The 144,179-nt window shown below is 35.7% G+C and overlaps 1 protein-coding gene across 4 annotated transcripts; it reads right to left on the bottom strand.

The window, feature by feature from the left end:
• Positions 1-34,421: 34,421 nt before the first annotated feature.
• UBE3A (ubiquitin protein ligase E3A) lies at positions 34,422-134,761 on the bottom strand. Of its 4 annotated transcripts, XM_039218638.1 has the most exons (13): positions 134,177-134,761; positions 108,678-108,741; positions 106,407-106,526; positions 103,116-103,160; positions 75,111-75,418; positions 67,636-68,882; positions 57,869-58,013; positions 54,874-55,079; positions 54,113-54,277; positions 52,375-52,530; positions 52,209-52,282; positions 37,172-37,315; positions 34,422-36,171 (listed from the first exon to the last, which is right to left on the bottom strand). In XM_039218638.1, the coding sequence occupies exons 3-13, from the start codon at positions 106,424-106,426 to the stop codon at positions 36,051-36,053; spliced, it is 2,631 nt and encodes an 876-aa protein (XP_039074569.1). In that variant the 5' UTR covers positions 106,427-106,526; positions 108,678-108,741; positions 134,177-134,761; the 3' UTR covers positions 34,422-36,050. The 4 variants fall into 4 exon arrangements, with proteins under 4 accessions (XP_039074569.1, XP_039074570.1, XP_039074571.1 ...); XM_039218639.1 differs by lacking the exon at positions 106,407-106,526; XM_039218640.1 differs by lacking the exons at positions 106,407-106,526; positions 108,678-108,741.
• Between the last annotated feature and the right edge of the window lie 9,418 nt (positions 134,762-144,179).

The raw sequence follows: 144,179 nt of genomic DNA, 5'->3' as shown, positions 1-144,179 counted from the left end.
GTTTTTTGAGGTGTTTTTGTTTTTGTTTTGGGCTTCTTGAGCTAGGTATGTATTACAATATACTTCCATCTTAGGACAGCTTTTGCTGTATCCCAAGAATTTTGCACTATTGTGTTTTCATTTTCATTTGTTTCCATTTATTTTTTCATTTCTTCTTTGATTTCCTTGTTGACTCATTCATTGTTTAGTAGAATGTCGTTTAACCTCCACGTACTTGTGGCCTTTCCCATTTTTTTTTCTCTGGTGTTAGGGGTTGGCCTGCTATTTGAAATTTTAATAGGAGTTCTCTGTACCTCCTGGATCTAGATGTCCGTTTCCTTCTCCCAGATTAGGGAAGTTTTCAGCTATTATTTCCTCAAATAAATCTTGTGCACCTTTTTTCTTTTCTTCTAAGACTCCTATAATATGAAAATTATTACATTGATGGACTCATTGGGTTCCCTAAGTCTATTTGCATGTTCCATAACTCTTTTTTCTCTTTTTTGCTCAGATTCATTATTTTCCACAGTTTTGTCTTCTGTATCAGTTATTCATTTCTCTGCTTCTTCCAGCCTTGTGTTTTTGCATCAAGCATATCCAAAGTCAGTTCTTGAATTTTTCATTTCTGACTGATTCTTTTTTAATTCCTTTATGTCTGTGGTAAAAGCTCCCTTGAAGTCTTCTTTTCTCAAGTCAAGCGAGTATCCTTATGATTGTTGCTTTAAACTATTCATCAGACATGTTACTTATATTTGTTTCTCTTAGATCTGGCTGTGACTTTATCTTGTTCTTTCATTTAGAATGAATTCTGCTGTGTTGACATTTGTCTAAGTCTCTGTCTTCTTTCTTTGTGTTAGGAAAGCCCGTTATGTTTCCTGCTCCTGAGAGTAACGGCTATATGAAGAGATCTTCATGAAGAAGTGTCTCTGGTGTGTGCTGCATGTGCTCTAGTGTTGTGTTTTGACTACTCTATTCCTTAGAACTGTTGACTGAGAGGGTCTCCTTGCTTGCAGAAAGCAGTTTTGGTGTTTGGCTAGAATGTGGTGTTTTAAGTAGGTGTGATCTGGTCTGCTTGTTAAATTAGACCTGATATTACTTCTACTAGAACGGAAGACTTGCAGGATTCTCAGGTCAGGAAAAATATTGTGGGTCGGGTTTTTGCTCGTCTACTAAAGAAGATACCCACTGTGCTGGGACTGAGGTAAGCTTGACTGAGAAGGGTAGTAGTGACAGAATGCAGGTGTGTGGAACTTGTTGTATGCAAGTTAGGCAGCCAGTGTTGACATTGTGCTGCCTACCGCAGGTGGTTCTGTGTTTATGCTGAGGGATATGGGAAAGAAATCACATGAGCCAGCTTCTTTATCCCCAGAATGAAGTTTTTGCACACAGTGCTTCTCAGGAAAGCACTCTGAGAAGAACAAATAATCTCCCCAACTTGTGTCCCAGGCATTTTTTTCAGATCACTGTTTCTATGATAATGAGATAGTTTACAATTATATTTGTTTAATTACTATTTTGATTCATTTTATTTTTCTGTAACTTGAAATAAGGATAATTTCTGGTGACAATATATGATTTTGAGTTCATTTACATATACTGCATTTGTGAAGTAAATGAGGAAATTCATCTTAATTTTGCTCTTACAGTAAGAATGTAAATTTGAGCTTACTTTTTATTTAACTGCCAATATAAATCTTATAAAAATATTTAGAATTGACATATTAAGGGGAAGGGGAACAAAAAGGAGAAAGAAGAAGAAAATTTTGGAGAATAGGCAGGTGGCAGAGGCAGGAAATAAAAGGAGAGCAAAGAAATCCTGTAGGGTCAGGGGCATCTGGGCGGCTCAGTCAGTTAAGCATCCCACTTCAGCTCAGGTCATAAACTCTTGGTTCATGGGTTCAATCCCTGCCCCGGGCTCTGTGCTGACAGCTCAGAGCCTGGAGCCTGCTTTGGAATCTGTGTCTCCCTCTCTGTGTTCCTCCCCCACTGGCACTTCTCTCCCTCTCTCTCAAATAAATAAAGATCAAAAAAAATTAAAAAAGGAAATCCTGTAGAGTCAGCTTGTATTAGATGAGGTAAAAGAGAAAGAGAATTAAAATCATTGGTAATCAATGGGTGTCATAAGGGAGATATTAGAAAGAAAAGGGAAGGAAATCTTCAAAAATCAGATCTCTTAAGTGAGAAATAGTGGAGACCGATAGAGATGAGAAGATTAGAGAAGAGTGACAAAGAGAGAGAAAATCGGGGAATTTGCCAGAGTGAAAAGGAGAAAAGAGGATGATAAAATTTTATAAAAGTGAAAAAGAGTTAGAAGTGGGAAAAGTAGGAGGAAAATTTGGAAACTTGATAGTGGAAAAAAATTTTTGGAGAATCAGCATGGTTTAGAAAAGGGAGATGAATGTGAAGTGCCAGAGACAGTTATGGAGAATTGTCAGGCATCAAATATAAAATTGGAATGGAAAGGTAAAAGATAACAGTTTTGAAAAATCACAGGTGTAAGTGGAAGGAAGAGGTAAGAATTTGAGAGAAAAGAAATCATTGGCAGATGTCAGAATGGGGAGCTGGGGATGGAAAAGAGAAGATTATCCGAAGTATAGGTCCAGATTTCAGGTTGAAGATCCAAGGTTCAGGTCCCTGTCCGGAGTCCAAGTGAAAAATCTAAGAAAAATCTGGGTGAAAGTTTTAAATCCAATGTCCAAAACCAGGTACAATGTTCAGATCCAAGGGTAGAAAGTCCAAAGACTGGGTCCAGGTCTGAGGCCCAGGTTATAAGTCAAGTCCCAACATTATTGTCTAGATATGAGGTCCAAGAACAATGTCCAGGGTCAGTGTTATGTTGAGGTCCAGCTCTATGTTCTAGGTCCCAAGCCTGGACCTGAATTTTGATAAAGAGGTGAAATATGGATCTTCATTCTGAACATGAACCTTGGACTTGAACTTTACACTTAAATTTGTCCAATTCCTCAGACTTATCTTTAACCTTCAACTTGGACCAGGATCTAGAATGTTGATTTAGGCTTACATCTTTGATGTGGATCTGGATTGTAAAAATAAACTTTGGACAAAGGACCTTGGAAACTGAAACTTGAACCTTGGAATTAAGCTTTCGCCTTGGCCTTGGAACTTACACCTGGACTTCACATTGGACCTGGACCCTGGATTTGGCTCTGTAGGTCTCTCTAAAGCTTTACTTATGTACTGCCAAAATGCCCATTTCTTATCACATTTTTTTTCAGTAAAGATGAATTATATCACTTCAGAGCACAGTCAACATAACACTTCAGTGAAGGACCAAACACAAAACTCTCTATTGGTTTAGTTTTTTCTAAGGGTAAACTTAGGGTACTAGTGGAGTGACTTGACTATGTTCTCTCCTCCAAAAAGCCTTAACTATCATCCCCCAAATTAAGATTTAGAAAAACAGAGACAAGATAAAGTAAGATTGTACTACCAGCAAAACAAACAAATAAACCAAACCAAACTAAACCAAACAACAAAAAGCACAGCTGTTTTTATTGCTAATCAATGGTCAAATTTTATGCTTCCTTATTCACCGGGGCAGAAGTTAGATTCCAGCAAATGGTTTCTCATGAAAAATTAAAAGGTCTGAATGGATGCCCACACAACAGAAGTGGAGAAACTGTAGTTTTAATTTTGTGTTTTGCACAGATTTAAACTTTCCTTTTCCTCAACAAGTCTGAATTAATGAGATAATTCAGTTGTAACAACACCTAACATTCATATAACACTCTTCAGTTCACAGAGCATGTTTCTACCCCAGTGAAAGTGCCTTGATTCTCAGCTTCATTATGTCTTACTGGAGCTGTTACAAAAGCATTTTCACTGATCTCCTGCCTCTCAGCCAATGAAGATTAGCTGATAGGTCACTGTAGGATTAATGGAGGCTCCGGATGCTCTCTCAGAAAACTGTGCTTATGAACATTCACAGGAAACTTTTCTTAGAATTTCAAGTGTTCTCTTCTACCCCATCCTCTGATCCCTGATTCCATCTCTGCATTCCTGCTATAGTTCCACGTGTTCTAACCAGGGTTATTAATAAAACCTTCTGTGATTCTTCATTGTGTCAAATAAAATCTGAATCCTGCAGAATAATATGCGAAGCCACTCAATTTTGTCTCTGTCATACAAGTATGTCATACCATACTTCCTGATGTACGCATCTTTTCTAGGCCCTTAAACCAATTGCTCTTCCAAGATCATCTATGAGGATGTCTACCTGAAGTAACTTTTCTCCAGTTTTTCCCCCAGAACACTCACTACCTGAGGCAAATTTGAACACCTTTTTAATGTTTTTACTGTCCCATATATACACACCTTCTGAGTCACTTTGCCACATGCAAGTGTAATTCAAAATTGACATATTTGTCCTCAAAGCTAAGTTCCCTGAAGACAAATGTAACACTTTGTCTACAGCATGTAGTCCAATGAGGCCATAGTAAGAGATCAATGAATATTTGCTAAAAATTTATTTGCTGAATAAAATGTACTTTATAGATGATATATGCTAAGCTCTGTGAATTCTATAGGTAACTTTACAGAGGCCATGCCAAACTGAAAAGTGGAGCTGGAATTAAAACATAATTCTTAACCCCACTTTCCATGACCACATGATGTTCATGTGCCATTATTGCATAAATGTTCCTTAGAACCAGGCTCAGGGTAGATCATCAAGGTTAAAACCTTTGGTTACAAGGTGGAGAGAGGGGCATGTTGAGAAAAAGGCACAAAATTTCCAAGGAGGGCCACCATCTCTCCTCTCCTACTTTTTATGCTTCCCATTACCAAGAGAGAAATGCCACTAAAGGCCCTATGTAAGGGAACTGACAGTGTTCTCATTCACTTTCAGACACTGAACCTGCCCCCAAAAGTGATATATTCAACCAGGTTCTGGAGAATGGAATTTAGGAAATGGAGATAAAGCTAAGCTCTAGAAATAATCATGACTTATTAATGCCATTCACTTATTTTTCTAGAAGCCAAGCAAAGTATTAAACATTCTGCAAACTTTCTAAATGGAGAAATATTCATAGGCAAAGCAACTCTCAAACTCAGACTTCATTATGTATATTAACATAAAATTTGATAGACGTGGTCAAACAGTTCTCTAATGGGAATGTAGATAATCTCTGATTGTGACTTAATCGAAAGTCACCTATAATTTAATAAAATGAACTTCTGGTGCCTTTGGCTCAAGGATTATCCAGTCCAGTTCACCTACAAGACTGAACATTAAATCAAGGAGCATTTGTGCAGAACAAATACAGTATATGAAGAATGTACTCCGTGCCATGTACCAATGGGTCCATAGCTTCTAGATGGAATGGGTGAGTTGAGGGATATGCTGCTGCCTCTTCTATGTTCTGTGCCTCTTCATGGTCTCCAAATATAATTATTTTGTTGGATATAGGTGTGTACCAGAATAAAAGTGGGAAACGTATGTTAACAGCCCTGAGAAGGGAATTTAGAAGGCTACTTAGCATGCTCATTGCAGTGGACACAATGATTGGTATAGGGATAGGCAAATAACACAAAGTTTACCATATGTTCTCTTCACTGGGATTTTTTTTTTTTTTCAAAATCATTGGGGAAGAAATTCTTTCTCCTAGGGTAAAATGGGGATTACTGGTAGCCATCCTACTGGCTATTTGGGGGGGGGGGGCGGGGAGGAACTGAGGGATAAAGTTCTGAGGGCCTCATAAGAGAACTACATGTAGGTGTTTCATAGTGCAAGGTATACCTCTGTATTTTTTTAAATTAAAGCATAATTGATAGATCATAAACTACCCATAGTTAATACCGAGCATACCCATCACTACTAAATTTTTCATTTTTTTCCTTCCACTAAGTTTTCTCTTCCCTCTGCTTCCAAGAAAACCACTGACTTTCTGTCTATATATATTAAGATAAAATATTATATAATTGGAACCACACAGTGTGTTCTATCTATCTATCTATCTATCTATCATCTATCTATCATCTGAGTTCCAGTATAGTTCATATATATTGTTACATTAGTTTCAGGAGTACTATATAGTGATTCAACAATTCCATACATCACCCAGTGCTCATCACAATAAGTGCACTCAATCCCCATTACCTATTATGCCTACCAAACCTCCCTCTGATACCATCACTTTGTTCTCTATAGTTAAGAGTCTGTTTCTTGGTTTCTCTCTCTCTCTCTCTCTCTCTCTCTTCCTTCACTTGTTTGTTTTGATTCTTAAATTACACATATGAGTGTAATCATAAGGTATTTGTCCTTCTCTGACTGATTTATTTCACTTAGCATTATACTCTCAAGCTTCATCCATGTCGTTGCAAGTGGCAAGATTTCATTCCTTCTTTATGACTTAATACTATAAATGTTGCTATAATTATTGCTTTGGTGATATCCAACACATTTTTTATGTTTGTTTTTATTTTCATTTAGTTCAAAATTCATCTTAATTTAACTTTTACTGAGTGTGTGTTAATTAATTTCAAATATCAATGGTTTTCCAGAAATTTTTCTGTTATTGACATCTAATTTAATTCCATTTTAGCCTGGGAACATGTTTTGACTTGAGTGTCATTTTTTATTACTGCAGTAAAATTCATACTAGCATAAAAGTAACCAATTTAAAATATATAATTCAGTGGCATTTAGTATAGTCACAATACTGTGCAACATTACCTCTATCTAGTTTCCCAATATTTCTATCACTCCAAAAGAAAACCCCATAACCATTAAACAGACAATCCTCATTCCTCTTTCTCACAGCACATGACAACCAATAATCTGCTTTCTGTCTCTGGAGATTTACCAATTCAGGCTATTTCATAGAAATGGAATAATATAAAATGATCTTTTATATATGATCATTTTATATGATCATATGGCTTCTTTCATGTTGTGTAATGTTTTAAAGGTTCATTCATATTGTATCATGTATTCATACTTCATTCCTTTTCATGATTGAATATCACTTTGTATAGATATACCATGTTTTCTTTAACCGTACATAATTGATAAACATTTAGGTTTTTTCTATAGTTTGACTATTGGGAATAGTGCTGTTATAAACACTGGTGTACAAGTTTTTGTCTGAATATTTCAATGCTTTTGGGTATATACCTATTAGAGGAAATGTTGGGTCATAAGGTAATTCTACATTTAGTTTATTTAAGAACTGCCAAGCTGTTTTCCACAGTGGCTGCACCTTGTTACATTACCACTCATAATGGATGAGGATTCCAATTTCTCCACATCTTCACTAACAATATTTGTTAATTTTCATTTTTCTTTTTTTTTAATTTTTAATGTTTTATTTATTTCTAAGAGAGAGAGAGAGAGAGAGTGAGCAGGGGCGGGTCAGAGAGAGAGGGAGATACAGAATCTGAAGCAGGCTCCAGGCTCTGAGCTAGCTATCAGCACAGAGCCCGATGCGGGGCTCGAACCCATGAACCGTGAGATCATGACCTGAGCCGAAGGCAGACGCTCAACCGACTGAGACACCCAGGCGCCCCTCCATTTTTAATTACAGACATTTTGTGGGTGTGAAGTGGAATATTGTGGTTTTGATTTGCATTCCCCTAATGAATAATGATGGTGAGCATCTATTCATATGACTATTGGCCATTTGTATACCTTGTTTGGAGAAATGTCTTTCTAAGTACTTTCATCATGACTTAATTGTCTTTATTGTAGAATTATTAAAAGTTCTTTAGGTATTCTTAATAGACCTTTTTATATTTGTACATGTATTTGCCTTTATCAGAGATCTTTTATCTTCATATAGCTTTGAAATACTATCTTGTGTCCTTCTATTTCAACCTGAAAGACTCCTTCTAGCAGTTATTGTAGGACAAGTTTAGTGATAACAGAATCCCTCAGCTTTTGTTTATTCGGAAATGCCTAAATTTCTCCATTTTTGAGGGGCAGTTTTGTTCGTTATAGAAATATTGGTTGACATATATTTTCTTTCAAACTTATAAATATATCATCCCACTGTCATCTAGTTACCAAGATTTTTGTTGAAAGAATTCAGCTTATAATCTCACTGAAGATCCCTTGTATACGATAAATTGCATCTCTCTTGCTGCTTTCAAAATTCTGTTTGCCTTTTGACAGATTATTATGTGCCTTGATGTGGGTCTCTTTCTTTGGATGAATCTTGCTTAGAGTGTGTTGAGATTTTTGGATTTTATACATTCATATCTTTCAACAAGTTTGGATAATTTTCAGACATTATTTTTTAAATGATATTTCCTTTCTCTATCTGTGATCCCTACAATGCCTATATTGCCAGTGATAATGGCTCATTAAGTCCTATAGGCTGTGTTCACTTTTTCACTTTTTTTCCATCTTTTTCTCTCAGCTTGATCATTTAACTTGCCCTGTCTTCAGTTTTTCTAATTAAGTCTTCTGCTTGCTCATATCTAAAATTTTAATTCATGTGTTGTATTTTTCACCTCCAGAATTTGTTTAGTCCCTATTTATAATTTCTATCTGTTGATATTCTCACTTTGTTCATATATATAATATTCCTGATTTCTTTTTTGTAATATTTATTTTTGAGAGAGAGACAGAGTATGAGTGGTGTGGGGGGGGAGGGCAGAGAGAGAGAGAGACAAGAATCTGTAGCAGGCTCCAGGCTCTGAGCTGTCAACACAGAGCCTGACATGGGGCTCCAACTCATGTGCCATGAGATCATGACCTTAGCTGAAGTTGGATACTTAACCAACTAAGCCACACAGGCATCCCTCCTGATATCTTTTATTTGTTGTTGTTTTTGTCTGTGATTTCTTTTAATTATTTGAACATACTTAAGATAATTGTTTTAAAATCTTTGTTTAGTATGTCTAATGTCTGTGCTGCTTCAGAGATAGTTTCTGCCAAATTTGCTTTCTTCTGTTTAATTGTCCATGTTTTACTGTTTCATTTTATGTATATCTTGTGATTTTGTTGTTGTTGAAAACTGGCAATTGTGAAAACAGTCACCAGCATTCCCAGTCTGTAGACTGTTTCTATGTCAAAGAAGTCATTCACTGATTAGCTGGAGTTTAGGGGTCAGCTGAGGTAAGACCATTCCAGACCATGTTTCTTGACTCTGCCTGTGTGTTACCAAGTGAAGCTGAAAGCAGCAGGAGAGGGGAAATGATAACATTAGAGCAGAAATAAATGATATAGATACAAGCAAACAAACAAAAAACAGTAGAACAGATCAGTGAAACTAAGAGCTTGTTCCTTGAAAGAATTAATATAATTGATAAACATCTAGCCAGACTTATCAAAGAGAAGATAGAAATGATCCAAATAAATAAAATCACAAAGGAAAGAGGACAGATCATAACCAACCCCACAGAAATACAAACAATTATAAGAGAATATTATGAAAATTATATGCTAACAAACTGGGCAATCTGAAAGAAATGGACAAACTGGGCAATCTGAAAGGAATGGACAAACTCCTAGAAATATGCAAACTACCAACACTGAAACAGGAAGAAATAGATAATTGGAACAGACTCATAACCAGCAATGAAATTAAATCAGTAATTAAAAATCTCCCAACAAACCAAAGTCCAGGGCCAGATGGCTTCCCAGGGGAATTCTGCCAGACACTTAAAGAAGAGGTAATACCTATTCTTCTCAAACTGTTCCAAAAAAATAGCAATGGAAGGACAACTTCCAAACTCATTCTATGAGGGAAGCATTACCTTGATTCCAAAACCAGACAAAGATCCCACCAAAAAGGAGAATTACAGGCTAATATCCCTGATGAACATGGATGCAAAATTTCTCGACAAGATACTAGCAAATCAAATCCAACAATATATTAAAATAATTATTCATCATTAACGAGTTGGATTTATTCCTAGGCTGCAAAGGTGGCTCAGTATTACAGATCAATCAACATGATACAACACATTAGTATAAGAAAGGATAAGAACAATATGATCCTGTCAATAGAGAAGAAACATTTGACATAATACACCAGACGTTCTTGATTACAAAAAAAAAAAGAAAGAAAAAAAAAACCCTCAAGAAAGTGCAAATAGACAGAACATACCTCATACACCATAAATGCCATATATGAAAGACCCACAGTTAATACCATCCTCAGTGGAAAAAAACTGAAAGTTTTTCCTCTATGGTCTAGAAGAAGACAGAGATGTCCAGTCTCATCATTACTATTTAACATAGTCCTGGAAGTTCTAGCCTCAGCAATCAGACAACAAAAAGAAATAAAACTTATCCAAATCAGCAAGGAAGAAGTCAAACTTTCACTATTTGCATAGAACATGACATTCTATGTAGAAAACCCAAAGAATACCACAAAAAATTTGATAGAACTATACATGAATTCAGGAAAGTTGCAGGATATAAAAATCAATGTACAGAAATCTGTTTTATTCTATACATCAATAATAAAGCAGCAGAAAAAGAAATCAAAGAATCAATCCCATTTACAATTGTACAAAAACCCATAAGATACCTAGAAATAAACCTAACCAAAAAGGTAAAAGATCAATATTCTGAAAACTATAAAACAATGATGAAAGAAATTGAAGCTGGCATAAAGAAATGGAAAAACAGTCCGTGGACTGGAAGAACAAATACTGTCAAAATGTCTATACTACCCAAGCAATCTACATATTTAATGCAATACCATCACCTTTTCACAGAGCTAGAACAAACAATCCTAAAATTTGTATGGAACCACAAAAGACCCAAATTCAGCCAAAGCAATCCTGAGAATAAAAAGTAAATCTGGAGTCATCACGATTTTGGACTTTGAGTTATATTACAAAGCTGTAGTCATCAAGACAGTATGGTACTGATACAAAAAAATAAAACAGATACACAGATCAATGGAACAAAATTAAAAACCCAGAAATGGACTCACAAGTATATGGCCAACTCGTCTTCAACAATGCAAGAAAGACTATCCAGTGGAAATAATACAGTCTCTGCAACAAATGGTGTTGAGAAAACTGGACTGCAACATGTGGAAGAAGGAATCTGGACCACTGTCTTACTCCATACATAAAAATAAATTCAAAATGGATGGAAGACCTAAAAGTGAGACAGAAAACTATCAAAATCCTAGAGGAAAACACAGGCAGAAATCTCCTTGACATTGGCCATAGCAACTTGCTACTAGATACATCTCTTGAGGCAAGGGAAACAAACAAAAACATGAACTATTAGGCCTTCATTAAGATTAAAATCTTCTGCACAGTTGAAGAAAACAATCAACAAAACTAAAAGGCAATCTATAGAATAGAAAAGGTATTTGCAAATGACATATCTGATAAAGGATTAGTATCCAAAATCTATAAAAACTTATTAAATTCAATACCCAAAACCAGTTAAGAAATGGGCAGGAGACATGAATAGTTTTCCAAAGAAAACATGCAGATGGCTAAGAGACACATGAAAAAATGCTCAACATCACTCATCATCAGGGAAATACAAATTAAAACTACAATAAGATACTACCACACACTTGTCTGAACGGCTAAAATTAACAACACAAGAAACAAGTGTTGGCAAGGATGCAGATAAAGGGGGAACACTCTTGCACTCTTGGTGGGATGCAAACTGGTGCAGCCACTCTGGAAAACAGTATGGAGTTTACTTAAAAAGTGAAAAATAGAACTACCCTACAATCCAGCAATTTCACTACGAGGTGTTTACCCAAATGATACAACAATACAGAATCGAAAGGGTACATGCACCCAAATAGGTACAGCAGCATTATCAACAGTACACACACACACACACACACACACATACACACACACAGTGGAATATTACTCCGTCATTAAAAGGGATTAAATCTTGCTAGTTGCAATGATGTAAATGGATTTAGAGTATATTCTGTTAAGTGAAATAAATCAGTCAGAAAAGAGTAATATCTTATTACTTCAATGATATGTGGGATTTAAGAAACAAAATAGATGAAAATAGGGGAAGGGGGAAAAAGAGAGGGAAATAAATCATAAGAAACTCTTAACTATATGGAGAACAAACTGAGGGTTGCTGGAAGGGGAGGTCGGGGTGGGGGGGAATGGGCTAAATGGTTGATGGGTATTAAGGAGGGCACTTGTGTTAAGCACTGAGTGTTAAAAGTAAGTGATGAATCACTAAATTCTACTCCTGAAAATAATTTTACACTATATGTTAACTAACTAGAATTTAAATAAAAAATAAAAATAAATAAATTATGTGTATTCTGCTCCTTTGTATAGAGTGTTTTAAAAATTTAACTTAAGTAAAGGTGACTAATAGTATTTTTCGATTGCTGATTTTATGCCCGTTTATTCTATCAATAATTGAAAGATATTTATTGAAATCTCTTATTTTAATTGTGGATTTGTATTTTTCCTTGCATTTCTAGCAATTTTTACTTCAAATATTTCAAAGATCAGTTAGTTGAATAAACACTTCAGATTATTAGGCCACATGTTAAACTGGTTCCTTTACAGTTGCAAAGTAAACTTTATTATCTTTACTATTTTTTGCTCTGAAACATACTTTGTGGGTATTAATATAGTCATTACAGATTTCTTTGATTGGTGTTAAGCATGGTATATTTGTTTCCATCTTTTTACTTTTAACCTATTTGTGTCTTTAGATTTAAAGTTCATTTCTTGTTGAATGCATATGGTTGGTTGGGTCTTTTTTTTCTCTCTCTCTTTTTTTTCTTGTAATCTAATCTTATATTCTCTGCCTTTTCATTGCAGTTTTTATATTATTTATATTTAACATGATTTAATTGTTATATCTAATATTAAATCAATCATCCTGTTACTTGGTTTCCACTTGTCTCATTAGTTTTTTTTCCCCTTCCCCACTTTCTTTTGGATTGTTTCCTAGAGATGTTGTAACAAACTACTACAACAGAATAGCTTAAAACAATAGAATTCTATTAGAATAGAATGGAAATTGGCCAATAGAAATTGTCTCATAGTTTTGGAGGCTAGTTATATGAAATAAAAACGTCAGCAAAGCCATGTTCTCTCTGAAGCCTATGGGAGAGAATCTTTCCTTTTCTCTTTTGGCTTCTGATGTTTTTCAAGAATCCGTGGCATTCTTTGGCTTTTAGATGCATTTCTCCAATCTCTGTCTTCATCATTACATGGTCATCTTCTCATTGTGTGTCCCTGTTTTCTTCTTCTAATAAGGACATCAGCCATATTGAATTCAGTTCCAATTTAATAAATCTCACCTTCAGTTGATTACATCTGCAAAGATCTTATTTCCCTAAAAGGTCACTTTCACAATTATCAGGGATTAAGACTTCAACATATCCTTTGGGGAATACAATTCAACCTGAAATAAATGATTTATACCACTCTGTAGAAGTCCTTCGTTGGCTTATTAGTTCCAACTCTGTTTTGTTAATTTAATGGTTGCTTTAGGGTTTATAGTATACATCTTTATCACAGACAGTATGGTTTAAGAACGTGTGTAGTTTAAGAACCTTATAATAGTTTATTCCATTTCTTCTGTCTAGCCTTTAGTCCATAATTTGCATTTGATTTACACCTATGTTATAAACCCTACAATATATCAGTTATGTTTGAAAAGTCAGTTATCATTTAAAGAGATTGAAACAAGAAAAAATCTTTTATATTTACTCAAGTAGTTATCAGTTTTCATGCTCTTCATTCTGTTGTATATCCATATTGCCACCTGATATGTACTCCTTCTGCCTGAAATCAATGTATAAGATTTTTCTCTCTTTATCACTGTTTTTGAGCCATTTCATTATTATGTGTTTTGGTATTATTTCCTTCTTGTGTGTAGAGTTCAGTGATATTTTTAATTCTGTGAATTTAGAGCTTTTTAAAAATCAGATTTGGAAATCTCTCACTATTATTTCTTTAAATATTTTTTTTCTTTTCTTTTTGCCTTTCCTGTCCTTAGGGAACTCTAATTTACATCTGCCTATATTAGGCTGATTGAAGTTATTCTACAGCCTTTTTTTTTTCTTTCTGCGTTTCATTTTGGATAATTTCAGTTGCTACAACTTCAAATTTATTAATATTTTGTTTTGTAATATCTAATATGCTGTTAACCACATTCAGTGGATTTTTCATTTCAAACATTATTGTTTTAATCTTTAGAAGTTTCAAGTCCTTTTAAAAATATTTTCCATGTCTTAGGAGGGCACTTGTGGGGATGAGCACTGGGTGTTATATGGAAACCAACTTGACAATAAACTATGAAAAAAGAAATTTCTGATCTCTGAATTTGTAATTCACAGCAACAAAAATATAAATGTTTGATTTTTGTTTTCATTTTTCAAATAGACAACGACTGAACGACCTTTCATTCAGAAGCTTTTTCGTCCTGTGGCTGCAGATGGACAATTGCACACACTGGGCGATCTCCTCAAAGAAGTTTGTCCTTCTGCAATTGCTCCTGAAGGTAACACATCAGCGGCACTAAAACATTTCTTTCATTTCTCTTTGTGACTGAGGTATAACATAAGCATTCTGCATTTATAAATAACATTTCCTGGTTACTTCAGGAAAATATTTTCATTATCTTATAGGGAACAGTCTTTTGAAACAGAAACACTTAATGTTTATTTATGAATTATTGACACTAATAAAATAAGAAATTGACTATCTCTGGCAAAATAAAATAATACTGCTTTNTTCAAGTCCTTTTAAAAATATTTTCCATGTCTTAGGAGGGCACTTGTGGGGATGAGCACTGGGTGTTATATGGAAACCAACTTGACAATAAACTATTTGTAAAATATATATATTTTTTCCATGTCTTTACTTTTGAACATATGAAATGCAGTTATAGTAACTGTTTTTAATGTCTTTGTGTGCTAATTCTTGTATCATTTTTTATACTAATGAAAAATAAGTATATAAAAAGATGCTTGACATTATTAGGCATCCAGGAAATTAAACTTGAAGCCATGAGAAACCACTTGGCTCTTATTATCATCAAAAAGGCAGATAATAACAAGTGTTGGTAAAGATGTATGTGGAGAAATCAGACATTCATATACCACTGGTGGGACTCTAAAATGGTGCAGCATTTTGGAAAACATAAGTTTTTCAACTTCAGTAAGGTTGAACATAGTTACCATATGTCATAGAATCCACTCCTTAGGCGTACTCCAGAGAAATGAAAACATATGTCCACCCAAAACTTGAACAGCAGTATTAGTTATAATAGCAAAATGGTAGAAAACACCCAAATGTCATTAACTGATGAGTGAATAAGCAAGTTGTGTTATATCCATACTATGGAATGTTATTCAGTAATAAAAATAAGTAAAGTACTGACATATGCTCCATGAATAAACCCTGAAACATTATACTAAATGAAAGAAGCCTAACACAAAAGATCACATGTTATGATTCCATTTATATGAAATGTCCAGAATAAGCATATGCATAGAGACAAAAAGTAGATTATTGGTTGCCTAGGGGTAAGAAGCTTGAAAGCTAATGGGGAGTGTCAGCTAATAGGTATAGAGTTTCTTTCTGAGGTAATAAAAATGTTCTGAAGGTGATGTGGCAGTGGATGTAAAACTCTGAACATGCTAAAAACCACTGTACACTTTAAATGAGTGAATTGTATGGTATACTAATTATGAAGTATTAGTATTAGTATTAATAAAGCTGTTTTAAAAATATTACAGCATAAAAAGCTCAATACTATCTGTGTTTCTCTTAGTCTTATATCCCAAGTGCTGCTAGTATTCACCCAGAAACTTATTCCCAGGTGGTCAGCTGACTGTATGTTCAAGGGCAGTGCTTCACAAGAAGCAACTACACATGCTTCAGTGATTATATATCCAATGTGCACTAGAACTTTTGCCAGTGCTACAGTAAATGTTAGAAATATGTTTTTACTGTTTATCAAAACAATGGTGTTTTTCTAATTAGTGTGATGTAAAAAACTGGCTTGCATTGGTAAAATTGAAGTTATTCAAGATATATATCCTGGCTGAAAAAGGATTAGAGACTCTCTCCATGGGTCAGAAGTTATCTGCTCTGACTGATGTTAGTGGTAAGGTAGCAAAGCCTGTCTTTGAATCACTTTCTATTGATTCACATAAACTTTTCATGTAAATTGAAAAGTTGCAAATCTTGAAAGCATGGAGAGCTTATAGTAACTCTTGTGTGAATAGTCCTGTGTGTGCTTGCTAAAAAAAATGTTTAATTAATGCCTACGGCACAATTTTATCTGACAATGTTTTTTTCTTTTTATAACCTGCTAACAAAGTTGTGAGGCATTGCTAACTTTTACCCACTTTCCTTGCCAAACAGGAACTGACTATTATCAACCAGAAGTACCTAAACGCTGTACATAATCAATATGCCAGTAATTGAGAGCAGACATTGGAGTGAGAAAATCAATTACATTACAAAGTATCACTCTCACCAGAATGGGTGTAATTTTCTCATAATTTGATAGGTATCCAGGGTTACTTGAGTTTTAGAGATGAGTGGTGATTCCCAACCTGTGGGACAGGCCTATTATATCTTCAAAGTTCTTTTTGAGGTTAACTGGAATTTGAAGCATGGTAGTCATGCCGATTAGGGATTCAAAGAAAAAGTATCTGCTGCTAGTAAGAGCTGCCTAGGGACATTGAGCAGAATGGATGTAGTTTTCCTAAATCAGGTCACAAGGGTGTGGGGGCTCACACTGTATCTTGTGAGAAGAAAGCCCTATAAACAATCACCCTTCCATCTTGGCTTGTGCATTCCTGCAGGTCCCATTTGAAGCCTCTGACCCAGGACTTGCCTGTGTCTTTGAAATGGTTTTCAAACAATCTTTGATTTGGCTTATGCTCTAAAAGAGGCTATTTGTCCATAAAGAGAAGGGGTAGCAGGGGAGAAGCCCACTTCCCTCTACACCAGGCAGCACTTATGCAGATGTTGAAAGGAAAACAACATGCCCATTCAGTCTGAATGAAGGGGACATGAAAGCTCTCTGCTGGTGTGTCCAAAGAGAACACTCCTCAGCCTTCCCCCTTGTTAGCTATCTCCCCAACAAGGTTATAAGCAGAGACAATCCAGTGTAGTACAAAGAGTCCTGGAAGGGGAGTCTGGTGTCCCATATTTGATCCCTGGGTCTAGTTCTCTATGAAAACTTGACAAGTCCCATATCCTCTCTGGCATTCAGATCCCTCATCATTTGGGCTGTGTGACACCTGGAAGACTTTTCTATTAAAAAAAATTTTTATTAATGTTTTATTTATTTTTGAGACAGAGAGAGAGACAGCATGAGCAAGGGAGGGTCAGAGAGAGAGGAAGATACAGAATCTGAAGACACACTCCAGGCTCTGAGCTAGTTGTCAGCACAGAGCCCGAACCGGGGCTCAAACCCATGAACCGTGCGATCATGACCTGAGCTGAAGTCGGACACTTATCCAACTGAGCCACCCAGGCGCCCCAAGACTTTTCTGTTTTTATATTCTGTTATCTCAGAAGCTGAATAAAGTAAGGATTAGCCCACAAGGAAGTCCTCAGCTTTTATGGGATCAGAGTTCACATTAAACACACCACAGACTGAAGAAGTTACAGTATAAAGGAGTGAGTCAGAAGATCCTACGTATTATTATAATACCTGATGCTATCAGGTATTATTAACTCAAAGTACCAGGTTTTTATAGGAATATATTCCCTGCATTGATGGGCTATGTCCTTCATAGGTATAAGCTTATCCTCTTGGTCACTGGCTTCTCCAGGGCTAGACTTTTTCAGTCTTAGAGTAGAGATTTCTGAGACTGATCAATTCTTTTAACTGATACAGGCTTTAACAGAAGGGTCAGGGTATTGTGTTAGGTTAAGGCAAGGCTTTGTTAAGGTAAATTTTTTTTGAGAGGGAAAGAGGGTGCAAGTGAACAAGGGGCAGACAGAGAGAGACAGAGAGAGGGACAGAGACAGGGAGACAGAGAGATGTGGGGCTCACCCAAAGTGTGGTTTGTGTTCATCTGAAGCAGGGCTCAAGCTCACCTGATGCAGGGCTGGAACTCATGAACCGTGAGATAATGACCTGAGCCAAAGTCAGATGCTTAACTGAATGAGCCACCCAGGCACCTCGTTAAGGTAATCTTATTTCCATATTTCCAAATTCTACAGGGAGGTGAAATGTTAAGGGTGGTCTTACTGTAGCACTCAGACTGTAGGTCCCAGAAGCAGGACAGGGTCACAAAGTCTTTTTAGTCTATGTGAGAGATAACTGGAGTAGTGGCCAAAGAGAATAAATGATATGAAGACCATTTTTGAGATGATATATATATGTATAAGACTTGGAGGACACCAGATAGAGGGAGTAAGAAACAAAGAGTTAGAGACGTCTTTGAGGTTCCCAACATGGGTAATGTTTCTTAATATTATTTAAGAAACATCAAAATGAGGTTAAGGTACAGTCTGTAGTCACTGAACTAAACTGTAATTTCAAAGTGTATATTTCATGGACCTCAGGGTATAGTGATATGATTATCTGAGCTAACAATACTATGATTCTAGGAAAAAATAACAGATTGCTATACGGTGTCAATGGTAAGTGTAAATGCTAATACCATAATCACAGTGTGACAGTACTATTGGTTATTCATCTAGAACATGGTTATTCATCTAGAACACATTTTGCTGATGTTGACCTCCATGAAGGGCTTTTTGGCCCTTTCCTCTCTTTTCTAAAACTGGTAAATCTTTGCAGAGCTAATCTTCATATAATATTATGTTGAACTAATCTCTTAGATGCCCTACAGTGGTAAAGTTGTTCTATTATATGCACACCTCTATAATTAAAAGCAGGATTTCAGGTGCAAATGGGTTTTCTGCTGCTATGGTTGTTTATATCTAGCATCTATTCCAGTTTGTTGATGTCAGATTGGCAAATTCTGGATTATCCTTGGATGTTTTAAAGTGCAGTGCTAGGCTCTATTGACTGTAAAACAAACTAGCATTTCTGATCTGACCTGTAGGGGCTCAGACTAAGAGAAACCACTATGAGCAGGGAAAGGAAGACATAACTGTGTAAATTCAGCCCCTTTACCAGTGGCAATATAGACAACCAAGCTGCCCAAGCTGTTGTGATGGTTATCCTTCTATTATTTAAGGTTGGTGAGGTCAAAGAAGGATCCTCCCATACAGTGTGCATGGATCAATAGAAGTTTCACAAAGCCACATCTCCTTTCAAAGGAATTCTAATATTTTGCTAATAAGTACAATTTCCTTATGTCAGTTATAGGAATTTATCAGTGAAGATACTGTTAGCTGATCACTTCTGGGATGATTTGATGATGCCATGTGATTTAGAATCTGGGTTCTGTCCCTCTACACGACCATCCATTGGTCCACATTATACCAAGGCTGGATGCCCTTGGTGGTAGGATGGCTGACAATAGAAACTGGAGACAGGAGCAACTAGAGTAACAAGTTTCCTTATTTAGGTTGATTGTTGCTTCCCAAACCTCATGTAAGAGCAAGCATACTTTCCACCAAGTCATAGTAAATATCCTGTCATATCTTACAGGTTCATTGTGGTTTTGGCCAACCCAGACTCAAATCAATCACTGTGGCAAGGCAGGTTTTGCATTATCCTGATTAGCTTAGACAAATCTGCCTATCCCTGGTGCTGGACATAGTTTTGGGATCAGCCCTCCAAACTGCATGTAGCCATCCATTCAATGGAGACAGATGGCATGGTGTTTGGGGGCAATTTGGATTTATGAAAACTCATTTATTTTTATATAATATTTTCCAATTTAGAAGCCACTTTTATACATTTCAGCTTACTAATATAAATACCACTTTTACTCTAAATGTAAGCAAAGGATAAGGTCCAAGTATGTGAGGAAGCTATCAAAGCTTTGTGTTTTTACATAGTAGGGTTTGGCAAAGCAGTAACTGTTAAGGAAGGAGAACAGGCATAGGAGAGTTTAAGGTTGCAAGTAGGTTTCTTGGGCTAAAGGAAGGCTCCCTGGTATTTTAGGAATACAATGTTTAGATAAAAGAAGTTGGGATGTGCTTTTAAAAATTTCTTTAAAAGTTTTTATTAATTTTGAGAAGTGGGGCAGAGAGGGAGAGACAGAATCCCAAGCAGGCTCGGCACTGTCAGTGTGGGGCCCAATGAAGGACTCAAACCCACGAACTGTGAGACCATGACCTGAGCCAAAATCAAGAGTCAGATGCTTAACTGACTGAGCCACCTGGCACCTCAAGGTCTGATTTCTTGAGGAGAGTTGAGAAAGGCCTGCAAAACAGGAGTGAAAGGAATAGGAATAAAAGGAAGGGGATGAATAATTTACATACTATATGGGTGACAATTAATGGACCTAAGGAGAGGAAGAGTATAGTTGTTAAAAGGTCAGACATTTAAAAAAAAAAAAAAAAGGAAGAAAGGAAGGGAGGGAGGGATGAAACCTTCACAAGTAACAGTCTTGAGTCGCAAAGTGGCTGGGTCAAAAACACACTAAATTCCTGGTAGAACAAATGTAGCAGCTTATCTGAAGGTGCTTATGTAAATGGGGCTATGGTTTGGGAGGTAAGAGCTGGGCTTAAAAATTTAGGGCTTCTGGGGTGCCTGGGTGGCTCAGTCGGTTAAACATCCGACTTCAGCTCAGGTCATGATCTCGCAGTTTGTGGGTTCGAGCCTCGTCGGGCTCTGTGCTGACTGCCAGCTCAGAGCCTGGAGCCTCTTTCGGTCTGTGACTCCCTCTCTCTCTGACCCTCCCCTGCTCACGCTGTCTCTCTCTCTCCTAGAAATAAATAAAACATAAAAAAATTAAAAAAAAAATTTAGGGCTTCTGGGGGCGCCTGGGTGGCTTAGTCGGTTAAGCGTCCGACTTTCGCTTAGGTCATGATCTCGCGGTTCGTGAGTTCGAGCCCCACGTCGGGCTCTGTGCTGACTGCCAGCTCAGAGCCTGGAGCCTATTTCAGAGTCTGTGTCTCCCTCTCTCTCTGACCCTCCCCTGCTCACACCGTCTCTCTCTCTCTCTCTCTCCTAGAAATAAATAAAAATATTTAAAAAAAAAATTTAGGGCTTCTGCAAGCTGGCAAACTGGCAATTTGGCAAGCTGGCACCAGCACTATCTAGGGGGTTCTGTGGTCCACCCTGCTATCAACATGTCTGAGGCTGTCTAGAGAAGGCCTAATATCCAGTTAGGGCCACATCTCTTGAGCTCAGCATCCAGGGACAGACTTAATAGTTGATGTGCCTTCAAGAAGAGTATCCTCATTTATATCTTCTCTTCTTCCTTCTCCACCTCTCCAATATCTTCCCCCCACCGTTTTCTTTTTGTTTTTGTTTTTTTTTTTTGCTGTTGGGAGGTCTCATCTTTGAAAAAATTCTTATATATCACCATTAATGAAGGGGTCCAACTTCAACCAACTGACCAATTCCATCTTGAGAGGTTCATATAAGACTGTAGAAAGTATCTTTCTCATTCACTTAAAAAAACATTCTTCTATTAGACTATTTAGATTAGACTTCTAAACCTCATATCTCTGTTAATAATCTTATTAAAAACTTTCCTGACTGCCTTTCCTTACCTGCCAGGGAGATGGAACTAAATTAAAAAAAAAAATCTCTAACACCTTTAGGGTACTAAAAAGTAAACACATGGACCCATTCAGCCCTTCCCCTGCCAATTCAGTTGAATCAGACAGAGACAGAGTAGATGGCCTTCAAGCCCCCTACCCCTTAGAAACAGTTTTTAGGTGTAAGCTGGGCTTGCAACAAACAGGCTGGTGAATAAGTTTCCTAGAATCTTTGCTCTTAGGAGGAGCACTGACCACCAGACTGTGTGCCCTGATAATTCATGGAGTTCTTAACAACAAACACTGAAATTCAGAATAGAACTCTTTGATCATAGTGCCCACATGTCACTAAGCACCCTCACAGGTCTGCTGACAGAATATTGGCTGCCAGGTCCCCGATGGGCAGAGAAATGTCTGATCCCCAGGTCCAACTGGGTATCTTATGGAGAAACCACCAGCAGAGTGACCATCAGAACTTCTTGGACAGCATCAGCAATCAGGGAAACAAACGCTATTCTACATTTGGAGAGAACATAAAGCTTAACAGAGCTTTACGGAAACAGAGAAGTACTACTCAGTTCTGTTTTACAAATGGAAAGAAGTGAATTTGTTGAAAAAGAAATTCAGTTTTCTGGAGTCTATGAAGAAATATGAAGCTAATGTCCAGCTAACGGAGCAGAAAGCCTTTTATAAACAATGCCATTTGAAGCTCCAAATGTCAGAGGTGGTACATGCCCAGTTGCTAGGCAACAAGGACCTAGTCAAACAGCTCACTTCTAAGAACATGTTATCAAATTACCTCTACCTTGGTTGGATGAGAGTGAGGCAGCAATGAAGGCAATAGTCCAGAATAGGAGAGGGTGGAACAAGAACAAGATGCTCTTCAGACTCAGTCTGGACAAACACAGACTCTACACACTCCTCAGCAATAGTCTGCTGAAGAAGGAGGCCCAGCCAGCTTTCAGGATAACTTTAAAGGCAGTCTCAAAGAAAGAGAGTGTAAGAGCAACTGTAAAAATCAGTTGGTCTCCTCTCAGGAAGGAGGGCAAGCCAGCTCTGGTTTTTCTTTAGAGTCTCTGGGTAGCCCACAGCAGGAAGCAGAGCAGAGAAAGCTTCCCTTAGACAGCAGGCCACCGCTGGAGGGAAAAGGAATGATGAGGGACTACTCCACCAGGCCATCAAGAATTGTGCAGAAGTCATCTCCAAGATCCAGCCAATGGCAGGAAATCAAAAGGCAAGGTTTTAAAATACATAGTGTATGGAGACCAAACTGTGGAACAACCCACCCTCAAAAATGCGCCAAGACCCAGGAACAACCCTTGTGGTCCAGAAGATGGGCAAAAGGACTCTGCACTGATGACCCAGATCCAAACCCTCTTAAGGCAAGAGTTTCTCATGAATGAAAGAGCCAAGTCTCTGGAGAACAGAATCCAAGCAAGGTCTGTTGCAACCTACATTTTCTTTTTCAAGATTACTCTTCTAGCAGTCCCTTTAGAAAAAGGAACTGAGGGAGTACTGCATAATACAGTAATCAGAATGCATGATGTGGGAAGAGGGCAGAAAAATCATTCTTGAAGAGATCAGAAAACAAATTGGAAACAATTCCCTCATTAAGAACAAACATTTTTAGGGGCACCTGGGTGGCTCAGTCGGTTAAGCGTCCAGCTTCAGCTCAGGTCATGATCTCACGGTTCGTGGGTTCGAGCCCTGCATCAGGCTCTGTGCTGACAGCTGGAGCCTGTTTAAGATTCTGTCTCCCTCTCTCTCTGACCCTCCCCTGCTCACACTGTCTCTGTCTCTCTCTCAGAAATAAATAAAACATTAAAAAAATAATTAGAAAAAAGAACAAACATTTTTTTCCTAAGGTACCCTCCCTCTTTCTACACATTTATCATTAAGCAACAACTTTTTAATACTTAAAAACAAAAATCTTACCCCTGACCCCAAACTGCTTCTGAACTCAGAGAGAAAATGCTTTTCCTCTTCTATAAAACCATTACATCAAGACAAGATTTAACAGTAAGAAAGTGGACCTGGCTCACAACTGGCCCTTGTGGCCCTTGAATTAGAGACACAGAGACAAGCATAGACCACAGGCAGCCAATGAAGGGCAGGCTGCACGGAGACCAGGGCATCTAGAACTTTCCACACCAGCCTTCATCTCTACACCAAACAACACTTTTCAATGAGTAATATCTAAGAGGAACATGATTTTGGGAAACTTTTTGCCAATATTGCTTTTACTGTAAAAAGAGAGTGAAAGACGATAATTTGGGAAATTTCAGCAAATTTGTTCCTTCAGTGGCCTGGGGAGGGAGTGGGAATGACAACTTCACTCTCATTTATGACCCTTTTACAATAAAAACAAATGAAAACTAGGTGACTTGAAAACTAGGAGAGATCTTGGAAGAGACCTCTTATGGGGAGCCTCCTTACATTTAGTTAAAGACAGTACTGTCTGAAGCAAGCTGAAGTTAACTGGCTTGATAATGTGGAAAGAGGACAGAGTGGGAGGCAGAATCTTTGGTTTCTACCTTTATGTATATGAATGCAATAGCCAGAGTAATCCTGGGCAAAGTGCTTCACAGTTTGACACCTGTTTCCTCACCTATAAAATGCGGGTTACGTAGTAGGAACTTTTAGATCAGTTTAACCACCAAACTTCCACAATAAAATAACTTTGTCACTAAAACAGATTCTGGATTGACTGCCCTTGAGCAAAATAAAATGTCTTTTGTCCCTCCAGTGGGCTTTTCAGTGGTTAGTTAATATTTTAGGGGTTTTTTCTGAGGTAATATAAGGCAAAGTTTTTAATAATCAATTAGATAGTAAAGGGATAAGTACATAAAGTGGAAATTTTACATTTAATTTTTTCCTTTTGTAACACCCAGTGCTTACTCCAACAAGTGCCCTCCTTAATGCCCATCACCCATTTAGCCCATACCCCACCCAGCACCCCTCAGTTTGTTCTCTGTATTTAAGGGTCTCTTATGGTTTTTCTCCCTCTGTTTTTATCTTATTTTTCCTTCCTTTCCCCTAAGTTCATGTGTTGGTTCTTAAATTCCTTAATGGTAGGCTCTCTTTAAAAGTGATTTTTGTGTATATCCGAAATATTTAAGTCCCATGGTGACAGCAAAAGTAATCTAAGAACGTGGACTTCATGTTATAAAGCATATGACTTATTAATCAATAGGTTTAGTATCACCTGAGAAATGAGATGGCTAAGATGAGGCCCATTTGCAGGCAGAGGTTTCCCTTGCCACACATTGCAATGGTCTGCGCTGTCCCAAATGACTGTTTCCATTTCATGTGGGTTCAATGTGAATTTTAATAATTTCCTCCATGGGTTATTGAGTTGAAGCATTGAAAACACACAGACGGTTATCATGAGGAAAAAAAAAAAAGCCATCCTTAAATAAATGATTACAAGTGACTTTAGAGTGGGGAGGTGAGGTGGAGAACTGGGATAAGAGAGGAATACAAGAGCTCTCTGAAAAGTAAAGTCACTTAGGAAAATATGATCTATTTACTCACTACCTTCTTCTTCTTTTTGTTAATAGTTTGTCAAGTTGGTTTCCGTATAATACCCAGTCCTCATCCCCACAAGTGCCCTCTTCCATGCCCATCAACCCCCCCACACACACACCCATCAGTCCTCAGTTTGTTCTCAGCATTCAAGAGTCTCTCATGGTTTGCCCCTCTCCCTTTCCCCCACCATTTCTCCCCTTCTCCCCCATGGTCCTCCGTTAAGTTCCTCCCAATCCTCCTATACGTGCAAACATATGATATTTGTCCTTCTCTGCCTGACTTATTTCACTCAGCATAACACCCTCAGGGTCCATCCATGTTGCTACACATGGCCAGATTTCATTCTTTCTCATTGCCATGTAGTATTCCATTGTATAGATAAACCACATCTTCCGTTGATGGACACTTAGGCTCTTTCATGTTTTGGCTATTGTTGAGAGTGCTGCTATGAACACTGGGGTACGTATGCTCCTATGCATCAGCACTCCTGTATCCCTTGGGTAAATTCCTAGCAGTGCTATTGCTGGGTCCTAGGGGAGTTCTAGTGTTCATTTTTTGAGGAACCTCCACACTGTTTTCCAGAGGGGCTGCACCAGTTTACATTCCCACCAACAGTGTAGGAGGGTGCCCGTTTCTCCACATCCTTGCCAGCATCTAGAGTCCTCTGATTTGCTCATTTTAGCCACTCTGACCGGCGTGAGGTGGTATCTCAGTGTTACTATCTTCTTAGGAATATATGGGAAACAAACTGGTTTTCCTCTTACTGTTTTTCCAAACCAGCTACATTCATAAGGATTGTGCCATCCCTGAACATTGGAAAGAAAGTGTGAGGATTATCTGAATACCAGAAGAACTATGAGACTCTTCTACACATCCACGAACAATTCTTATACTACCTTTTACTGATAGTTTCTGTAGAGATCTGGAAGTCCAGTTGACAAATCAGGACCTTTGACTTTGCAAATATAATTTCATTCATACACTCCAACATTTTTGTACTATACATTAAGGTAAAGAAAAGCAGACGTGTTTCTACTGTCCTGGAGCTTACAACCTGAGGTCAGGGGCTGCACTGGCCTGTCCCTTGCAACTGCCCAGTGCAGTTCACCATCATTCCATAGGGCTTATCATAATATAATAATGCCCTTGGTGTCATCTCTGGGGCAAAGCTGCCTTCTAATTTGCCTCAAGCAACGGATGTGATCTCACTACAGTACTCTTTTGGGCCCACTGAGTAGACCAAACCTAGCAATGTCAGGCAATGATGCATCCTGAAAGGTGAATAATTGATACTTTAAGTCCAAAATCAATTACATCACATTTCAAAAGTTTTGAAATATTTTCACTTAGCTGATTTATCTCTAAGAAGAGTTGTGATTGAGGGGTGGGTGTTGGCCAGTGGTGTGCAAAGATACAGCATAGAGGATGAAAAGGAATTTCTGAGACACTCTGATTGGCGTGTAGCTCCATAAATCATGTTTACATTCTGCTGGCATGGGGAGCACAGCCATGAGTAAGACAAAGCCCCTGCCTTCACAGGGCTTGGTTTCTAGTGGATCAGAGATAACAATAAGCAAACTAACAATTTTCCTTTACTGAAAGTTCCATGTATAACTTAAATGCTACCATTTCCCAGGGATACTGTCCACATTCTTTCTTCCCTTTATTCTCTTTTCCCGGTTCTTACCCATGGGTTCTGCTATGATCTATATGAACTATAATCTTAAGAGCCAACATTTTTATCTTCTGTGTAGGCTTTTTTCTAGACCCATATATTTTAATTTTTTCTGAACAGCTTCACTTGCATATCTTTCAGACACTTCAAGTAAAACAACTAAACTCAACTGTTATAGTTCTCCCTCCAAAACCTGCTCACCCAAACCAGAAATGTGGTAGTTTTTGAGAATGCAAAGCCGATATTCTTTGCTACTCAATGTCTGCAAAATAAGGTCCAAAGTCCTCGGTATCGTTTACAAGGCCCTCCATGATCTGACCTATGATTGTCCTTTCTAATCCCATCCTGACCCTCTTATTCCTCACTCAGGAATATTAAACATCCTCTACTTATCTGCCATGGGTATACATTTACCCATCTGTTAAGATAGTTCTAAACCCTTATCTCCTATCTGAAAAAATTCTGGATCTGAATTCTCTGCTCAGATTATATTTACATACTTCTATAACCCTTAGTGGTTTGCATATATGTCTAGTCTCTTAGACTGTCTCCTTGTAATAGACTCTTTGAGCAAAGCAGTTTGAGAGAGACAGAATGAGTGGGAGAGGGGCAGAGAGAGAAGACACGGAATTCAAAGTAGGTTCAAGCTGAGCTGTAGCACAAAGCCTGATGCGGAGCTTGAACTCACAAACTGCAAGATCATGACCTGAGCCAAAGTTAGGATGTTTAACCAACTGAGCCACCCAGGCACCCCTGAGCAGTTTTGAATCAATCTAACACTTGAGCAAACCTGCAATGTGGCAAGCATCCAGTTGGTATTTGGTAAATGTAAATGAAAGGAAAAAACTTCACACTACAGTTGGAATAGGATAAGGAGCAGGTTTTGCAATCTCCTGTAGCGATCTCGCCTTGTCATAAATATTATCATCTTAGGTGTCCCAAGTTCTTTCCATAAGTTTGATTTACTAAATAATGAGGGCTGTATTAGTACATAGAGGAGTGGAGAGTGGAGTAGCAGAAGACTTTTTTTTTTTTCCTTTTTGCAAACCTCCTCTCTGGCTCTGAAATATTTCTCCCCCCACCCCATGGATGAAATCTTAGGTCTGGTAGCTTTTCTGGTCACTTTCAGATAGGAAACAAGGCATCTATATTTCTAGGTATTAAGACCACACCAGTGAAACTCTCTTAACTGAAAACATAATTCTCATTTAGGCCTTCCTCTAGGGGAGAAACCTGAGGACAGGTGTATGAGCAACCAGTTTCTTTTTTACTCTTCCTCCCCTTACCGTTCTTCTTACTTAAAGCTGTTTCTAGCCCTTCTAAAAAGGGAAGGAATTAGAGAAAAGGGTTCTGCCTTATCCATTTTGTGCAGCTGTAATAGGGTATTGACCCTTCGAGAGAGGTGGGGGTTAACAGCTTTCCTTCATGAAGTATATCCTACTAGGAACCTCAACTGGGAATTTTGGCTGGCAGCATTACATTTCTCCTCCCCTCACAACTTCTATATTTGATGGTACTCAGATGTGGGGTACCTGGCCCCATGCAAGAAGCCCACATATGTAGGGTAATTTCCAAGATGGCTCATCTCTTACAACCACATGTGGCAAGTGGGAAATATACACTTCAGCTCCATTATTTGTGAATGTGCCTTTTATTTATTTATTTATTTTTGGTTTATTTATTTTTTTGGAAGGGAGAGTGAGCAAATGAGCAGGTGAGGGGCAGAAAGAAATCAGTGGATCCAAGGCAGGAGAGAGGGTGGGATGTGGGGCTTGAACTCATGAACTGTTAGATCATGATGAACCAAAGTTGGATGCTTAACTGAGTCACCAAGGCATCCCAATGCGCCCTTTATTCAGTTGTTAAAGGTCCCTTCAAGCCACATCTTACCTAAGGGCCCTTTCCAGGAAGAGTCAAGTACCATCCTCGTGTTCCCTAAAATCTAAAGATCACAGGGTCGAGGCCTCCAAGCAGTTCATTTGACCTATATTTGAACAAGTATTGTCCTGGTATCAAAGCCAGGCAAAGATATAACAAGAAAACTACAGATCAGTATTTCTTATTAACATAGATAAAATACTCTAAAAAAATACTAGCAAAACAAATCCAGGACCATATAAAAAGGTTTGTGTATCACGGACAAACAGAATTATTTTACGAATGCAAGGCTGGTTCAATACACTAAAATCCATCAATGTAATATACCCTATTAGATGAAGAATTTGACAAAATCCAATATCCTTTCTTGATAAAAACACTCAACAAACTAGGAATAGAAGAAAATTTCCTCAACCTGAAGCATTTATGAAAAATTCACAGCTAACACTCAGTGGTGAAAGACTGCTTTCCTCTCCTAAAATCAATAATAAGACAAAGATAATCTGTTCTTGCCACTTCCAGTCAATGTTATTCTAAAAGTGCTAGTCAAGGTGCTTAGGCATGAAAAACAAGCAAAAAGAATCCAAAGTGGAAAGGAGAAGTACAACTATTTTAATTCAAAGATGCATGATGTTGTATGTACAAACCCCTAAGGAATAAATACTTAAAAGCTGCAGATTACAAGATAAATATACAAAAATTTTATTTTACATACTAGCAATGAACAATCCAAAAATAACTTTATAAGAATAGCATTAAAAATAATGACTGAGGAAAATATCTAACCAAAGAAATCCAGGCTTGTACACTGAAATCTATAAAAAAATTAAAGACCTGAACAAGTGGAGAGACATCCCATGTTCATGGACTGGAAAATTTTATACTGTTAAAATGGCAATATTCCTTACAAAACACAGCACAATCCCTATCAAAATTTCAGCTGTGTGTTTTGTTGATTACAAAATTCGTGTGGAACAAAGGACCTCAAATAAACAAAATAATCTTGACAAAGAACAAAGTTGGGGGACTCACATCTCAAATTCAAAACCTAGCTATAATAATCAAGCTATAATCAAGACAGTGTGGTAATGGCATAAGGACAATGCAAATCCAAAATATAAAGTCTTATATTTATGGTCAATTATTTCTCAATAATGGTGCCAAGAACATCATAGGGAAACAAGTCTTTTCAAAAACTGTGCTTGGACAACTGGACATCCAAAAGCCAAAGAATGAAGCTGCACTCCTACAACGCACAATATGCAAAAATGGATCAAATCAAAGACCTAAAACTATAAGACACCTAAAAGAAAACAAGGGTAAATCTTCATGACTTGGATTTTTTTTTAAGAGATGACACCAAAAGCACAAGTCCCAAAACGGGAAAAAAAAAAAAAAAGAGAGAGAGAGAGAGATTATGGACAGCACCAAAATGGAAAACTTTCCTGCTTCAAAGAGCAACATCAAGAAAGTGAAAATAGTATCCAAAGAATGGGTGACATATTTGGAAGTAATTTATCTGGGTAGGGACTTGCGTCCAGAATAAAGAACTCAGCAATAAAAGGAACTCAATTAAAAAATGGGCAAAGGATCTGAATAAACATTTCCCCAAAGATAAACAAATGGCCAAAAAGCACATGAAAAGATGCTCAACATTATTAGTCATTAGGGAAGTGTAAATCAAAACCATGAAATACTTCACTCCCACTAGGATGGCTAGAACCAAAATGTCAATAGTTAAGTGTTAGCCAGGATGTACAGAAATTGGAACTCTCACATACAGTTGGTAGAAACAGTAACAACCACTCTGGAAAGGTTTGATATTTCCTTGAAAGGAGTAGGCAGATGACCCAGCAATTCACTCCTTGGTACATAACCAAGGGAAATAAAGACTTATGTCCACATAAAAACCTGTACACAAATGTTCATAGTAGTAGTATTTATAATAGCCAAAAGCAGAAATAACACAAATATCCACCAAATGAACAAAAATATGGTATTATCAATACAATGAAATACTATTCAGCCATAGAAAGAAATGAAGTACTGATACATGCTACAACACAGATGCACCTTGAAAACACTGTTCTGAAAAAAAGTCAGATACAAAAGGCCACATATTGCACGATTCCATTGCCATGAAATGTCCCAAGAAAGCAAATCTATAGACAGAAAGATTGGTGGTTACCAGGGGTTTGGGTGGTGGGAACTGGGGAAGTAGTTAGGAAAAAATAAAGTCACTCCTAATGGGTACAGGATTTTTAATTTTTTACAGTGATAAAAATGCTCTGTATAAAATGGTGATAGTTGCACAATTTTGTGAATATTTGAAAAGCAACCAACTGCATATATTAAAAGGGTGAATTTTATTGGATGAGGGTCAACTTTTGCCAAAGAAGTCTTCACTATAAATATCTTAGACCTCTCCATGGACTCTGCTGTTAATTGGCAAATGTTGAGAATCTATCTCACAGTCTCTCAGGATGTCTTGCATAAGGCTGTCTAGCATCTGTTATCTCAACTTTGCTGGACCTCGTAATCCAAGCTGAGGGAAGGACAGGGCCAGGACTGAGAACCAGTCACTTGACTCTGAAGGTTGTACCCTCAACAGCTGTGTACCATTTACCAGATGCATGCTTATCCCATTTTCTATGGTTTCCTAAAGACCCAGAAGATAGCTAGGATAATTACTCTAGATCCTGTTCAAATGCACCTAAGAATCCTGATTTGATGGTTGATCTGTAGTAATGGCTATGAGGTTCTGGGAAAACAGACATTCATCGTGGTGCTTCTTAGTACAAATGCATAGTATTTGGCAGATTGCTCCTTGATAGACAGGAGAGGCTGGCAACAGTGGGATGGTGTGACATCTGCCTCCCTCTTCACTGGGAGAGGAATGTGGCCACAGACAGCAGCATGGCTGCTAGGAGCTCCTAGTTGTCAGAGCACATCCAAAGGGCAGGGCTGGAGAAGTCCCATAATCTTGCTCTCAAGGAACCTTTCCTTTTCATCCTTTCTCTTACTAGTTTATCTTTCCATGAGTTGAAACACAGCCAGTGATTCTGGGGAGACACTTCCCCAAAGAGCAAGTCCTTCAGTCACAAATATTCAAATAATTAAAAATTAAAAAACAAAACAAAAACCCTTTTTTGGGGGGAGAAGTGTGCCAAGGAGACAGGGGCCATCTTTAACAGGAAGCTTCATTGAACATTCTATATCCTGAGCCATTTTCAATCATTCAAGTAGTGACAAGCTGATGGAGAGATGATTAAAAAAAAAACAAAAACAAAAACAAAACAAAACACCACCACAATCTTTACCATGAATTGGCTCACATTCTAGGTAATGGGGGGGGGGGGGATTCCATTCACTCCTCATTGTTCAAATAAGAAATGTGCCCCACCACACCGTGCTACCACGAAGTGTGGGTTTCTTTGAGGTCACATGGGCACTTTGAGGGCCAATGAAGTTTTTATGGGTGAAGTGCTTTATAATTTTGGTTTTGAAGGGTTATTTGAGAAATATGAAATAATTAGGCACAAGTGTAGATGCTGGATGGGGATGCAGGGAGAGAAGTGCCCATAATAGAAGCCAAAAATGGAAAAGTATGTGGGGCCCAGTCTATGGAGGGCTTTGGATACCAAGCATCAGGACTATTTCTAAAGGGAACAAATTTTGAGGCAGGGGATATTTAAATGAGCAAAATAATTTAGTAGAATGAAAAAGACTGGAAGAAGAGGTAATAGGGTGGCTAGGAAGCTATTAAGAGCAACCAGGTGATTCAATGGACCAGGACCTGAAACGAAGTATGATGGAGGAATGAGCAACTAGGAAGACTGGTAGAAAAAGAACTGATACAAGCTGTGACAACTGAGGGATGAAAGATTTCAGTGACTGGGTTGGAAGTGACTCTTTTAAGGTCACTACAAATAACCCTACAAATAACAGTAGGTAGAGATGCAAGATGAAGTTTTGGTATTGACTCTGAAGTACAAGAAAAATATCCTGGGGATAGGGTCTGAACAGAAAATATGGATTTCGGCAAGAATCATAAAGAATGGCTGGGGTTGACCTGAGAAATTTGGGCAAGTAAAGACAAGAACTTTAATTATAGTATCCATCTAAGATCTGGACAGTATACATCCAACCAAAAAAAGGAACCGAATAACAGGCAAATTAAGTTCAAGCTGTTGGCAATATTATAGAGTTCTTACTGGCAATTGAGGAGGTTATATACATTCTTCAGAAGAGAATTTTCAGTGGCACAGAAATGGATTAGCAACATTTCTCACGGTGAGACATTTGCATCAAAATCTTTCAGTAGTTTTTTTAACAAAAGCCAACCTACTGGATTTGAACAGGGAAGAGGAAAAAGCTTTGGGACTTTGGATTTCTAACAGTCTGTCCTACCCAGGAAATCCTTTATAGACTAGTAACACTGAGTAGAGGAAGACAAGAGAGGAAGTTAAATAGAAGCTTGTTTTGAATTCTTTGGTGGCTCAAGGAATGGGTGGGAGGGGTAGAGATGGTCCTTAAGAAGCTGGTGGAAGACTAAAAAAGATAGATTAGATAGATAGATAGATAGATAGATAGATAGATAGATAGATAGATAGCAAGCAAAGGGATCAAGACTACAAGTAGCCTCGGGAAAACAATCCTTCCTGTAACAGACTGTATGAAATTCTTGAGAAAACCCCCAAAAGGGACTTAAAATCCCAGCAGAGTTGTGTTTTTATGAGAAAGGGGAGGGATACTGCTGGGTCACAACTTATGAATGAATAACATCAGCAGTTGAGTTTGAAGCCTCATTTTCGAGTTGTTTTCTGTTTGGATATTTTTCACCCTACACAAGTATGTATTCCCAAATAAGGCTAGGGAAATTGTATTTTATCATACAATTAGCCACAACCCAGGAAAGCAGTATACAGTATAGGGTCAGGAAATCCAACTCATTTGCTGAAGCTGCCAGGCTTCAGGAAAGTCTGGCTGCAAGTTGCATTTTTATGTTGCATGTTTGGAATTTTCTAATATAATAAAATGTAAAAGAAAAAAAAAGTTTCTATTTTTATTTGGAAAGCTAATTATTTTATTTTATGGTTCATTTTTTTCCCCAGAGCTTCCTGGAGACTGTGGGCTGACTGACAGATAACCAAAATATGTAAGAATGTCAAGCAAAAATGTACTTTAATAATATGACATTTGGGGTAGAGGAAGTAGTCATTATAGTCAAATTTTTCTGTTTTTGTCTTCCTTGAGATATTGTTCAGTGGCATTCTGGTAAACAGTAATGAACAGGAGGCAATGATAAGAGAAGTGGTAACATGCCCAGCATAATTAATTATTAAGCAAGTGAGAGCAGCTAGTATGGACAACCAATGACTTTTTCTCTTAAATATTTTTAAGGGTAGGTTTATTTTGAACTGTTTGTTAAAAGTCTACTGGATGTGAATTCTATATCTGATAACCTATACTCAGTTACCATTCACAAACTTCATACAAATATGTTAATACAACTGTATAACTTCAATACTGTGATAATAGAACTTGAGAACTGAAGAGCACACATTTCTTCACGAATTTATTATAAAATGTCCCCAGAGTATTTGATTTCTCTCCTTCTCACTTTCATTATACACAAGCACATGGATGAGATACTCTTTTAAGATAACTGTAGTAGCATGAGAGTCCCTTGGATCAAGGTAGTGTACATACCTTAACAGTGTTCTAAAGGCTGGCCCAGAAAAAAACAAAAACAAAAACAAAAACAAAAACATGTTACCTTATCACAAGATGGAAAGCATTATTTTCTTTTTCCACTAAATTATGATGAAAAAAAAGTCACTGTTTTATTTAGCAATATGGTACATAACAGATGTGTCTCAATTACTAAAATAATTTAAAATAATTCTCAAAGACATCCTTTATCCCCTCCAGTGATTTGAAAAGCTGTTTTTTCCTACCAATTTCAAACAAATCATCAGTTGATCGTAGTCTGTTAAAACAATCATCAAAGCACAAGCTCAGCACATTAGCTGTATGTAGCTTGTAGTAAAAGGATATATCAATATGTCTCTCCTTAGTTAAAAATACATAATCCTTTTATTTTATATTGCAATAAAACAAATTAACACCACAGACACAGAAGACTAGAAAGGGGAAACTACTTACTTCTGAATGTCCAGTAATTTAAACCTATTTGTACTTTTCCACAGTACATGAAAGTAATATTTAACACTTACTCTTTGAAGTAAAACTTAATCTTTGGGGATATACAATGTAAAGAGGACTTAAGAGTAATAGTTCCATTCATTTCCAGGTCTGCTTAATGTATGATTAGGTAAAACAAGGCACAATAGCCATCCTTTCCATTATGTTGCAACACTGATCATGTGCCTTGATAAAATGGCTGATTAGACAAGATGATGGCAACATGAAGGGAAGACTTTGGATTGTCTATTTAAAATGCAGGTAATAAGTAATTAATAAAAAATTTATTTTAAGTGCACTTTCACATGCTTTGAATTTATAATAAACAACAAACTTCCTAACTTTCTTGTAACAGGCTTGACTACCATTTTCTTTTGGCCAAATGCACTTTTCCCCAGTAAACTTAAAACAACAACAACAACAACAACAACAACAAAATAATCCCTGTCCTTTCATATACTAAGAAAGAGGATTGGCTACTGAAACAATTCATTGCAAGACACATGAAGACGACATACTGTGGCATGAGTTGTTTTTAATTTGTTGTGCTGTTACTAAAGTAAAGTTTGGTGGGCTGCAGTTAAAACATTCCAAGTTCTCCCTTCCATCTTTATTGATTTCAAGATTTTGCACAGAAAACTCTTTGGGGACTAGAACAGCAGCAATTGCATCACACTGTTTTCAAGACTTCAAGTTTCAAAGCAAATTGTTTAAAAAAAAAAAAAAAAGCACAATTCCTGATTTGAGTTAGATACAGGGACAAAATAGCACATACTTGAAGGTTACACAGTCTACAAATGGTGGTAATATTTTCCTTGGGAGAGTAGTTTTGTTGGTATATATTTTTTAAATACTCAAAAAGGCTCAACCTCAAGCAGTAATAAACACAAGCAAAAGTGATTTAACCCTTAAAATAAATATTCAGAAAAACCTCTCTGTACATACAAGTGAAAGAATAAGTAACACTTTCACGCCAAAAAAAAAAAAATAATAATAAAGGATTTGTTCATATAAGTAGCTGAAATCTGCTGTTCCAGCCCATATATCCCCAATAAAGAAGGGAGGCACAGACATAGGTGACTACTGTGGTTCACTATCTTACAGCCTTTTTGTACTGGGACACTATCACCACCAATTTTATCCATCTTGTTATATGTATTAAAATTTTAAATTTCTTTTTTTTTTTTTTTTTCATTTTTCTTTTTCTTTTTTTTTCTTTCTTTCTTTCTTTTTTTTTTTTTTTTTACAGCATGCCAAATCCTTTGGCATAAGTGATGGCCTTCAACAATCTTTCTTTAAGTTTTTCTTTGCTTGAATATTCCGGCAGTAAAAGGACATTAAAGCAAGTATGAGATGTAGGTAACCTAAAGAGAGAGGAGGGGAAAAGGTAGGAAAATAAATCATGGGGATATGCCCAGTATTAAATAATCCTACTTTTAGATGGTATATATAGTTGAGATGGTTTGCAGTGCAGACTATATATACATTAATGCAACTCACAAAGATAAACTTTATGCTTTTCCTGTGCAACTGCTGCTGCTGATGACAGATAGTAACAATGCATCCACTGAGTTATCATGACATCCCAGATACTGTTTTAGGTACTTAAGGGTTAGATTGTACTAGATCTATTTTAACTAAATCTTCTCACAATAAACCTACACAGGAGGTATCATTATCCCCACTACAGAGCTGACAGCACTGAGAAGTTACTCTAAAATGGAGATAATACTCAAACCCGGTTTTAAGATTTCAAAGTCAATGTTCTTTCATTCTACTTAGAAATATTCTTGGCAATATGACTATATAAATGACTTTGTAACAAATATAAATAAGTTAACGTTAAAGCCATTATACACCAAATAATGGGGAATACTATTAGAGATGTTTCTATACATTTAAACCCTTAAATAGGTTGCTGTATATATATGATCCTTATTTAGAGAATGTTAATTTATATAATGAGAGAATAAAATTAAATGTCAAGATTATAAAGCTGGATACAAATGTCAATATTATGAAATCTACTGCCAAACAATTTTCTGAGCCTCAATTTAGTCATTCTATATAGATTACATAGTATGGCATTCAATTAAAAAAACTGTGAAATAAAAACAGAATGAATCATACCAATAAGCAAAATTCCAAATCAAGTGACCCCTGTAATAATTTCAAACTAGGGCAATGTTTTAAAAATTTCCTCAGACAGTAACAGTAAAATATTCTCTGAACTAAGGTTTCATGTGATTTGGAGAGTTCTATATAAAATTGTAAAAGTGCTCAGAAGTACTGGACAGTTCACTGAATGTGTGATATGGAATGTAAGGTTTCTGTTGAAATATATAGTCACAATTTAATAATTACCTTTCTGTGTCTGGGCCATTTTTGGCTATAATCATCTTTAATTTTCCTAGTCCACCCACAGGAGCTCTGTCTGTGCCTGTTGTAAACTGCAGGAAGAGTCTTTTCTGCTCATCTGTAAATGAATGAACGATTTCCCAGAACTCCCTAAGGAGAAAAAGACAGAATACTGATTTTATTTGGGCATTTATTTACAACTAACACTAATATGAGTTTATTAAAACCATATTAGGAAGACAACTTGGAAGTTAATATCAGAAACCCTAAACATTCCGTCCTACTGATTCCGGATCTACAAATTACTTATGCAAATTTATGTTAAGGAAACAGTTTTAAAATCATAAAAACATAGTTCACTACATTATTTACAATACTAAAACTGGCAAACCCAAGTGTCCAATAATAGGAAATAATTATGTAAACTATGGTATACTCACAGTATATAATCAGTAGTAATGAGTAAAGTAGTCTGTAAAGACAAACCCAAAACTCAAATCTTGTGAATTGAAAATAAGTGAAAAGAAATATTCTAAAAAACTAACTCCAGATGTCTTTGGGTATATATATTTTTATTTACTGCCCCTCACCCCTGACGTCCTTATTCTCTTTACCATTACCTTACTTAATTTTGGGAATGGGGGAAAAGGTGGTAGAGATTAAGGACAAAATAAAAAGAAACACACACATACCCTAATAGTAGTAATACAAAAGCATACGTTTATATAAACTAGAACTGTTTTGAATTTATGTGCTACATAAGTGGGGATGGAAGAGAATTCTTTTAATTTTTAAAAAATAATTTATTTTTCGGGGGGGGGGGAAGAGAGAGAGGGGGAGACACAGTATCCAAAGCAAGTTCCAGGCTCTGAGCTGTCAGCATGGAGTCCTATGTTAAGCCCGAACCACAAACCAGGAGATCATGATCTGAGCTAAGTCAGACACTTAACTGACAAAGCCACCCAGGCACCCCTGGAGGATACTTCTTAGATACAATTATTTTAAGAGAATGACTTAGTACTTGGCATTCCTAAACCTATGTGATAAAAGTCATGTTGTTATAACAATGCTTGTTATAATCACAAACGAAATTTAGCTCATTAAGAGTAATCTTGGCATGCTTGTTTGAAAATCAGGTATCCATAAACTTAAAATATATCCTAATTCTCAGCTTAAAAAAAAAATTTCAAGATTTTAGAAAAAAATTAAAAATGTTTTTAATTCGTCAAAGACTATATTTTAATATTTATTTGAAAGGCACTTTCCAGGTTCTTGGCAGAGAACATCACACTTCCTACACGTGTAATTATAGTTCCAGACTGATATTCTAGTATTCTACTATATAATTTCTGTATCAAAATGCTGGCATTTTTGTTGATGAAATGCAAATAGTTCTGACACAGGTTAGCAGCTTTATCAGACTTCTTAGCTCTCTTCAAAGTCTTCCTACTTCTTTTCTCTGACTCTAACATCCTTCTACCCCTCAGTTCCTATAAATCTCCCACTCCCCCAGAGAAAACAATAAAGAACTACATCATAACAACAGGAAATTAGATGTGGAACTTCCAGGTGCATCTTTCAGGAACAGCTAAAATCATTCCACAGTTTAGATCATCCCTTTTGGGTGGCTGACAAGAAAAGAATAAATTTCAGATAGCCCAGAGCTTTCTATCAGGGTAGAATAGCTGTCCTCAACACTGTAAGAGTGCTCTGAAGCTTAACTGAAGCAGCCATACTTGAAAAGGCAGATACAGGTGTATCCTGATCAGTATGGCTTCTTACTTATTTTATTCTTTCTAAAAACTTAGAATTTAAAATATTGGAATTACCATCAGTTTAGATAATGAAAACACTTATTGACAGAATTTTTCTCTTCTTAGTGCTATGTTCTATATTAAAATTCTGCTTTGGAATGCCAACTATTTAGCAAACCAAACATGAAAAAAAGAAGCTTCTGCATTTCTACATTAAGTGGTGGCTACATAGATCACATCCCATTTATATCTCCAAAACCTATTTAGATCAAAAAGGAGAGAAAATCTGATAAAAACACTCATAACCTATGCTTAGATTAAAAGTAGGAAAACAGAGCAGCAAACCCCCAACTGACATGTAATTTGGAGTACAAACACCTGAAACCAAACTAGCAGAGTCCAGCAGGAGCAGTATGGAAGAGAGGGATGTGCAGAAGAGTAACACAGGTTACAGTTCACCCCAGAGGACAGAGTGAACTACTAACGACAGATAAGATCACTGGCAAAAGGGTGGCTAAAAGGAAGGGTCTGGGAAAAGTATCAGGGACTTGAAATGACACGTAGGCATGCTACCTGGAAGGGATGGGGAGCACCCTGAGAGGCACAGATGTCCCACGAAAGTAGCTTCTGGCTATAAAGGATGGAAGTAGCTAATGAAAAAGGTCCCAATTAAACAAGATGGAACTGAAGAATCAGAGGGAGCTAGGCCACATAACCATATATTAAAGAAACTGGTGTTACCATAACAACAAAAGAGGGGACCATTTGATAAAAAGACTACTAAAGCCACCCAAACTTCTCCCTTCTCCCCAATGAGATCTAAGAATAGGTCAAAAAATCCAACTAATAGAAGCATAAATGGGAAAAACATTATGCAACAAGTCCAATAAATAAGTAGCAAATTTCCTAGCAGAAAAAATGTTTTCTTGAAATTCAGTTGTGAAGAATGGAAACTGTGTAATTCCCACATTCCAATACGAAGATAGAAAAGAACATCGTTAATCAGAAATACAAAGCTCAGAATGAACAAATCTCAAACAGAAATGAGAATACTCAAACATAGTCAAGAAATATGCAACACAAATTTGGAAACAGAAGGTTAATATATAAGGTAACCAAAGGAGAAGCAGTATGAACAAAGTTTCTCCTAGAGACACAGAAATGAGAAACAAAAGAACAAGAAAATGACTAAAAGCTTTCACTTGGCAAAAATACAAAAACAAAAACAAAACAAAAACATGTAACCAAAGTCAAAAGATAAACTACTAAAAAATACATTAGGGCTAACTCTAAACAGCTAAATCTAACATATAAAGTTTCTAAAAATGAAGAAAATAATAACTGAGCAGGAAAAGACTATACAAAATACAAATAGCTCTTAGGCTCAAGAAAAGATGCCCATTCTCATATATAATGAGGAAAACACAAATTACCATTTCTTAACTGGCACAGATAGATAAACATTAGAGTTTAACACCACACTGAATTTGGGAAATTGTAGATATTCATATACTGCTGGCGGGAGTACAAAATGTTACAATCACTGTGAAGGAGAATTTGGCATTACCTAGCAAAAATAACACATGTATCTACCATTTGATGCAATAATTCCATTTTTAGCAATTTAAAGATACCCATACATATATATACGGAATAATTTATGTATAAGATGATTTATTGTGACATTATTTCTGATAACAAAAGGTTAGAAATAAACACTATGTCCTAATAATCTATACTGCTTTCACACAATGACAGTATTCAGCCACACAAAACAATGTGGAAGATATCTCTATGTTGATATGGAGTGATTTCCGGAAAATACTGAAAAAAATTTCCTACTTCTGTCCCCCTGGTAAAGGTCTGTGTGAACTAACATTTAATAGCAAAGGTTATATTGTGTACCCCAAACTGACTTTTTAAAATGCCATTTCCCTGGGCACCCTCCTACACTGTTGGTGGGAATGTAAGCTGGTGCAACCCCTCTGGAAAACAGTATGAAGGTTCCTCAAAAAATTAACAATAGAATTCCCCTATGACCCAGAAGCAGCACTGCTAGGAATTTACCCAAGGGATACAGGGGTGCTGATGCATAGGGGCACATGTACCCCAATGTTCATTGTAGCACTCTCAACAATAGCCAAAACATGGAAGGAGCCTAAGTGTCCATCAATTGATGAATAGATCAAGAATATGTGGTTTATCTATACAATGGAATGCTACATGGCAATGAGAAAGAACAAAATATGGCCATTTGCAGCAGCATGGATAGAACTAGAGGGTGTTATTCTGAGTGAAATAAGTCAGGCAGAGAAGGAAAGATACCATAAGTTTGCACATATAGGTGGATTAGGAGGACGTTAACAGAGAATGACGCAGGAGAAGAAGGGGAAAAATAGCTGGGGAGACGGAAAGAGACAGACCGTGAGAGACTCTTCAATGCTGAGAACAAACTGAGGGCTGATGGGGGTGCGGGAGACGGGAAGGCGGGTGATGGACATGAGGAGGGCACTTGCTGGGATGAGCACTGGGTGTTATATGAAAGCCAACTTGACAATAAACTAAGAAAAAAAAATAGAGAAAAAAATAAAATAAATAAATAAAATGCCATTTCCCAATAATTTCTTGGAAAATGGCTTTATTTCAGACCTAGAAGTTAAGAATGCTCAAGGGTGACCTAAAAATTTCAAAATGTAATGAAGTATGTTAAAAGTATACCAAGACTAAGCAGTTTGAATATCCCTAAGAATAAAGAATGTGAAACACACTCAACCTATAAAATAAGTCCATGAGTTCTCAGAGTTCAACAATATTCAGAAAAACGTACACACAAAACAAAAACCCCACCACAACTAAAATCCAAACTCATTTGTCATTACTGAAATTATTATATCATATCCTTACTCTAAAATATTTAATTACATTTTATTATGACTTTTCTGTAGAACCGTTTCCCAAGGAAATTAGCAACCACTGATGAGGAAAAAGAATGGCAGGTATATATGCAGAATGAACAGAAGCAAATTTTTTTCCAAAATCACCATTTTGCAGCCCCCAGTGAAACAATGGATTCAAGCAAGGATATGGATACTAAAAATTAAAGATAGTAAGAGGTTTTGGGACAATGATGGTGGTGATGGCAAGTTATTTTGCTTTTGCTTTTCTTTCCAATCTTCCTAATCTTAATCTCCCCTACAAAATCAGAATTAGACGAGAAAATAAAAGACCTACAGATAATACCTATAAAACTAGGTGACAAGATATCCCCCATACATCCTTGCGTGTAAGTGAAAATGAACACCACTGACACTACAAGACATGGCTGGTATCAGCATCAGTGTGTGAGGAAGCAGATCCAACTCAGTCTAGTAGAAAATTTCAGAAGAAGCAAAGATTTTGGAAGATATGACAGAACTAGGGAGTAACTGGAAATAAAAGAAAAAATATGTCAAACTGAGGAAACTAAAACTAAACTAGAAAAACCACAGGATAAATTAAATATAATGATAATACCATAGAAACAAAAGATAAAGATCTTAAATTGAAACAAGAGAAAAAGAAGTCATGCCTGAGACTGCCCTTCTCCACCCAAACAGTTGGTAATGGATATCTGCCACAATTGGTCCTGGCCTGGGAAGTGCTTCTCTTCTTGCAGAGCCTCAGAGTTTCTCCTAACCCAGAGACACTGCACCAGCAAGAAGGATTCTACCACAACAGGCACAGAGCTCAGGAAGAGCTCTCCAGCCCCATGGGTCTAATACACCATGAAACTCGGCCTGGAGAAGCAATTCATTTCAGCCCGCTTAAACAACACCATCATGGACTAGTGGGAGCCCCCATGGAATGATATAAATAAAGCAGACCAGAATAGTACCACAACGTCTCTGGAAAACAAAATTTGTCACTGGAACCACAACCCACAAAATGTTTCATTTGTTAAATAGAAAAATCTCAGGAAAGAAAAAGAAGTTATAATAATAATAAAAAGCTAAATATCAATACAGAACTGGAAAATACAGTAAGAGAAAAATACTGATGGGCTCTATAGCAAAGATGACAGAGAATAATAAACTGAACAAGGGAGAAAACAGAAAAATAAACAGGGTCTCAGGTGTATGTGGAACAATATCAAATTACTAGAGGCCCAGAAAGAAAAGTGAGTGGGGCTGAAAAAGTATTCGAAGAAATAATGGCCAAAACCCTTCCATGTTTGCCAAAAGACACAAACCCACAAATTCAAGAAGCTGAACAAACTTCAGAAATCATAAACAAAACTATCTTTCAGGAATAAAGGGCAAATAAAGACATCTCCCGGACAAAGGAAAACTAAAACAATGTCATCAGTAGAACTGTCTCTGAAGAACTAAAAGAAGTGATAAAAGATGGACTCCTGAAACAAAAATATAGGTACATAAAACAGACTACCATTCTCATAAGTTTTGTAAATCAAATGTGATTACTGATACAAAAATATTAACAGCATTAATAGTCAAGACAATTTTTAAAAGTGGGAAAAGAAACCGAAATGAAACAAGGTTTCCACAGTTCACTGGAAGTGATGTTATACACACTCACATATGTATAATATAATACTACAGCAACCAGGAAGAACACTATACTAAACAATACAGCCTCCAAACACTAAATGTAAATCAAGAGGGAATCCTAAAATATGCTCAAGTAACTAAATAATCCATGGAAGGCAAAAAGATAGAAACAAGCAATCACAAAGAGAGAAACAGAAAACAAAATGGTAGATGTAAGCCCTCACCTATCAGTAATTACCTTAAAAATGAATGGTCTAAATATACCAATTATAAGGCAAACTAACAGAGGGGATTAAAAAAATAGACTCAATTTTATGTTATTTCTAAGAAATTCATTTCAAATTCAGCAACAGGTTGAAAGTACAATGACAGAAAAAGATATCATGCAAACATTAAAAAAATAGGAATTGCTATATTCAGTTTAGATTCAGAGCACAGAAAATTGTAAGCCATAAGGACCTTATATAATGATAAAAGGATCAGTCCACCAATAAGACACAATGATCCTACATGGGTATGTACAAAAAAATTTTTAAAAAGGTATGCACCAAAGTTCAGAGCCTCAAAATACATGAAGCAAACCATGAAGGGAGGCGGGGCGAGGGGAGGGGGCAAATAAGAAGAGAAAGAGATAAATACCAGAAAGAGATCTACAGAAATACGCTCTACTGATTTCTGACATATGTGAAAAAGTAATTCACTATAAAGTAGTAAATCTAGAATATGCATAAAACTCTCAAACTCAACAGTAAAATCAATCAATCAATCAAGTGTACTCTTGGCATTTATTAGAGAAATGAAAATTTATGTTTACCTAAAAAATTATGCATGTTTACTCACAGCAACTTTATTCATAATGGCTCTAGAAGTCTGGAGTCTGATGTCTTTCAACAAACTAATGGTTAAAAAAGGCTGGTAAGCCCATAGCAAAGGAATAAGTACTATTCAGCAATAAAAAGAAACAAATTATTGATATGTGGAAAAAATCTGGATGACTCTCCAGGCTGATTAAAAAAGCCAATCCCAAAAGGTGACATAATGTATGTGATTCACTTAATACAACATTCTTGAAATGACAAAATTAAGGAAATAGAACACAGTAGTGGTTGTCGGGGTTAGGGACTAGAACGGGGATAGGGTAAAGGTATGGGTGTGACTGACTACAGAAGAGCAACAGAAGGAATTCTTGTGGTCCTGTGGTGATGGAACTTTTCTGAACCTTAACCGTCTTCTAGCTGTGATTTTGTACTAATGTTTTATTAGGACTTCCATTGAGGGAAACATGGTAAAGTATACATAGGGTCTATCTGTGTAATTTCTTACAACTGTATGCCAAATTACAATGACTTCACAAAAAGTTTAATTGAAAAGAAAGTGTTGGGGCGCCTGGGTAACTCAGTCTGTTAAGTGTCCAACTTGATTTCAGCTCAGGTCATAAAATCAGGAATGAGACTGAGCTGCATGCTGGGCAAGAGCCCGCTTAAGATTCTGCCCCTCGCCGGCTTGCTCACATGTGCATGCACACTCTCTCTCTCTTTCTCTCTCTCTGTCTCACACACACACCACACAAATGTGTTAAGAAGATTAACAGATGAGTAGATTTTGGAGTAAGGAAAATCAGTGGATACAAAGAGGCACATCACAAAATAATGGTAAAAGATCAATCCACCAAGAAGACATACTGAGGTTTAAAGTATAAGCACCAATCAAAAAATACTTAAGAGACATAAAAATTGACAGAGCTCAAAGGAAGAACGGAGAAATCTGTCATTATGGAGCACTCAACATTCCTCCTTCTGAGCAACTGACAGAACGACTAGCCAGAAAACCTGCAAAATCGTCAGTGAGCAGAGTCTAAATCGACATTTATAGAACACTGTACCTATCAACAAAGAACTCACAAATTCAAAAGCACTGGGGAGTCATGAAGATTATATAAAGAATCAAACTACAAATCAATAACAGGAAAATACCAAAAACCACTGGAAGTTAAACAACATAGTTTTTATTTAATAACAGTTAAAGAAAAAGCTCAAAAGAAGTTTCAAAATATACATAGGAAAAAAATAAAAATACAACACTTTAAGAATATGGGATACAGCTTAAGCAAAGGTGAGAATAAAATTTAAAGCACTAAATGATTACATCAGAAAAGAGTGAAGGTTTCAAATCAATCACTATTTCTATCCTCAATAACCTAGAATTAGGTGAGCAAACCTAAACCAAAACAAGGAAGGAACTAATAAAGAACAGAAATCATTGAAACTGAGAGCAGGAAAACAACAAGGAAATAAAAGCTGTGTTTTCAATATAATCAATAAATTCTACAAACCTCTCATGCAAGACTAAAACATTCGAAAAAGAAAAACATGCAAATTACCACTATGAGGAATAAAAACGGGTATGAATAGTACAGATCTGCAGACATCAAAAGGATAAAAAGGGAATCTTATGAATTATGCACACATAAATTCGACAACTTAAATAAAATGGATCAGTTCCTTGAATAACACAAACTATCACAACCCACCAATATGAAAGAGAACTTTAACAGTTCTACAAACATAAAACAAATTGAATCTGAAATTAAAACACCTCCTCTAAAAGGGTATTTCCAAGCCAAGAAAGTTTCATTGGAGAATTCTACCAAGCATTTAAGAAATAGTACCCCTTGAACACAATCGTCTCCTAGAAAGAACACTTCCCAACTCGGAGGCCAGAATTAACCTTGAAGTTAAAACCAGACCAAGACAATATAAAACAAACAAAAAAACTACAGACCAATCTCTCTTGAACCTAGACACAAAAATCACCAACCAATTAGCAAGTCCAATTTGACGGTGAACTAAATGGAAATGATTCAGATATGCAATGTTGGTTCATTAGTGGAAAACCCATTAATATAATGTGCCATATCAAATAGAGGGTAAAGAAAAATCATGATTGTATCAACTGATGCAGAAAAAGCATATGACAAAAACCAAAAGACTATACATAATAAAACTCAACAAGCAAGGTAGAGAGGGGAGCTTCCTTGAATTTGTAGAGCACTTACTACACTAATATAAAGCTTAATAAAGATAAATGCTTTCTCCTAAATTTGAGAAGGCAAGGTTTTCATCACTTTTATTACTCCTATTTGATACTGTCTTAAAAATTCTAGGCAGCATAATAAGGCAGGAAAAAAGGAATAAAAGGCATACAAATTAAAAAGAAGCACATAATATCCCTGTTTACAGACGGCATCACTATCTACACAGAAGGCCCCAATGGTCTCATCTCAACAAAAAATAAACAAACAAACAAAAACCTTCTAAAATAAGTGAATTCAGCAAGATCAAAAGATATATGATCAACTTGTAAAAAATCAATCACATATGTATATACTAGCAACATATGGGAAAAAATTAAAAATACAATACCACTAAAAAATAAAATAAAAATACAATACCATTTTCAATCATCACAAAGGAAATCATATACTTAGGATAAATCAAACATGTATAGAATGTGTATGTTGAAAATTATAAAATGCTGATGAAAGGAATAAAAAAAATCTAAATAAATGGGGAGCTATACTGTAGCTAAAGAGTCAACACAGTAAAAACGTCATTTCTCCCCAGTGTTAACTACTATCAAAATCTCATCAACGTTTTTTGTAGGCACAAAGTGAATACAAAATTTATAGGGAAAAGCAAAGAGTAGCTAACATATGGAAAAGGGAAGAGATCTTTCACTTAAAATTGGCATAAGCATTCTATAAACAGTAATGCTTACTATTTCCCTATATACTAATAAAAACAGTGCAGTATTGACAGGGGTGGATCAAGGGAGAATATAGAGAATTCAGAAACAGATTTAGACAACCATTACAAACTGATTTTTGACAAAGATTACAAAAACAATTCTTCAGTAAAGGAAGGATATAGCCTTTTCAATGAACTGTATGGGAAGAAATGGGCATCTACAGGCAAAAGGAGAATCTTGACTTGAATCTCACATATTATATAAAAATCAACTAAAAACAGACAACTTTTCATATAATATGTAGAACTTTAGAAATTTAGAAAAAAAAAAAAAAAGAAGAAGAAGAAGAAGAAAATCTTCAGGACCTAAGGCTGGCCGAGAGTTTTAGATCTGACTTTACAAAAAGTATGATCCATAAAATGAAAAATCAAAGCTCATCAAAATTAAATACTTCTGCTATGCAAAACATTCTGTAAAGAAGATGAAAAGATTAGCTACAATAGTAGGAAAAAGTATTTGAAAACCATATACCTCAAAAAGGATATATGAAGAACTCAAAATTCAACAATAAAAATAAGCAGACATTTCACCAAAAACAATATAAAGATGGCAAATAAGTGTACATGAAAAGATAGTCCACATAGCTGCCATCTAGGGTAATTCAAATTACACCATTAGATGTAATGGTGTAACATGTAATGTAATGTAACATGTAATGGTGTAACAACATACCTAACACAATGAACAAAATAAAAACTTTGATACCACCAAATGCAGGCAACGATGTAGAAAAAACAGATCACTCATATACTGTCCAGGGAGATAAAATGATATAGCAACTCTGGAAAATAGTTTGTCAGTTTATCATATAACCCAGGATTGCACTCAAGGGCATTTATAACAAAGAAATGAAACTTATGTTCACGTAAAAATCTGGGCCTAAATGTTTAGTAGCTTTATTCCTAATAGCCAAATACTGACAACAAACCATGTGTCCTTTAATAACAGTTGAATGGTTAAACCAAATGTGGTACATCTATGCTGTGGAATACTATGCCATAAAAAAAAGAATAAGCTGTTGAGATATGTTAACAATTTTGATGGATCTGAAGGGAATCATGTTACAGGTATAGGAATATGCCTATAAAGGGAGAGAGCAAGAAGGATACTTCTTGTGATGAAAAAGTTGTATACTATGATTATGATAGTGGTTATGCACATCTATACAATGTGATAAAAAATATACAGAACTACACATACATATAAATAAATGCCTGAAAAACTGATGAAATCTGAATATGGTCTGTAGATTGAACCAATATCAATTTCCTGATTTAGATATGGTGCTAAAGTTAGGCAAAATGTTACCACTGGGATGGAGATGGTATGCAGGACGAACCCGTAGTTTAAAAGAAAATTCCAATAAATCTATAGTTATTTCAAAACAAAATTTTAAAAAATTCCAAAAAAAGCCTTCCAACAAAGAAATACCCAGGCCCAGATGGTCTCACTGGTGAATCTGAACAAATTTATTTAAGAGAAAAAAAATACCAATCTTACAGAAATATTTCTAAAAATAAAGAACAATATTCTTTTTAACTATGTGAGGGTAGCAAATGATAAATGTGTACAAAAAAGGGAAATTACAGGTCAATATTCCTCATGAATACAGAGCAAAAAATCTTAACAAAAGGTTAGTAAACAGAGCACCATATTTATAAACTAACAGACCACAGCTAAGTTAGGCTTATCTGGAAACAAAGGCTAATATAATATTGAAAAATTCAATGAAATGAATCACATGAATTGTGGGGAGAGGATAATCAAATCTGAATCTGATCAAGCCTTTGAGATGAAAACTAGCAATTAAAAAGAAACTGCAGGAGCGTCTGCATGGTTCAGTCGGTTAAGCGTCCAACTTCAGCTCAGGTAATGATCTTGCAGTTTGTGAGTCTGAGCTCTGCCAGGCTCTGTGCTGACAGCTCAAAGCCTGGAGCCGGCTTCAGATTCTGTGTCTCCCTCTCTCTTGGCCCCTCCCATGCTCATGCTCTGTCTCACAATAATAAATAAACGTTAAAAAAAAGAAACTGTACCCTCTACCTCTCACCTCACCCCAAAACAGTAAAAAGGGGCATTTAAAAAGATATCTCTAAGTCTCTTAACAGTCCAGTGAAACCAGGGATCGTCTTACCAGCAACTGGAAAATATATACACAAAAACATCCTTGTGAGTCAACATTTTTATACTTTATTCTCATTAATGTTATACTTTTAAATGTTCATGTTTTACATATACTTTATTAAATAATTTTCATTAATCTTTTTAGTTGTAAAAGTTGTAGAATTATATTTTAATATTAAAAATTAAAATATTTCTATTTGTATTTCATATTACACCAAATGTTGTGCTACTATTTTTTTTAGTTGAAATGATAGTTTCAAAGTTTATTTTTAAAGTTTATGGATTTTGAGGAGCACCTGGGTGGCTCAGTTGGTTAAACATCCAACTTTGGCTCAGGTCATGATCTTGCCGTTTGTGGGTTCAAGCCCCACATCAGGCTCTGTGCTGACAGCTCAGAGCCTAGAGCCTGCTTTGGATTCTGTGTCTCCCTGCCCCTCCCCAGCTCATGCTGTCTTTCTCTGTCTCTCAAAAGTAAATAAACATAAGAGGTGCCTCGGTGGTTCAGGCAGTTGGGCATCTAACTTTAGCTTAGGTCATGATTTCACAGTCCATGAGTTCGTGCCCCACATTGGGCTCTGTGCTGACAGCTCGAAGCCTGGAGTCTGCTTCAGATTCTTTGCCTCCCTCTTTCTGCTCCTCCCCTGCTCATGCTCTGTGTCTCTCTCTCTCTCAAAAATAAGTAAACATTACACACACAAAAAAAGTAAAGGGGCGCCTGGGTGGCTCAGTCGGTTAAGTGTCCGACTTCGGCTCAGGTCATGATCTCACAATTTGTGGGTTTGAGCCCCGCATTGGGCTCTGTGCTGACAGCTAGCTCAGAGCCTTGGAGCCTGCTTCAGATTCTATATCTTCCCCTCTCTCTGACCCTCCTCTGCTCATGCTGTCTCTCTCTCTCAGAAATAAAAACATTAAAAAAATTTTTAATAAAAAATTAAATTAAAAAAAGTAAACAAACATTAAAAAAATTTTTTTTTAAGTTTATTGATTTTGGGAGACAAGAGACAGTGCAAGTGGGGGAGGGCAAAGAGAGGGAGAGGAAGAATCCTAAGCAGACTCTGGGCTGTCAGCACAGAACCTGATATAGGGCTCAAACTCAGGAACTGCAAGATCATGACCTGAGGTGAAACCAAGAACTGGGATGCTTAACTGCCTGAGCCACCCAGAGGCTCAGTTTCCAAACTTTTTATTCACTTCATTTCAATGAGTTCTTAATACTTTAAATGAAATAAATACCAACCAAGATACTAATATTGCCAATTTTTCCTAATATTATCACTATCTTATTTTTTTTTATTGAGGGAAGTGGAGGGGAGAGGGAGAGGAGGAGGGAGGGAATTACAAGCAGGCTCCACACTCTGCATGGAGGCTGATGCAGGGCTCGATTCCACAACACTGAGATCATGACTTGAGTTGAAATCAAGAGTCAGATGCCTATCCTACTGAGCCACTCAGTTGCCTCAATCATTACTATTCTAAATCTTCAACTTCCTACTAATTGTAGATTCTTTTTAATGAATTAATATTTTCATATTTGACAAATTAAGAAAATTTTGTTTTAAGATATTTACCGTTAACTGTGAGAATAGTTTGGAACCTGTTGTCTCTTCACTTGCCTTTCAAATCATACATGAACTTATGACCTTAAGATATGTATCAAGTAGGAATTACGTTATTATAGAAGCTAGAATTCAAATTAAAACCTTAATTTAAAAAATAATTTCTCCATAAAGAACACACAAGATATTTTCAACTATTCTCAGAGAAATAATAAGGCTGCAAAATCCTATCTGTGATCACTATTACTAACAGAGATACTACTATGAATTCTTTGTGATTCATAAGTGTCATTTTCTTTTCTTTATCACCCTATCTCAAACCTTTCATGTGTCAATTTTGAACCCTGAGGTAAGTAGAACAATGGTTACTTAGAGTATTTAAGTTCAAGATTGCTGCTCGATGACTTAAGGTATACTAAAAGGGAAAAATAGCCTCCTTCACACCAAGATGAAGAAGAAAATAACAAGATAATTTAACATAACATAAAACATTATTTCTAATTATAAGTTGATACTTATTCTGATGCTCACAAACTGGAGTCTTAGATCAAAAACCTTTAGAGACAACTTCTAGTAAGTTATTGTCTGCATTCCTTCTCATCTTACCCAATCCCAAAGATGTGTCAAAAAAGCATCTTTGTGCTCTTCTAATAATCCCTACGAGGAAGAAAGAAGCCTATGCCTTTTAAGACTGAATAGTGTAGCAAAGAAAAGGAGGTATTACAGTAGCAGTTGTTTGATTGGCAGCAGATAGTACTGGGAATCTCTGCCTCTTTCTGTGAAAATTCAGGGTTGTTTCTTCAGGTGTAGAACAAATATTAATATGTATCTTGGCATATTACAAAGATTAAATCAAATAATGCAACATATCACATAAATGGTGCTTCATATAGGGTAGGGAAGTAACAGTTCACAAATAGGGAGTTTAAAGAAAGGAGAAATTCAGAGATGGTTGCTCTATTTTCATTATTTTCTAACCAGCAATAAGCACATACAAATCAGAATCATTAGGAATGGTACATAATTTATATACCAAATGCTGAAGAAACGATGTGACTTAGGTAAAACACTTAAGAAGTAAATCCTAAGATTAACAATGAAAACTAGTGATTATATTACAAATACACTTCTAATATTATAGATTGAGAATTTATGAGTTTGCTTATTTGGGAAGTAATAGCGATGAAGATTTAAAGCATAAAGTACACACCCCTCTGATGAATTAAATCTTCTTTTTAAAAAGAATTAAGCACCTCACCTAATCAGAACAGAGTCCCTGGTATAGCCACCATCATATTCTGTAGTTTCTTCTAGTGCTTGGAAGTCTAGATTCTGCAAATTCAAGAAAATATGTCTTAATATATATACCACATCATTACAAACAATAAATCAATATATTTTTGCAGACACTTTTGCTTTCTTACCCGGCTTCCACATATAAGCAATTCAATTTCCTCTGGTCTGAATAAATATTTTAAGGGAGATTCATTGGTCACCATATGAAAACCTCTCCGAAAAGCCTTAAACTGTTTTTCTACTGATTTATTGAGAATGTAGTCAGAATAGAGATTGACAAATTCCTGCAGAAAACATTAACCACAAGAACTTCTTATAATATGCTATACATACAAAACATTAACAAGCTACTGGGCTGTATAGGTTTTTCTTTTGTTTTCATTTTCCCAAAGAAAGAAAAAACACTCAAGAATATTTTTAAAGATTCAAACTTTATATAAAGAAAAATACAGGCATACCTCAGAGATATTGTGGGTCTGGTTTCGGTCCACTGCAATAAAGTGAATATAGTAATAAAGCAAGACAAATGAATTTTTTGGTTTCCCAGTTCATATAAAAGTTATGTTTACACTATACTGTATTCTATTAAGATTGTAATAACAGTATGTCTAAAAGGAAACAATGTATATACCTTAATTTTGAAAATATTTTATTGCTAAAAAATGCTAACCATCATTTGAGCTTTCAGCAAGTCATAATCACTAATCACAGATCACCATAACAAATAGTGATGATAAAGTTTGAAATAAAGTGAGAATTAACCAAGTGTGACAGAGAGTGACTAAATGCTGTTCGAAAATTGGTGCTGACAGACTTGCTTGACACAGGGTTACCACAAACCATCCCGTTTGTAAAAAAAAAAAAAAAAAGAAAGAAAGAAAAAAGAAAAAAAAAACATCTGCAAAATGCAATAAAGTGAAGCTCAATAAAATGAGATATGCCTGTACCTTTAACAATTTCACAACTTTCTGCAATAGTCAATATTGAACTATAAATAGGCCATATAAATGAATTATACATATAAGTTTCAATTTTGATATTAAACGAGACTGAAAATAAAAGCTGGGCCTCAGTACAAGTGAGGCCCTCAACCAGATATACAAACAGAGACATTTAAACCATGTATACATCCATTTATAAAAGCTAACAATTGCAATGTACCAGATCTGAGCAAACCAGGAAACTTCATGTTGCCTGTGCTAGAATATTTAGGAAACTGCTGACTGTATCCAGTTCAGCAAAAATGTTGGTGTTTTACTAGATACATAAAGCTATTATACCAAATTATAAAAGGTAAATGAATCCTAACTTAGAGATTATAATATTTTACCAAAAGTTACATTATAATACAATGTTTTTTAAAGGTTTATTATATATTTAATTTTCCTGTTATGTTCTGGGTTATTCCCTTCTGTTTCCAGATGCATACAGAAAACACATATCTGACTTAAGGAACACTTTTCACTAGTATATTTAAGTCACCATATATGTGCATACATTAAAGGCACTTATTATTGGGTGATAAGCGTCTTACTCATGAGGTACCTGTTTCCCTCCCCTGTATAGCCTAATATTAGAAATACCCTGTTTCTTGTTTTTTATTATAGCCATAACGTGTCATTCACGAATTCCTATTCCTGTCCTCTTTCTTGGAAAGGGGTTTAGTGCCCAACTATGTGCTCTCATACCAGCTTATATCCATCATTTAGAAAACTGGGGCTATTTCATTTAAAAGAATTTGATTACTTGATTTCTTGAGTTTTTGTATGGACTGTTTTAGATACTTCTTTAACAATCACAAGCATATATGCTTTAAAACTGTTAATAAAGAGATAAAGACAATGATGATACAAAAACACATATTACCTTCCTGTTTTCATTTGTAATTGGAATTTTATCACCATTTTCCTTTAGATCATACATCATTGGATTACCAAAGAGGTCTGTCTGAGATATCTGGAAAGTGATCATCATGTCATCTTCTACATTCCCTTCATATTCCAATAAATCTTTTAAACTCTGATATAGGACCTAACAACCAAAAATGAAAAATTAGGCTACTGCAGAGCTATAAATTACAATTTAGTATCATTGTCCTTGACAATAAGGACTATAGAATAGAAAGGATCTTTCCTGTCCCCCAAAGAGTTTACTATAAAGAAAGACTGTCAGTCACAGATATGTCCCATCCAGGGCAGAGAAAACCACAGCGTCAATTTAGCAATGGATTTCACTATGCTCTATGAGTGAACCTCAGAGGTGTCTCATAGGAGGGATTGGGGACAGAAACAACATACTAACTGTGGCCACCAAACCCCTTATCAAAAACAGCTCTGATTTCACCTGGCAATCCATTTGGTTTAAAAAAACAGACAAAAAGATTAAAAAAGTATTCCTACAGAATCAATCGTACAAAACCTGCTTGCTGAAAGTAATATATAATAAATTTCCTGAGTTTTTAAGTGTTCATGGTACTGCAACAGGTTAAAACAACTTTAACTTATAAGGTATAAATATTAACAAATGAAACTGACTCCAAATGAAAACTGTAATTTTTTTATATAAATTAAACTATAGTTTTGCTTTTATATAAAGCTAAATGATCAAATAAAAAATGACAGACTTACAGGGTGAGAGTCTCCCAGATCACGAAAAGTTCCTTTTTTCCCCATTAGCTTCCTGTAGACAACCATGGGAAAATGTACATCCAGTATACAGTTATTGTAAATAGCCAGACCCAGCACTATACCAATCAGAGTGAATTGACCCTCAGTTTCAAAAGAGGATGGATTAAACCAAAACAATTTTGTAGATTCATCATATGTGAACATACCTATAAGAAATAATTTTTAAAAATACATTACTTTTCTATTTTATTAAAAAGACAGATGAACAATACAAACATAAAATAATTACACATGCAAACTTAAACATAGTAGGCATAAGAAAATTGTTTTCTCTATTACATTAGCACTTGAGAGATCACAGTTCAAATATATTTGATTGTTATAAATTGTGGCAAATGGTACTATGTCATTTTAAGAAGCCAAGGAAACAAGTAATAGGCAAATTTGGTTGCATTTTTCAAAAGGGAAAATGTTCATTAAATTCAAGATCTCTAATCTTTTACTAATACAAACAAATTAATATACTATATCCACTAGTTGACTCAAAAATAAATGTAAAAACAAAGGGAAAAAAGCTACCATATTTTTAAAATGTTTCTTATAAAAATATATTTAATATACATGTTTTCAAAAAACAATTTTAAATATCATTAAAGAGAAGTTTTTGCTTTTTCAAAACTGCACAATAATCCATGAAGTTTTTCTAGCTCCTAACCAAGTCAGATGAAGCCAAGTACATAAACTTGAATAAATTTGATAAATGTAGATTATGCTCCAAACCCAAGGCTATTTAATACACATACACATTAATTGTGAGCCAGTAAGTAAAACAAAAGTAGTTTGTATTTGTAGCCTTCTTTCAATTTCATATGGTCTTCAATATTCAAAACCCAAACCTGGAGATCTTTTTTGTATCATTCATTTTAAAAAGTAGGAATGTTTTGTTTTACCCATCTAAATACCATTACTAAGGCAGATTAACTTCTTCCCTTTAGACAAACAATATCTAAGGAAAGGTTATATGATATTTTAATGAATTTATGAGTTTTCTTACTTTGCTAAAAATGTTTTCCAGTTGCTACTATGCAACTGAATGAAAATATCCCAAGAACTAGGTCTGAAAAAGGGCAACTGCCAATAAAACAAACTTCAGAGTCAATTTGGCACATAACTATATCAATTTATATGATTTTTGAAAGCTTTAAAAATGTTTATTTTCACACTTAGTTTAAGTTAAATAAAAAGGAACCATAAAACGTTCCCTGATCATAACAATATAAAGCTAGGATGTTTTTCTAATGAAAGTTATAGTTCATGAAAGAACAGTCTAAAAATTATCTATTCTTATATGAATTTCAGAGTTTCAATCTAAACTTTTTTTTACAAGCCTAAGTTACAAGACTCATACACCTTCACTCAGGTATAAATATGGTATTAAAGAGTTTTTAAAAAAGTTGAAAACAATTACAATTAATAAATTTGATGAAATCTCACAAATGTATGTCCTTGGTCTCAAGAGCAATAAACTATAAATTAATCAGAATACAAATTACACAGGTTATCACTCTCATCTCTGTGTATAAAATAAAAGATAGTAATTTTAAGGTTCAAAGTGATTCTATTTTGGGCACATTTTTGCCAAGTCCCTGAAAGAAATGCACCGTAAAAGGTAGTTCTTAAAAATAATCCATTTTGGTATTTTTAACTATCATTTTAAGTACTTTACTATCAAGTGGAACTATTTACATTTTTTTTCCTAAAAGTTATTTCTTCATATAATGTTAAGTACATTATTTACAGCTAATGTTTAACATTATGTCAAGTTACATAGGAACCCAGAGCAAAGGTTTACCAAAGCTATGAAGCTCACAAATTAATTTTCTATCACAAAAAAGGCATGCTTCTATGCGTCTTGGTTTACTTTGAACAAATTATATGCAAATTACATAGTCTTCTGATTATTAATAAACATTAGCTAAAACATAACTGCATTTAACTCAAAATGTCTATGTCCATTAGCATATATGCATGTGTGTATATAGATGTGTATATCTATATAGAGGTGACCAACTAAGACCAGTAACAGAAAAGTCAATTCAATGCATATATTGACAATCAACAGGCTGTAAGAGCTCAATTCTCAAAGCGTATAGGAAATGATCTACATTATTCTATGTGATATTCTTCACAGTTCCAACAGTATCTTTAACAGAATCCTTTTCCTACAATTGTCATGCCTTGTTTTTAAAAGCAAACCTGGTAACCAAGTGTTTATATTATATAAACTGAATCAATTCAGAATTATCCAGTTAAGAATACTATCCAAGAAGCTGTTGTCTTTTACCACTTTTAATGTGCCTACTTGTCTATCAGTAAAATTCAAATCTTCAACATTCAGACTGAGATATGTAGACCAGTTTCTCCCAAAACTGTTCAATGAAAAATACTTCTGTGAGGCAAATGTTATTAAATCTGGGGTGGAAAAAGGCTTCTGAAGTTCAAAAAGTTTGGGAAAGCAGAATATTAAGCCCCATGAAATCCTGTAGTAAATAAACCTAATTAATTTGACACAAGTCAAGGTTTCTAAACTTTGAGCATGATACACTTGTGTGAAACATTCTCAACATTCTTCAGACAACTGTTGTATGAAACTCTCATTTCAGAAATGCTGTGAGTCTGAAGAATGTTTTAATCTAAGAACAAAGAAATCCTTCAATTGGTTCTAATGTACCATTCTAAAGGGTTTTCAATTTCATTTACCTAAGAGATAATTTCCTACAGTAAAATATTTGGCTAAGTAATCTAAATAAGAACTTGAATGAGTGATGCACATCAGCCCTCCAAACTCACAAATTCAATCATTTTCTGTGATTCTAGGAAATCCATACTGAAACCTACTGTTACTCATTGTAACTGAGAATATTTATAGACCTAGGTAAACAAATTCTGAATTCGAAAAGATATGACATTATGATCACATCACCAAAATATTTACCAATATCTGGATTGAAGATTTCCTCCACAACCAGCTGAAAAAATTCTTTGGAAACACCTCCCTCATCCACTCCTTGTTCTCCTTCAAATTCCACATACAATTGTTTCTTCAAGTCTGCAGGATTTTCCATAGCGATCATCTCTAGCTAGAGAGTAAAAAGAGAGTAAAAGAAGATGACTGCCATTTTAAGGATGAAAGTAAAATAAAAATAAGGAGAAAAAAATAAAAACAAGGATTTGGGCTATGGAGCAAATAAAAGATACTGACTTTTGGTTTGTTTTAAACGGAAACGGGAAGCAAACCGGTAAAAAGCCAGTAAAGACAAAGATTGAGTCTCACAGATAATAGAAAAATAGAACAGAAAAGAAATCGGCATAGAAATATAAAAGAGCTACTTTCTAACTATTGATTTGTTATGAAATTAACATATAGTAGAAAATTAAAATTAGATTTTCTGTTACTTCTGTATAACCAACCTGAGCTGTTACGTTAAGACATGGAAAGATGTTGACACAGCCAAATACATGACTATTCAAACTAAATCATTTCAGCAAAAACAGCGGAGTATAGAAGTCTGACTTCAAATTTGTTTGCTAGTAATTCTTTACATTTAATAGAATAGAAACTAAGGAATTAAGTTTTGGTATGTATTAAGCCATAAATAAATTTCAATTAAGAGAAGAAACATTGGATAAATAGGGAAGCAGCTTATGGTCTCTTACAGCACTTAGTACAAATTGCCACTTCTTGATGGCTCAGAAGACATCTCATATACACTTTTTTTTGAAAGCAGATGAGACATACGCTTGCTCATATCCTTACTCTTAATTTCTTACTAACAGTTATCAAACCCTAGTATCTTGCATTGTTTCAACTATAAATCTTTACCAGATACTTTTTGAATCTATAGAACAATATACATTGTAAGTGATCTCAGTCATTAAGAGATTAATAAAATACACCGTAAATTCTAATGTGAACTACTCATATTTCAATTTTTAATGTATTTCAAATTTACTAATAGCATGCCTGACTGATTACCCACTTTATTTGTTAAATAGACCTAAAATGCCTTCTGGCCATTAATTTTTTTTTTAATTTGCCAAATCAGAGTATTGATGAGTGTTCAAGTTATTCCAACCATTCCAACAAGAATTTTAAAAATGGTTTTGAGAAATGCAAATGTAATAAAGATAACTGTACTACAGTCCTTAAGTAATCACTGTAGATAACAGCACTGGTTTGGACATTCTAGTATGTCTATTAAAAATAAAATCTCAAACTCATGAATCAGGCCAGTTGTTCTAGATCAATGTTTTTCAAACTGTCAACTGCCACTCAGTGGGCAGCCCAATTTATTTGGTGGTTTAAAACCAACAATGGGAGGAAAAACAAAGTGTTTCACATAGTAATGGCATCTACCATTCTGTGAAACTTTTGTTTCAACTATATGTACAGATATACATACACGTATGTACCTATGCTACGTAAAATCTCTTTCCTACTTAGGATTGCAGTCAAAAAAGCTTTAAGAACAAAGGCTGAAATTATCTAGATATCTTCAACTTTTACAGTCTATGAATTTAGAATCTTTAGTTTTAAGAAATGTCCTGTTAACAGTGGTCTCTAATATTTACCAAAAAAATTTTATGCCAATTTTTTAAAGATAATTTTTGTGACAGAGTGTTGTGAATTGAGACAGAATAAATATTATGTAGTAGTTCCAACTATCACTTAACTTTAAACTTTAAATTTTAGCAAGCGACTCAGGTAAGCCTGTTTCCTCATCTGCAAAGAAAAAAAAGGGATAGTACTCTTCATATGGCAAAGATGTGAAGGCTTAATAAAAATATATGGCAAAAAGTTCTAGAGCAGGAAATATTATTAAGATAACACATCATGTTGCAACCTTTTAAAATAACTTTGATCTCTAAACAAAGGATTCACAATTTGATTTTACATCCTAGTCCCAAGTTTGAAAAGAATCTTGGGGAAAAATAGTTCCAGTTGGAAACCTGTTCAAGTCACAGAAAATAAAGAATGCTGAGAACTAAATCAGAATTATCAGCTCCAATGTGGTTTACCCATCACGCCAACATCCCATATTGCCATGGAACGCATTCCTAGTTTCCTTCTTCCAGTTCCCACCTGCCTAGGTGTCAAAGGAATATAAGTCAATGTTTATATATATGCCCTTATAACACAAAGACAAATCTGCTTATATCAAAAGTATAATGCATTCCAAGGTGAAAAAAAAATGATTATCTGATATTTAAATTATACTTCCTATAGTTCCTCATTAACATTCACAAATGAGAGCTAACTCCATTAATCAATGTGATTGATATCTTTTTAAAGAATTTGATGTAGATTCTACAGGATTCAGAGGCCATGTGTTGTAGTCTTAGCTCCACCTGAGACATGTCATAGGACACTGAAACAAATTTATCTTCATTCTTTTTTTTTTTAATGATGTTCCTAGCACTTTTTTTTTCTAGAGAGAGAAAGAGGGAACATGTGAGCAGGGGAGAGGGGCACATGGAGGGAGAATCTTAAGAAGGCTCGACACTCAGCACAGAGCCTGACATGGGGCTCGACCCCACAATCCTGGGATCATGACCTGAGTTGAAATCAAGAGTCAGATGCTCATCCAACTGAGCCACCCAGCAGCCCCTAACTTCATTCTTATAAAATATTAAATGCCTGTCTGTCTCTATCAATCTCCATACTGCTCACCACCCTGAGTGCTAAAATAATTCAATGTAATATTCTATAATTATAATTGTAAGCATATAGCTGTATCTTTCTTTGCTTTAGTTTCATCTATAAAATGAAAATGATAAATAAAAAATTAATATATATGAAGCACTAGATGAATTCCCTGTACAACAATGCCTTTTTTATTGTTACTTTTATTTGTACTAAAAATTCTTTCAAGTATGCCTGATAAAAACCCAGATATTATAGAACAAAAATATTTCAGTAACAATGCAAGAATATACAACACCATGTGCTAGTGCACTATTCTCAGCACTTTACATATACCAATTCACTGCATTTTCACAACAACCTTATAAGGCCAGTAATATTATCAATCCCATTTTACAGATGAAGACTCCAAGGTAATGACAAGTTCAGTAACTTGGTTTTAATGTTAGTAAATGGTAGGGCAGAGATTCTAATCCAGGAGGAAGCTCTTAACTATTATGTCTTCCTCTCTCTCTTCAATGACTAGCAATAATCTTTTTTGAAATTATAAATGACTTCTATTTTCCTCATGTTTTCTGTATTTTCAATTAGTTTTTACAATAAACATATATTTCATAATCAGGATGTAATCAAATGTAAATATGTAAAAAGAATGGTTTGAAAAATAGGTGGCAACGGAACTCTCCAGGCAAAAATTTCCCATTATTATATATGTTAGATTATCATTCTCAGGTATATACTGAGTGGTTCTATAAAATACTTTATCATTTATCTATAATGGACAGCCTACCTTTAAAAACAATTTTTACTTTTAATTATAACATAAAATTTACCAGTTATCATTTGACAAAGGCCATTAAAGGGCTGCATTTATTTTTATTTTTCCTAAACACAACGACTCCTGACCCACTGTTCAAGTAGAGAATGATTACCACTTTCTGTAATTAATACATACCATTTAAAACAAGATTATGAAAATCAAAAACAGAATTATGAAAATCAAAAGCTGTCTTGAATGCAATAACAGGATATTTGGAAACTGAAAGACTGGGTCAGTGAACATTCTGAAAAGGAAAATCTGTATGAATCCTTGAATTGAAATCATTTAGTATACAGACCTATATCTTTATACATAGGTTTTCTTACAGTAGGGTATATTTTGTATTAATTTAATATGAAGACTGGCAAAGGGCAGAGTACTGGGTTAAGATAAACAATAACAGACTGGATGTAATAGCATCTACCTCTTCCTTATATGACTTCCTCTTCTTACTAAGACTCTTGATTTCATCAATTGTTGGAAAAAACGATTTTCAATTTCTGAACTTTTAATTGGCCATGATGATGAAATCCTAGAGAGATCATTTTTTAAAAAATTGATCTGGTATCAAAGCATTCCTAGAATACCTAGGCAGGATGACATCTTAATATAAAAATAAACTTGCCAGATGTAAAGCATTAAAAGGAAAACCCTATCCTTTAAATCTTTTAGTATTCTGGGCTATTATTACTTATGACAAAGTCATCTTTATCCAAAACAGACCCAATACTTAAGAATACCTAGGATCTCTAAGAATGACTGGCTTAAAGAAATCCAGTCAACTTATTAGACTGTATGGTTAAACACTTTGTTTATACCTCTAAGTTACTGAGTAGAAAAAGATCTTTAGATTTTTTCATTTAATTTTTTCATTTCTCTATAAACAGATAGTTTTTTACATTTTACATAAAAAGTTTACATGTTTGGGTAATAGCCAAATCTATAATCATATCTGCTTTTAGACCAGGAACCTTGAGAGTTCTAACATTTCCAATTCTGCCATTAACTTTGATAGGCAGAATCTGAGATTCATTTTTCTCACATGTGAAAGTAATAACAAATTTCATTGTTTTAGATTATTATATGATGCTGAGAATCTATGTAGATCTGCTTCATTCCCCTAATCTCCCTTTGAGGACATAAATCAGGCAGGAAGATCTTCATTTCCTTTAGAATAAATCGTAAGAAACAATAATCATCATTGCATTAAGCACAATATAAGTGTACAAGATAAAATTAATCATACTCAGAACAGCACAAGATAATCTAATTTTTTTAATGTTTTATTTATTTTTGAGAGAGAGATAGAGACAGCATGAGCAGGGGAGGGTCAGAGAGAGAGGGAGATACAGAATGTGAAGACAGACTCCAGGCTCTGAGCTAGCTGTCAGCACAACCCTGATGTGGGGCTTGAACCCATGAATCATGAGATCATGACCTGAGCCAAAGTCGGATGCTTAACCGACTGAGCCACCCAGGCTCCCCAAGATAATCTAATTTTTAAAGCACTGTAGGTCAACTGTTAAATAAAAGAATCAGGTTTTATATCAATAACTACGGGTGTCTGTCAAGGATAATACTGGGACCTGGGTCAGACAGTACTGTTAGAGCCCAGAAAAAAATGAATGATGTTTTTAGAGGTGACTGAGCAGAACTAATTGGTAGTAGGGGGCTTTACATTTGTGCTTATCATTTTTATCTGTTCCAGTTCTCAGTATTGGACTTTCCTATCTAGTTCTACTTAGCCATTCCTTTCCATCTTTAGATCCCCACTCAAAATTCTAGGATTCCCAGAACCAAGAACCTAGTCTGAACCAGGACTCACACCACTGTCAATCCCTATTCTACACCTGTTATTTTCATCACCCTCTCAAAGACTTCCAGTTTCCCAAGTATGTACTTGTATATAAAAATGGCCTCAATAAATATGTATATGTAAATTGTACCAGTTGCCATCTTCCCAAATACTGGTTTACAGACTGGCTTTAACGGAGTATCTGCAGACATGACCAGAAATATAGATTCCTAGGCTCCACACCAGAGTTCCTAATCTGAATCTCTACAGAGTAGAACCTTGAGAAAAAAAAAAAATTTTAAAGAAATTTCCCATTCAGATGTGAAGGCAGTGATACTCATGATACTCATACTCTCCTAACATAATCTTCTAAAATTAAAAGTATGAATGAATATTTACACCCTTTTCCTTTGGGATTGCTTTGTCTAAGAAAATAATAAAGTATCTCCTTGTAAAGGAACAGACAAGTATTATGAGTAAAATACTGTAAGAAACTTATCATGTTAGGATTGTTTTAATTCAAATGAGCTCATGGCTATCACTGTACTATTTTCTAAGAAACAACAAAACATAGTGAAACTCCTGGGGGAAACATTCCAGTAACTTACAGGTATGGGAGTAGTTCTTAAATGATTCTGAGATATCTACTTGTGAAAAGGCAATTAATATTTTACCATATTTCATTGATTCTAAAATTCAAATTTCTGTTTTTGCATTTTAACATCTCTGAAATCTGGACATACCATACTATTGGTAGCAGCTCACTCACAACTAACTGGCAGTCTTTTTCTCTTTTTTAGTAGTAATAGTGTGTCCTACAATCAATAGCATTTAAGGTTCACTAAAATACTATAAACATTAATTCAGCTGTCATCAACGACAGTCAGTCCCTCTAGAAAAAACTCTTAACAGTTAGGAAATAAACTGCTACTATGGTTTCAATTATATGGTTGAAGAAAATGGCTAACATATTTTCCATTAAAACAAAATCTGTAATTATTAGCTGAAGGTACTACCTCCCTCCCATTTCTTCCATGCCAGTCAGCCTAACAATTAACTGAAAAATAAGACATTACAGAAAACATACTCAAGAATGTCATATATGTAGTCACTATTTTCTGGGCCTCATTTGTAAACTAAGGAGTAGAGGAACTTCAAGGCTCCTTTTAGCTCTTAAAGTCTATGACCCTGTAACCTTAATTATTTAATTATTAATACTGAGCTCACCACAAAGTTTCTCATTTCCTCTTCTCTTTCTGACCCTATATTAGCAGGCCATAAGAAAGTGGTCTATAGATTTTGTTTGTCAAACTGATACAGAAGAAAGAATGAGGCTTTAAAAAAGCAAAGTAGATCCTTAAGGAATAAGATGGGTTTTTTTTGTTTTTTGAGTTTATTTATTGTTGAGACAGAAAGAGACCAGAGTTTGAGTGGGGGAGGGGCAGAGAGAGAGGGAGACACAGAATCCAAAGCAAGCTCCAGGCTCTGAGCTGTCAGCACAGAAACCGATGCGAGGCTCAAACACACGAACTGTGAGATCATGACCTGAGCCAAAGTCGGAAGCTCAACCGACTGAGCCACCCAGGCACCCCGAGGAATAAGATGTTAAAACCCATCAGTACTTTTGAGATTTCAGCTGAGAAGATGACCTTAAACTATTTTCTATTGTTAACCTTCTACTTTTTGTTACTAAAATCCAATGATTTTATCATAATCACACCTTTGAATATTTTTAAAAAATAGAATATCAACTTGACTGACTCACAAGGGCTATTTTGATGATTTTATTTTTCTGACCTTTCATATTGTTATTAAAAAGGAAAGAAAGAAAACAGAGAAGAAGAGTAAAATTTGCTTAGTAGGAGCATTTAGAGCCCCTAAGAAGCTTCTCAGTGGTCATAATTCATCTTTGTATCTTTACTGCTTAGCAAAGGGCAAAGATTTCTAAATTGAACTGCTTTTGTGGACTGGTAATATTTAAGTACAGATATTATCTAGTGAATCCTGATTTACAACTGGTGAAATTGTAATACTCAGGTTTTTTTTTTTTTTAATTTTTTTTTTTAATGTTTTATTTATTTCTAGGAGAGAGAGAGAGAGAGACAGCGTGAGCAGGGAAGGGCCAGAGAGAGAGGGTATCACAGACTGAAACAGGCTCCAGGCTCCGAGCTGGCAGTCAGCACAGAGCCCGACGCGGGGCTCGAACCCACGAACCGCAAGATCATGACCTAAGCGAAAGTCGGACGCCTAACCGACTAAGCCACCCAGGAGCCCCTACTCAGGTTTGATATAATGAAGAACTCACTAAAAAAAAACACAATTTCTTAGCATCATTAAAAAGTTCAGTTAATTTTACCTTAACCTTTGCTTTAAAAAAGGCCTTATAAAACCAAAATGATCGTTTCCTCAAAGTTCTAGATGGTAGAATAAATAAGTATACAACAGGTACTTGAACTTTTGTTGATTCTTATTAGCCTTGCTTTACTATGGGGGTGGTGGCGGGAAACAAGGCAGGGGAAGGAAAATAAAGCTGGGTAGATTTCTTAGCAGAAGGCAGATAAGGAAAGTGGACAACTTTTAAAAAAAATTTTGGATTGAATCTTATACAGAGTGATTTTACTGCCTTTTTTAAAATGTTTTATTTACTTTTGAGAGACAGAGACAGCATGAGCAGGGGAGGGTTAGAGAGAGAGACACACAGAATCCCAAGACAGGCTCCAGGCTCTGAGCTAGCTGTCAGCACACAGCCCAACATAGGGCTCGAACCCATGAACTACGAGATTGTGACCTGAGCTGAAGTCGGACGCTTAACCGATTGAGCCACCACGGCACCCCATTTTACTGCTTTTTAAAAGCCAGGCATCGCTTTTGCTGGAAATAGATGGAAGGATCCTCACCCAAAAAGCCAAACATAAGATGTGTCGTTTGAGGATTTGCAGTTCTGCTCTAAAAATTGAAATTTATAGATAGACCTCAATGTGCTTTTCAGAAAACATCACTCAAGTTCTTATGAGATATGCTACCATCCTGCTTAACTATGTAAAGTTGATGGCTGCATGTTAAGTTATTAAGTATATTAATTATTTATGTAGCTCAAAACTAAAGGAGTAAAATAAAAAGGATCAGAAAGCAAGCAATGATAATTACTCCAAACAATTAATGCCTTTTTCTGCTTCCGATGAAAAATTGCTTGAGTTGCTTAAATAATGTAGAACCTTTCTTCAACAAAAGAAATATATTTGACGTTTTTAAAAACCAGTAAACAAACAAAAGAGGCACAAAAATCTCTGAAACGTTTAAGTTTCTGAGTTGTCAAACAACTTTTTCCACTGGTTTAGTTTTATGAATATTCAGATTTAGACAAATCCATTCTAAAACTAAAATATACTTTAAATAAATACCACTATTTCCTAGCTGTGTCATAATTTATCTTTTGCTAGTATGCAAGGTTTACTGTATCTTAATTTTAGCTGACATCAACTTTTACTTGAAGTGGTTAAAAAAAGAACTAATAATGATGGGTGTATCTAATATTCTGAATATAATAAAAACCTGTGATAAAGCACCCTATGGCAAATGTAAATTTTGGTACATGACTGGCAATTGATTTCTGTCTTCTGAACAGGCCTGCATTCTTAAATGGGGGCATTAAGATTCTTATTTTCTGCTAAGGGAAGGAATGAACAAAAGGCAACCAATCTGGAGATACAGGAAGTTAGAAAGTGTGTACCTGTGTTCCCAATATTATCCTAGCTCAGTCTCATTGGATTGGGTTGATGATACAAGACACCATTAATTTCAAGATTCCTGGAATAGCTGCTGTTTTCCCAGAAGTTTCAACAAACTTCAAGACCCAGAGTAGTTCATACGGATACTTAAGTGATTAAAAAATACCACAATCAGGCAGTGCCATAGGGGCATTATGAGTGACCCAGCAGTAACTCTTACTAGCAACACACATTAAAGTATCTAGATCACTTCAATTTCACAATAACCCAACTCTAAATTTTATGTCATGGAATTTTTGGATACTACTTATTATTCTATGGTATGACTTTATTGTACCACTCTTCCCAGTTTTAGCATCTCCACACTCCCCTTGTTTCTGTGTTCTAGTCTTTTCCCAACATTCACTTTCTTCTGAATAGAGAAAACACCTTTGGGATTAGGTGACAATATTTAGAAAATCTATTATTTTTCAAAGAAAGAGTGACCATTATTTAAGACAACCAACAGTTTGTGGAACATATTTATAAATTTGGATAGGAAGAACAAACGTATAAGGTTTACATTTATAATACAAAATGTCCATGTGTTCCTAAACCATATAACACATTTTTTTCAAATAGTCATTTATAAAATGAAATCATTGAAGTGTATTACAATCTCCCCAGCAATCCATACGTATTTTAGTACTTATTTTTAAGCATTAGCGCAACTTACCCGGACAAGTGCATCATCTATGATATGGTCACGTCTCACTTTGAGTCTCAAATATGGATTCAACTGCTGTCCTTGAACTAAACTGTAGAGAACAGTGATTCTTCGTTCACTGTACATGCGAATTCTATTGTCATAATATAATCCCAAATTCTTTGTGACAGCATTCAATATAAAGGGACATGTCATGAAAGAGAATTTGTTCTCTGTTTCTACTTTGAAAAAAGTATAATCTTTATCCATTTCTAGAACATCATTCAGTGGTTCATTAATAAACTCTTCAAAAGGGATAAGTGGTTTTCGACAGTCCAGAGTTTTAACACCAAGTTCAGTTTCCAGTGGGTCCACTCGAGGACCTTTCTTGTTTCTTCTCTCCTCTCCCAAAAGCTCCTGAAGTGTCAATTCACTGGACTCAGGAATGGGTTCTTCATCATCTTCTTCATTATGATTTGTGTCCACTTCCCCACCCACTACATTTGCATAGTAAACCATTTTCAAGCACTTTGAAGCAGCAACAATAGCATCATCGTCATTCACTAGATTGCGACTATTAAATTCATTGCTTATGACTTTGTAAGTAATAAGTTGCTGAAATGTTTCCATCATTCTGCGAATCTGGTCTGCACTGTATTTAGACCACAGTCTAACCAATTTTCCTTGGGCTGCAAGGGGTAGCTTACTCATTGCTTTGCAAAATAATGGCAAAGCCATTTCCAGATATTCAGGACTGTGGAGATTTCTATTCTCCATTACAATAATGAATAAATTCAGATAATTAGGATCTCGAGAGTATACATTGTGATATGTCAAGTCACATTCCACATTAGGTGACAAATATACAAGTGCATTGAGAAAAGCAGTTTCTATTTTTTCATTAGAGAGTAATCTGGTGTAGACCCTTCTAATGGCCTCAATATCCACAGACACATCATCAGGGCCTAATTTTTGTAAGTTGTTATCTCCTTGTGAACTATCACTTATCCTTGAAGAAGATGCTTCTGAATCTTCTTCCATAGCAGCAGCAGAGCATGCAGCTTTTTCCTTTTCATCCTCATCTTTGTCTTCATCCTTTCCTTGAAGAGATTTCAGTTCTTCCTTGGTGTGTTGTTTGACTTTCCGAAAGCTCTGTACCAATGCCTCAGCACTAGAAAAAACTCTTCCAATAACACGGATTAAAGGGGAATAATCCTCTCTTTCTCTACATAATTCAAGAATTTCATATACCGTCTCTTCTGTTAGGTAAGTCACATCTAGAAAATTAGAGAAAAAAGGAGAACATTTATTTTTTAAGTATGTTTACTTTGTCTTAATAAGTTCTAGTGAAAAGACAGCCAAACATTTTGTACTCAATGCCATTAATGAGGTACAACTCTTTTAAAACGTATCTGATACTTAGATTCAACAAAATATATTTACTTATTTCTTTCAATGAATCAACAGCAACCTCTCCCATTCTTTTACATTTTCATTAATACACAGCATTTAATGAGTTCAAACTCATTTCATAATCACAGTACACTGCAGCTTTAATTTGTAAATATGGGAACCATGCTATCATGTGCTAATCTGATTCATCCACACCTCTTACAACCTCACTTTAGAGAAGAAACATTGTTCTTCTGAGAGGTTTCTTCCTTATTTCACTACTTTGTTCTCAAAAGACTGAGAAGGCAAGAAAGGTTCCTTCAGCAACCTCTTAAATAAACAGCCCTTGTCTTACTTTTGTACATCTCAAAATCAAATGGTTCCTTTGGAGTCTTCGTTTTTAGTTTTTTCCAGGGTGGTTATTCTGTGGGTGATTGAAAAGAATTAATACACCATTACTCATAAGACCTGAAGCTGGCAAACACTGCCATCTGCAGCCAAGAATCAGGTTGGAACAAACCTTACAGAGTAACAGGAAACAGGGTAATAAAAAATAGGGTGGTAAGAAGGCAATTTATGAGCAGACAAGTGAAAAGACTAGTACTGTAGCTACCAATTTCCTTCTTTCTGGGCAGATTTGGACAACATCTCTTAGCTTTCCCAGGTTTTTGAGATTAAGTGATACTTTCAGGCCACAGCTTTTCCTTCTGGCTAATGGGGGTGATGCTCAGAGAATGCTCTGGAAGCCATGTGTTAAAGGTAACAATGTCACTTCAGCTGCATTGCTGAATGGCTATGTGAAGCAGAACTTTGCCAACCTAGAATAGAATATCATGGCTGTCACAGATGAGCTAGAAATAAATTTCTACTTTGTTTAATAAGCCAGTACTCTTTCTGGTATCTACTTAATACTGCAGTCTAGTTAATCCTTACTAGTACAGAAAGAAGCTTTTCACCTTTTTCTATCTTGCCTTCAGAGTCTTTAAGACACCAGTAATGACTGTCCCTCTAAATTAAGCTTAATCTTTCTTGGTATTTTTTCTCGTCCATATACAAATTTTAAAGATAAGCTGTTTTTGCACTTAATTACCATTGTTTTTGCTGTCTATAGTATTAAATCCAAAGGAGTTTTAGTATGTTTTTCTATTATATCCATTCTCCCTCATTAAGAACCCCATAAGAGGCAAAACTGACAGGAGGCAATGAAAAGCCAGACGAAATATCAATTTATTACACATTTTCAGAGTTACAGTAATGTTAAGTTGAACTCCTAATGAAATCACAGAAGAAGCAAAAAGAAGAGAACATTTCAAGGATTCTGGAGATAAAAGTCTCTGGAGACAGGGACTACTACAATGGTGAGAGTCTGTAACAGATTGCTAGCATGCATCTCACTTCCACTCACATCTATCTCTATATAGTAACTTAGAGCTCCATTATCACCTTTTCAAATATTTTTATATTTGCTGTTTTTATATTTGCCATTATTTTCTTTCAGACAAAACCAGATAAACATATGCCTCTCATTTTCTTCACCAAAAAAATTTAAATCTATACATATATCCCCTTGAGAGGAATGAAGAATAAGTTTGGAGCTTATGGGATGTATAAACTTAACTAAAAGGGAACCCCAGTGGATGAAGCACATTAGAACAAAGAAAAACTCCATGTGTGTTCCCTGTCTTAGGCTTTGCTTACTCAAACACACAAAAAAGAATATTAACATGCTGTTTTCTAAAACTCCAAGTTGTCATCTTCTACTCAAATGTTAATTTATTTTATGTAATTTAATCTTAGCTTTTATAATGCTTGACTTTTTCACAGAAAGCATTGAGTACAGTGGTTGAAGAGAAAACCATGTAAAACATTCCATCTAACTCAAAGAGTAGTAAATCTCAATGCTTGGGAATATCATACAATTGACAACTCGCAAATTCAAAACATCAAATAATAGAACTCCCTGGTACTTACTATGAATTTCAATTTAAAAAAGGAAAAAAAATTTTAAATTAAAATTAGCTTAGCTATAAATGTACTCAACACTCATGATTTTGTTTTGATAGTATCAAAAACAAAAGCAAAAAAAATCCACCCTTCATTTTCTCACTTATAATCTGAGATAAGCTAAATAATCACAAAATTTCACCTTACCAAAGCTGAGAAATCTACCTTAACACTATTTGCTCTCTTGTGACTTGCATGAATATCAGGTCAACTGGGGATGACAATAAATTGGGTTTTTTTAATAATTTTTTTTAATGTTTTATTTATTTCTAGGAGAGAGAGACAGCGTGAGCAGGGGAGGGTCAGAGAGAGAGGGAGTCAAAGACTCTGAAACAGGCTCCAGGCTCCGAGCTGGCAGTCAGCACAGAGCCCAACGCAGGGCTCGAACCCACGAACCGCGAGATCATGACCTAAGCAAAAGTCGGACGGTTAACTGACTAAGCCACCCAGGCGGCCGTTTTTTAAAAGTCAAACAAGAACACAAGTGACTGTATTTCAAGTGAAAATAAGAAAATAAAAAATATTCTGATCCTACAAACAACTTCCTTAATAAAAGAAGTGGAAATATCCTTTTAAACGTTACATAAGTAAATTTCACTTTAAAAATCAACTATATCACCTGTTGTAATAGCTACAAGAAGAATGAACTCTCTGGGCAAAGACAAGTCAAAAGCCTGCGAGCTTCATGTTATCTGTGTGTTTAAACGTGTTTTTGTGATCCCTAATGACTATCACATGTCATCACATTATTTAAAGTATTCAAATGTTGTAGACAGGTAAGACTAACCAATTACTAAAAGGATATGAAACCATTAATGTCCGACTAGTGTGTATCATTCTCAACTGATATAAAGATGTCATTCAATGTTGGACAGTACCCCGAGAGTTTTGTGTCCTGAGCTACACTAGTTTGGTTTACATGAATATGTCAACTTAAATTTTCTACTGAGATTTTTTTCTAACTCCAAATTAGAATAATTAATCATTCTGTATCTAAAAGATGATCCTCTGAAACTGTGGTCTTCTCTAACATGCTGTCATAACAGAAACTATAAAAACTAAACATTTAAATTCCAGTCCTCATTTGTACCTAAAGAATGGCATGTGACACAGGTTTGCCAATTACCGAAGTGAAAGTCCACTGATGAACTTCTGATGGCTGAGTTTCCTGATAAATAGGGGCAGCTATGATTAACTCACACTGTGAGTTCAAAAATCTCCTAATTTTTATTAGTAGATACACTAAAACACCTATAGTTTACTTTACGGGTTTTAACTCTTTATGAGTTAATCCTCAGGTTTGTTCCAGGATATACAGGACTGCTTTTCCAAAGTTTCCATTAAGCTACTTCATTTATACTAAGAAAATTAAAAAGCAAAAAGAGTTTAGTGTTTGTTTCACAGCAAGCCATTATAGAGGCAGCATATATTCTGAGCAGTTAAGAGTGGCACTGCCAAGCTCCTTCTCCAGGAACTACATTCAGCATCTCAGCCTTAAGCTGTCCTAGCTTTGAATTGTGTCTGTGAGCATCTGTGTTTATCTCAATTCATTTTGTGCATCTGTTAGCAATATGTGTCCTAAGGTATCAGAAAAGCCTCAGAGGTTATTTTTTGGGTAAGAGAACCTCAAAATTTTTTATATAGAAATTAATGATAATCACTTCTTCACTTATTACATTCCATTTTGGCTCACAAAAGATTTCATGAGAATGCTCTATTTTCAGATAATGGGGGATTCTGCTCAACATCAGTAATCTCTTCCTGAAAAGTGTGAAACTGCTAACTGGAAGCTTATTTCCCATTATTTTCATTGGAAAAAATTTTATAACAACTTCTTATAAGACAACACGAAACCCCTATCTAATTTCCTAAAATGTAACCAAAACAGAATAAATACCTATTATAAGTAGCTACTTGGTAGGACTAAAAACTCTGCTTCCTATTCATCAAATCATAAATTTATTAACAAAGAATTGCTTTGTGTGCAGTAACATGAAATATCTATCTTAATGGACAGTAACATTCTAGACCCACTCACCTTTTTGCTGACATACTATTCAGAACATCCTCAAGTGATTCTGAAATTCTACTAATTGTATATGAAATGTATCAACACTTTTCCCAAGAGTTTTGGGAATTCTGAGGGGGTGCCTGGGTGGCTCAGTCAGTTAAGTGTCTGCCTTTTCAGCTCAGGTCACGATCTCATAGTCCCTGGGTTCAGGCTCCTCGTCAGGCTCTGTGCTGACAGATCAGAGCTTGGAACCTGCTTCAGATTCTGTATTTCCCTCTCTCTCTAACCTTCCCCCGCTTGCACTCCCTCTTTCTCAAAAATAAACAATTAAAAAAATTAAAAATTAAAAAAATTTTTAATAAACTGTTTTTCAGACATAAATTAGTTTAAAAAATACTGTAATTAGAGACTTCAGACATAAATTAGATGAAAAAAACACTAATTCAGTGTTTTTGTGATAAGCATTCACAATGTTTATCAATAAAGAGATGTTCTACTAAGAAAATGTTAAATGAAGGAACATTCACATAGGGTATACCTGTATATTTTTTAATATATGTGTGTTCCTGAAAATACACTTATTCTGATAATTTTATACTTAAGAAAATTTGTATGCAAAAACAGTTTGGGGCAAACTATTAAATATGTATAGAACTTTGTAACTAGAACTAACAAATATAATTAACAATTAAAATAAAAGCGCTACTGTAGTTAATGCACTTGTAATTCCTAGCAGAAAAAATATTATAGGAAATACAGAAAGTTGCAGAAAAATGGGAGGAGCAGTAGAGTAACATATTGAAAGAAAGTACAAGGAATTGATAAATTAGACTTGAGCAAAAACGGGAAACAAAAATGGGCATAAACATTCAATAAGCATCTACAATGAAACACATAGCCAAAAAGAAACTGTGTCCATCTACCCTGCACTCAAATATAATCCCCAAAGCTAGCTGTATTCAACTGCACCAGCACATTATACATTTAGTAACTGTTACTCCGTGGTGCACACTTAATGGGGAAATGGGTATAACAGAGTCAATGCAACTCTCACATTGTACATACTGACCACATTCACCTAATTATTCACTCTGTGTGAGCTAATTCATGTAACAGAACCATGCATTTAGGAGCAATAAAGTTCTATAAAGTTATGAAGTTAGCTATATTATGAAACTAGAATAAAAGATATATATATATAATATATTCCATATCACCAATTAAACTTGCATTCAAATCATGTTATTGAAAACTTTCGATGTGTTCTCCAACTTACATGTCTTAAACAAAAAGCTTCCTTTTTTAATATACCTCTGATAGGTATCTATGCACCCTCTGTTATCCAGAAATTCAACTACTTTGTTACTAACATTGATTACCTTCATTGAGGAAAAAAAAGCTTGGATTGGAAGATTAAAAATTTTTTTCTTTAAACAATTTTGGAATATAGGACCATTTACAAAACAAAGGCTTGGGTGAAGACTGCCATTAATAAATAGGTGATGATTCTTGGCACGATGAGTGTACCAAATGCCTGGAGGGAGCTAAGAAGGATATGGGAAGAATATTAGAAAGAAAAATTCAATTATTTCTCAAGTAAGAGCTACAAAATTTTGCTTTGCCCTCAGAAATGGAAAAGACTGTCACCACTTCTTTCTGCTTCTTTCACCTCATAGTGCTCAGGTTCCACAATTCATTCTACATATTCAGTCCAGCTATTTAAAAATTTCATTAGATTCTATAGCCTAGTTTAGGGGATTACCACTTAATACATTTTTCCTAGTGAAATATGTTCAAAAGTTCCAATCAATCTATTAAACAAAGGATCTTTTGGAATTTAATGTGCTTATAATTAGAGACCATTAGAACTGTAAAATGTAGTTAAATAGTTCAATTATTAGTTCTTTGCCTAATTAGTTAGTTCTTTGCTGTCCTTTGCCACAATAAATAAGTATAAACAGTGGGAAATAAATACCACTATTCTAATACATCTTAATGTTACACAATTAAAAAAAACAAACAAGAATCTCACAAATTATTTAAATCTCCAATCTGATTTTTCAGTCTAAAGTTGTCAATTAAAAATAGAACATCTTACCTCTAAAATCATCTCTTGCTCCTTGTCCTTCCTTCTTGTTCATTTTTATGTCAGAGCAGGAGTTGTTAGGGGCACCTTTCGAGTTTTCAAGGTAAGCTGAGCTTGCTCCTTTCTTGGAGGGATGAGGATCACAGAGTTTTGCATTAATCTTATAAAGCTCGAGGGCTTTAATAGCTGCTGCATTGTTATCCATACGAAGAAAAGTTGGACAGGAAGCACAAAACTCATTCGTGCAGGCCTCATTTCCACAGCCCTCAGTTAACTGGTGGTAGTAGCGTTCTATTAGATGCTTTGCAGCTGCTCGCTTCCTGTAGCAAACATTCAAATAATAAGCACAGTGATTAAGATTAGTACAGCTATCATGTAAAAAGCTCAACAGATCATAAAGGCGAGGCAAGAGGCAAGTTAGTCAAGCACTAAAGTAAAAAACTGGCATACAAAGATGAGGTGTAGAAAATGGAGATCCACTATTTACAAATAAAGCTTTTAACTAGATAAATGCTGTTTAAGATACTAAGATAAAGAACAGAAATATTTATCAAAATCATTTTTTTTTAATATTTTTATTTATTTCTAGGAGAGAGAGAGACAGCGTGAGCAGGGGAGGGTCAGAGAGAGAGGGAGATACAGACTCCGAAATAGGCTCCAGGCTCTGAGCTGGCAGTCAGCACAGAGCCCGACGCGGGGCTCGAACCCACGAACCGTGAGATCATGACCTAAGCGAAAGTCAGACACTTAACCGACTAAGCCACCCAGGTGCCCCTAAAATCATTGTTTTAATAGAATATGTTTTTCTTTGGCTTAAAAAAATGGGAGGAAAGTTTATTTGATGGTATATGTGCTAAAGTAGTTAGCAGAACAGATGAAAATCAGAAGGTTTATGATGAAGAGTTTTAGTATTTTATCACTTTAAAAAACTGACATTAAGAAAATAAGAGTCAGGGCACCTGCGTGGCTCAGTTGGTTAAGCGTCCGACTTGGGATCAGGTCATGATCTCATAGTCCATGGGTTCGAGCCCCACATCAGGCTCTGTGCTGACAGCTCAGAGCCTGGAGCCTGTTTCAGATTCTGTGTCTCCCTCTCTCTGCCCCTCCCCTGCTCGCTCTCTGTCTCTCTCAAAATAAAGACATTAAAAAAAAATTTTAAAAAAAGTCTAGTTAAAAGTATCAATCCAACTTTCCTTTATATAATTACTATTTTAATAGTTTGTAAATACTTGATTTATAGTTAACAGAGAACTTCTATCTGGAACAAAAAAGGTTTTCTGCCCCAATTATCTACAATATGAGGGATTTAAAAATAACCTATAAATGAAATATCCAAAGCTGTGTTATACTGCAAGAAAATGATTCTGAGCATACAATCTTGAACCCAAAACATGTCTTTGAACTTGCTCATTAATATCATGTCATAGGAACCTGGAACATTTTAAGTTCCTTGGGGCAAAATCTTATGTTTCATATACTTGTGAATTTAAAGTATGTAGATTAATGTTTTTCATTGGCTGTTCCAGTAGAGCTTCCAAAGACACTGAGGAAGAGATTATTTCCTCAAGCAAGAAGCTGGACTACAATATCTATCTATATGGTTTATTCAACTCTAAGATCTCTGCTTCTACTCTGATGATGTGAGGTTATGGTAATTTAAGTAAAGTGGTCTAGATCCAAAGAAACAATTCATAGCCACTCCTTTTGGTCTCAAATTCACTTACATGGGAATAAAAACTACAAGTAATCAAAACGATAAAAAAAGAATTTACCTAACTCTCAAGATGTTCCTACAATTAAATTACCTTACTAACATGTAAGACTAAATGGCAAATGGCAGTAGAGTTCACATCTTTGTTAATTGTGAGATACATCTTGTTAATCATGAGAAACTGAACAGAAAGGCATATGAGCAGTAGATAAGGGACATACTAATTTCTAAACTAAGTGACAAAGACTAGCACAATTAACCCTTGAACAATGTTGGCATTAGGGTGCAAACACTTGGCACAGTTTAAAAATCTGCAAATAACTGTAGATGCTCTCATAACTTAACTACAAATAGCCTACTACGGACCAGAAATCTTACCAATAATATAAAGAGGCAAATAACACACATTTCTTATATGTATTATATATTCTTATGTTAATATAAGCTACAGAAAATATTAAGAAAATCCTAAATACTAATTCATAGTACTGTACTGGATTTACCAATATATAACTTTATATATTAAAAAAAAAAACTTCATGTAAATGGATACAATTCAAACATATGTTGTTCAAGGGTCAACTATAATTCAAAAACATTCATTCTGATGCATCTATCTTTTAAATGTGCCATGCAAATTCATGCATACAGAGAAAAAAGAAAAACCTAAAAAACACACTTAAAAATTTCATGAGCATTACTTATTTTATATGTAGCTACAAACAATCCAACTTTGAAACTTAAAGATTATTCTAGATATGTCACTACGCAAAATATTAATTTACGTGACATGTAACGAAAGAGAAATACAGTCTCTAGAAGATTTATGCCATCACATCCCAAATACTGTAGCTTTCCCTAGTGAAAATGTAAATAAGTACGTAGTTCTATTCTGGAGGAAAATTATGAACACTTATCAAAAGTCTTAAAAATCAAAAATCAGATATCTGTGAAATTAATTAGCCAATTATGCAAAAATACACCGTTTCTATGAAATTGGAAAAAATGACATGCCTGTTTATATAATATGGGATTAATTAAATGAACTGATAACAATTCACACAGTGGAATAAATGAAGTTACCAAGATCTGAATTTGGCAAGGAATAGTCTTTCTCATTCATCACTAATTAAGAAAAGTCAGTTACAAAGTTGTTAAGTTTAAGATCAGGCCACTTTTATTTTAAAGTGTTAATAGTCATTTTCTCTAACTGATGTTGACTAAATGCGTTTTTTTAATTCTTCCATATTTTGCTTCTAATTTTTCTATAAAAACCATGCTACTTGTATATTAAAAATAAATACAAATGAGGAAATGTTAATAGCCTTATAACTTCATATACATGATTTAAAGGGCCTCAAGATTTACTAAACTGTCCCTATGATTTTTTAATGATTAATTGTAAAAATTCAAAATACCAATCTAGTTACTTTTCTTAATGTCAGGTTTTGTCCTAAGAAAAATCCCCCCAAAACCCAACAATATTACATAATGCTTCTGTATGTAATGCATAAAGGAGTATGAACAGTAAAATTAGGACAAGACTGAGAAATTAGAAAATGTACATTAAGTTACAGCTCTTTCTGTCTCTAATTACCTATACAGTCCTGAATGAGTAGTTCTCTGAGCCTCAGTTCTCCCATCTTAAGATTCCTTTCAGTTCTAAGATTTAGGTTATTCTATGTAATAGGTAGGTGCAAAGTGCTAGTATTTGATGAATGTCTGATATAACACACTAGATATACTGCTAGGCACTTTGGGATAGGTTATCTCTTTGAATCCCATTACTTTGAGGATTATCTTCAGTCGACAGCCAGAAGGAGCAGAACTGACAGAGTAAAATCATGTACCCAAGATCACACAAAAGAAAATGCAGAAATCAGGACAAAAACAGGAGTCAGGGGTCTTCTGGCTCATTTCCACTATACTGCTTCAAGAAAGTGATTCATTTCAAAACAATTCTTAACTATACTAACACTAATGACTCTTACAGGAAAAAAAAATCCCAGAAATAGTATGTAACTGAAAAAAGCAAAAAACTTGAAAAATCAAAATTTGAATCTCATATTTATGCATATCTGCTGTCTCACAAGTACACCAAGCTTTCTGAAGAGATTCCAAAACATTCTGTAAGAAGTTAATACATCTATAATTTCTTGAGAACCTATGTGCTACAGATGTTCTCACTTTAGAAGGCAGTAAACCCTAGCAGTTAAAAGCTTGCACTACAAAGCCAGACTGCCCAAGTTCACATGTTGGCTCTGCTACTTATTAACTATGTGGCCTTGAATGAGTTACTTAACATTTCTGCGTCTCAGATTCCTCATCATTAAAATGATGGTACACAATTACCATGACTGTGAGAGAATTAAATGAGTTAATATATATAGTTAGAACACTGCCTGGGATATAGGAAGCACCATGTGTTAGCTGCTATTATTGTTATGACTGTTACTAAGATCCTCATAAGCCTCTGAACTGGCTAGATAAACCATCCTTCTGCTGATGCTCAGAGCAGTTACATCACAAATCACACATCTGATAAGAGATTTGAACCCAGGCTTGACTCAAAAACCTTGAGTTTTTAATATCACTAAGGGGATATTTAATACCAGGGAGGTATTAAGTCTGCTTCTCTGCCCAAGACACAGAAATAGCAGCTACACAGCTGAAACAGGATTGAAGAAAGGCCATCCCAGAACCTCCATGTTATCAGTGTAATCAACCATATTAAGCATTTTTCTTCTTTCCTCACACCAATGACACCCTGAATTATCTCTGTCTAATTCTGTATCCCCATATAATCTAGAGCATTAAAAAAGGTTTCTATGTTGGTAATGTATACATTAATAATGTCACTTTTATAAATAACTTGTACAAGGTTAATCCCTATATAGTAGGAATCATCAAATCATAGCTGTGGGCCAAAACTAGCCTGCTGCAAAAACAAAACAAAACAAATGAAAAAAAAAAAAAAAGTCTTATTAAAACATACCCAAGCTCAATAATTTATATACTGTCTATAGCCGTTTTTGCATTACAACAGCAGAGTTGAGTAATTTTAAAAGAGAGTGTATGGCTTGTTAAATCCTAAAATAAATACCACCTGGCCCTTTACAGAAAAATATTTCCCAACTCTTAATTTAGAGTCTGCATTCCTTGCTCTCCAGTGACATTTCCATCTAATCACATGGTCGGCTCACTCTTTCCCCTCAACAAATCAATGCAGCAAAATGTGTACTTTTCCCCAACTATGATTAAAGAAAAGAGAGAGAAAGAAAGAAAAAGGAAGGAGGAGAAGGGGGGGAAGAAAAGTAGATAGCAAAAAGGAAGGAAATGAAAAGACCCTTCCCTAACCAGACTGCTTTAGTGACACCATATCTGCCACTCATAATCAAAACTACAAGAAAAGGGGCTATGGCTTATTTTTTTAAAGTTTTTACTTAAATTCATTAGTTAACATACAGTGTAGTATTAGTTTCAAGGGTACAATATAAGGATTCAACTTTTTTTTAATTTTTAAAAAATGCTTTTTATTTATTTCTGAGAGAGAGAGAGAGAGACAGCGTGAACAGGTGAGGGTCAGAGAGAGGGGGAGACACAGAATCCAAACACAGGTTCCAGGCTCTGAGCTAGCTGTCAGCACAGAGCCCGACGTGGGGCTCGAACCCATGAACTGTGAGATCGTGACCTGAGCTGAAGTCAGACACTTAACTAACTGAGCCACCCAGGCGCCCCAGGATTCAACACTTCTATACAACACCTAGTACCTATCACAAGTGCACTTGTAAACCCTACCACCTATCCCTCCACTTACCTCCCCTCGGGTAACCATCAGTTTGTTCTCTATAATTAAGAGTCTGTTTCTTGGTTTTCCTCTCTTCCAATGAACCCCGCTCCCCAGCCATGTTTGTTTGTTTTGTTTCTTAAATTCTATAGGAGTGAAATTATATGGTATTTTGTCTTTCTCTGGCTGACTTATTTCACTTAGCATAATACTCTCTAGCTCCATCAATGTCACTGCAAATGGTAAGAGTTCATTCTTTTTTATGGCTGAGTAATATTCCATTGTGTATATATACCATATCTTCCTTATCCATTCATCAGCTGTTGGATACCTGGGCTGTTTCCACAATTTTGCTTTTGTAGATAATGCTGCTAAACACCAGGGTACCATGGATCCCTTTGAATTTGTGTTTTTGCATTCTCTGGTTAAATACCTAGTAGTGCAATTGAAACTATAAAATTCCTATAGGAGAACACAGAGTAACCTCTTTGACATTGGCTATACCAACTTCTTTTTAGATCTACTTCCTGAGGTAAGGGAAACTAAAGCAAAAATAAGCTATTTGGACTTCATCAGAATAACAGCTTCTGCATGGTGAAGGAAGCAATCAACAAAACTAAAAGGCAACCTATGGAATGAATGGGAGAAGGTGTTTCCAAATGGCATATCTGATAAAGAGTTAGTATCCAAAGTATATAAAGAACTTATAAAACACTCAAAAACCCAATACTCCAATTTAAAAATGGACAGAAGACATGAATATTTTCCCAAGGAAGATACCCAGGTGCCCCACAGACACAGGAAAAAATGCTCAACATAATTCATCAACAGGGAAATATAAATCAAAACTCCAATGTGGCACTGCCTCACATGTGTCAGAATGGCTAAAATCAACACAAGAAATAACAGGTGTTGTTGAGGATGTGGAGAAAGGGGAATCCTCTTGCACTACTGGTGGGAATGCAAACTTGTATAGCCACTCTGAAAAACAGTATGGGGGTTTCTCAAAAAGTTAAAAATTTGGCTCACTTTCTATAGTTTATGTTTTCTTCACATCTCATGGACTTTTCTTATTGAGTCAATAATGGAAGAGGGCCAAGCGAGATGTGATGAGCAAACTCTCAAAGCAGACAACTGAAAATATCCATTTAAAACAGACAACAGTGGGGCACCTAGGTGACTCAGTCGGTTAAGAGTCCAACTCTGGCTCAGGTCATGATCTCATGGATTGTGGATTTGAGCCCTGCACCCAGCTCTGTGCTGACAGCTCAGAGCCTGAAGCCTATTTCAGATTCTGGCCCCTCCCCTCCTTCCCCTCCTGTGCTTGCACTCTGTCTCTCTCTCCTTCAAAAATAATAAATAAATAAATAAAGTAAGTAAATAAAAACAAATAAATGAAACAGACAACACTTTCTATTTACTTATTTTAGTTCCATGGCTCGGTAAGACAGTTCTACAAATAAATGTCCTATGGAGTAAACTACATGTACAGGGCCAGAGCTACTCTAGAAAACTTGACAGAAACCTTTTAAAATTTAGTTTCACCCTCAGGGGAAAGAGCACTGAGGTCACCAATTAACTTTGAAATGAAAAAATAAAGATGAAATGATGGACAAAAGGATGGATATGTGATAATACAATGTAAGTATTAATAGTAAATTATAGATGGTAGCATATTGTGTCACCTGCAAAGCACTTTCAACTTTGCTGCATGTTTGTAAGTTTCCAAAATAAAACACTGGGGGAAAATACTATTACCATAAATACTATAACTTCTGAGAGGTCAATTGGCAGAGGAAATGATTTCAGCCATCGGTGGCCAAAATAGGAAACCAACATGCCATCAGTGGCACTAATATCATGTTTTCTGATCTTAAAGCTACTTTTGAATCAATCTAGTACTTAACAAAACAAAAATCGCTATAATAATAATGATAAATATTTGGATCACTCTTACAAAATCATCTTTTTTAGGGATTTAAGGAGTGGACTAAACCTTGCAGTTATCAGAAATAAAAACTTTTATAGATACTGTTGAGAAACAAGTAGAATTCTTTCAGTGTTTTAATAAGAAAATTCTTACATGGATCTTTGAACTTAAACCAAGATTATTTACTGCATGTCAAAGTTTGCTTTATATAGGTGATAAATGAATCTTCTGGCATTTTCCTTCGACCAATTGAATTAGAGAAATACTAAATTTATCTGAACAGAGATAAAGAGCCAACCAGGAGATGTGTCAGCAAGATGGAGGAAAAAGAAGCTCTAGAAGTTAATTCCCTCACAGAAATATTAACATGTACATACATGGTCCAAAAACCCCTTATGAGACCTCTAGAAACCAGTTAGAAAGCTGCAGTACCCCAAGCAATCTCAAAGCCAAAATAGTGCCAGAAATGTGTAAGAAAAGCTATTTCATTTCAACTGTGCCTCCTCAAGCTGGTACAGTTCACACTCATGATGACAACCTCAACCTACAGCAACATTCCTGTTTTTTGGGGGTGAAAGGAGCTACTGAAGGGACTAGTTTTTGTCTGGCCAGACTTGGAGAACTGATGGAACCAGCACATACTGGATGCCTAGAAGCTACAGAAAGCACTAGCTTATTGCAGGACTAGAGTACCTGAAGCTCTTGAAAAAGAAACCAACAAAGTCTTTAATTGGGAAATTACAAGTTTAAGTCCAAAAATGATATACTCCAATAAAAGGTATTAAAGGTACCAAGAATCTCTAATGAATATCTTCCCCTCAATGAAGCCAATTCATACAGACTAGAAGAGGTGGTTCTTTTTATGAGGCAAAATCTAAACAAAAAAATTAAAAAGCATTATTAAAAACTACAAAATACCACCCCACCCAAACCAGGAAATTACAGTTCAATTCCAATCAAAGGAATAAAATCAAGTTCTAGAAATAACCTTAAAGAAGCAGAGATCTATGAATTACCTGACAAAAATGCAACATAACTGTCTTAAGGAAACTCAATTTGCTACAAGAGAACACAAGGAGACAATTAGATGAAACTCCCATGCATTAACAAAAAAAGAACTCATCAACAAAAAATATAAAAAGGAACCAATCAAAAATTCTAGAAACAGAAAAATACAAAAACTAAATTGAAAATTCACAAGAGGCGATCAACAGCAGACTTAAGCAAAAGAAAGAAAATAAACTCAAAGTCAGGCCATTTGAAATTCCTAAGTCAGAGAAAAATTTTTTTAAATGACGAAAAGTGAAGAAAGCTCAAGACACTTATAGGACACCACCAACCCTACTAATACACGCAATTAGGGAATCCCATGAGAACAAAGAATGTGGCAGACAGCTTATTTGAAAAAGTAATGGCAAAACACTTCCCAAATGTAAGGAAGGAAATTGATATCTAACTTTAAGAGATTTCTGAAGGACTCCAACTACAGTGAACTCAAAGAGGTTGATACTAAAACATACTATAATCACTGTCAGAAGTCAGAGAAAATCTGGAAAGCAGCAAAAGAAAAATGACTACTCATGTACAAAAGCAGCTATCATAAGACTATAAGGTTTCTCAGCAGAAACCTTGCAGAAATACCAGAAAGAAGTGGGATAATATATTCAAAGTGCTGAAAAAAAATAAGTGCCAACCAAAATACTGTATCTGGCAAAACTGACTTTGTAAATACAAAATCATGTAAAAACGTAAAACTGTTTGGTAAAGGTAAATATATAAACAAATACAGAATCCTGTAATACTGTAATGGTAGTAAGTAAATCAATCAGGTAGAAGTGAAAGATGAAAACATTTTTTAAAACTGTAAGTATACATTGATACAAAACATAAAAAGATGTAATTTGTATCTTCAGGGAAAAAAGGGGGGTAAAGACAGAAAGGAGTAGAGTTGTTGTATGCAATTGAAATTGCTATCAGTTTTAAATAGATTACAACTATAAGATGTCTTATGTAATTTCCATGGTAACTAGAAAGAAAATACCTAGAGAAGATACACAAAAGAAAATGAGACAGGAATCAAAGCATGTTACTACAAAACATATCATTGAAACACAAAGGAAGACCTCACAGAGAAAAAGGAAAAAAATAACTACAAGACATACAAAAAACAAAAATGGCAATAGTAAGTCTTCTCTATCAGTAATTACCTTAAAGGTATGTGGATTAACCTCCCCAATCAAAAGACAGAGTGGCTGAATGGATTAAAAAAAAAAAAAAGACACAGCTATATGTTACTTACAAGAGACTCACATTAGATAGAAGGATCTATGTGAGCACACAGACTGGAAGCGAAAGGATGGAAAGAGACATCCTATGTGAATAATAACCAAAGAGAAGAAATGGTCATATGAATGAGCACACACACACACACGCGCGCGCGCGCACACACACAAAGAAAAGAAACAAATGACACATTATGTAATAAAATATATATTATAAATATGTATGTACCTAACAGAAGAGCACCCAGATATATTAAGCAAACAATGACTACAACTAAAAGAGAAAAAGAGATGGTAACACAGTAATAATAGGACATTTCCATATCCCACTTTCAATAATGGGGAAGAAAATGATTAGGAAACAGAGAACCTGAACAACATTAGACCAAATGGACTAAAGACACACACATGAATTTATACCCAACAACAGAATACACATTTTCTCAGTTGTATATGGGACATTTTCCACAGGAGATCACATGCTATGTACCATAAAGTAAGCTTTTTTTAAAAAAATATTTTTTCTTTTATTTCTGAGAGAGACAGAGACAGCATGAGCAGGGGAGGGTCAGAGAGAGAGAGGGAGACACAGAATCTGAAGCAGGCTCCAGGCTCTGAGCAAGCTATCAGCACAGAACCCAATGTGGAGCTCGAACCCACGAACCGTGAGATCATGACCTGAGCTGAAGTTGGACGCTTAACCGACTGAGCCACCCAGGCGCCCCATATACCATAAAATAAGTTTTAACAGATTTAAGAAGACTGAAATCATACCAAATATCTTTTCTGACTACAATGGAGTTAAGCTAGATATCAAAAGCAAAAGAAAATCCTGAATATCTACAAAATATGTGAAAATCAAACCATACAGTCCTGAATAACAAATATGTCAAAAGAAATCAGAAGGGAAGGTAGAAAATATCTGGAGACAAATGACAATAAAACACAACATACAAAATGTATGGAATGCCACAAAAGCAGTATGAAAAGAGAAGTTCACAGTAGTAAATGCCTATATTAAAAATCAAAGACTGCAAATCAACAACCTTAGACTTCAAGAAATTAGAAAAACTAACTCAAAGTTCATCAAAGGAAGGAATAATAAAGATTACAGCAAAATTAAATGAAACAGAAAAATAAAAATTCAACAACTTAGTGTTGGTTTTCGGACACTATTAAAAATATCAACAAATCATTAATTAGACCAAGAAAAAATTCTCAAAAAACAAAAATTAAAAATTAAAAAAGACACATTATAATGGATGCCATAAGAATAAAAAGGATCATAAGAGACTGCTGTCAACAAAATATGCCAAAAAACTGGGTAACCTAGAAGAAATGAATATATTTCTAGAAACATAATCTAACAGAACAGAATCATAAGGAAATAAAAAATCTGAAGCAACTTATAACTTGAATCAGTAATACAAAAACCCCCAACAAAGAAAAACCCAGCACCAGATAGTTTCAATGGAGAATTCTACCAATGATTAAAAGAAAAGAAAAAATTAACAAGAATCCTTCTCTAACTCCTCCAAAAACCTGAAGTGAACACTTTCAAACTCATCCCCTGAGCCCATTACCTTGATACCAAAATAAGACAAAGAAGAAAAGAAAAATATAGACAAATATCCCTGATGATTATGAATGCAAAAGTCCTCAATAAGCTACTAGGCAAGTAGAATTCAACAATACATTAAAAGAGTTCTATCATCACCAAGTCAAATTTATTCCTAGAATGTAAGGATGCTTCACCATACGAAAATCAATCAATCCAATCCAATGAATTACCAAAATCCAAAAATAACATGATCACTTCAACTGACACAGAAAAGGCATTTGACAAAAATCAAGATCTTTTCATAATAAAAACATTCAACAAACTAGACAAAGAAGGAAATTACTTCAACATAAAAAAAAGACATATATGAAAAGCCCAGAGCTAAGATTATTATACCTAATGGTATAAAACTGAACGCTTTCCTTATAAAGTAAGTAACAAGGCAAGGATGCCCACTCTTACCATTTCTTTTCAAAACCGCACTAGAAATCCCAGCCAGATCAGGCAACCAAATTGGAAGGAAAAAACAAAATTATCTCTCTTTGTTTGCAGATGACATGATCTTATGTGTAGAAACCCTAAATTTAGACCCTGTAAAAAAAAAACTAGTAGAACTAATAAACTTAATAAAATTGCAGGATACAAAAGTCAACCAATGCAAAATCCTGTCATATTTCTATAAACAGTGAACAAAAGGAAATTAAATATTTCCATTTATAAGAGCATCAAAGAGAACAAAATATTTTACTAAGAAACTTAACCAAGGAGATAGAAGATTTATATAACAGTCTCCCCTTATTCATGGGGATACATTCTAAGGACCCCAATGGATGTCTGAAACCACAATAGTACCAAACCTATAAATGATACTTTTTCCTACTGATACTTTTGATAAAGTTTAATTTCTAAACTAAGCCAAGTTAAGAGAGTAACAATAACTAATAATGAAATAAAACAATTACAATATATTACAGTTATATGAATGTGGTCTCTCTCTTTCAAAATATCTTATTGTAACGTACTCAACCTTCTTACAAGGTGAGATGATAAAATGCCTATGTTATGATATGAAATAAGGTGAAACACAGAGGCATTGTAATGCAGGGTTAGGCTACTATTGACCAAATTCTAACAATACCTAAGAAAAATCATCCGCTCCCAAACTGCAACTGACCGTGGGTAACTGAAAACACCGAAAGGGAAACCATGGATAAAGAGAGACTATTGTACAATGAAACCTATGAAATATTGCTGAAAGAAACAAATGTAAAGAAGTTGCATTCATGGGAAGACTTAATATTGTTAAATGCCCATTCTACCCAAAACAATCTACATATTCAGTTCAATCCCTACTGAAATCCCAATGGCATGTCTTAATTAAAAAACAAAAAACTAAAATTCTTATGGAATCTCGATAAAATCCAAACAACAAAAACAATCTTGAGAAAGAAAAACAAAGCCAGTCTCATACTTCCTGACTTTAAACATCTTACAAACCTACAGAAGCCAAAAGAGCATGGTACTGCATAAAGACATGGACCAATGAAACACATCAGAGAACCCAAAAATAAACTCATATATATGGTCAAATAAAACTTTGGCATAGGTGCCAATGTTACCCAATGGGTGATCAAGAGCCTCTTCCACAAATGGTTCTGGGAAAACTGGATATCCAAAGGCCAAAGAATGAAGTTGGACCCTTACATCTTATACTACGTTAAAAAAAAAAAAAAAAAATGTTAACCAAAATAGACTAAAGAACTAAATATACAGGGTCTGGGTGGTTGAGTGTCTGACTCTTCATTTTGGCTTGGACTGTGATCCCACAGTTCATGTGATCAAGCTCCATGTAGGCCTCTGTGCTTACAAGGCAGAACCTGCTTGGGATTCTCTCTCCCCCTTTCTTTCAGACCCTCTCCTGCTCTCATTCATTCATTCATATTCTCTCTCTCTCAAAATAAATAAAAAAATAAACATTAAAACAAGTAGGGGCACCTGGATGGCTCAGTCATTTGAGCATCTGACTCAGGGTCAGGTCATGATCTCAGAGTTTGAGTTTGAGCCCCTCATCAAGCTCTCTGCTGTCACCTTAGAGCCCACTTCAGATCTTCCGTCCTCCTCTCTCTCTGACCCTCCCCTGCTCATGTGCTCTCTCTGTCTCTCTCTGTCTCTCTCAAAAATAAACATTAAAAAAATTTAAGAAATAAAGACCTAAATATAAAACCTGACATTGTAAAACTACCAAAATAAACATAGCTTCAGGACACTGGATTGGGCAATACCAAAAACTATATAAAACAAGCAAAAATAGACAAATGAGACTATAGTGAACTTTTGCAAGCAAAGGAAACAAACAACAGAGTGAAAAGACAACATATATGATTATTCAGTCTCTTGGGTCTGACTGAACACTCCATATCAGGAAGTAGAAGAACCAGAATGTTGAGACTAGAAGACAGTAGAGGGGCCACAGGATACCTCTCAAAGACAGGAAAAACAGAGAAAGCAAGTAAGAAAGCATACAAAGACTACAACCTGAGGTGGGTGTTTTAATTAACATTAAATGATAAACATTAGCACACCCAAGAGAATGGAAAGGAGCATCAAAACAGATGTGAAGATTATTTAAGATAAAATGGTTGCGGAACTGAGATGCTAGGGAGTTACAAGCTAAGCTACACAAAGATGTCCAGGGATCTGGGTTAGAGTGCAAGAGTATGAGTTCTTCAAAGACTGAGAAGTGACTAACAATGAAGACAGACATAGCCATAAAGATGACATAGCCAGAATGCACAGCCTCAAAGGAGCAAGAATTTTTATGCTGAGAGAATAATAACAGTTCAGAAACATCAGTAGAGAAGAATAACAGTGTGTGGGAAAGGAACAGGTCAAGGCTTACTGCACCTATAACCTAGCTTCTGTATCTAGTGATGATATAGAAACTATTCTTGATAGTCATCACTTTTCACTCCTTATTTTGTCTTAACTTGCTGAGAAATGCAGAACCTGGAAATTTATTGTGGGCTTCCAGGACACACTTCCTGATTTCCTCCTTTCTCTCTGGCTGTTCTTCAGAGATATCCCTTCCATATCTGTAAATGTTTATACTCCCCAGGAACCAGCCATTAGACACTTTCTCTTTTATATTTCACTTTGGACAGTTTCATCTTCTTCAAGGCAAAGCTGATAATTTCCAAATGTCTCCTTCAGCACATTTTAAACTCTGCTTGAGAATCTAGTACTACTCAAGTTCTCCAGCTATTTTCATATTGGCTCTTTGTTCAAGAAATTTACTGCTTAAAAGAGATGAAAGCCAGATGACTTAAATATCATAGGAAATACAGAGGTATGATAATATAAAGAAACACAACTTAGCCAAGATAAGTCACAAAGGATGACTAGGAAATGACACAAAAAAATACAAGGAATGTTTCAGGTAAGAAGGGAATGAGTAAAGGCACAAGGGCCTGAGAGCATCTTATGACAATTTCAAATTCAACAGATAAAGTTCAAAACAGGACTCAAAAATATGAAGCAGCAGGGAGAAGCTAGATTATGACAGACTTTACAAGAAATAAAGAATTCTCATTTTATTTGGAAAAGAAGTAATCTAATAAAGGTGAATGACTTTCTCCTCATAAAAATGCACATATACTCCATCTTGCAAAAAATTTCATAAGATGCACATACTATTTATAAACCACTAGATAAGAATAAATGCAGTATAAATCACTAACAGGTTTAAGCAGGTCAGTGATTAAGCCATATCTGCCTTTATGATAATTCCATTTTGTAAACTGGGATCAAAGCTGGCCAGAGTGGAGGCAGGCAATCCAGTTAGATGATGCTACTCTACACCAGGGAAAGAAAGCAGTAGTAACAGGAATGAAAAGAAAACTAATGCAAGAGATACTTAAAAAATGTAGCATATAGCAGGTAAATGAGGGGAAGAGCTGAATGCCTAGGTTTCTGTTATGCGCAACTGGGCAGAAGGTAGTGAATGCTGTAAGCTGAAATGATAACAAAAACAACAATCTTCATTAACCTACATTATCCTACAGTGAATGGTCTTTGTATGTTGTGGCCTTTAATTCTTACAATTATCCTAGTGAGGAAATTGCAGAAGGTAATAAAGCACCTAGGAAATCAGAAAGTCCTGCTTTTAAGTAATTTAGGATGATACACATCCTTTTTATTATAACTACATCTTTTAACTTTGAATCCCATTGATAGCTAGCAAGTTCTATGTAACAAAGTACACCATCCCCATTAATGTTTCTTAAAATCTTTTTAGGGACACATAAGATATAATGAATAAAATGCAAAATTCACACTGATTCTAAAAACCATTTTATTAGAGTACCTGAATAAAACCAGCCAGGTTTTGCTCATTCTGCTTCCTGAGAAGATTAGGCCAGAGGAAGCTCATCATACATTCTTACTGTTAACCAGAAGCACAATACCTTCTATTTAAAATAGAATGTAGAAGTTTACATGATGCTTCTTTTTAAATTTGTTTTACAATTATTTATTTTTGAGAGACAGAGAGAGACAGATTACAAGTGGGGGAGGGGCAGAGAGAGGAGACAAAAAATCCAAAGCAGGCTCCAGGTTCCGAGCTGTCAGCACAGAGCTCAATGTGGGGCTTGAACCCACAAACTGTGAGATCATGACTGAGCTGAAGTTGGACACCCAATCAACTGAGCCACCCAGGCGCCCCTATATGATGCTTCTTTTGGTAGAAAAGTAGACCAGCTACGATTCAGGCCACTTCAATGCCTAACACTTTTCATTAGCTCCTATGTCTACCAGGAGAAAACCCAGAACTTTTCAGTACTGTCGAAGCCTTTCACTTGATTACTTCACTTGTCATGTCTTTCTGCTTCCAACTACATTTTTTATTTTTAGCACATCTCCTCCCATCTCCTAAATCTACATTACAGCAATACTAAACTTCCTACAGTTCAAAGGATTTGTTCTGCTGCCTTCCTTGGATCCAGGTGTTAGAAAGGTTTTCTTCCTGCCCAGAATACTATGATCCCTACTTATACCAAGTAATTCTCAAAGACTCAGCTTAGATATCACTTCCAACATTATTATATATCACTTCTCTGTACGTACACAGCAACCTGTACGTACTCTAAATACACCTTATTATAACTGCCTATTATACAGATGGTAGGCTCTCTGAGACACATGACCAAATAATTTCTTGACAGTTATATCCTAAGAACCTAGTAAATTATGAAACTTTAATAAAGATCCTTCAATTTCTCTTCTGATATTATCTAAATATCAGTCAATTAACCCTACGTTTTTCTAATATTTAACCATAAAGGGAAATAATCTGTCAGAATACTTCCCAGTTTCAGAAAAAGGAATGGTTGTGCATTGTTGGTAGAAATGCAAACTATGTAGTCACTATGGACTATAGTATGGATGTTCCTCAAAAAATTTAATATAGAATTACCATATGATCCAGGAATTCCACTACTGAGTACTTACCCAAAGAAGATGAGCACAGTAATTCAAAAAGATAAATGCACTCTATGGTTACTGCAGTATTACTTACAGTAGCAAAGATATGGAAGAAATCCAGGTGTCCATCGACAGATCAAAGGATAAAGATATGGTGTGCGTATATATATATATGCATATATATGTATATATATACATATATGTGTAAAATGGAATATTATTCAGCCATAAAAAATGAAATCTTGCCACTCGCAGCAACATGGATGGATCTACAGAGCATAATGCTAAGTGAAATAAATTGGTCAGAGAAAAAAAAATACAATATAAATTCACTCATATACAGAATTTAAGAACCGAAACAAAGAAAAAGGAGACAACAACAAAAAACCCGGACTCTTAACTACAGAGAACAAATTAATGGATATGGATCAGGGTTACATGAAATACGAGGATTAAGAGTATACTTATCAAGATGAGCAATAAGTAATGCACAGAACTGCTCATTACTATAATGCACACTTGAAACTAATATAACACTATATGTTATTATACATAACAGTTTCATAGGTTATATCAGAAGCATAAAAGGAATATGTAAAGGCTCAAAGTGGAGAAGAACATGGTATCAGAAGCTATTGGAGAGGATACTGAAAAAAGAAAATCTCTGATTAAAGAGATTTTTTTTTCAAATATTTATTTAAATTCTAGTTAGTTAACATGCAGCACAATACTAGTTTCTAGAGCAGAATTCAGTGATTTATCGCTTACATACCCAGTCTCATCACAGGTGCCCTCCTTATCACCCATCTAGCCCATCCCCCACCCACCTCCCTCCATCAACCCTAGGTTTGTTTTCTATTTTTAAGATTCTCTTATGGTTTGTTTCCCTCTCTCTTTTCCTCCCTCCCATATGTTCACCTGTTTTGTTTCTTAAATTCCACACAAGCAAAATCATATAGTATTTGTTGATGAAAAAGATTTGTATATTTATTTACTTTAGAATGTACCTCCAGATGTTATTTAATCCATAAATGCTGTTATACACATTAAGTATATTTTAATTGGAAGTCACACAGAATTCTTGTCTCCCATTCCATATAGAAAAAAAAGGCATCCAATCTAGATATCAATTTCTGACTTCTGGTTCCACATATAAAGAGCTAGAAAGCTGCTACACCAATCAAACAACAAGTAAAAATCTGAACACACTAAAAATTTAACATCTCTTCTTGGATTACTGGGAGAGGAATACAGGACAAACTGCAGCCCCAAAGACTGGAGACAGAAGCAAATACACGCAGCCATGGCTTACTGAAGCAGAGAACAGGAAACCATCAGAGAACCTGTGATGTGAGAGGAAATCCTAAACTGCAATTGACAAACTCCTGGAGGCTCACCATAGAAAGAACTAATAGTTAAAAACTTCCAAGGGGGGGGCGCCTGGGTGGCTTAGTCGGTTAAGCGTCCTACTTTCGCTTTGGTCATGATCTCTCGGTTTGTGGGTTTTAGCCCCGCGTCGGGCTCTGTGCTGACTGCCAGCTCTGAGCCTGGAGCCTGTTTCAGTCTGTGACTCCCTCTCTCTCTGACCCTCCCCTGCTCACGCTGTCTCTCTCTCTCACTCCTAGAAAGAAAAAAAAAAAAAAAAAACTTCCAAGGGGGCCTAGTCACAGCAGAGCCCCCACAATTTTGTGATATTTACTTCAAAAAGCTCGACCAGGCTCTCGCAGCAAACACTAGAGAAAAATCCCCTCATGCTTCTAGCAGGGGAGTTAAAAGGAAATATCTGAGATACATCAGAGTACTTTGTTCTTAACAAGGCCTATCCTCAGGGGAAAATAGTTAACTAAAGCCTAATCTGCCAGGTATTATCAAAGCCTAACTGGCCTGTGTGAGGGAAACATCCAACTCCATCATCCCACTTTAGTCACTCTAGTCGCCTGGTTCCACTTAAGAGGGGAGGTAAAAATGAGAAAGTTCACAATCCTGAGGCATGAGCAGGCTCAATAGAAGACTAAGACCTAAACAAAGGACTACTGAATGGTTCCCTTCCCCCTACACTGCAACACTGTATTATTAAGGCCTATATATAGCAATTCCTTTTACCTGGGAAATCAGGTATCTAGAAATCTAGAAATCCAGCTATCTAGAAAAATTATGAGGCATATTAAAGGCAATAAAACTGTCTGAAATGACACTAAGTACGAGAACTAAATATAGCAGGGGTGTTGGAAGTTATCATACCAGAAATTAAAAACTATGATTAATATGCTAAGGACTCTAATGGATAAAGTAGACAGCATGAAAGAACAGCAGAGCTATGTAAACAGAGAAAAACCAAAGATCCAAAAATTTCAAAGCCAGAGTTCAAAAACACTGTAACAGTAATGAAAACTGTCTTTGATGAGCTTAATAGTGAACTGGAAACAACTGAAGAAAGAAATCCTAAACTTGAAGATATACCAAAAGAAACTGCACTGAAAAGCAAAGAGAACAAAGATTGACAATATGCAAGGACTCTGGGACAACCACAAAAAGTATAACATACACATAGTGGGAACATCAGAAGTGACAGAATCAGAACTGAAACAATAATGACTGAGAATGTCCCCAAATTAATGTCAGACATCAAACCACAGATCCAAGGAAACTCAGAAAACACCAAAAAGGATAAATGTTAAAAGAAACAAAAAACATCCACCAAAATATGCATATATAAATTTAAAAAACCACACCAAAACCAAAACACTACACTCGGCATATCATTTTCGAACTACAAATAATCAAAGATAAAGAAAAAACTTTGAAAGAAGCCAGGAGGAAAACAGCTACAGGAAAACAAAAGTAAAAATTACATCTGACTTCTCAGAAACAATGCAAGTGAGTGGAATGAAAAAGCGTCAAAGAAAAAAACCCCACTAATCTAAAAATTCTGTACGTTGTAAAATTATTCTTCAAGATTAAAAAAGAAATAGACTCTCAGACAAACAAAAATTGGGAGAATCTGTTGTCAGTACACTTGTCTTGCAAGAAACATTAAAAGAAATTCTTTAGACAGAAAGAAAATTATATAAATCAGAAACTCCTATGTATATAGGGAAAGACCACTGAGGAATGAATAAATGAACATAAAATAACTCATTTTTCTTAATCAATCTAACAGATAACATTTGTTCAAAATAATAACGCCAACAATTTATTGTTATAAATACTTATGTATGTATAATTTTAAACATATATTTATATATAAGTGAAAGGTCAGCCATGATACAAGGACAGAAGCAAAGAATATTATTATTATAAGGTACTCATATTCCCTGTTATATGTAGACTGTTACCTGAAAGTAGACTAGGTTAAGATATAAATATATACTGCAAACTCTAGGACAACCCCAAAAAAGAAAAGTAAAAATGAAGAGTAACTAACTGATCTACTTACAAATGAGAGAAAATGGAACAATATACTATGCTTAAGTGAAACCACAAAAGGAAGAAAGAGGGTAGAAGACAAAAGGAAGAAAGAGGGTAGAAAACAAAAACAGGAAAAAAGAACAAGAGCAACAAATAGAAAACAGTAACAAAAATGTTAGGTATTAATTCAACTATATCAATAATCACTTTAAACATTCGTGGTCTAAATGCATTAACTAAAAGATACAGATTGCCAGAGTGGATCAAAAAATAATATCCAGGGGAGCCTGGGTGGCTCAGTTCATTAAGCATCCAGCTTTGGCTCAGCTCAGAGCCTGGAGCCCATTTCAGATTCTGGGTCTCCCTCTCTCTCTACCCTTCCCCTACTTGCACTCTGTCTCTCTCTCTTGCAAAATTAAAATAAAAATAAGATGCAGCTATGTATTGTCTACACTTCAATTATAAAGATACAGATTAAAAGTAATGAAAAAAATGTACCATGCTAACAATAATGAAAAGAAAGCTGGAGGAGCTACATTAATTTCAGACAGGGCAGACTTCAAAACCAAGGTAAGTCGTCAGAATTAAAGAGGGGCACAACATAATGATAAATAGTTCAATTCTCCAAGAAGACATAACAATCCTTAACATGTGTGCACCTAACAGGCATCAAACTACATAAGGCAAAAACTGATAGAATTACAAGAAAAAATAGATAAATCCACTACCGTAGTTGTAGACTTCCACACCCCTCTACCAGAAATGGATAGATCTAGCAGGCAAGATAATCAGCAGAGATATAGTTGAACTCAACAGCAGCATCAATTAGATATAATCAACATGTCTGGAATACTTCATCCAACAATAGCAGATTAAACATTTTTCTCAAGCTCACACAAAAAAATTCATCAAGATATATCACATTCTGGGCCATATGATATACCTTAACAAATTTAAAATAATAGAAATCATACAATGTCTACTCTTACACTACAACAGAATTAAGCCAGAATCAGTAACAGAAAGATAACTGGAAAATCTCAAAACACACGGAGATTAAAGTCAACAAAGAAATCTAAACAGAAACTACAAACTCTTTTGAACTAAATAAAATGAAAACACAATTTATCAAAATTGTGGAATGCAGCAAAAATAGTGCTTAAAGTGAAATGTATTAACACTGGATGCATTAGGAAAAAAAAGATCTAAAATTAATCAGTTACACTCCAACCTTAATCAACTCAAAAAAGAGCAAATAAAATCCAAAGCAAAAGAAATAACATTGTAACCGAAATCCATGAAATTGAAAAAACAGAAATCAATAGATAAAAATCAACATCAACAATTAGTTCTTTGAAAAGATTAATAAAATCAATACTCTTCCATAGCCAGCCAGGCTAACTAAGGAAAAAACAGGACATGAATTACTAGTATCACAAATGAATAGGGGACTTCACAACAGATCCCATGAACATTAAAAGGATAAGAGATATACTAGGAATAACTCTATACCCATAAATTTGATAACCTAGATGTAATTAACCAATTCCTTAAAAGACCCAGTCTGCCAAAGTCACAAGAAATAGACAACCTGATAGGCCTATATCTGATATGAAAACTGAATAAATAAGCACTACCTTCCAAAACATTTGCTAGAACCAAATGAGTTCACGGATGAATTTTACCAAAAATTTAAGAAATTGTACCAGTTCTTTATAATCTCTATCAGAGGATACAAACTGTATCCCCACAGTCTAATGTGATTAAAAGGCTCAGCTTTAAAAACAAAAAAATCTTGCCACTTCAGACAATACTGATGGATCTGGAAGGTATTATTTTAAGTGAAGTAAGAGAAAGACAAATACCATATGACCTCACTTACATGTGTAATCTGAAAGAAACCAACAAAAACTAACAACAAAACAAATTAACACAAAAACAAACAAATAGCAGAAAAAGATCCATAAATACAGAGAACAAACTGGTAGCTCCAGAGGGGTGGGATGGACAAAATGGGTGAAGGAGAGTGGGAGGTACAGGCTTCCAGTTAAGGAATGAGTAAGTCACAGGAATATAGGGAATATAGTCAATAGTACTGTAATAGTATTGTATGGTGACAGATGGTAGCTATACTTGTGGTGAGCATGCCATAATGAAGAGTTGCTAAATCACTATGCTGTATACCTGAATCTAATGTATTGCTATATGTCAACTATGTCAATGAGTAAATAATATGTGAATTCACAAAATTAAACTTTACATACCTAAAGAACTAAAATAATATTTTTGTTATTGTTTGTTTTAAAAAGGCTCATCTTTCCTATCAAATGATAGAATGCATGTGGAGTACTGAGCAGTGGTTTATCATGTGGTAAGTCAGGTGCACTATATAAGTTCTATGGGTGGGTGTGTGTGTGTGTCTGTATGTGTGTGTGTCTGTGTGTGTGTGTATGTATCTGTTACTTCCACATAAACTGATCCCAGAAAAGTCTTCCTACACTTCTGCAAGAAAATTAAAAAGGCAAAAATAAACATTTTGCATTAGTCAGTTCACTCTTTCATATATTAAGTATTTACTGATTACCTATTGTAGGCCAGGCACTCTCATTAGGCTTCCATACTAGTATTAAATGAGCCAGACAACAAACAAATCAGTAAGTCAAATGATATTAATTCTCATGATTTAATGAGTACATGATAAAGGGTAATTGAGAACAAAGAATATAACCATTCTTTGATAAAGTTGGTCAAGGAAGGCCCCTCCGATAAAGCATCATTTGAGCAGAGATCTCTGGGACAAGTGAAAGGAAGCCATGTGGACATCATAGAGAAGGGTCACAAACAATAGGCACAAGTCTTAAGAACATCAAATCATAAGGGCAAGATTATAAAACCAGTGTAGGTAAAGATAAGCTAAAGAAATGGAAAGGCCAGACAAGTGAAAGAGAGCTCATACAGGACACTGAAGATCTTTAGATTTTACTCAGACATATAGGAAGCTCCTGAAAAGTTTTGAGCATAAATAACCTGGTTAATTGATTTTAAAAAGATTGCTCTGATTGCTATACAGAAAATACAATGAAAGAGGCAAGGATGAAACCCGGAAGACTACCGGGAAATAATTTCATTCTTCTGGCACAAGATAATGGCTTTGATCGTAGTGATAGACATGGAAATGGTGTAAATAAACAACTGGTAAAATTAATGATATTTTAAAGGTGGAGCCAACATGATCTGCTGATAACCTAAGTGAGACAAAGAGAAATTAAAGATGCTTCCAAAGTTCTGGGTATACTGGAAGAAAAAAAAAGACTTGCTACTAATCGAGATGGCAAGAAGTAGTTTTGAGAGGGTGAAAATCAAGACCTATTTTAGACTTGTTAAGTTTGAGAATCAGACATTCAACTATTGGATACATGAGTTTACAATTCAGTGGGTAAGTCAGAGTTGGAGATGGAAATATGAGCTCTTACCTGGAGAGAAAAGATAATGACGGCCTGAAGTCTCCCTGGGTCCTAGGTCATACCAAAATTTACAGAAAATTAAGTATTTATTTAAATAGCCTTGATACATTCAGAACCATAAATCACTTGATACGTTTGCCCTTGTTTCATTTACTTAGTCATACACCTGAAAACACAGCCTAAGCATTAGGCTTAGCATTAGGGTTGGAGAGTAACTACCAAAGGAAGAAAATCTGAAGTTGCTAGAAATTTCTTTGAAATCATTAAAAAAACTGAAGAGTCTAGATTAATACATACAAAAAGATTCCACTATGTGGTATACATTAATTTTTCTAAAATACAGGGAGAATATTCATACAATTGCATAAAAAGACCTGGGTTACCGTGTTAGCTCTATTTCTAGGCTATTTCTAGTTCCACGGCATGCAACTGTTAAAAGATTTTTACTGTTTTCTGCACCCTAGGGAATAGGCAACACTAAGAATTCCTAAACACAGGTATATTAATTTTATATAATTGCCATTTAGAATGCACCCAAGATGTTTCCCTAAAGGATGCCAAATGCAAATGTGTCCCCAAGTGCCCCCCAAAAAAATCATACTTCAATAAATGTAAGATGCTGCCATTATTCAAAGATCCTAGAATAATTCTTGGGTAAAACCAAGAATCCTTCATTATCTATTTTGTACATCAAAACTCATAAAATTATGGTATAATAAACCTGGACCTACACCTTACTTAACTACTACCTGGTTATGGCTTCCACAGGTACAGGAATTTATGAAATGGGGACAGACCTGAAGACAGAGCTGTTTTACAATGATTATATCTGGAAACTTAGACACCGTTATCAAGACACCATGGTAGGTTTAATTACCTGCTATTGTACCTTAATATAATCAAGTTAAACAGTATGACAGCTTGCTGAATTCAACCAGAACTTAGAAGAGTTACATCTGGAATCTTGTGGCACATATCCTATCTCACATTCTTACCATTTTCTTTTTTACTACAATATGGCAAGCTTGATCTACTCTTTTCTAGTCTTTACTATGGATTCATCCCACTAATCTACTAAGATCTCTATAAAAAACATTTATAATACAGGTTGTCCCTAATCCTCAACTGCTTTATACAATGGTTCCTCAACCTCTTGCTTTCACTAAAGCCTGGCTTTCCCAAAAGGCACTGCTTACCTTGCATCCCTTTTATGTGAGGGTTTCATAGACAAGTAAAACCTGTTTTAAGTCCACTACTATTCTTCTAATTCCTTGTATTTAAAACAATGTCCACCGAAACAAAATAAAACACAACACAAACACAACTTACACTTTAGAAATCATATTATCTATCTGAATCTCTATCTCCTCTCTTCTGGTAAAGTATACCCATATAATAAAGGTTCTATTTTGCCCCTAGTTATATCACTGGCATCCTGACCTCCAGGTCTGTTTTCACGATCTATCCCAACACTTTAGTCCCCTCTCACCCAAAATACTTACTTGACTTTCTTCAGAAACCTTCACCTCCTCTCTATGCCAGCCAATCACTACTATAGGCATATTAAATACCCACCCCTGATCATTATCATCTATCCTTATAAAAATTTCACTTACACTAAACTATCTCTCTGACCTATCAAGGCTTTTTATAACCAGTCTAACACCTCTGTCTGGCACCACAATGTATCTAATCATGGCCATCACCAATAACTTATAAATTCAACTTACTTCAGTGTTAGTTAACAACCTATGCACATACCACTAGTAGCTCCTTCAGTGTTAACAACCTATGCACATGCCACTAGCACTTCCGTCCCATCTGCTCTGCTAAAACCCAACCTTGAAATACCATGCCTCTTTTCTGGCTATTAAAGAAATTCTTTAACCTCCAAGTATGTTAAGTTCCCTAACCTCAATTAACCACTAAGTAGCAAGCGACTCAATAATATTTGGTCTACTTCTTCACCTATTCCCCCCAGTCACTTTCCAAGTGTCCACAGTCTTCTCAAATTCCCTAATCAAACACTGTGTTTCACAAAATCCTATTAAAACATGTTTCTTAAAAGTCACATGCTCACAAAACTAGAAAAAAAAAACCACTGCATTAGGATGGCGATTATCAGAAACATATAATTACAAGACTTGACAAGAATGTGAAAAAAGTACAGAGGCTCCTCAAAATATTAAATAAAGAATTACCATATGACCCAGCATATCCTCTGGGTGTATATACTCAAAGAATTGAAAGCAGGGTCTCAAAGAGATATTTGTGCTGTCATGAACATGTCATGAAAAGTAACCCAAGTGTCCATCAATGGGTTAAGGGATAAACAACATACGTTATATACACATACAACAGAATATTATTCATCCTTAAAAAGGAAGAAAATTCTGACATATGCCAGAACATGGATGAACCTTGAATATACTATGCTAAGTGAAATAAGCCTCACAAAAAAGACAAATATAAATGATTCCACTTACATGAAACAGAGCAGTCAAAATCATAGATAGAAAGTAGAATGATGGATGCCAGAGGGTGGGGAGAAAGGGAAATTGGGAGTTATTGTTTAAAGGATACAGTTTCAATATTGCAGGATGAACAGAGCTGTAGAGAATCTACACAACAATATTAACGTACTTAATACCACTGAATCGCACACTTAAAAATAATAAAGATTTTACATGTATTTTACCATAAAAAAAAATATGGGGGAAGAAGGTTACACGGACACATAAATTTGAGAAATACATTTTTACAATCCCTTCTTGGAGATTCACAATGTATATCTCACCACTTTAAAGTAATTCCACTATTTTCAGTAAAGAAACCTGTTTAATTCCGCAGTTCCCAAATTTATTCAATAACTGAACCTCCTTTTCAAGAAGTGTCTAGTGTCATTTCAAAGGAAAAAGAAACAGTAGTGTAGCAGATCTATACAAATTTACTGAGAAAATACTCCAGGTAAAAATGACCTCTGACTGGGGCACCTGGGTGGCTTGGTCAGTTAAGCATCTGACTCTTGATTCTGGCTCAGTTCATGATCTCATGGTTCATGGAATCGAGCCTCATGTCAGGCTCCATGCTGCCAGTGGCCTCTCCTTGGGATTCTCTCTCCCTCTCTCTCTGCCCCTCCCCAACCCTCTCTCTCAAAATAAACTTAAAAAAAAAAAAGACCTCCACTTCCTCCATTCTCATCTGCAAACACATTTAACATCACATATCCAACTTTATATCGTTCTTCTAGTTTCAAAAGATAGGGGTCTTTGCTCTTATTCAAAAGCAATCCCTATACCTTTATTCATTTCAACACTTACTACCTCAAAAATCTTGCTTCAATAATTACCACCTTCCTATTACCTTATTATATTAAATCTTCAATTCTTACAACCAGTCACTGAGGTCTTAAATATTTCACCTTCTAAATATTTTTCTTAAATCCAGAGAATGTCATCTTAAATTCCTATTATCCCACTGCCCTTCTTAAGGCTGTCATTGACTGAACTCCCAAAGCCCTGGTCACCATGCCACCATGGACTTCTCTTCACGGACTTTCTCTGCTGCCAAAACTATTAAAAACCTAATCTAACAAGGCTACTACTCCTTCCTTAGCAAATTCTTTATTGAGTTCCAGAATTTATGAGAGACAGGCCAAGGCCCTTCACATAGCATGCAAGGCCCTTTCTATCAAATGTTATTTTTCACTTTCCTGCTTAAGATCTAAAACCTTAACTGCCTATTGTTGCCTACACTCACTATACAGCTTTATAACCTAATCCATGCTTCTGCCTAGAACAATCCTGCCCATGCTTCTGGCTACCTAACTACCAGTTACATTTCAAGATTTAATTCTGCCTTCCCTGGCCACCCCTATTTCCCTGTCACCTGGATTAGGTTCCTTTTGAATACTTAGATAACCCAGTATTCCTTTATGTTCCTGTTGCATCCTCAGTATAACTCTACCATAAAGATGATTTCCTTCTGTGTCTTTCATAGTGAGTAGACTATAAAAATTATTTGGGTTAGGGACTAATTATTATGCATCTTTGTAGCCACAAGACATCACCAGCTGCTTTATATATAATTGTATTTAATAACTGTCAACCTGAACTCTTTCCCCTCTCTATTTCTCTACAATGTCTAGGTGACCAAAAAGACATTAGAATCCAGGACTGTACAATTATTCATTTCAAAGTAGAAATCTATTGACATGTTACCAAAGTTTAGAAGCATTTATTTGGTAGGAAAAATAGTAGGCATATTGTTCTCTCCCAATTTATTTTTAAATGTATTTTTCTCTTATAACTGGAAATTATTTTCAAATAATATGGTACCTTTAAAACAATCTAGGGTCATTTAAAAGACATCACAGCCTCAACCAAGTTACACTTACATTCGGCTAGCTTCGATGTCGTCAGATTGAGGTTCTCCTGGCGATCTGTAAAATGCAATTGAGGAAAGTTAAGCAAAATATTCCAGATTCCAAAAAGGGCAGACATATTATTTTAGGAGACAAATTTGAAAACAAGGGATTTAATTGTTAACAGTTTTAAAAGTAACTAAAGATTTCAACAGAAGAAAAAAAATGATCAAGTCAGACTGCCATTCAACACGTTTTTTATAAAAGCTGGACTAATAAAAAGAAGTCAGCACATTGTTTTTAAGGAAAACTGTAAACACTATATTTAGATATCAACATACAAAGCAATATATAATCATAATTATTCATAAAGTCAAATATTTATAATAAAAACATACAATTATGAAACTTTCTACAGCCAACTACTGGTTATCCACAATATCAAAAGTATTCACTGGTATTCACAGTCCCAAATTATATTTAGATCAGGTGTCAGCAAACTATTTCCTCGGACAATAAACTAAGGCTTGGGTCAGTTGCCTATTGTTGTAAAGTTTTATTGGAATACAGCCACACTCATTCATTTATATATTGTCTATGGCTGCTTTCAAAACACAAGAGCAGAGCTGAGAAACTCTGACAAGGATATATGGCCCACAAAGCCTAAAGTATTTACTATCTGGCCCATTAAGAAAAAGTTTGCCAACTTCTGCTCTAGATAATTCAAATTTAAATCTAATAGCCTTGGTGAATTTTGAGACACTTTAAGTCAGATTTACCATTCTAATCATAATTATCTTGGTTCAACAATGAAATTAACCTTCTCTGAAAATACACTGGCAAGATATACTACCTATCAAAAGTGTACCAACCTGGGATATTAAAATTTTACTATAATTGTGAACTGACTTCAGTTATAAATAGTTGGCAGTTACACTAAAAAGTCTTTTATTTTCATTTTGAGATATGAATCAATTTTGCCTAATCCTACCATGCTGTTAAAAAATTCTTATTATCCTATTTGGTTTCATAAACAGTATTATTGGTCAATGTATACTAAGATGAATCAACATAAATTTGATTTCTAACACTCAAATTCTCAAAATTTTTAGAGATCAAAAGCTAAATTTACAAGATGACATTATAAGGACTTAATTTGTGAATTTATCACTGACTTGAAATTTCTAATTTTGAACTTTAACAAAAGAATCTTAAATTCAGAGTCACCAGCAAAAAAAAAAAAAAAAGAAAAAAGAAAAAAGAAAAAAAAAGAAAAAGAAAAAGAAAAAGAAAGAAAAGGAAAGGAAAAAAACAAAAACAGTTTCCCACATTTCTTAGCTTTTAAAAATCTCACTTCTTTCCCAGATTTTCAAAATTACCCCTCACTGCAGTTCATTCAGAGTCCAAGAACAAGAATGCCAAAAAAAAAAAAAAGAAAAAGAAAAAAAAAAAAAAAAGGACTCCAGCAGCTCAAATATTTTAGCTCCTCTTTGCAGTATATTTACATTTTTCAATTTTGCACAAAGTTATATTAGAACTAAAAATTGGGGCATGCTGGAGGTGGCAGTGACTTGGCACTGACACAAATGCAAAAATTTCACTCCACCCTCTCCCCCAGGGAGCAAGCAAATCACCTTTGTGACACACCTGGTCTCCACCAGCCTTGTGGGTAAGTACCCCAAGATTGCTTCCAAACTTGTTTGTATGTCTCAGACAGAAGAGCTAAAAACTGATGATAACCCCATGTACCAGCTGACTCATTTTTGAAAGTGCGACCCTCCAGCATCAGATGTCATACTGTAAGGAGGCAGAGCAGGCTTGCAAAACAAAAAATAAACCTGCTGGCACTAAGGGAAGAGAGGCAGATTAGAAGCTTTCAAACATGTAGGCGGCAAAACTTTCAAAATTAACAGGGAAAGAGAAAGAGGGGAAAAAATGAGGACACAATGACAGGAAAATTAAAATACTACTGCAAAAAGGTAAGACACAAGCAGGAAGGAAAACAAATCCAAATCTTAGAAGCACAATATATAACTGGTACAAAGTTTTGAGAAATGAGATAGACGTTAAATACATTATCAGATGGTAACTATACTCTGTTTTCCAATCTCTGTTCCCTAAACAAAAGAGTATGTAAACATCAGCATCAAACTGTCAGCAAATTATTATATAGTTAATATATATTCAAGTAAGCTACTAAAAACTATTTATAAGTCAAAGCAAGTAATTTAAACCAATTCAATCTAACAGAAGAATAAAAGAATAAGAAAGGATTGAAAGAGTGTTACCCTAAAACAGATCTAGTTCTCTTAAACACGGTTAGCCCAAGTTGTTTTCTACTCAAAATGGAAATGGTTTTTTTAATTAAGAGAAAAGTGAATGTACACAAAACTAGTAAACACTTTTCTTGCAATAAGTAACAAGTAATAGTACATGTTTGAATAAACATCTAGTCATTATGCTTATATTTCTGTAATATTCTAAATAATTTACCAAAAAAAATCCTAAAATTAGAGGACTAAAATTGTGACTCTCAAAACTATGAATTATCTAAGATCTAGCATTAGTTTCCAAGCTTTACTTTCGTCACTCAAGTGTCTTTACTCATTACTGTCAAGTTTTTGGAAGTAGGGATCCAGTACATGCTCAGGACATAACCCAAGGGGAGAAAAAAGAAAAAGTACGGACTTAAGTTAACCTAGTTTGTCACATCAACAAACCAGAAAAGACATTTTAAAATATACAGTACCATTAGAAAATAGAAAATAAACCTTGGAGGGTCTCAATTTTCAGTCTTAATATGGATCACAGAAAACTAATCAAAAAATGCCTACTAATCTAGATACTGCTGCATAAGCTAGAACATTGAAATGGAAGCTCACTTCCAAGAATAATTGTCCAGTCTGCAAGCCACTCCTTTTACCTCCATAATATCCTCTTGGAGAGGAAATTATACCAGTTTTACTGAAGTTGTAAAAATTCCTAGGGAAGTATTTTAGTTAAAACTCTCACCACATAAAAGGCACATCTTTTAAAATGCACATTGAGAATTTTTTTACAGTTTTTATAATGTTCATAACAACATGTTTATTTAAAAACTTGAAATTTGGGGGAAATGCTTTCTTATTTACTTATACAAATAGATCTGGGGGGAGGAAGCAGAAAATATTTTAGGAAGGATATTTAAATGGAGAAGCACATTAACACTTAGCTCTACTATTTGCACTATTCCTGCCAACTATACATTTTCTTCATTTCTTACAGCACATATCTTACTTTACAATAACAGCCTTTTAAAGGCTGTAAAATAACATTCAAAATTACCTTTTACAAGCTGTGGCCATTCGGTGACATCAGGGTGATCACAGCTTTGAGTCACTGATTAAAAACAGGTTGTCACACCAGTCTAGCTGCTAACTTGATCTGAGCGTAGGTTTAATAACTCTAATAAATTAAACAAATCTTTAGTTAGAACACTTTAATATATAAATCCAATTCATTGTTCAAAAAATATTCTTTAAAGCTTCAAATCAAGTGTCAATGCAACATTCATCAGAAGAGTAATTATAGAAATGCTTTTAGGACTATTTTCCAGCATTATATTTTTCCCTTAAATGATCTCTTCACTTGAGAAAGTGTGGTGATAATCTCTTGTACTTTTACGGAGTGTTACAGTTTACAGGGCATTTTTGGTCAATAGTATCTTGTTTGAGTCTCATGACAACTTTTGACTCTACCTAATTAGGGCAGATACTACAGTAAGAATTTAAGGAAAAACAAAAACAAATTAAGCAGACTTAGAGTGATTAATTGACTTGCCCAAGATTTTAGAATTAGTGCTAAAGCTAAGATTAAAACTCAGATCTACTGACTTCTATCCAGGATTAGAATTTTTTGGTTTGATTTAATTTTTACTATACAGAGTTTCATAATTTCAGTATATAAAAGATTCTGAATATGGATTGAGAGCCCACTATTATGGCAACTGTTTAAATGAGACTAACAGTCACAAAGTTTTCCATTGTAGCCAAATGCTTAATGGACAGTTACACACACACACACAAACACACAAACACACCCGAAAGTCTAGACCTACTTACTCTTTTAAATAGGGTAATCTTATAACATTAGCCCCAACCCCTTGTGTACTCCATGAAATAGTGTTCTATTCTTTCTCAGCCATAAATCCACTAATATTCAATTCCTTGAAAGAGACTGGCAAAATATAAAAACATGTTCTCCTCCCTCAACCTATTATCTTTTGATCCCCTTATTTGGCCTTACCTCAACTTTCTTGATTGTCATGGTTCAAATTTATAAGGTGTCCTAATCCTATGTAGTTATGGCAAAGACATACATCTGAAATATCCCAGTATTGAGAACTCATCTTGTGCAACTAATTTTCCTCTATTTGATTTCCCTACCAAACTGTATATCCAGGCCAAATCCAAAAAGTGAACTAAGAAAAAAATGAAAAAATTAAGAGGGAGACAAAAATACGCTTGACAGTAAACACCTCTCCAAAGTGACAACAGACAACCTCAGAAGGCGGTTACCAGCATGGACCCAGAACCCAATATAAAAAAGTAAGGTATCTGAGAATGCTGAGAGTTGAAATATCAATGCTTGAGTCCATACCTCTACAGCAACCTATGAACTTGGGGTTCAAATTCAGATAAGGGTGAGGGTTAACCTTAGTATATACAAGTAACTTTACAGGACTCCAATATATGGGACTTATAATCTCTGGAAAAAATAAACCATTTTCCCAGATTTCCCTATCATAGCCACCTACCTTCTAATGACAGCCTAGAACATTCCTGAGGTCACATGAGAAAAAGGCAATGGCATCCCTGAAATGAACAATGTTGAGTTCATTTCATGAACAATGAGGAACCCTCGAGTTCCTTCTGATTTAGAACACCCAAAGAAGTCTAACTTTCCAACCTGTAAACATAATAATGAGAAAGGTAACCTCTTGAGTGATCAACTGAGGTAAATTAATTCATTAAAGAGGTATGTGTATTTTGAAAATTACTGAGTCAAATTCTCTCTACTGGTCTCCTTTTATATGAGGTCCAGTGCTCAAGAGAGCACAAATGGGATCCAGAGCCAATCTAGAATTCAGGTCCTTGTTTGGTCACTTACTAGATGGCAACTCTTGGGCAAGTTCCTTAACCATTCTGAGCCTCATTTCATCTATAGGGAGAACTAAGATAATAGTAGTGTCTGTTTCAGAGGGCTGTCCTGAGGATGAACCAAAATATTAAACTGCTCAAAACAGTGCCTGGCACATAGTAAGAGCTTAACAAATGGAAGCTATTATTAACTCACAACCTAACAGCCAAACCTGCCTCCTTCAATCTTCTCATGCATAAGATTTCACTTCTCACAGCATAATAACCTCTTCTAACTTTTTCAGAATCTCACTTATGTCCCTTATAGTCTACCTGGTAGCATTGTGATTTAGCACCTAGCCCAATGCTTTAAAAATGGCGGGCAGTCAAATTTGCTGAACATATTTGTCCTTATTCTAACTATGACATTAAGATATGCATGCAATTTTGAATTTCAAAAAATAAAACAGAAACATACCATATTTCGCCAAACTTCTGAAGAGCTGGTGATTTCTAAAATCAGGTTCTTACAGATTTTTAACCTAAAATATAAAACACCTCACTCAATTCTTTTCACACAACTGGATAAACTAAAAAAAAAATTTCCCAAGTTCACTTTTTGTAATATTTACGAATATCCAAAAACATACCAAGAAACAAGTGCTATTGCCTTAATATTATATGACTTAATGAGTCATATTTTAAGTGCAATCCTTAATGCTATTGCCAGGATGCATGCAAAGGTAGTTAGACAGGCCCTGTTGCCTGAGTGCTTTCAGCTGCAGGGCCATGATTCCAATATTCATCCACAGAGCTTAGAGCTTGCCATTTTCTTTATTCTTCCCTCCCTCCAAAAGGGCTGAATACATGAAAACTGTTTGACTATATGCCTCTGATTCCTTCAGATACCTATAGCAATTTAGCTGTAAGTAAATGTACCTAACACAGCAGATGCTCATAATATGTAGCTCTGTTAGGTACATTTACCAACATCTGTCTACTACCCCCTAGACTTGCAGACTTGGACAGCTTCTTTCATATCTGAGTCTCAGGCATCAGGTTGTTGTGAGTTTTAAAAAAAAAATGTTTTTATTAAGTATATAGGACAATGCTACCTGGCACAAAAAAAGGAGCTCAATACATGGGAGCAATGATTATTTCTTAAATCAAACATGTAACATGTCTATCAAAACTTAACTCCTCCAAAAAAAGACAAAATAACTTGACCCCATCAAAAAAAAATTCTGAGCTTAAAACATGCACCCAAATAACCACTGTAAATTCTTAACTCATTGGCATTTCTCAGTAGAATAAGAACTGCAGTCTTTTAAATCATTCCTTTGACCATATATGAAGAAACCAACTACCAAAGATTAATTAGGAAACCCACAGGGGGCTGAGGATGGGGCAGGCCAGGGTGACTCATTCAGTTAATCATCCAATGATTCTGGCTGAGGTCATCATCTCAGTTTGTGGGATCAAGTCCCCCATGGAGCTACTTGATGTCAGCCCAGGGGCTCACTGGGATTCTCTCTCCCTCTCTCTGCCCCTCCCCTGCTCACTTGTGCTCTCTCTCTCTCAAAATAAAATAAATATACTTAAAATTTTAAAAAGACACCCAGCGTTATAGGCTGATGATTAAAAAAAATGAATACATGGCATATAAATATGTTTTTTATTAACTAAGTTTTAAGACCTTAGAGAACCAAGTCTCAATCTATTCAACAATAGAATCCACTGGGGAAATCAGTAAAAAATGGATATTTCATATTTACTTTCAGACGGTGTTCAGTGCACAAAGTGGAGGGGCATGAGTCTGTATTTTTAACATACATTTCAGGTGATACACAGATCCCAATCTGAAATACCGTGCTTCAGAAGATTGGAAATACACAATCATAGGGAAATATACCAAATCTAGAGTGATACAGGATAAGAGAAACTGTAAGCACCAGAAATGACAGTCTTTTTGCAAATTTAACCATTAGTACCCTAATACCAGACCTAGTGCGTTTATTTTATTTATATCTGTGTCCCTCTCCAACAGAAAGCCCAGTCTAATAATCTAAGAATAAAAATGCAATCTACCCTTTATCCATCTACATTCATCTGCCCCTCTAATATTTTCATTTATTCCTAAAATGGTCCATCTGTTCTCACACTCAATATATGAACAACACATGTATACAAGTCTATATATTATTACTACATTTGTTATGTCCTTCATCTCCTCTTCAATAGCCTATTTCCTTCACTTCAAACCTTCACAGACTACCTTTTCTATCATTTTTTGTTGGGTTCCCTCACCACTTCTCTTCTCCTTTCAACCATGGTTATGATGTCTTAAATTTGTGGGTAAAGCTACTTGTTGACACAATTAAGCTTTGTAAATTTATAAATTTCACAACTGACTAAAGACTTTCCTCATCCATTCTGTTGTCAGAATGTTTAAATACTGCTTTCACATAGTACACTCCACATAATCCCCTCAACTCCATTAACCCCTGAGTACCTTATACTCCTCCCTTTAACTGCTTGAAAGACCTGAAAACCATTACTTCAACTGCTTATATACAAAACCTTCTACCTATTGACATTTTTCTTATAGAAGTGATCATCATTGCTGTGTATTCTAAATCCTATGGCCTCTAATCATTTGTTTCTGTAGTGCTCCATACCAGTACTCCTCATCTCCACTGGCTTCCATTATGTTGTACCCAACTACATTCTTCTACCTGTGACAGCAACTAGGTCTTCTACTAGTTCATCTTCCTATCCCTCATTCTTGGTCACTCTTCAAGTTTCCTACACTAGCCCCTTTTCTTAACCTAAATTAATTCCCTGTGCAATGCCATCCATTTCTATAGCATCTCTATACTTAGGATCCCTAACACTATATATTTGAGTCTTTATCTCTCAAGTTGTAAGCCTGCTACTCTCAATTACCACTGATACACATACACTCCAATGTATCATTAGCGTATAATTAAACTCTTATTTCCCAAAAACTCACTCCAACGTGCCTAATCCTGCTGTCCTTCTAGCTACAGAATGAAAAAATTGCTGCCATTCTTTATTTTCTCCCTTTCATTTTATTAAGCCTAACCACTGTGTGGGTTGAAACTTGTTAACCTTCAAATTCTTAATCACTCAAAAAATGTCTATTAACTGAAATTAATACAATGTTATACGTCACTTGTATCTCAAAAAAAAAGTGTAGTAGATTTTGAGTGCATATCAAGTGGATAAAGACACAGTGGTAAAGAAACTAGACATAATCTCTTGTCCTCATGTGATGGGCAAAATGGGCACAAATAATAAAAACCACAATAAATAACGTAATTGCAATGCATAATTGTGTTGTAAAGGAGAAACACAGGATGTGGTAAGTGCATACAGAGTTCTGACAATCTAGGAAAATAGGGAAGGCATTCTTCATGAAGTGACATATAAACTACGCTCTGAGGCATAAGCAAAATTTATCACAAATATTAAGAAAAACCCTGTGAGGTAATAGTGGCTCTATCAGCTCAGTCTCCCAAATTGGAAAATTATGGAAAATTTATTTATTATTAATTTTTAAATGTTTATTCTTGAGAGAGACGGAACATGAGAAGGGGAGGGAGACACAGAATCCAAAGCAGGCTCCAGGCTCAGAGCTGTTAGCACAGAGCCTGACGTGGGGATCGAACTCACAAACCATAAGATCATGACCTGAGCCAAAGTTAGACACAACTGCCTGAGCCACCCAGGTGCCCCTGAGTCATATTTTAAAAATAACTTTAGAAGAAGGCTCCTTCTTTCCTAGTACAGAAAACTGCTCACCCAATGCTACTACTTCTACATCAGAAATCCCCCATATTCCAAAACTACCCCAATTCTTCCTTTGCTGGCTTTTAGTTGCTTTCAGAGTAAAGCCAAATTTCCCAAACATTTCAGATCAAACTATATAAAATTTGACCGAAATATGCCAGTCCAGACTCTGGATCATTCATTTTTATACTTTTAGTTCTTGAAGATGTTCGCAGAATAATCATCTTACAAAAGAGGAAGTTTTCTGTTAGAGGACTTGCCTTAGGTCCTTTTACTACTAAATAAAAGATTGTGACTGAAAACCAAGTTGTCTGTTTCTAAAGACAATGCTCATTCCTGTGTACCACATTTCTAACTTATGAACAAATTGTATAAACTCTATCTTTGTAATATCTCGTTTTCTTTTTTGCCCCCTGCATATCAAGAGTACAGACACTCATTACTTCATCCCATTTGCCTTTATCTTTTAGTCCCTCTGCTAGAATATCTTGCTAAAACCCCAACACTGACTATATCACTCTGAAGCTCAAAATATTCAATGCTTTCCCAAAGCCTACAGAATAAATTTCAAACTCCACCTATCCATTCATACAACACTTACTGCCCACTATATAATTACCAGGTACCTGATTATCTAGTCCCATCACTGGATTACTGGTTATTACATAGTGACCATCTTTATTTCTGACTTCCACGTTTTTATTTCTCAGGACATTTCACTCAGAAATACTTCCCTATCCTTTGCTAACCTCCATCCCCCAGCAATCTACCATACCCTGTTAAAAACTTTTCATTCTAAAGGTTGTATCTCATAGGGTTCTCTAAGCTCTTCTGTAAATGCCCACTGTTTTTGGGTCTTACTACATCTAATACCATTTTAAGTAACTTTTTAATTTCTATCTTATATTTATTATTTTCTACCTTAAATTATAGCTATCTATGTACATTTGTCAGTGCCTGTACTTTTAAACTTGCTCATGGTAGGACTCAGCTTATCCATATTTTTATTTACACAGTAATGGAAACTATGTTCTCTTGACACCATACCTCCATTCTGCCAAAAAAAAAAAAAAAAAAAATCAGGATCCACTGCTTGAGGAAGAATTTTGCACTAGTTCCAAATGGAATTCATGTATAAACAAAGAGTATCATTTCTTCCCAATCAATGCAAATTTAATCCACTGCCAATTTAATAAAAATGTTGAAGACCAAACATACCAAAATTACCAAAAAAATCCCATTTTCTAATAGAAGAATGTCTTGTTTTCCCAAGAAATTTGTTTTACCAGAGATTAAACCATAAGATAGTAAACAGTATAATTAAAATCAGTACAACTCTTAAAAAAATTGGAGTGTTTACTAAAACTAAATATAGGCATACTCTAGGACTTAAAAATTCTCCTCCCAAGTATACAAACAAATGAGCATGTATTTAGTGGAATGTGTAGAGTAGCAATACTCTTAGTAGTCCCAAACTAAAAGTGACTGAATTATCGGTCCATCAACAGCAAGATGAATAAACCATGGCATATCCCTAAACTAGAATACTATAAACAACTATTATCAACTACCAACGACACAATAAGCAATGTGGATGAATCCCAAAAATATGTTAAGGAAGAGAAGCAAGACACAACTAACTAGTGTGATAGATTCTAACTATATAAAGCATAAAAACAAGCAAATCTAGTCTATTCTATTCTAAGTCAAGATGGTAGCTTCTGGGAAAGGAGAGAAGGTAATGAAAAGTATAAGGGGTTTCAGAGAAGCTGCTGCTGTCATTTCTTGATCTGAATTCTGGCTAAACATATGAAAGGTCAATAAGCTATGTGTACATTTTACGTGCACTTTTCTGTCTGTATATTGTATTTCAATCAAAAGAGTAATTTAGGGGCACCTGGGTGGCTCAGTTAAGCGTCTGATTCTTGGTTTCAACTTAGGTCATGATATCCCAGTTCGTGGGATCAAGCCCTGCATCTGGCTCTGCATCGACAGAGTGGAGGCTTCTTGGGATTCTTTATCCTTCTCTCTCAAAATAAATAAACTTTTTTTAAAGTTTATTTTAGGGACACCTGGGTGGCCCACTCAGTTAAGCGTCCGGCTTCAGCTCAGGTCATGATCTGCGGTTCGTGAGTTTGAGCCCTGCATCAGGCTCTGTGCCAACAGCTCAGAGCCTGAGCCTGCTTCCCATTTTGTGTCTCCCTCTCTCTCAGCCCCTCTCCTGCTCTCTCTCTCTCTCAAAAATAAAGAAACATTAAAAAAAATTTTTTAGTTAAAAAAAATAAAAGACACAAAATCCAGTCCCTCAACAATAGATTATTACAATGTCCAGCATCCAATAAGAAATTAATATGCGAAAGGAAAATATGACCTAGAATCTACAGAAAAACCGGTCAATGGACCCTGGAATGAAAGAACTGATTGAACCAGTAGGTAAAGACTCTCAAATACTATTATAAATAGACTCAAAAATTCAAAGGCCACATGAATATACATATGGAAAACACAAAAACAAATCAATTGGAAATTTTAGAAACTAAAATTTCTGACCTGAAAACAGTATCAAATGGTCTAACACACCTGTAACTGGAGTCCCAGGAAAAAGAGGAAGAGAAGTTATTTTAAAAATACAAAGAAGTTGGGGCGCCTGGGTGGCTTAGTCGGTTAAGCGTCCGACTTTCACTTAGGTCGTGATCTCGCGGTTCGTGGGTTCGAGCCCCGTGTTGGGCTCTGTGCTGACTGCCAGCTCAGAGCCTGGAGCCTGTTTCAGTCTGTGATTCCCTCTCTCTCTGACCCTCCCCTGCTCACGCTGTCTCTCTCTCTCCTAGAAATAAAATAAGAAACATTTTAAAAAAATAAATAAATAAATAATAAAAATACAAAGAAGAGGGGCGCTTCGGTGGCTTAGTCAGTTAAACGTCCCGACTCTTGATTTTGGCTCAGGTCATGATCTCACAGTTTGCAGGATCAAGCACTGCAATGGGCCCCACACTCACAGAGCCTGCTTGGGATTCTCTCTCTCCCTCTCTCAAAATAAACAAACCTAAAAATAATAATTAATAAAGAATAAAAATACAAAAAAGAAATAATAGCTGATTTCTTCAAATGTGATGAAAACATAAATGCCCAGACCAAAAAAAAACATCAAAAAAAGAAAATTTCAACAAATCCCAAGCAAGATAGTCACAAAGGAAACCAGTGATATAGAGAAAATCTTGGGGCTCCTGGGTGGCTCAGTCAGCTGAGCATCTGACTTCGGCTGCGGTCATGATCTCACAGTTCGTGGGTTCAAGCCCCACGTCGGGCTCTGTGCTGACTACTAGCTCAGAGCCTGGAGCCTGCTCTGTATTCTCTGTCTCCCTCTCTCTCTCTGATGCTCCCCTGCTCATGCTGTGTGTGTCTCTCTCTCTCTCAGAAATAAATAAAACATTTTAAAAAAATTAAAAAAGAGAAAATCTTAAAAAAGGGGCCAGAGAGAAAAGACATTATGTACAGAGGAGAAAAAAGAGAAGCGGAACTACAGACTTCTCATCAGAAACAAAGGCTCAAAGAGAAACACGTCAATCTAAAATTATGTATCATGAAAATATCCTTCCAAATATGAAGAGGAACTACTATACATCTACCAGAATGGCTACATCAAAAGGACTAACAGCTGTAAATGTTGCCAAGGACATAGGGTAACTGGAAATTTCATATGCTGTAGGTAGGAGTGTAAAACGAAACAAAACTGATTTGGGGGAAAGACCTGGTATTATAACTACCCTATAACCCATAATCACATTCCTAGGCATTTAACCAAGAAAAAAAGATAAATATATCCACACAGAATTTCATATAATTGTTCAATGAAGCTTTATTCATAACAGCTAGGAACTGAAAACAGTATAGGAATGAAGTTACAAACTGATACATGCAGCAATATAGATGAATCTCAAAAATATTATGCCAAGTAAAATAAACCTCATACAAATAAATACTGATACTATTCATATGAAATCCTAAAGCAAGCTAAACTAATCCAGGATGGAAGTAATCACAACAATGGTTGATTTGGAGGAATGATGTGGGGACAGGCACTGACTAGGAACGGTATAGGTTCTGTAACTTGATAGGACTTTGTGTTGCAAAGGTGTACGTATTTGTCAAAATTCATGGAATGGTATACGTAGCAGATTTTTATTTTCCAAAGATAACCACCACAATACAACACATCATAAATGCTCTTAAAAGGTAACACTGGCACTCTGCCATCAGGTGGTGAAGTGTAGATCCCTTGTTGAATTTGAGTGGCCTCTGATTCTTTCAATCAAGAGAGTATGATGCTCTGTGTCTTTTAAGGCTAGGTCATAAAAATGCCATGTACTCCTGCCTTGCTCTTTTGATATACTCTTAGAATTTAGCCACCATATATTGAGTAAGTCAGCCACTTGGCAAGGAAGCCCAACAACCACATAAGGTGACATGTAAGTATTCTAGACCTGAGCTCTAGATGAAGTCATAACTGACAGCCAGCATCGATCTCCGGATATGTTAGCAATTATTCAGATGATTCCAGCCTCCAATGATCAAGTTACCCGAGTCATTAAACCATTCCAACCTACATGTTTGAAGCCAAGTCAAGCTATGCTTGCCAATCTCTGCCCAAAGTACAAATTTATAAGTAAACTAAATGCTGATGTTTACAGGTGATTTGTTACACAGAAATAGGTAAGTGGAAGGGGGCCTGGGTGACTCAGTTGGTTAAGAGTCCGACTCTTAGTTTCAGCTCAGGTCATGATCTCACAGTTTGTGAGTCTGAACCCTGCATCAGGCTCCATGCTGCCAGTACAGAGCCTGCTTGGTATTCTCTCTCTCCTTTTCTCTCTGCCCCTCCCCTCCTGGCACTCTCTCTCTCCCCAAAATAAATAAATGAACAAACTTAAAAAAATAAAAAGAGGGGCGCCTGGGTGGCTTAGTTGGTTAAGCATCCGACTTTTGCTTAGGTCATGATCTCACGGTTCGTGGGTTCGAGCCCCGCGTCGGGCTCTGTGCTGACTGCCAGCTCAGAGCCTGGAGCCTGTTTCAGTCTGTGACTCCCTGTCTCTCTGACCCTCCCCTGCTCATGCTCGCTCTCTCTCTCTCTCTCTCTCCCCTAGAGATAAATAAAACATTAAAAAAATTAAAAAAATAATAATAAAAAAAATAAATAAAAAAAGAAAAAGAAAAAGATAACTGGAACAATATACTAAATTCAGCTAAATTCAATCTGCTAAATTTAGTTAATACTAAATTACTAACTTTTAGTTGACAATATACATGCTGAATGAAGTTAAGGATGAGGAATACAAATAACTGCAACTTACTTTGAAGAGCATCAAAACAATAAGACAAGTTAACAGATCGGATCAAAGCAAAATGTTAAGTGTGGAATTACATTTATATTTCATATCTGTTCAGTTTAAATATTTTCCTAATAAAATAATAAAAGTGAAACAGAAGCATTTTCATACAAATAGAACTAAAAGATTTTTTTGGCCAACAGACTTGCACTTCAAAATACTTTAAATTCTTTAAGTAGAAGGAATATAACACAAGATAGGAACCTGGGTCTACATAAAGAAATCTACACAAAGAAAAATGAAAATGTAAACATGAGCATAAATATAAGAAACTGTTGATAAATTTGGTTTAATAACTAGGCTTAAACTTAAGTTTAAATTTAAAATTTAAAAGTTCTTTACAAAACAACTGGCTGTTTTAAGAAATAAGTACAAATAAGACTGTGGAGTTTATAAATTATATAGAAGTGAAATATAAGACTATAATACCAAAAAGGATGATAAAAGGTAAACAAACTTAATCTGTATTAGAATTCTCACAATATTTTCTTAAGAGGTATATTTCTGAAGGCAGAAATATAAAATATAATAAGGGACATATTGGAAGTATTAGCACAACCACTGGGGTGGAGGAATAAGGTATAAGCTAATAGTGAAATCAAACAGACTTCTATAGAAACGCTCAATCCAAAAGAAAACAGGAAAGGGAAAAATAAAAGTATAGATGGGACAAAGAGAAAACAAATAGTAACTTCAGTCTTAAACCCAACCATATAATTACAATAAATGTAAATGGAGTGAACACTAAGAAAGCAAGAAACTGCAAAAAAAAATCAATCAAAAAGCAAGATGCAACTGTAACTATTTAAAAAGCATTATACATAATGACAAAGAAATTGCAAAAAATATGCAAACATGAATCAAAACAAAGGAAGAGTGGTTCTACTAATACTAGATAAAGTAGACTTCAGGAGAAGGAACATTAGCAGAGAAACATAGAGAAATTTCAAAACAGTGAAGAATCAATTCATGAAAGAGACCTAGCAGTCCTCACCTAATAGCAGAGATTCAAAATGTGTGAGGCAAAAATGGACAGACCTGGAAGAAAAGATGGCCGGTTCACAATTATACTTTCTTCCTCTCTTGGTAATTAATAAAATTATTAACAAAAAAATCAGTAATGGCACAGAGGAAAAACATATATCTAATAAAGAATTTGTATCCTGAAAAGAATGACCAAAGTATTTGGATACTCACAAAGATACATATGTGGCCAATAAACATACAAAATCTCAAAATCATTCATCATCAGGCAAATGTAAAAACCATGACACTTCAAATCACTTGAGTATGAAAATTATTTTTTAAAAATAACAAGATAACAAGTATTAGTAAAGATGTAGAGAAACTGGAACTTTGTGATTGCTGGTAGGAATGTAAAATGGGTACAGCCACTGTGGAAAATGTATGTTGGTTCCTCAAAAATATTATCAATTACCACATGATCCAACAATATCATTCCTCAGTATATACCTAAGAACTAAAAACGCCAAGAACTGAAAGCAAGGACTTGAAGAAATATTTGTACACCCATATTCACAGCAGCAGTATTCGTAACAGCCAAAAGGAGGAAGCAACCCAAGTGTCCAGAGAATGAATGGTTGAACAAAATGTGGTATTTTTACATACAATGAAATACTATCTGATACATGCTATAACATGAGTGAGCCTTGAATAGATCACATTAAGTGATACAAGCCAGAAGCAAAAGGGCAGATATTGTATGATTACACTTGACATAAGTAGCTAGAATAGTCAAATTCTTAAAGATAGAAAGTAGAGGGGCGCCTGGGTGGCTTAGTCGGTTAAGCATCCGACTTTCGTTTAGGTCATGATCTCGCGGTTCGTGGATTCGAGCCCCACATCGGGCTCTGTGCTGACTGCCAGCTCAGAGCCTAGAGCCTGTTTCAGTCTGTGACTCCCTCTCTCTCTGACTCTCCCCTGCTCATGCTGTCTCTGTCTCTCTCTCTCTCTCTCCTAGAAATAAATAAAACATTAAAAATTTAAAAAAAAAAGAAAGTAGAATGGTGGTCACTGAAGGCTGGAGGGAAGAAGATAACAGAAGCAGGGGAGTGTTACTGTTTTGTATACAGAATCTGAGTTTAGGACAATGAAATAGTTTCAGAGTAAGAGTGATGACTGCACAACAACATGAATGTACTTTATGCCACTGAACTGTACACTTAAAAATGGTTAAAGTGATGAACTTTATTTTATGTATATTTTACTATGAAAAAAAGAAACAATTTGACACCACCACACACCCATCAGAATGTCTGAAATTTGAGAATATCAAATGCTAAATGCAAAGAACAATTTGGAAAATAATTCCTTATAAGTCTGAACATAAACCTGTCATGTGATCTAGTAATTCCAATTTAAGATTTTACCCTGGGGAAATGAAAACATGTTCACACAAAGACACAAAGTGTACCTTTATTCACAACATTCTAATGCTGGAAAATATCTAAATGTTCACAAAAAAAAAAAAGAATAAGCAAACTGATATAGCCATACTGTAAAAAAAAAAAAAAAAAAAAAAAAGTGATAAATACAAAGTGGAGAGATCTCAAATATTTGCTACCACTTATATGCAATTCTAAAAGAGGCAAAACTAATATGCAGAACAGTGGTTTCCTGGAGCCAAGAGGGAGAAATGACTACTACAAAGGAACATTTTTGGGGAGTAATTCATATGCTCTAGTTCTTAACTGTGGTAGCAGTTATAAGATATATATGCACCAGAATACATCAAACTGTACATTTAAAAAATGGGTATACTTTACTGGATATAAATTATACTTCAATAAACTTTATTTTTTTTTTTAGTTTATGAAAACAATATATAAAAAGGTGACATTTAAAACAATTTTTTTAATTCTTTTTATTTATTTCTGAGAGAGAGACAGCATGAGCAAGGGGGGGTCAGAGAGAGCGAGAGAGAGATACAGAATCTGAAACAGGCTCCAGGCTCTGAGCTAGCTGTCAGCACAGAGCCCAATGTGGGGCTCGAACCGTGAGATCATGACTGAGCCAAAGTTGGACGCTTAACCGACTGAGCCACCTAGGCACCCCAAAAAGGTACCATTTTAAATCTGTGAAGAAAAGATCTAGAGAATTGTCTACCCAAGTGGAAAAAAGTAAGGTAAATATTTGTACACAATATCCAAGGACATGCAATCCAGATTTAAATCTAAACAAAACCATGTGCAAAAAATTAACTCAAAACAGATGATAGACTTAAATATAGAGCTAAAATTACAAAACTCTTAGAAGAAAATAGGCATAAATATTTGTAACTTTTAGATTAGGCAATAGTTTCTTAAATAATAAATAACAACACCAAAGACAACAAATTAAAATTCATAAATTGGACTTCACTAAAATTTAAAACTCGGGTTTTTCAAGGGAACAATCATGAAAGCGAAAGAAAACCTACAGAATCTGGAGAAATATTTGAAAATCATCTATCTGATATGAGACTTGCATCCAAAACATAAAGAATGCTTAAAACCCAACAATGGAAAGGGGCACCTGGGTGGCTCAGTCAGTTAAGAGGCTGACTCCTGATTTCGGCTCAGGTCATGATAATCACATTTTGTGAGATCCAGCCCCACATGGGGCTCTGAGCTTAACAGCACGGAGCCTGCTTGGGATTTTCTCTCTCCCTCTCTCTGCCAGTCCCCCACTCTAGAAAACAGAAGCTCAAAAAAAAAAAAAGTCTCAATTAAAAAATAGCAAAGGATTTGTGTAGATCCTCTCCAAAGAGGGCCAATCAGTACATAAAATGTTTCTATCATCATTAGTCATTAAACAAATGCAAATCAAAACCACTAAGAGATACCTTCACACCCATAAAAATTAGTAAAATAAAGAGACAGTGAACTTTGGCATGTAAGTAATGCTATCAGAAAGAACCTGCATATACTGCTGATTCAACTGTAAAATGGTTCAGCCACTCTGGAGGATTTTGGCAACTTAAAATTTTAAACACAAATACCCTATGACCTAGCAGTTTCACTTCTAAATATACACTGAAGAGAGCTGAATACGTATGTCCACACAAAAGCTTGTATATGAATGTGCATGGCAACTTGGTTCATAATAGCCAAAAAGCAGAAACAATCCAAATAGTTATCAACTAATTGAATAAACAGCGTATATGTTCACAGCATATTATTCAGACACAAAAAAAGAATGAAGTGCTGTTATATACTACATGAGTGAATCCTGAAAATACAATACTATGTAAAAGAAGCCATACACTAAAGGGCATATATTTTATGATTCCATGTACATGAAATGTTTAGAATAGGCAAATTCATACAGAAAGAAAGCAGATTAGTGGCTGCCAAAGGCTGGAAGACAGGAGAATAGGGAATGACTACTAACAGGTACAGAATTTATTTCTGGGATAATAAAAAGGTTCTAAAATTAGTGCTGGTGGTTGCACAACTGAATATACTAAAACCCAATATACTACATACAAAACTGAATTATATGCTTTAAAAGGGCGAAATGTATGGTATATTAATTATATCTCAATAAAGTTTGAAATTATATATATGGTGTGATTTTTTTAAAGAAACCTCTCAGAAAAGGAAAAAACTCCATGTATCTATAATTTTACAAGTATATTTGTTTGGTATTCGCCAGGCAATTTTATGTTTTCACACTTACATTTAACAGCTGTTATGTTTTAGAATAAGAAGAAACTTTCACTTATTTTTATACTTACTTAAAACTATACACTTATCTACCTGCATTGACTCACTCTCAAAAATTCTACACACCGATATTTAAGGGGGCGACGGGACAACCAATGAGGAAATACAAGAGGCTCTCTAGAAATACAGAAATGTTAGAATTCTTGGTTTTATGATTTATGAGAATAACCTAATCCAATATTTGAAATTGAGATTACTGCAAATATAGGTTGTATAATCTATTATATATAGGAGTAGGTAGGAGTAAAACTCTGGTATCACAATCCCTGTGTACTGGAAAAGAACTGAACTCTCTAAAATGGCATTTAGCCTTCCCCTCCCTCTGGGTTCTGTGAACAGTTAAGAAATTATATATTATGCTTATTTACCTACCTGAATAACTACAAAATGTATATTCATGATTGGCCAATACTAAAATGCTATTTTCCCCCCAATAAGTTACCTTTACTTAAGTGCTTTATTATGTGGGTTAAGAGTAGATGAAGAGTCATCTACGGAAATCTTTTAGAAATTCTAAATTACCAGATTTATCTCAATTTCCTGGCTTTAAATATAAATCACATATTCTGGTCAACAAATCTATGATTTGAAAATAGAATCAAATGTGCCACACAGTCCCAATGACTTAGTATTGTGAAATTTTCCTCCAGGTTTTTTCTGCACTAGTTCATTTGAGTTCAATCGTACATAGTGTCTAACCTAAAATTAAACCTAGAATTATGCTAGCTTTCAGCCTGTTTTATGTACACACACACAAAAAATGATGTAGAGTACAAGATACTGAAGTAAATAAAGGTTGGTGGGTTTTCCTTGAAATAATCATGATCATATACTTTCATATTTATTGTATTTCATTTACCTACCAAATGTGGCACCTAAACTCATAAATATCTGGCGTGCCTGGGTGGCTTAGTCGGTTAAGCATGCGGCTCTTGATTTCAGCTCAAATCACGATCTCACAGTTCACGATAGAGCCCCCCATTGGGCTCTGTGCTAACAATGCAGACCCTGCTTGGGATTCTCTCTCTCACTCTCTCTACCCCTTCCTCAGCCTGCACGAGCTCTCACTCTCACTCTCTCTCAAAATAAATACAATAAACTTAAAAAAAATAAACTCATAAAATCTGATTCAAGGATAACAAAAGACCACTGGCTTCTAATTTAACTTCACAGTGCTTTTAGGGGAGCCTGGGTGGCTTAGTCGGCTGAGCATCCGACTTTCGCTTAGGTCATGATCTCACGTTTCGTGGGTTCCAGCCCCGCGTCGGGCTCTGTGCTGACTGACAGCTCAGAGCCTGGAGCCTATTTCAGAGTCTGTGACTCCCTCTCTCTCTGACTCTCCCCTGCTCACGCTGTCTCTCTCTCTCTCTCTCCTAGAAATAAATAAAAAATATATATATAAAATTTTTTTTTAAAAAAAGTGCTTTTAAGAACACTTACCACAAATAATTTTAAGTGAACTACACTACATCTGTTAAAAGATAATTGTTCTAAAGACTATAGTTGAAGGACATAAAAAGCAAAAATTGAAGATGTTTAATGTTCTACTAATATCTAGTAAAATCACTCAAAGTGGCCTAATTATATTCTTTTGAGCAGTTACCAACTGCAGTAGTATTTTTAGATCAATCATACATGAACATTCATTCATTCACCCAGCACAAATGCCTGAAATTATACATTAAAAAAAGGGGGGGGGGCATTTGGCTGGTTCAGTTGGTGGAGCATGCGACTATCACAGGGTTGTAAATCTGAGCCCCACGAAGGGTGTAGAGATTACCAAAAAAAAAAAAAAAAAATCTTTAAATAAATAAAACTAATTAAAATAAAATAGAGACGGAACCATTTACTTTCTCATGGAATCATCAAGTCAGGAGTAAAGAATTTATTTAATTTAGATTTAGATTAGATTAAGCTTAGATTATGTACCTGATCGGGAAAAGCAGGATTCAAAAACAGCATAATACAAGAAAACACTAAAACCAATGAGTGCAAGGAAAGTCTCAGGGAAGGCTTCCCAGAGTAATATTTAGGTATATTTAGCAATATTCCCTGAGAACTAAAGGACAGGTGAAATTTGTTGGCTATATTCCAGGAAAATTGAAATCCACTGGCAAAGAGTTTGACACTAGAAAGAGGTTACAGAGCTCAAAAAACTGAAAAGTCCAGTGTTGTTAGATGGCTCTGAACAAAGGGGATTATGGAGAAAGATATGGCTGAGGAGGAGAAAGAATCTAGATTATGCAGGATTTCGTAGACAAATAAAGGATTCTGAATTTATTCTAAAAGCAACGAAAAGCCAAAGAAGAATTTTAAATAGAAAGTAACAAGGTCTGATTTACATTTTAATGTTTATTTATTATTTATTTTTTTATTTTTGGGAGACAGAGAGAGCGCGAGCAGGGGAGGGTCAGAGAGAGAGGGAGACAGAGAATCCAAAGACAGCTAGTGGTGAGCACAGAGGCCAATGCGGGGCTCGAACCCACAAACTGTGAGATCATGACCTGAGCTGAAGTCAGACGCTTAACCGACTGAGCCACCCAGGCTCCCCTTGACTTACGTTTTTAAACAATCACTTGAAAAGCCAGGATTGTTATTTGTTCATAATAATCCAAAAGAGTCATAAACTATTAGAAACGATGGAATTCATCCAAGTTGATGGTTACAAACTCAATACCAGGAATGACTAAATGAAATAAAAAAAGATGCTATTTGCAATGCCAAAAATAATAACAAACAAATACCTAGGGATAAATGTAATAAAGTATGCCTAAAAGACTTTTATGAAGAAATTGCAAAATACATAAGAATCAAATAAATAGCAAGATAAACCACGTCAATTCTCAGCTTATGTATTTAATGCTATTCCAAATAGTATCCCCAAAGGAATTTGACAAAATGGTTTTAAATTCTAAAAGAGTAAAAGTTAAGAGTCAAGAAAGTTCTGAAAATTAATAAAGGGGAGGCCTGGACTCCCATATTCCAAAGCTTAATACAGAGCTACGTGAAATAAAACAATGTAGTACTGGTGTTTATAAAAGACAAAAAGCTTAAAAAAAAAAACAAAACTAAAATCAAACCCAAGCACATGACAGATGACAGTAGAAAAATAATGGAGAATCAATACTTAATGTTACAATTAACTGATCATATTCATATGAAAAAAATTGATTCCTAACTCCTTCCCACATGGGACCTAAATGCAAAAAAAACAAACAATAATATAAATCTATCAACTATTAGCAGACAACATAAAAGATGGTTTCTTGAATAAAAAAATACAAATCATAAAGGAAAAGGCTCATGATTTTGACATCAAAAGTTGAGATTCTATACCACATGAGAGAATATCACAATGGGCAATAAGTAGTAATTTTATTCTTACTCTGATAACTTTCATGGCTGCACTGTGAAGTAAGAAGGCTGAATAAGATGATCATCAAGGTTGCTTACAATATTAATGTTGTACGATAATGTCTCATTCTTTCTATAACATTTAATTCATAAGATATTTAAAACATCCCAAAAATAATAAAGTTCATATCCATTTACCCACAATCCAGAATTAATAATCAAGAAAACACAAATTAAAATGAAGTATCATTTGGCATCCATCAAATTTGAAAAAATTTTAAAATGTGACAATCCAAAGTATGGGCTAGGATGCTGGAAAATGAACTGTACGTATACTGCTGATGAAGTATATACTGGTGTAATGATTTTAATGAAGAATTAGTAATACATAGTAAAGTTAAAGTTATTCACAACCTATTCAGGCAGTTTCACTTCAATGAATTTTTCCAAACACCTACACCAAAAAAAAAAAAAAAAAAAAAGGCATAAAAACAATCACTCCAACATTATTTATATAATAGGAGAAAAGGAAATAACTCAAAATATCCATCAATGTTGATATACATACATTTTATACATCCATACAACGGAGTACCAAACAGTAAACTGAATAAAGTAGACCTACATGCAGCAACATACAGATCTCAAAAAACGCTAAGTATTGTTTTAAAAGGAATCTGATGAAAGATTATGTACAATACAGTACCATTTTCTAAAAATTAAAGCATAAAACACTGTATCACTTATAGATACATATACATGAATAAAGTAAAAGTAAATACAAGAATATGAAGTATACTCAAGAACCTCAGGATAGTTATTACCTTAAGTAGAGAGACGGTAACAGGGCTGGGAAAGACTGGGAGGATGTTGCTGTAAATGAATACCTAAGACTGCATTTACTTCCCAAAGAATATCAAAAGTGGTAGAATTTATAGTTCTAGATGGTGTGTGAATATTTGCTTTATTATTTACTGTAAGTTTTAAATACTTTATAAACTGAACATTACCTTAGAGATAATCTAACCTACCCTACTTACTTTATTAAAGGAAAGATATCAAAATATAAAATACTATTGTAGTCACAGCAATTTTAAACATGTCTAAATTAGCACTTTGGGGAATTAAATCTTGATCACTTAAAAGAAAGAAACTTGTAGGCTACAGTGATCAGCCTTAATTTCTCAACATCTGATGTCAGCTAGAAATATGAGGAACACAAACACACCCCTCCTAGGAAACCCTTGCAAATACAGGACAGGCATCAACAGTAAACTGTAGTATAGACAAGTCTTTGGTCCATTGTCCAGGCTGACCCCTAGTCCTCCTATCTCTGCTTTAAAATTATTTAAAGTTCTGAAGCCTAGAGGATTTTGTTCCTGATTATACGTAGTTCATCAGCCCATAGCAGACATCCAAAAGTAGTTCTAAACTAAAGAGAAAGCAGTTCACTCACCAATCACTTACAAATACATAAAACTGCATGTTTTAAAATGTTTATTCTTCTCATAGAATCTTTAATTCGGAGCAAAGAAATTATTTAATTTCAGTTGAGGTAAGTGACTTACCTATTCTCCAGTTGAGATTCACCTATTTTTTTTTTAATATTTTTTTATTTATTTCTAGGAGAGAGAAAGAGAGACAGCGTGAGCAGGGGAAGGTCAGAGAGAGGGAGACACAGACTTTGAAACAGGCTCCAGGCTCCGAGGTGGCAGTCAGCACAGAGCCCGACACGGGGCTCGAACCCACGAACTGCGAGATCATGACCTAAGCGAAAGTCGGACACCTAACCGACTAAGCCACCCAGGTGCCCCAGAGATTCACCTATTTTTAAGTTCACCCCTCCTTGTCTTCCATCTAGCCCAAAAGATGGAAGAGAAATTTTAGGCTGAGTTAACTGACTCCCTACTGAGGTAAATGACACCTTAAGACCTTCTTTTTTCATTTTGAAGATATGAAATATAGTACACTAGGCAATAATGAAATTTAAATATACAATACCTGAAATGCAGAAATCTAGTTGTATGTGTATGTAGGACTTAAGTTAGCTCAGTTGTTTTTTTTTTTAAACATATTCTAAGAGTTCTCATTTCAACACTATAGTCTCTTTAAGCACTTCCATTCTGTCAAATACAATATATCCCTACCTTAGCTATAAAACTTTATCGATTTAATTTTCTATTTTCCTTTTCTGTTCTTTAAACATGTTTAATGTGCCCTAGTCCATTTTGGGTTGATAAAACAAAGATACCACAGACTGAGTGGGTGGCTTGTAAACAGAAATTTCTCACATTTCTGTTGTCTAAGAAGCCCAACATGAAGGTGCTGGCAGGTTCGATGTCTGGCAAGAACTAGATTCCTGATTTACAGACAGCTGTCTTCCGACTGGGTCTTCATATGGAAGAAAAGGCAAGAGAACTTGAAATCTTTTGTAAGGCACTTTTATAAGGCACCCCACTGGTGAGCGCTCTACTCTCTAATCACCTCCAGAAGACCCCAGCTCCTAATGCCATTACATTGGGTGTTACAATTCCAACATAGGAATTTTGGGAGGACATAAACATTTAGTCTATAGCAATATGTCACAGACATAACAAAATGTGTAAAAAATTGAATATAAATGAAGCAGCTTAAGTAACTTGGGAAACTTTTCATTTTTTTAAGCTCTAAATTTAGAATTTCTTAAACAGCATAGTTTCTACAACCTATACTCAATATGATGCATTGCCAGCTCACTTCAGAAAACAAGAAATGTGTTGCCCAATTACTCTCTGTGTGAAATGGGATTTGTCAATTAGTATAGATGTCACATAAAACAGGTGCTCAAAAAACGTATTTGTTTAACTCCCAAAATAAAAACTTTAAATATTTAGCAAAGGTAAGTATTTAATTATCTTATTTATGGCACACTATAATGTTATCAATATTGGCACATATACACACAAAGGCACAATAAATAGAATCCCTAAGAAAAAAATACTAAAGTAATTAACAAGCTGGAAATAACCATATGTCTCCCTATGACCCATTAGCTTTATGTAGAAAAAACCGCTGGGCATTCCATCCTTTCCCTTTCAGAGTATGCTTTACATCTGATAAGACAAAGAATCTGTTGGTACTATGAAGAAATTCCTGTAGTGGTATCTACAGTGTTAGAAGTATCATCTGAGAAGAAAATAACACCAGTTTTAAAGATGAAGCAAGGAAGTGACAAAATGTGACATTTGTTCAATTTGAATGGTACATATATGCTTGTTATGATATTCTCCATGCTGTTTGTGTATTTAATTGGGGGGGGGGGGGATTCAGAATTTATTCTGAATCACAAAGAATTTAAAAGTAAATGGGTTAGGACAGTGGTTACAGTCCACAAAAGAAATGCTAAGACTACCTCTCACATTCAAGAATAGAACTCTGTTAGAAGCTTGAAATGGATAAGGGTATCCCCTTTGATATAAGGAGACAGAAGTCATTACATTAAGAACAAACAGCTACAAGCCTATATACCACAAAGAAACCTAACCTCAACTGACCTCAGAAGGGTACTCTTTGTCACACAGTGAACTGTTAAGAATTACCTCATTAAGCTCCATTCTGCCCACCCAAGAGTCATTTAAGGAACATTTTATCCTACTCGTATAGTTAAGTGTTCAGGGCTCATATGCTACCTTCATGTTTTTATTTATAGCAGAGATGCTGACTTTAATAAAGTCTTACATAGGATTCCTTCCCATGATCTACATGTGATGCCTTATAGATTCCTAAGACTTCCTAGGATTGAACCTCTCGAACAATCTTATCCAACAGAATCTATGTCTCCAAAACCTCTTTGCCCCTGCGGTCAATCTTATGATTTTCTTGCCATTTGTCAAATTAACAGGAGAGATCAAAAGTAAAACAAATTACAGAAGGTGTTTGACTATGGATTAATAATACTGAAATGGCACTAATTATTAAGATTTATTATTTTAAATGTAGTTAACAAATGTAAAATAAATTCAGACACTAAATATTTTCCAAAATAATACTTCTATGAAAAGGTTAAACATGTTAATAGAGAATAGCATGAAAATATACCAAGGTTCCAATCACCTATTTAATATTAACCAATTTGTTTTTTAGGTCAAATCACTAAATCTCATAAGGCCACTTTATTATTCCACTTATCTGAGAGTGTTCACATTTGAAGAACAATCCTTTCTTTGAAACAGACAAAGCAAGTATCACCTTCACTTGAAAGAAGTTAAAAAAAAACAAAGCTTTAAAAGATAAATGACGGGCACTTGGGTGGCTCAGTAGGTTAAGCATCCGCTTCTAAGCATCTGACTTCAGCTCAGGTCATGATCTCATGGTTCCTGAGTTCGAGCCCCGCATCGGGCTCTGTGCTGACAGCTCAGAGCCTGGAGCCTGTTTCGGATTCTGTGTCTCCCTCTCTCTATCTGCCCATTCCCCACTTGTGCTCTGTGTCTCTCTGTCTCAAAAATAAACAAACTATTAAAAAAAAAGATAAATGACCTGCTCATGACCAACTAGGAAGCTAGATGGGAAGGATGAACCCATAATCTTCTGACACCAAAATTAGTGCTTCTTCTTCCACAGGAGTGATTCTTGGTGGCTTTTGTTCACTGAACTTGCTGAGACTCTGAAACACTTAAAATTTTATATATAATTTTAAGGAGTGCACAGTCATGAAGCTTAGAATCAGTTAACAACTGTCAGCTAAATCTACATACAAACGACAATATTCCAAAAAGAGGTACTAGCTTTATTTCATTCACAGATTGACCTTAAACTTAAAATCTTCTTTTTGACTTATCATCCACAATGATACTGACTTGCTAAAGATAATTTAGATCAAAGCACACTATATGTGACTTTTCTCAGGTTAAATGAAAGTTGACAAAAGCCTTACTATATATTATTTCATTTAAAAAATTACACAGCATCTTTAAGTATTTTAAACATCTGTTTTTTAGACACAGAATGTTTGTAGATTACTATGTTTGTAGATTAATACTATTTCTACTTACTGTAATTATACTTGACTTCCTTTATTAGAGAAAAGCGCCATTTCCTGGACTGTTATGGTCAGAAAAGGCCCACTGATGGCATCTTGTGAAGTCTGCCTTCTAATAATAGTGTCAAAAACACTCAAATGGAAGGTAAGTGGGTAATCACAAACTACTCCTCCCAAAACGTAGGAAGGAACATGTGTCATAGGGCATAGAGTCCTGAACTCTAGTCCAGAGACTCAGACTGTGGTTCTGGGTGACTTTAAGACAATCTGTTTAAAGCTTTGCACTTCAATTTCTTCATGTGTAAAATTAATGGAGTAACTGACCTCAAGAATAGTCTAAAAGTCCTATAAATCTAGGGGCGCCTGGGTGGCTCAGTTGGTTAAGCCAATCAGGTCACGATCTCACAGTTCGAGGGTTCAAGCCCTATATCAGGCTCTGTGCTGAGAGCTCAGAGCCTAGAGCCTGCTGCTTCAGATTCTGTGTCTCCCTCTCTCTCTGACCCTCCCCAGCTTATACTCGGTCTCTCTCTTTCTCTCTCTCTCTCAAAAATAAACATTAAAATAATAATAAAATAAAACTCCTATAAATCTAGAAGACAGAATGATAATCACCTAAGAAAATATCAAAGTATTTATAGGAAACTGTCAAAGTAAAAAAAAAAAATCTTTTTAAATGCATCCCCATTCACACAAACACAAACACACTACATGCCAGATCTTGGGTGATGGAGTAGTACCAGGATATAAGGATCTGAAGTCTCTCATATATGCCAAATAGTTGTAGAAAGGGGTAAAAATAATATTCTTCAGAATAGCAGCTGCGGGTGGAAAGTGTTGAGTCCAACAGAACTGTCCTAACAGAAGAGCACAGAAGAATGAGGCTCCATTATGTGATAACATTTCCCAAAAAATGGTGTTACATGGACAAAGTAACTAGACTATAAGCCTCCAAAAGACAGAGACGTGATTTTTGTCTTTGTATCCCTTACACCTAACCCAGCCCATCATAGTAGTTACCCAATAAATGTTAACTATTTACTAATTCATAACTAATTCATCTATACTGAAGTATTGATAGTAAACTTTCTGGTAAACACTAGTAGGAGTCCTTGCCCTTAAAGAGTGAGTTCACAGGTAGTGAGAATGTAAACAATGTAAAGGATAACATGCTATGAAGTCCACTGTATGTAAAGTGCTTTGAGACCAATCAGAAACACTGGGTAGGAAGACTTCAAATAATAATAGGCCCTTATTAAGGGCCTATTTGTTAGACATTTTACAAGCTTTAATCCTCATTAACAACTCTGAGTTAGTTTCACCATCCCATTTTACAGATGACAAAACTGCAGCTCACCAAGACTAAGTAACTTGCCAAGATCAGACAACTAGAGTGAGCCCTGAATTAAAAATGGGATCTAATTTCAAAGCTGTTTTCACTGTACATTCCGTAATGTCTTTGGATTTATCTTTACATTTGCACTGGGGGGCGGGGGGGGGAAGCCAAGGACTGTCAAAATCCATCAAAACTCTGTTATCCTACATTACCAATAAAAAGTGAAAATTTGTCTTCATTTATAAAAATAAGAAAACCAATTTTTTAACAGCTACATGTGTACTTAATATAAACTGTCTCTACATTCTGGCCAATACAAGTTTAGGTTTAAACAAAAATATGCAACATAACTGAAGAACATAAACCAGTAATCATTTAAGAAAATAAGCATTTTTAAGTATCATGTCAAGTGCTTGGGTTGAAAAATTTAGGTATGATTCATAGTTTTGGATTATTCCACTCACTGCTTATTCGAAACAGCAAATTATTTCAGATTTGTGGGGGAGAGGTTTGGATGTGAGAGAGAAGGGATAATTTTAAAAATGACCTAAAGTTTAAGAAATACAAATGATTAAACGTAAATGTCAAAGACACTGTAAGTAACCAATTAATCTTGTTAAATGAACTGGACAAGTGGGATGAGAATGTGTCTTCCTCACAATTCTAATAAATATACTTAAGAAAGTATGTAAGTCCTGAAAAAAATGTACAATTTAGGAGAGATAAAACAAAAACAGCTTACAAAACTCTGAAAAGGAATCAAAACACTAATTTTTATCTCTCTGTAAAGTTAAACTCCTCAGGAACTAGGCAATGTCTAAACAATTGTGTACACAATACTTAGCATACTAAAGCTAGTTAATAAATATTGACACAGTAAGACTTTCTTAGTTTCCAATTCTAATTTTGTAAATATAGGGTCATTATTTCTTAAATTTATTCCTTACTTTTGCAATCATGATTACTAGTTTCTTTAAAGGGCTTTTGGGTCACTCTTTAGCTTTATCAACACCATCACTAATACTGTATTCATTTCATTAAAAATGTGATATATAGCTCAGATTTACAAGCAAGATCTAATTCCAAAACTACTTCCACTATACATACCATGATAAAATTTTATTTTTATCTTCCTAAATTCTAAACTTTTTTACACGGTTAACACAATAATATTCCAAGAAAGAATGCTTACTAGTAGAGGTATTATTAAGTACACACTTCTCATTCCTCTTGTTATTCACTCAAGATTTATTGGTTATCTACAGTGACTTTGACAGGTAATTTTTGACAGTTGTACTTACAAACTTTAGGTTATTTCCATTTCAGGCCCTCTTCCTTCCCCTAGAATATTCTGGAATAATTTCCTGCTTCTTTCAATATTGCAAGCAATGGAATACTCCAAAATTATAGGTCATATCCATATTCTCATGATTTATCAATGATAACGCTGGACTGTAAATCCCATACTGCTATTAGCCAACATTTTCAACAGCACCCTAGCCATTTAATAAATATAATGCCAGACAGATTAGTAATGTTTCTATTTTAATATGCCCATAGGACATTTTTAAAAATTCAGAGACTAGATTATCTTTGAAGAATAAACTCAACGAGTGTCTGTGTTAAAATTATTTCTAACAATTTTATGAACTAAGGCATTTGCCACATTCAGTTCTGACTTTACCAACAAAACCTCCACGCCATGACGAAGAGTCCTTTCATTTTCTCAACTGAAAAGGGAAAGAAAATAAAAAATGCCAACTGTTTGCAGGTTTGCATTTAACAGAATCTCTGGCAAACCCGATAGATCAAGCTTAATTTGAAAAACCCAATAATTTTGGGCTTGATTTCCCTCTTCCCTCGCCCTCCCCGCCAGTCCACCCCCAAAATCCCGATCCACCAAAGCACACGTCTAAGCATTTTTCACTAACAGGGCAAAAACCTTGAAAAAAAAAAAAAGAGCTCCCCTTGGAAGGAAAAGGCCAGTCCTCAGTCCTATCCAGCCTGGGGCCCAGGCCTGCTTCTTAAGCTCCGCTCCAAGGAGGGCCAACTCTCGACACCCGCACGCCCCGCCCCGGGCCCGCTCGCGTCCCTTAAGGCGACAAAACCCTCCCTCAGGCCCTCAGCCAGGACTGACAGTTACGAGAGCGGCAGCGGCTGCTACCTACCAGAGGCCTACTTCTGGCACCGACCCCTCCAAACCACGCGCCCCCAACACTTGTCGCGTCGGGGTTTGGGAGAGTCCCTACCTTTGCCGAAGCCAGCCCTGCAGGGTGGCTTGGGCGACAGAGAAAACCAAGGGAAATGCGGCCCGGCCTCCCTGGCCCAGGCCCTGTCCTCGGCCACACTGACCTGTTGTCGCCCCCGCACCTGGGCTGTGGCCCTCGCAGCAGCGGCCGCCTCACTGGTCGTAGTCGCCTTCGCTCGCCGCCTCCGCCCGCCACCGCCTCGTTCCCTTTCGCTGCCGCCACCGCCGGGGCTCATGCGGGACCCGCGCTTCCTTCTCCGGAGACTTAGGCCGGGAAAGGGGGCACCGGGGCCGCAGAAAACCCCGCGCTCGTCGTCAGCCGCCGCTCCGCCGCTGCCTGTGCCCACTAGGGAGCTGCGGGGCCCGCCAAGTCGGGGCTAGACTGTGAGCTGCTCCGAGAGCGACCCCAAGAAGGAGCCGAAGGAGGCGCCGCTGTCCGCGGCCGTAATCGCTAGGTCCGCAGAGATGAAGCTCCAATCGGAGGCAGCAGCGAAAGGCGAGTGCCTGGGCTTACGGATGGCGAAGTGATTGCGAGGTGCGCAAGCGAGAGGAAGGCGGTATGTCGAAATTCTGGCGAAGGGGATTCAGGCTCTGTCGTCTCCTGCAGTCACCCCGAACCCAGCGCCACCATCTTGGGAAAAACGCGGATCTCGGGGCCGCAGCGCAAGCCGGGAGGACTAGCTGGGCGGGCCGAGTATCCCAGCAGGCAGCGCGCGCCGCCCAGGCGGGCGAGGGCTCGGGCCGGGACGAAGGGACGTGGTGCGGGGCCTGGGTGCGCGCGGGAGGACGCAGCGTTGTGCCCCGCCCCCTCTTGCCGGCTCCGCCTCCTTCCTGCTTGCCGTCGTCGCCAGCGCAGGGGCTGTTGGGAAGGGGAAGTTGCTCGCGGATCCCTGGAGTTCTACCAGGGTCGGTCGCCATCTTAGTACGGGTCAGAAAGAGTGATATTTCCTTTGAGCCACCGCTCTTTGTGGCCCCATGAAAGAAGCGGGTACACGCCGGAAACCTGCTGGCGTCCCCAGGAGTGTTGGAGAGCCCCCTGGTCTATCCAGGTCGAGAAACGTGCTAGGACTTGGACGCTCTCGATTTCTGTGGGAGACAAATCGGCTCTGAAAATCCGCCGGATGGGGGAGGGGTCTTTGATAGCTACCCGCCCCTCGGCCGGTCTGAAGCCTCCTGACATCAGGCTTTCGACCCCAACCCGATTCTGTCCAGAACTACCTTTGTAAACACTGCAGAGGTAGCCTAAGAGTGTGAGCCAGCATTCAGGGGACCAAGGTCATCTACTTAGGTCTCGGCAACACTTTGTCACTAGTTTACTAGAAGGTGAAAGTCTGTCTCGCAGTTTTGACATTCAGTAGGTTGTTGATAAAGAGAATGTGGCCTCTTGGTAGACATCAGCTGGATGGATGCTAATTTTGACCCACATGACAACACATTTAAAGCCATGCGTCTTCATTTTTAGTACCAAGGTCACCATTTTATTTAAAAGGGCTTTTTTATGGCTCTGCGACACTTAAACTAGCAAAGCTATACTGGAATCACTAACAATGCATAGTCTTAATGGCTTGCAATTTTGATAAGCCATTAAAATATTAGATCCCACTCACCTAATTTTCAAAGGATTTTTTTTTAAATCAACAATCTTACATAGCACTGTATGTAACTGTCATTCTTAGAACATTTTTTTCTATATAGTCCTATATATAGATATAGATAGATACTGCTTCCCAACCATAAACAACTATAAAAAGTAAGCGACTGGAATTTAAATTAGCCCAGGATAATTAATGATTAATGACAGTATTAAATCATGTCCAATTTTAACTCTGTTCATTATTCTTTTTTCATTTTCCTCCATTACAGGTCTTCATTTGGAAACAATTTGCAGTTACATTTTATAGAAGAGGCAACTTAAAATCATAGTCTTTAAGGATTTTTTTGCATATTAACAAAATAGCCAAATGAGGATGAAAATCTTTGAAGAATTTTGTTAGAATAATCAAAGCAAAATGTTACCGCAGTATCTGGCCTGTGAAGATACTTGTAACTATTCTACTTAAGTATAAATTGCCTGAATAAGTGAAATGTACAACCTGGTGCATCAAAATGGGGCAGAAATTACTGAATACCAACAAAAAGACTGACGAGAAACAAATCTGTTCTGAGTTAAATGTCACGCTGACTATCCCATTCTTTACCAAAATCAAGAAGGATCCCAGATCCTCCTTTGAATATGGAGAAATTACATATAAGCCTTTTAATTCATTAATAGTAGGTGTTCATTAGTGTCAGGCCTGGTTCAGGAACCCAGTTTGCTCTTTGTCTTATCCATTTCAAATTTTGTGATGTTTGCTGATAAAAATTACTAGCACATTGACTGGCATATGATAAGTGTTCAATGAATGTTGGGGCGTAGTAGTAGTAGTAGTAGTAGTAGTATCCATACTATTGTTTAGCATTATACACTTCATGAACTCCTTCACACCTCCACTCTTATTTTTACAGATCTACCTAAATTTCCACTCCCCCAATCTCCTGTCTTATATGAGCCATTTTTCCTTTTTATAACTTTTTTTGGCCAGTGCGTGAGGGGGTAGAAATCTCAAGACTCTTAGCCCTTGGTTATTCCCTTTCTTGTTCATGGATTCTCCTTCTACTAACTTTGTCCCTTTTACTGAGAAGAGCTATCTATACTTGGATTGTCATTTCTAAGTTTCTCTTCAACTACTGAAATTTAGCATTTGTCCCCATTTTAATACATTGCTTATGTTAATGTTAATAATAGCACAGTGGCCAAATCTAAAATTGCTTCTCAATTTTCATGGTGTCTGACCTCTGTAGGCTTCCATACCGCTAACCACTGCCTCCTGGAAACTGCTCCCTTGGTTCCATCACCCTACGTTCTCCATCCTCCCTTCCTATGTCTTGGGCCCTCTTCTTCAAGTTGTTTTTGCATTATGCTCTTCCTCTCCTTCTTTGGTTCTCTTTGCCTTCTGTATCATACAGTCTCTGACATTACCATATACATATACTCTCCCTCTATCACGTATTTCAATCAGGGAACAAATTTGAATCTTGAACACTGATCTCTCTCAGAAGTATCTTCAGCCCCTTATTGGAAATGTGTATTGGATGTTCTATTGCAGCTTAAAACTCAACATGTCTAAAAGTGAACTGCTTATTTGTTCCATTTTCCACCATTAACTGAGATAGGAATAATTTTGGAGAACAGGTTTTGGAATAGCAAGCAGGAATTGGGTTTGGGGAATGTTAAATTTGAAATACCTGTATCACTGTAGTGGATATCTATAATAGAGATTGACTGCTAGTTGACTCCTAATATGCCTTCTCCTCTTCATCCATGATAGTATAATTATCTAGCCAGACACATGGTTGCCTATAATAAACCCTGAATGTAGCCATGTCGGTAGGTTCTGGCCAGTGGGATTGAGCAACTTCTAGATGATACTCTAAATGAGATATCTCTTTCCTCTTTCCCTTTCTGATGATGGAAATGTGTAGAGGTTGTGAGCTATTTTGGAAGGACAATTGGGTGGGTCCCTGAAGACTTCATGAATCAGAGCCTATGTACTAGCTTGAACTTTAGTGTGAGACAGCTAACTTCTATAATTTGCCATGGTTATTCTACATACCTTTTACTGAAGCTGACCTTGTATCATAATATCCAAATAAAGAAATCAAGGAGGCAGTAGGTGTCTGGAGTTGAAAGAGAATGAAACCAAATCATCCTACATTCCCTGACTTGGTGACTCTTCTATCTGTGGCATTCCTCAATCATAATAATGCTAGTAATCTTAGATTTCTTCCTTTCTCTCACTCTTCTGGCAATTAGGAGGCAAAGTTGCATATTCCTTAAAGCATCAGTTTTAAAATTAGGTACCATAGCAAAATGGTTAAGAGCACAGGCTCCTAATTTATTAGCAAGTGCAAAAGTGTCAGGCAAAATCCTACACCTCTCCCTGGATTTACTTTTTTCATCTTTAAAGTGGGGTTATTATGAAGGTTAAGTGTTAATATATGTAAAGCTCTTAGAATAATGCTGGGCATATAGTAAACAACAGTGAGATTGTTAAAAATCCCATGCAAATCCTAGTTCTGCCACTTACCAAGTATAGAACTTTTAATTAAATGAAACTTGAATTAATGTCCTCATCAGTAAAATGGGAAAAATAATAGTACTGACCTCATAGGGCCACTGTAAGCCTTCTTTTATCTTTTTAATGCATATTTATTAGATACCTGTACCAGCACAGTTCTAGTTGTCAAGAATACAGCAGCCTGCCCTGGTGGGGTTTATGATCTAGTAGAGGGGAAAAAAAAAAAAAAAAAAAAAAACAGTGAATGTGATAAGTGTTAAGGAGAGAAACAAAAGGTGAAGAGAATAAAGAATGCTAAACGAGTTGAATCATGCAAGGTGGTCAGAGAAGTGTCATTAAAAGCTATTTAAGCAGAGGCTTAACAGAATGAGCTCTGAGATATAAGAGAAAGAGTATTCCAGGCAGAGAGGACCCTGAGGCAGAAAAGTACCTAGAGAAATCTAGGACCACCTAGGAAGACACTGGCTGGAACACAGTGAGAAATGGAGTTGAGATGAGATCAGGAAAGTCAGAGTGGGCCACAGCCCAGGCTTTGCACCTCATCCTGAGGACATGGGTACTTGCACTAAATGAGGTGGAAAGCCCTTAGAAAGGTTTGAGAGAGTTATGACAAATTTAACCCATGGGAACCATTCTGGCTGTCATGTGGAGAATGGGCAGACAGCACATGTGAAGTGCTTAGTGCCTGACATATAAGAAATGTTCAATAAGTGGTAATAAACATTAGCTATTCTGGTCATTATTATTATAACACCCATTTCCTTCTATATTATCCCTCTGATACTACCTTAATTTAGACCCTTACTGTTTTTTACTTGAACTCAAATGTAAACTCCAGAAGGGTAGGGTCATGCTACCTTATCCATTATTATATCCCCCAAACACAACATAATGCTAATCCATATTACAATACTTTGCTACTGAATCTCACTGTGGAATATTTTTTTAAAAAAACAAATATGATTTCATTGCATCCTTACTTGAATCTATCACTGGTTCTTTTTTTAATGCTTATTTATTTTTAAGCGGAGAGGAGGGACAGAGAGAGGGAGATCTCTGCACTGACCGCAGCAAGCCCGATGTGAGATCATGACCTAAGCCGAAGTCAGATGCTCAACCTACTGAGCCACCCAGGTGCCCCAAATCTGTCACTGGTTCTCCTAGCTTTCTGGATGATGTCCAAACTGCAAGACCAAAGTCCACTGGATGTGGCCTCCACTTACCTTCAAGCCCCAATTCCTTCCACTCCCCACATAAATCCATTGCTGTAGCATACTTACTTTAAAAAGTCATTTGGAGCCCTTTTGCAGTCAATTTCAATTTTTATTTTCCAATCCCGGGGTAGTTAGCACGCAGTGTTAATTAGTTTCAAATGTACAGTAATTTGAATTTCTGAAAATCAATAATTCCATGTATTAGTGCTCATTAGGAGAAGTGCATTCTTAATCTCCTTCCCCAACAAAATTAAAGACTAAAGATGAGTGGAAGAAAATAATTACAAATGACATCTGATAAAGGATTAGTACCCAAAATATATGAAGAACTTGTACAACTCAATACCAAAAAGTAATCTGATAAACAAACTGGCAGAAGACATAAACAGACATCCCTCCAAAGAAGACATACAGGTGGCCAACAGACACCAAGAGATGCTCAACTTCACTCCTTATCAGGGAAATGCAAATCAAAACCACAATGAGTTATCACCTCACATTTGTCATGATGGCTAAAATCAACAACACAAGAAAAAACAAGTATTGGTGAGAGTGTAGAGGAAAAGAAATACTCCTGCATTGCTGGTGGGAATGCAAACTTCTGCAGCCACTGTGAAAAACAATATGGAGTTTCCTTAAAAAGTTAAAAATAGAACTATCCTATGTTCCAGCAATCCCACTACTGGGTATTTACCCCCAAAAAATAGAAAAACAAATTCATAGGGGTACATGCACTCCTATGTTTATTCTAGCATTATTTACAATAGCCAAATTATGGAAACAACCCAAATGTCCATCGGTAGATTGATGGATAAAAAAGATGTGGGGGGTGTGTGTGTGTGTGTGGGTGTGTGTGTGTGAGAGAGAGAGAGAGAGAGGGAATATTCAGCCATAAAAAAATGAAATCTTGCCATCTGTAACAACATAGATGGAGCTAAAGAGTATAATGCTAAGCAAAATTAGAGAGATGAACTACCATATGATTTCACTCTTGTGGAACTTAAGAAATAAATGAGGAATAAAAAAGAGAGGAAAACCAAGAAACAGATTCAACTATTGAGAACAAACTGGGGGTTACCGAAGGGGAGGTTGGTGGGAATATGGGTGAAATAGTTGATGGGGACTAAGGAGGGCACTTGTGGGTTTTTTTTTTTAATAGTTTATTGTCAGGTTGTTTCCATATAACACCCAGTGTTCATCCCCACAAGGCCCCTCCTTGTGGGGATGAGCACTGGGTGATGTATGGAATTGCTGAATCACTATATTGTACACCCGAAACTAATATAGCAGTTTAGGTTAACTACATTGGAATTAAAAAAAGTCATTGAGGCAAAACCCTGGAAGTGCTATCATACTTTCACTTGGGTCATTTCCATTTCTTTGTGCCTATCCTAATTCAGCTTGGAAGTAGGTAGAAAAGAGGAGTTAATCTCAATTATTAAAAATGGTACAGACTACCCATCCTGTTTTTCTTCATGATATCTCAACTAAAGAAAAAGAGCTGGCTAGGGAAGAATTATGAATATAGTTTGGAATCGACAAGCAATATTTCATTTTTTAAATTCTTGCTTGACACTAACAAACAATACAAAACTATCAAAATGATAGATTTACTATTGGACTCTGAGACTGCTTAAAACAACTTTATACCTAAAGCTTGCCTTTTTTTTTTAGTTTTGCTTTGTGACCATAAACTATCATTATGATATAGAAAAAAATAACTTCTGTTAGGCTTTTCTGATTCCTTATGATACATCTTGCTAATGGATATACACAAATGAAAATAAAGCACAGATACTCATAAACACAGTTCAAAGCTTTGGCAGTTTGATGCTGAGATACTGAGTGTAGTTCCTGGAGAAAAAGCTGGGAGGTGACACTCCTTGCTCTGTGTTTTGATAAGACTTAGGTCGCCAAGAGCATCTGCTACACGCATGAATGCACAAATAAACAAAGGAACAAATGAGCCAAATTTGATTAATTTACCACATTTCAGATGGCTCTCATGGATGCAGGTTTAGAAACCCATTAGAGCAACCGATCAAACAAATTAACATTAACCAAGCTCAAGGGATGGAATTTTAAAAGCAGAATGCCAGTTTATTTCTTTTCATTTGTTTTTCATAAGTAGAATTTAGTGATTCATCACTTACATGCAACACCCAGTGCTCATCTCAAAAAAAGCCCTTTTAGTACCCATTACCCATCTAGCCCATCTCCTACTGACCTCCCTATATTAACCCTCAGTTTGTTCTCTATCATTAAGAGTCGCTTGTGGTTGGTTTCCCTCTCTTCTCTTTCCCCTTCTGCCCCTATGTTCATCTGTTTTATTTCTTAAATTCCACATATGGTATTTGTCTTTCTCTGACTTATTTCACTTAGCATAAAGAATTCTAGCTCCATCCACATTGTTGCAAATAGCAATATTTCATTCTTTTTGGTGGCTGATGGTATTCGTGTATGTGTGTGTGCACCCGTCCACATACATAAGACATCTTCTTTATCCATTCATCAGTCAATGGACATGGACATTTGGGTACTCTTCATAGTTTGGCTATTGTTGGTAATGCTGCTATAAGCATTAGTTTGCATGTAACCCTTCAAATCTGTATTTTCTAATCCTTTGACTAAATAATAGTGCAATTTCTGGATCGTAGAGTAGTTCTATTTTTAGCTTTTTGAGGAAATTCTGTAGTTATCTCCACGGTGTCTGCATCAGTTTGCATTCCCACCAGTAATGCAAGAGGGTTCCTCTTTCTCCACACCCTTGCAATATCTGTTGTTTTTTGTGTTGTTAATTTTAGCCATTCTGACAGGTGTAAGGTGGTATCTCACTGTGGTTTTGATTTGTATTTCCCTGACAATAAGTGATGCTGAGCATCTTTTCATGGGTCTGTTAGTCATCTAGATGATTTCTTCAGAAAAGTGTCTGTTCATGTGCTCTACCCATTTCTTAAGCAGGTGGTTTGTTTTTCCAGTGTTGAGTTTAGTAAGTTCTTTATAGAGTTTGGATACTAATTCTTTATCAGATATTTGTTTGCAATTATCCTCTCCCATTCTATAGGCTGCCTTTTAGTTTTGTTGATTGTTTACTTTGCTGTGCAGAAACTTTTTATCTTGATGAAGTCCCAATACTTCATATTTGCTTTTGTTTCCTTTGCCTTCAGCAACATGTCTACTTAGAAGTTACTCTGACTGAGCTCAGAGAAGTTGCTACCTATGTTCTCCTCTAGGATTTTGATGGTTTTCTGTCTCACATTTAGACCTTTGATCCAGTTTGAATTTATTTTTGTGTACATTGTAATAAATTGGTCCAGGTTCATTCTTCTGCATGTCACCATCCAGTTTTCCCAACACCATTTGCTAAATAGACTGTATTTTTTCCACTGGATATTCTTCCCTGCTTTGTTAAATATTAGATGGCCATATAGCTGTGAGTCCATTTCTGGGTTCACTATTCTGTTCCATTGATCTATGTATCTGTTTTTGTGCCAGTCCATACTGTCTTGATGACTACAGTTTTGTAGTATAGCTTGAAATCCCAGAATCATGATGCCTCTAGTTGTTTTTCTTCATAAAGATTCCTTTGGCTATTATGTGTCTCTTGTGGTTCCATATAAATTTTTTTTATTAGACTATTTTTTTTAATGTTTTTACTTATTTCTAGGAGAGAGAGAGAGAGAGACAGTGTGAGCAGGGGAGGGTCAGAGAGAGAGGGAGTCACAGACTGAAACAGGCTCCAATCTCTGAGCTGGCAGTCAGCACAGAGCCCGACGCGGGGCTCGAATCCACAAACGGTGAGATCATGATCTAAGCGAAAGTCGGACCCTCAACCGACTAAGCCACCTTAACTAGCTCTGCAAAAAATACTTAGAGATTGCATTCAGTGTGTAGATTGAGTTAAATAGTATAGACATTTTAACTATGTTTGTTCTTCCAATCCATGAGCCTGGAATGTTTCTCCATTTCTTTGTGTCTTCTTCAATTTCTTTCATAAGCAGAAATAAGTTTACTGATTTAAATGGAGAAATAACTATTACAGAGTCTGGAATGGTGGCAATGAATATGATCAGGGCATTCTTTCCCTATAAGAAGATATACAGGTCCCTCAATAACAGAAAGTTGCTTATAAAGCTTGAGATATAGACAAAAGGAGTTAGAGGAAGTAAATTTTGATGACAATAAGCTAAAATACCTGATATTTTCCACTTCCATTAAGAATCATTTCGAGAGGCACCTGGGTGGCTCAGTCAATTAAACATCCGACTTTGGCTTAGGTCATGATCTCACAGTTCATGGATTCGAGCCCCGTGTCGGGCTCTGTCCTGACAGCTAGCTCAGAGCCTGGAGCCTGCCTCACATTCTGTCTCCCTCTCTCTGACCCTCCCCTGCTCATGCTGTCTCTGTCTCTCCCTCTGAAAAAAATAAGACATTAAAAAATTTAAAAAAAAAAAAAGAGGGAACAAAAGGAAAAAGATCATGATACAAGACTTAGAGAATTCAGTGGCTTATTCAAAGCAAATAACAGTCAAATCATAGGAATCCCAGAAGACAAAGAGAGATAAAAGGCTATAAGGTTTATGTGAGTAATTATAGATGAAAACTTTCATAATCTGGGGGAAGGACACAGACATCAAAATCCAAGAAACACAGAGAACTCCCATTAGATTAAACTAAAACCGACCGTCACCAAGGTTTATCGTAGTCAAATTCACAAAATACGTAGACAAGGATAGAATTATGAAAGTAGCAAGGGGAAAAAAGTCCTTAGCCTA

Source organism: Hyaena hyaena, unplaced genomic scaffold (assembly GCF_003009895.1).
Source record: "Hyaena hyaena isolate Hyena2069 unplaced genomic scaffold, ASM300989v1 scaffold_771, whole genome shotgun sequence".
Lineage (NCBI taxonomy): Eukaryota > Metazoa > Chordata > Mammalia > Carnivora > Hyaenidae > Hyaena > Hyaena hyaena.
The sequence above is the reverse complement of the archived record's forward strand: the minus strand, read 5'-3'. Positions and strand labels throughout refer to the sequence as shown.

Coding starts and splice junctions, on each gene's coding strand:
- UBE3A (XM_039218638.1), bottom strand. CDS start 106,426: ATGGCCACAGCTTGTAAAAG. Junction 52,531..54,112: donor TTACAAATGAAAACAGGAAG/GTAATATGTGTT, acceptor TGTTTTCTGCAG/GAATTTGTCAATCTCTATTC. Junction 52,283..52,374: donor TGCTTATATGTGGAAGCCGG/GTAAGAAAGCAA, acceptor TTGAATTTGCAG/AATCTAGACTTCCAAGCACT.